This window comes from Apium graveolens, chromosome 8 (genome assembly GCF_009905375.1).
Source record: "Apium graveolens cultivar Ventura chromosome 8, ASM990537v1, whole genome shotgun sequence".
Lineage (NCBI taxonomy): Eukaryota > Viridiplantae > Streptophyta > Magnoliopsida > Apiales > Apiaceae > Apium > Apium graveolens.
Window position 1 is genome coordinate 263,457,889 of NC_133654.1, and position 110,442 is coordinate 263,568,330.

General features: G+C 35.6%; 12 protein-coding genes, 1 long non-coding RNA gene, 1 other non-coding gene and 2 pseudogenes across 21 annotated transcripts; 5 read left to right on the forward strand and 11 right to left on the reverse strand.

Moving 5' to 3' along the window:
- Positions 1–10,809: 10,809 nt before the first annotated feature.
- LOC141680868 (F-box/kelch-repeat protein At3g23880-like) lies at positions 10,810–11,970 on the reverse strand. Its single transcript, XM_074486969.1, has one exon. It carries the CDS (start codon positions 11,968–11,970, stop codon positions 10,810–10,812), a length of 1,161 nt encoding a protein of 386 aa, XP_074343070.1.
- Positions 11,971–13,393: 1,423 nt separating this feature from the next.
- On the reverse strand, positions 13,394–15,491 carry LOC141679279 (putative methylesterase 11, chloroplastic). The gene is made up of 5 exons (XM_074485782.1): positions 14,770–15,491; positions 14,438–14,674; positions 14,067–14,210; positions 13,863–13,991; positions 13,394–13,775 (listed from the first exon to the last, which is right to left on the reverse strand). The coding sequence occupies exons 1-5, from the start codon at positions 15,154–15,156 to the stop codon at positions 13,476–13,478; spliced, it is 1,197 nt and encodes a 398-aa protein (XP_074341883.1). The 5' UTR covers positions 15,157–15,491; the 3' UTR covers positions 13,394–13,475.
- A 571-nt stretch (positions 15,492–16,062) lies between these two features.
- On the reverse strand, positions 16,063–23,949 carry LOC141678790 (uncharacterized). Of its 4 annotated transcripts, XR_012557909.1 has the most exons (15): positions 23,836–23,949; positions 23,154–23,394; positions 20,961–21,154; positions 20,725–20,860; positions 20,186–20,446; positions 19,929–20,029; positions 19,579–19,672; positions 19,380–19,485; positions 19,041–19,134; positions 18,598–18,794; positions 18,188–18,287; positions 17,949–18,065; positions 17,219–17,336; positions 16,674–16,730; positions 16,435–16,513 (listed from the first exon to the last, which is right to left on the reverse strand). XR_012557909.1 is itself a non-coding variant. In XM_074485183.1 (14 exons), exons 1-14 carry the CDS (start codon positions 23,929–23,931, stop codon positions 16,403–16,405), a joined length of 1,905 nt encoding a protein of 634 aa, XP_074341284.1. In that variant the 5' UTR covers positions 23,932–23,949; the 3' UTR covers positions 16,063–16,402. The 4 variants fall into 4 exon arrangements, 1 of the variants encoding a protein (XP_074341284.1); XM_074485183.1 differs by lacking the exon at positions 17,219–17,336 and having other exon boundaries at positions 16,063–16,513; XR_012557910.1 differs by lacking the exons at positions 16,435–16,513; positions 17,219–17,336 and having other exon boundaries at positions 17,949–18,060.
- Positions 23,950–24,042: 93 nt separating this feature from the next.
- On the forward strand, positions 24,043–24,114 carry TRNAT-CGU (transfer RNA threonine (anticodon CGU)). Its single transcript has one exon. It is a non-coding gene; the product is annotated as a tRNA-Thr (tRNA).
- A 14,156-nt stretch (positions 24,115–38,270) lies between these two features.
- On the reverse strand, positions 38,271–39,035 carry LOC141680870 (uncharacterized). The gene has a single exon (XM_074486970.1). It carries the CDS (start codon positions 39,033–39,035, stop codon positions 38,271–38,273), a length of 765 nt encoding a protein of 254 aa, XP_074343071.1.
- A 638-nt stretch (positions 39,036–39,673) lies between these two features.
- LOC141680871 (uncharacterized) lies at positions 39,674–40,051 on the reverse strand. The gene has a single exon (XM_074486971.1). The coding sequence runs from the start codon at positions 40,049–40,051 to the stop codon at positions 39,674–39,676; it is 378 nt and encodes a 125-aa protein (XP_074343072.1).
- Positions 40,052–43,938: 3,887 nt separating this feature from the next.
- LOC141680872 (ninja-family protein AFP3-like) lies at positions 43,939–48,524 on the forward strand (annotated as a pseudogene).
- A 157-nt stretch (positions 48,525–48,681) lies between these two features.
- Positions 48,682–51,553, reverse strand: LOC141678826 (uncharacterized). Its single transcript, XM_074485232.1, has 4 exons — positions 51,468–51,553; positions 51,222–51,325; positions 49,672–50,893; positions 48,682–49,290 (listed from the first exon to the last, which is right to left on the reverse strand). Exons 3-4 carry the CDS (start codon positions 50,889–50,891, stop codon positions 48,960–48,962), a joined length of 1,551 nt encoding a protein of 516 aa, XP_074341333.1. The 5' UTR covers positions 50,892–50,893; positions 51,222–51,325; positions 51,468–51,553; the 3' UTR covers positions 48,682–48,959.
- A 775-nt stretch (positions 51,554–52,328) lies between these two features.
- LOC141679136 (magnesium transporter MRS2-5) lies at positions 52,329–56,401 on the forward strand. Of its 4 annotated transcripts, none has more exons than XM_074485629.1 (7): positions 52,329–52,462; positions 53,590–54,188; positions 54,347–54,417; positions 55,022–55,150; positions 55,242–55,580; positions 55,957–56,004; positions 56,099–56,401. In XM_074485629.1, the coding sequence occupies exons 2-7, from the start codon at positions 53,753–53,755 to the stop codon at positions 56,327–56,329; spliced, it is 1,254 nt and encodes a 417-aa protein (XP_074341730.1). In that variant the 5' UTR covers positions 52,329–52,462; positions 53,590–53,752; the 3' UTR covers positions 56,330–56,401. The 4 variants fall into 4 exon arrangements, with proteins under 4 accessions (XP_074341730.1, XP_074341733.1, XP_074341729.1 ...); XM_074485632.1 differs by having other exon boundaries at positions 52,368–52,462; positions 53,604–54,188; XM_074485628.1 differs by having other exon boundaries at positions 52,447–52,585.
- A 300-nt stretch (positions 56,402–56,701) lies between these two features.
- Positions 56,702–57,784, reverse strand: LOC141679137 (putative polyamine transporter At3g13620; annotated as a pseudogene).
- Positions 57,785–57,857: 73 nt separating this feature from the next.
- LOC141679135 (putative polyamine transporter At3g13620) lies at positions 57,858–61,625 on the reverse strand. 2 transcript variants are annotated; one of them, XM_074485626.1, is made up of 2 exons: positions 60,084–61,625; positions 57,858–57,981 (listed from the first exon to the last, which is right to left on the reverse strand). In XM_074485626.1, exon 1 carries the CDS (start codon positions 61,516–61,518, stop codon positions 60,112–60,114), a length of 1,407 nt encoding a protein of 468 aa, XP_074341727.1. In that variant the 5' UTR covers positions 61,519–61,625; the 3' UTR covers positions 57,858–57,981; positions 60,084–60,111. The 2 variants fall into 2 exon arrangements, with proteins under 2 accessions (XP_074341727.1, XP_074341728.1); XM_074485627.1 differs by having other exon boundaries at positions 57,864–57,975.
- Positions 61,626–70,833: 9,208 nt separating this feature from the next.
- On the reverse strand, positions 70,834–71,762 carry LOC141680873 (metalloendoproteinase 1-like). The gene is made up of 2 exons (XM_074486972.1): positions 71,393–71,762; positions 70,834–71,307 (listed from the first exon to the last, which is right to left on the reverse strand). The coding sequence occupies exons 1-2, from the start codon at positions 71,760–71,762 to the stop codon at positions 70,865–70,867; spliced, it is 813 nt and encodes a 270-aa protein (XP_074343073.1). The 3' UTR covers positions 70,834–70,864.
- Positions 71,763–75,024: 3,262 nt separating this feature from the next.
- LOC141678776 (octanoyltransferase LIP2p, chloroplastic-like) lies at positions 75,025–77,604 on the forward strand. Its single transcript, XM_074485159.1, has 4 exons — positions 75,025–75,375; positions 75,710–75,959; positions 76,248–76,398; positions 77,193–77,604. Exons 1-4 carry the CDS (start codon positions 75,233–75,235, stop codon positions 77,510–77,512), a joined length of 864 nt encoding a protein of 287 aa, XP_074341260.1. The 5' UTR covers positions 75,025–75,232; the 3' UTR covers positions 77,513–77,604.
- Positions 77,605–81,037: 3,433 nt separating this feature from the next.
- Positions 81,038–83,623, forward strand: LOC141678282 (uncharacterized). Its single transcript, XR_012557678.1, has 2 exons — positions 81,038–82,401; positions 83,197–83,623. It is a non-coding gene; the product is annotated as an uncharacterized LOC141678282 (long non-coding RNA).
- Positions 83,624–94,424: 10,801 nt separating this feature from the next.
- LOC141680874 (metalloendoproteinase 1-like) lies at positions 94,425–95,610 on the reverse strand. The gene is made up of 2 exons (XM_074486973.1): positions 95,244–95,610; positions 94,425–94,867 (listed from the first exon to the last, which is right to left on the reverse strand). The coding sequence occupies exons 1-2, from the start codon at positions 95,608–95,610 to the stop codon at positions 94,425–94,427; spliced, it is 810 nt and encodes a 269-aa protein (XP_074343074.1).
- Positions 95,611–103,807: 8,197 nt separating this feature from the next.
- Positions 103,808–104,703, reverse strand: LOC141680875 (metalloendoproteinase 1-like). Its single transcript, XM_074486974.1, has 2 exons — positions 104,334–104,703; positions 103,808–104,250 (listed from the first exon to the last, which is right to left on the reverse strand). Exons 1-2 carry the CDS (start codon positions 104,701–104,703, stop codon positions 103,808–103,810), a joined length of 813 nt encoding a protein of 270 aa, XP_074343075.1.
- Positions 104,704–110,442: the final 5,739 nt, after the last annotated feature.

The window sequence follows — 110,442 nt, forward strand, 5'->3', positions numbered from 1 at the left end:
CTACATGTCTATGTGTTAGATTCCAAGCTGATCCTAGGGAGTCTCACTTAATTGCTATCAAAAGGATTTTCAGATATCTCAAGGGTACACCAAATTTAGGTATTTGGTATCCTAGAGAATCTGGCTTTGATCTAATTGGTTATTCAGATGCAGACTATGCAGGTTGCAGAATAGATAGGAAAAGTACAACAGGCTCCTGCCAATTCCTGGGAAACAAGCTTGTATCATGGTTTAGCAAAAAGCAAAATTCAGTCTCTACTTCTACAGCTGAGGCTGAATACATTGCTGCTGGAAGTTGCTGTTCTCAAGTGTTATGGATGAGGAACCAACTCCTTGACTATGGACTTCATGTTGATAGAATTCCTATCTTTTGTGACAACACAAGTGCCATAGCCATAACAGAGAATCTTGTGCAGCACTCAAGGACCAAGCACATTGATATCAAGTACCACTTCATCAGGGAGCATGTCATGAATGGTACAGTGGAACTACATTTTGTTCCAAGTGAACAACAAATTGCTGACATATTTACCAAGCCACTTGATGAATCAACATTCACAAGATTGGTAAGTGAGCTAGGTATGCTTAATTATTCTTAAAATTCATGTCTTTATTGCAATTTGAGTTGAAGCCTGAAATATATTAGTTGCTAAGAACAAATTTGACTTTTAACATAGTTTATTCCATCAACGGATGTTCCCTATCCGTTGAAAGTCAAAATTGCTCTATCAACGGATAATCATTATCCGTTGAAAGACAAATACATTTCTGGAATTTTTCATCCGTCAACGGATAAAACTGAAGTACCTTTCAACGGATGACAATTTGCCTTATCCGTTGAAATGTCACATCAGTCGATTCAGGTATTTTAACAGCCGTTGATTCTATTCTCTTAACCGTTGATACTCATACATACATCTGTATGTATTGGTCTTAAAGGTAGTTTTTAGAATACTTACAGTTTATTCTTAAACGACTGAAATTCACCAACGCATATTTATTGATAAATCTTTCTTTTATTTTTTTTAATTTGAGAGAGCATATAAGTCCTTCTGATTGTTCATTTTTACTTTACGCTTTCTTAAAATTTCAAGCATTTACCATTTTCTCTCTGCAAAAACTTCAAGTTATTCTCTGCAATTTCTACTCACAAAAATGGCACCAGTCGTGAAGATTATGTCACAATCTGGGTTCATCTATGAAAAGAACAATTTCATAGCTTTGGTAGAGAAGAATGAAGCCCACTCAGACTATCACAAAATGATGGACTTCATCAAAAACTGCCAACTTAGCTATGCAATGCTGGAAGCCCCAACAATTTTCTGTGAAGTAGTTGAGGAGATTTGGACAACTGCTGAGTTCAACTCCATGGATATGACTATCTCCTTCACTCTCAAAGGTAAAACTCACTGTATTAACTGTGATGATCTACAAGCATGTTTTAAATTGCCTGAGAACAATGCCATGACACCACACACTGATAGTGATGTATCCAGCATGTTAGATTCCATAGGTTATTCTCTTAACTCTGCTAATTTAGGGAGTATTAGAAGAAAAGGCCTTAGGAAAGAATGGAGTTTCCTTGGGGATGCCTTTATAAAGGTTTTCTCTGGGAAAATTAGTAATTTTGATGCCATAACTTCATCTCTGGTTAATATGTTCTATATGCTTGTTTCTGATAGGTATTTTAACTTTAGCAACTATATGATGCTAGAATTAGGTACTAGATTAGGTAACAAAGCTAATAGACCTAATAACATCTATTATGCTAGATTCTTTATGTTATTGGCTAACCATGTTGCTGAAGGTTTAGTCATAATCAATGAGAATAATAAACTCAAGTGCTGGGCACAAGAGAAAAGAGTTCTTGCAGACTTGAAGAGAATGGATCTTAACAGCAGTGTGCCATTGGTATATTTACCAATCATGAATGCACCTCAGGTAGGTGAGGTAATTGCTTCTACAACTCCTACTTCTTCCAACCCCCCTATTTCTTTATCTTCTAGTGTGGCCATGAAATCTGTGATGCCCCAACAGATTTCTACCAAGGTCACCAAAACTAAACTTTCAAAATCCAAGACAAAGAAATCCACCTCTGTTGTTTCTCAAAAGACAACAGTTGTAACACCAACTATTAACCCTGAGGTGAGTGAACAGGGTGTGAGTGGTGAGGGGAGGGGTGAACATCAAAGAAACCCCCAGGATAAGGAAGGAAAGTTGAGTGCTTCCCAAGCTAGCCAAGCCACAGTTTCTCAAAAAGTTGTGGTGGTTGAAAAGGTATCTAGCACATCCCTAGTAGCATCCTCCCAAAAGGATGTTACTATTGAAAATAGTTCCCAACCAGGAACACAGAACAAACGAGGGAGGGACACTAAAGCCAAACACTCACCAACAAAAGCCTTTATTAGAAGAAAGAAGGCCAGAACCCAATCTTCTACACAGGGTGCACACACTGCACAGATACATCCATCTGTATCTATGCCTTCTCAAACTCAGTTTGATGTGACTCCAATAAATGTGGAGTCACAGCCCCATTCTCTCACAATAATCACACATCAATCACCAAACACTTCATCACCATCTCTGGATGTGGATATGTTATTCCCATCAATTCCTGATTCTCCCTCTTTACAACTCAGGGAGAAGCCCCACTCAAATATAGGTGATCATCATCTCTTGGATGATTTGTTGGATCACCCGCAAATTCTTTCAGATATAATTGAAGGATCTGTGTCACCACATCTCAAATCAATCTACACAGATTCAACAGTTATATCACTTTCAATTTCAACTTCTTTTCCTTCTTCAACGGATATCACTCATCCGTTGACAAGTGGTTGTTCTTCAACGGATAAGCTTAACAGCAGTTATCCGTTGATAACATCAGTTTCATCTTCAACGGATATTCCACATCCGTTGACAGTCTCTACACAAATAACTGACTTAATCCCAAGTGTAGAAGACATGAATACTGTGCAATCACTCTTAGGATTGAGGGAAGGGAGTGACAATTTGAGTGAGAGGCTGGGTTGCTCCCAGGCAAAAGGAGAGATTGAGAGCTCAAAAATGCATGCTATTTCTTCCAGCATGGCAAAAGTAAGTGAGTGGAGTACCACCTTAGTAGGTGAAGGTGAGGGAGTGAGATGTGTGAGCCAGGGGGAGCCCCTGATGCAAGAACATAGAGAAAAAGAGAGAAAAGCAGGTACAGTAGATACAAGGGTGGAACCAGCCATTGCTAATGAGTCAATGATTGTGGATGATGCTGAAAAGGAAAGACAATTTCAGCAACATTACAAAGCTGTAATTGATAACATTTCCTTGGATGCTGACACTTTTACTCATCCTGTGACAGCCTATCAACTGTTGGCTGCTCAGGGCAATGAGAAAGCAGAAAGGTCACTAAATCTAGTGCACACAACAGAATCTCTTCAAAGGGATAAAGCTGCCATTAACAAAATGCCTTCTACAGCTGGTGAGCCATCTGAGGAATTTGGAGCAAATTCTGATGATGATGACTCTATTTCTTTTGATGGAAGCATGAACTTAGGGGGAGATGAAGGCCCTAGTTCAATTCCAAATTTACCTGAATGGGCCTTGACTAAGGAGTACAGATCAGTGGAATTCAATGTCTCTTTAGTCAAACAAATCAACACTATTCAACAGGCCATTCAGAATACTTCACATGCAAGTATCAAGGCTATCCTTCAAGCTCACCTGGACTCACTGCATCTCATGAAGCTGCAGCAAGTGAAGCAGAATCTGAGTATGGATGATCTCAGGAAGGATATTGCTGACTTGAAAACCTATACTTCAAAAAAATTGGATTCAGTCATGCCCTATGGTACATTGCAGGACTTGGTTTTGAGATTGAAGAAAGAATCTGTTACTGAAAAAAGGTTGGCCAAGTTAGAAGACAGAGTTCAAGTTATTGAAAATTCTGTGGCCACCATTCTTCACAATCAACAATCTCAAACCAGTCTCCTAATGCAGCTGGCAAAAGCACAAGGCTTGACCCCTCTCCTTGATGATAACAAAAAGGGGGAGAGTATAAGGGAAGGGGAAGGAGAGCCATCTACAAAAGTCAACATATCTAAAGTGCTAGTTCCTGCCATCACTGCTTCTCCAATTATTCAAATCAAGGGCAAGCCTGATGGAATTGATTTGATTCAGCTTGCAGCAGCTGAAATCCAAGTGAAAGAGCAAAAGAGGAGAATTGATGAAAGGTTGCAACTGTTGTTTGGTTCTACACAAGACAAATCAACATCTGTGAAACACAGCACAAAAATTGAACCAATCAACATGGTGCTCATGCCAGTAGGGAGTCATAAGGATGGAGAAGCTTCTTCCAAAGAGCTACAAGCTATAATCCTCAAGCCCAATGAAAGATCCAATAAGGACTCAACAAAGAATCCTTTAAAAGAAGTGGACTTTCCTCCTCCAAAAGATGATGAGAACAAGATTTTAGGCAGGAGTATTGCCTATCTCAAAAAGTCCATGGATGAGGATGTAAGGAGAAATAGAGCTATTATCATTAGAGAGGGAAAGAGCATATGTGTGATGCAAGGACATCCCAAATTCTCAATAGCCAAGAAGGAAGAAGCCAAGCAATTAAAGGCTGACAAAAGAGCACAAGCAAAGCTTGAACAACAGCTAAAGTCAAGTCTAGTGGAAAAAGAAAAAGGGATTGAAGTCAGGGGTGAAGACAAGACTACAAACCTAGATGAGGTTTTAGGGAGTATATTTGGTGAGAGTGTGGAAGAAAGAGAGGAATGGCAGAAGGGAAACAGAAGAAAGGCCAAGGCACATAGAAGGAGTGGAGATAACACTGAAGTAACCAAATCTATATCTAAACCACTATCTTCCATACCTGAACCCCTTGTTGCTGATCCCACAATAAACATCCATGGTGAACCAATCATTCCAAAAGAGGAACCTATTGATTGGGACACTATCAAATTGCCTACCTTTCTAACCACTCTTCCACCACCAAAGAAACAGAAAAGAAAACCAAAATCTACACCTCCCATAACCTCTAAGAAATTCACTCAAAAACAAAAACCTAAGCCTAAGTCACCCATTTCTAAAGATGATTATGTTCACATCTGTGACATAAAAGAAATTTCAGACATTGAACTCTATCTGGATGAGCTGGAGGATGTAAGGGGAATAGCTGCCTACAGACAGCTACCAGAGAGATTAGTGTTCAGATATAAAGGAGCTGGGGAAAGAACATGGCCTCTCCACAGGATTCTGGATGAAGGCTACTCTACCTTGATTAGAGTCTTTTCAGCCATACAAAAGGATTCTGGCTTTACCAGAACTGCCAAGACTGAAATTCTCAACAAGATAGCCAATATAAGGAAAACTTGGAGGGAGCCCAATGCTTTACCCATGACTTTACTCATTCAAGAAAGGGGAATTACAATTCACAAATCACCTCATTGGTTGATGGAATTTAGAGATGATAAAGGAGTCAGAAGATTTTTCAGACTTGAAGACCAACTCAAGATTGCCAGCAATGAAACTCTCAAAGAAATACAATCTAAGTTGGATGTCAGTGTTGAAGATGAAGCTGAATTCTTCAGACAACTCCAACTCCAAATTAAGGAAAATGACAAAAGGCTAGGAAAGAAAACCAGGGAACAAAGAAGAAAAAGATGATCTGCTCAGACTAAAGGAGTGTCCTTGGAAACACTGTAAATCTTCAATTACCTCCTAGTACATACACTTTTGCAGCATTTTTAAATTTCTACTTAGTTTCAATTCATATATCTGTTAAGTGTTTTGTTATCATCAAGTTAACCCTGAATTTATGCCTACAATTCTTTTAGACATAAATAGGGGGAGATTGTTAGGAATGTATGTGCATTAGTTTGATGATATGTTTAACAAAATACTTAAGTAGAAATTTAGTGTCTGTAGCCTCAACGGATAAGACCACTTTGGCTATCCGTTGATGGTGTAGCTTTACTTAGAAATAAGTTTAGTGTTGTAGCATATTTCAGTCTCTGTATTTAAAATGTAATTCTTGGAAGTTGAGAGAAACTATGAGTCATGTTGACTACTAGATGATATGCAGATAGGAAGGCCAATTGTAAATACTTCATGCCTTGTAATTTTGTATAAGTGAAGTGGTATCAACGGATGACTTAAAGACCTTCAACGGATAAGAAGCTAAGCTTCAACGGATGTCTCTAAAGCTTCAACGGATAAAGTCATCAACGGATAACATCCTTCAACGGATGAGTGCATCAACGGATGAAAGTTTCAACGGATGTTCTGATGATTAGCCGTTGATAAGAGGTAGTTGTACCTACAGACAGAGGCACATGGGTTGATAGAGACAACTGAGATGTGGTAGCCGAATTTCAGGAACAACAGAAAAAGCAGCCGTTCTTCTCTGGTACAAAGATGCAATAGTCAACAAAGTACTGGAGTGAACAGGAAAAGAAGCAAGTGAAGATCTTATTTTATTACTGTATTTTATATTGTTCTTCACTTGTACACTTGGTAATATATAAACCAAGTAGAAGCTAGTAATCAGATGTGAGATTTTCCAGAGCTGTTTAGAAAAACATTGAGAGAAAATTCATCTAGTTTGTACTAGGATGCAGCTGTGATCAACATTGTTTAATCACAGATTTTCTAATATACCATCTCTGGTGGAACAACAAATCCACCAGAAAAGTTTTTAAGGTCTGTTGTGTTCTTTACATTTGTGCTTGAATATATATCTGTCTGCATTAGCTTAAAGCAATTCACACACTTGTTCTTCTTGAACACACAACCTTCATAAACTGCTCAAAACTTGAAAAAGTTTTGAGATTTACATTCAACCCCCCTTCTGTAAATCTCATTGTTAGTCCACTAGGAATAACAATATTGTTCCAGCTAGAAACCACTATACATATTTAATTTTATTTGTATTTATACAATTATATTGTGAGTATTAGTGTGTTAAGAATAGTATTTTATGTTAAATATAATTACAGATTTTCAGTTATCAAAACAAGGGTGACCAAGGATCAACAATCAAATTTTCAATATATAGTCTTTAATATAATAGTATAGATACCTTGACGAACAAATCATGAACATATTAACTCATTTATCACAATTATATGTAGGGTATAATTTCTTTTCTTAGTATTCTGGCATTGTTCTCCAAAAAATTTGTCGTGTTTAACATAATTGCTAAATATAGTAAATAATTGTTTCACACAGAAATCCAAAATCACACTTATGTCCTTAACTTAGTTTATGTACATGCGTGGAAAAAAGAAGAAGCAAATAGAGTAGTTCAAGACTACATTTAATGTTGCCGGTGATGTGGAGTTAGATTCAGGCTCAGACGTGAAAAATTAATTTTTATATCTATATTTTACATTTATATAGAGTTTACTTTTTATCTTTTTCATTATAATTCTTTTGATCATAATGACATTTTTGTATACTTACTATTGACAACTTTTGTATATATAAAATTATTTTCTTGTTTTATATAACTTTTCATTTTTTATTTTATATTTTTATTTTAAAAAATATGAAGCATAACTTTTATTAAATATTTTTGAAAAAAATTAGTAATTTTAATTTTAATTATTCGAATTCTTATTTATTGAAAATAAAATTAATTTATGAAAATATATACTCCATGCAGCTTAAATTAAAATATGAATAGAAAGTGCACAATTATTTAATAACAAAAGTAATAGTATAAAATTAAAAATATTTATAGAATGAGATGGTAACATAAAAAAAAAAATATATTACTATTCTCAAATTGCTACTTTTCTGAAATGATATAACTAATACTTAATGTGTCCCACAATACTAATTTTTTTTCAATTTTTTACGTGAAAATGCTAATTTCAATTATACATTTTCACTTATATCTATCAAAAATACCTTGAATTCTTATTCATCTATTATTAATTGTTATTATACAATTTTTAAGAAGAATACTTTTTGATCACAATTTCAATTCATTTATTTTGAAATTTAAAATTGAACACATATCATGAAAAAAATTACTATTATATGACGGATAAAGTAATTTTAAAATTTTATTATTACAAATTTAAAGTAATTTTAATATATATTTATAATTACATCATATATTTTTATTTATAAATTTATTTAGATAAAATAATTTACTGAACACGTCTAGAAAAAAATGATAAAATATATTATTAATATATAAAAAAAATTATTTATACACATATGCACACAGCCAAGAATATACATCAATGAGGGAAGAAAAATAGGATGACGGTAAAAGGGTGAAGTCAATAAATAACACTTTTTTAAACAATAATGACGAGAATATCAAATTTCGGGAGAATACCCGATCAATTACGCATGTAACACTAGGGTATCACATATTACGCATGCGCTAGTGGAGTAACTAGTTAATACACAAGTTAAATTAGGGTACTGTATTGCAAATTTATATCAAACCTGAATAAAATACTCCCTCCGTCTTTTTCATTCTTTACATTTTCCTTTTTTGAATATTCATCTATTTTTTTATATTTTAAAACTTATCAAACATAGTCAATGGCTCTCTCCATTTCCCCACTTTTCCTCTCTTTTCACACCACTTTTATCCCACGGTTTTCCTTTTATACATTAAAAATCAATGAGTCTCACCACTTAATCCACTTTTCTTTATTTTTTTCACTACTTTATATATATTTCTTAATCTTCTTTTGATAACAAATCAAAAAGACTGAGGGAGTAAAACATTGACCTCTGGTAAAAACATACACATACTTCGTCTGTGTCGAGTCTTGAAACCCAGATCATTGCTTTATTTTCTCTCTCATGATAAAAGGATGGGAAAGTTTAACACTCACAACACTAATAAAGAAATTAGCTTTGGGAATAGTGCAAATTATCTAATACGCGTGTGTTGTTTCGGTAATTAAAATGGTAAAATTCACCTACCTTACCGAGAATTGGTATTTTTGTGTTTTTAGGTTAAAAAGTGATTATCTGTAACAATTTTTCACATTAAAATAAATGAAAATTGATTAGGCAGTATCAAACTCAATTTGATACATTTAACAAGGTAGCATGTATTTAATACATTTAAGATTTAAGATGTAATTTTTTACACGTGTCTAAATATTGTACGCTTTGATGCAAGGAGGACCTTAATTGACTCCAAGCTTAATTGTATATTCAACTCTAGTCTAGCCATACTTCTTATATTAGATTTAGGGCTGTTCACGAACAGAGCTGTTTGCGAATAAGCTCGGGCTCGACTCGATAAGAGCTCGGTTTGTTAAGAACTCGAGCTCGAGCTCGAACACATAAATCTGTTCGTTAAGAAAACGAGCTCGAGTCGAACATAACTCGAGCTCGAACACATAAATCTGTTCGTTAAGAAAACGAGCTCGAGCCGATATTTGAGTATGTTCGGCTCGTGTTCGGCTCGAGCTCGTTCGGCTCGAGTTCGGCTCGGTAAAACTCGAAAAAAATGTAATATTTTCAGAATATTTTAATAATACATTGCCCTGTTTCTAATATTTTTTTGATCCCCTCATTTTGATCCCAGGACAAACAAGAGAAAACTCTGATTTCGCTCAACCTCAACACAAATACTCACCATCGACTCCTTAACTCTCCAGACACCAAACCAGAGAATAAAAAACACCCACCGGAGCCATAGGCCAACTTGCACTCAACCTTGCTTCCCTGTTGAAGATTGAAACCAACAGACTTATAAAAGCTCCCAATAAGGAATCATCCAATTAACCCACCCCCTAGCCTCCACCTACAGCCAACTCTCGCATTAAACCAAAACGAAACAACCCCTCCAGAAATAACCAACTCCAGCCAGAATTATAAAAAACAAAACCAAAACCACCAACATACACCTAGAATAACCAAACCAACCCACTTAACTTTAACCAAAAATTGAGAACGTGGAAGAGAAGTAGAGAACATTACCGGGGAATCTCTGATTTGGTAACCGTTCACTGGATTTGTTTGGGAATTTAGGGATGTAAGTCTATGTGAGGGGAATTGTCTTTTAAGAAATTTAGGGATTTGGTTTGGAGAATGAATGAGATTTAGGGTCTGAGTCGTCTGACAAGTATGTTTTAGGTTTTTAGTTGGGTTGGGCTTGATGATTTGGACTGGGCCGAGCTTTTAAGTTGTAATATTTGTATATTTAACGAGCTCTTAATAAGCTGTTCGATAACGCATATACTCGGCTCGTATTTGTTCGCGAACAAACTCGTGTTCGCCTCGATGGTTACCGAGCTCGAGCTCGAGTTCAAACACGTTTTCCAGTTAGGTAATAAAGCTCGGCTCGGCTCGATTCGTCAGAAAAAAAATTAAAACTCGGCTCGTTTACTTCAAAACTCGGCTCGACTCGGTTCGTGAACAGCCCTAATTTGATTATTATATCAATAAGAAAAGTGGACGAAGAGTAGCACTTTAAAATTGAGCAAAAGAGTTTAAGAGTCGCTGGAATCTTTTGGAGAAAAAATTACCATCCCCTCAAATTTCAAGTTTATTGGCACTATAAAATGCTGTATGAGATGCTCTAAAGAACTTGTTTTGTCTAAAAATTGATGCAACCAGCAGGAATATAACAACACTGCAATATCAATATCATATGAAGTATCTAAAATAGCTTCAATGTCCACTTCATTCAAAAGTTCACTTTGGATTGCTATTTAAGCAAATTCATCTAGCCGTTATGCGACATTGTTGTTCGTAAATATATAAATACAGAGCCCAAAATTGGGAGGGCAATCTTCTCGGGGGCTATGTGGCGCTCCTCTATAAACAAATTTATAAACTTTTTTCAATGATTAAAATATCAACTCCTGCTTTGTCAACATGAATGGCGTTCATTCCTTGAACAGAAACTAGACTCTCTGTGTAACCATAAATACCTACGAAAGGGAGGTACCAACGGCGGCAACTGTCAAAGAAATAGACGTGACTATCAAGATTGTTGACAGCATGAGTTTCAGAACTGAAACTAACTAATTTAAGTTGGTTTCTTGATCCAAATAATAAATCCCCACTCAAAAAGCAATTACATAAGTCGAAGTACATCCTTTCTGGCATGATGATTGGTCCAACCGTGTAGTTCTTCGTCCAAATACCACATCTTTCGTTGAAAACATAAAAGTCCACTGATCTGAAACTATGGTTAAAATTATTATAGTACATGAAAGCTAGGGTTTCCCTTAAATTCACCATAATCTTTTGTTTTTTGAGCTTGTTGATGAAACCAATGCCAGGCAACGACCTAAAAACCTCCTCTTGGACATCGAAGAACATAACATAATATTTTCCGGCGAAATCATTATACCAATAAGGACGTCCATGGACGATTGTAGGATTCGGAAAGGGTTCACCTCGCGAGAGGAACGTAGATTTGGCACTAGTTTTGGCCCAAGAACCGGCATTACACGAGTAGACATCAGCCACGAATGGGTGATCAGGCTTCATAGTAATGTACACAACTTTATAATCATTAGTTATAGGATCAAAACCAATGCCGAGCCTGAAATTATGTTTACTTTGAATACAAGTAGATCTTGCAGAAGGAGGAATAGGTATATTTTTATAGTGATTAATAGCAGGGTTCCATAATCCAATACATGATATTGAACTACTTGCATCACGATCGTAATTGTACACACAGACTAATCCGTGGACCGAACCACCAAGCTGAAATCTCGACGTTAAAGGATCATCGGACTGAGCATGAGGAATACACCGACAAATTAAGGCGCCGTTGTTGAGATTCATAGAGTAGAGAGTGAGATGTGATTTTATGAAATCAGGGTCGCCTGAGAGCAGAGAATTCCAGGATTTACAGACACATCGGAATCTGACCACTGATTTCACCGGTAATCTAGTAAGTATCTCGCTCCTGATTATTTCGTCAGGAAGATCCGGAACAACAGCAGAATTGTCACGGCTCAGAATACTACCCATTGATGCCTTTTGCAGCCTTTTTGTGTTACAACTTATGAGATTTTATTTACGTGGACAACCCTAAACTTAAAAGGAATATACGAGATGCAAAATTGGTTTCAAACTCTGATTTATTATAGGGGAATGGATTCCACTCCGCATTCTTTCGCACCAACTTAAATAATTTCGATTTGATTTATTGTTCCGCTCGTTAAAATTCGAAAAAATAATATTTTTTAAATATTTTTAATTATACTTACACCACAAAGTTTATATAAATTTACATATTATATTCTTAGTATATAATATACATAAGGGCATTTTAATTAAAAAATTTGGTAGTTATGGTACATGTTCTACCAATTTAATATAGGCGGTTAGATTTTTAAACAAATTAATAATAGTCGTTGGATCTAAAATAAAAAAATATTCTATAACCAACAATAGGTGTTCTAAATTGAATAGAATTTTCTATGCTTTCAATAATTTATACATGCTAAAAATTTTAAAAACTATTTCACTGTAAAAATTAATTAAAATCAAAATGAAATTCGATCAGTTGAAATAAACTATATATATTATTCATATGAGTTAAACAAATTATATATGTATCCGGCTTTACACAAAATAAAAATTAAACTAAATATAATTTATTGGATTTTGATACGTAGAATGAGTCTTGGGATAAAAAATTTAAATGTAAAATAAATGTGATTGAACCGGAATAAAACTTAGCATTTAAATTAAAAAGATAATTGCATTTCGTAGACACACGTGGAAACAACAATAATATTATACATTTGAATTGGTAATATTTTTTCAAATTTATATACCTTAAGTAAAAAAGTTCTAATTATATGCATCAGAGGTTTCTTATCCAAGATAGTTATAAGAACGAGATACAGGAGGGAAGGAGAAGGGGAAATAAGAACGAGAACACATAACAAGTAACACACATGGATCGGCAATATACATTTAGGCTTTTAGATAACTGAGTTGGGCTTAGATTAAATATTCGAATAATTGAGTTGTGCTTGACTTGGTTAGGTTGGGCCAACAATGTTTTTTTTTTTATTTATCGGCTAGTAGGGATGAGTAACGGTTCGTTTCGGGGCCGAGGAGCCCGCCCTTGATTTCTGAAACCTAATTCATTCCCTTAACATGTCCCGATTTCCGAATATGGCGCTATTTTACTCCCCGATCCCGGTCTTAAACGGGGATCTCCTGATAGTCGAGAATTCTACTCTCTCCGCCCCCACTGAGATATTTACGTTCAATATTTACACGTATTTCGAGAATTATATAAAGTATAATTTTTTAATATTTTTTTCAAAAAAATTTGAATAAAAGCTTAAAAATAAAAATTTTATTCAGAAAAAAAAATAAAAAAAAAATATAAAATTATACTTTAAACGAGTATTGAAAAGCGTGTTAAAAAGTGATGTAAAGAATTCACTACACCGAGAGAGTAATATTTTTAAGACATATTCATGGATAAATAAAAAAATGTGACTAGAGAATACAGATCAATGTTTTAAGGACACATTGTCCCTAGATGGAACCTTCGCTATCTCTACTAAGATCCTATGAAGAGCCTGAGGCTTGGAGAGAAAAGGCGAATGATCCGAGCCTTTGATCTGAAAAACCTTTTCGGGAGGGTTGGAGTTGATCATGAATTCCTGCAGAGCTAATGGAACTGCAAAATCTTCGTCTGTCTTTATGTAAAAACGCTGAATGGAACCATAGTTTGCTTCAGAAAGCGCGAGCTTGTGCATAATTGGTGCAAATGGCATTGGCCTCATGGACATTGATGCTAATATAGCATCCTGAAACAAAAGTACATTTGAATTTCAGGTTTTTTGCAACAGAAAACTGAGAACTGTGGTTCACTAGTACTCGTGAAAAGTGTTAACCTTAGCAGGGCTTTGATTGTATAACAAGTCTGTTAGTAATGTTTTGTCGAGGGAAATTGAAGTTGGAGGATGATCCTTCCCATTCGCGTATATGAACTTTTGAGCTTGTTGCATTACATCACTAGAGGGCTGCATGAAGATACTAAGTCAGTCAATCCAAAAGTTCTATTTTGTCTCGAATTTGATTGAATTCAAGAAATAAACCTGTTCTTGATAAGTAGCAAGGGTACTTTTTCCACTAGTTAGCATGGCTGCAGCAATATAAATGGCTTTCGAGACTTTGGAGGGAAACATTTCCATCACATACGAAACACAGGCACCACCAAAATCATGTCCAACCAATATTACCTGCACATAATGCAGTTGCTAGGTAAAACGTCTTAGAAGAGAAATCGACCAACAGTTCTGATTATTCCTACACATGTAGTGTCCGACAATTTGATATATTTTCAAACAATGAAATGGCATTTGAAAATGTGATTCTAATGTTTTTGCTGATATTTGCAGTGATCTGCAGAACCTGTTAGCCTGTTGGGTCATTTATCACGATTAACAACGATACTTTGAAGGATTACCTTATGGCCTTCACCGAGATTCTGAACAAAATCAACTAGAGGTTTCACATATTGAGCAAAACTGGTAATGCTGTTGGAGTCAGTGGAATCAATTCCGGAGCCAGTCAAATCGACAGCATCAACATCAAATCCAGCTTCTCTCAGAAGTGCCATACTTTTATACCAACACCAAGCTCCAAATCCACCTCCATGAACTAAAACAAAATGCTTAGTTTCAAGAACTTCAGTTGTTGAATCCTACAAAGTAAACATAAAGATTAAGGCTTAAGACACAAGGTACTTAAACATAATCATTTTTAGGTCAATTCCATGTTCAGCATAACTATAAAAACCTGAGTTTTAGTAAGCTGAGCATGAGTAAGATCCAAAGCTAAACTTGGCCTTGAACTTGAACTTCTTGGCAACTTATTCTGCTTCTTTGAAGATGATAATGGATACTGAACAGAGCTAGACCGATCAAATTGAGGTACAGAAGAACCATTCTGTTGCTGATGCTGCTTAAGAAGCAAAACTGCAGCAACAGCTTGTTGTCGAAGAAGATCATCATCAATGACCTCTTTCTTCACTGCAGCTGCAGCTGCAGCTGCTGCTGCTGATGGTCTTGGTGTAGTATCATTCTTTTCAATACTCGATCCTATAAACGATAAACGATTCTGAGACCATTTAGATTCCTTTTCTCTCCGTTCCTTGGGAGCAAAACATGTCAGTGAATTCCCCATAACACAACTTCAGCAAGAAAAGCACTTAAAAATTTAGCAGATTTCTGGTTTTAAAACAGAACCTAATGAAATTTTCCGTTTCCAAAAAATCAATCAGTGTTCTAAAAATCGCTAAACTCAACAAGCAAACGGCTTTACGCTTAATCCCGGTTTAAGATAAAATGGGAAATTATTGTTGTGCCAATATTAGCACATTCAAAAGTTGCTAAAGACTATAGGCAACTGCAAACACAGATGACATGGTTGAAAAAATGGAGGTTGGTTGAGAAAATATTAGCTGGCTTTGTATTAGTGGTCTCCATGAAGGTTAAGTCAACTTTCAAAAATAGATTATTCAAATTTGTAATATTAGATTGTGATATCAGAAGCATCCAATTATTACACAGAAACCAAACTGAACAAAAACTTGTGCTACATTATTTTCATTAATAATAAATGGACCACATCCACATGTTATAAAAGTTAACATAGATATTGTATATAGACAAGATATATTATGTAGCCGGCCTTAACAGACGTTTGTTGACTTAGAAACATTACTTGTACACATAGGTTATAAAATTTTTGAGTGCATATAATACATGTGTGATATGCCAAGGTAACACAATTCAATATAGATTACCTGAAGACTTTTTGAAAATGGTAAATTGTTCAGAGGGGATCCCCTAAACTTTCGAATGCATTTCATTGTTAAAAAATGAATACTCTGTTAATACTGTGTAATGATATCTCCCTCGCTCCTTTTACGGGATGTCTTGCAGGTACAAGATTTTCAAATATAATAGTCTAGTAGGTACCACTTTTCTCTTGGTAACAAAATTTCGTAGAATACTCATCACAGCCATTGTAGTCTAGTTCCCACAACTTTCAGATTTTAAAGGAGTCAACTTCTGATCAAAGCAGATATTATCAATAATTATAACATTGGATATATTGAACAAGAAAACATGTTAGAAGTTGTTTCTTCTTACAGGTAACAGTTGGTTTGTACAATTTGACTACTGATGCAATGAAATCAGTCCAGAGTCCAGACTAAACTTACACTGGTAAGACTAGGAATACATCAAAGAGGTGATTCATCTTCCAAGGTGAATTGAATAAAGTTATTTCTGTTGTAACAATCATTATATTGATATCATTATGGTTGATTTTGGTTGTTGGAAATTAGGGAGAAGTTTAAGCTGAGGAGTTTCCGCAAGCCGGTGAACACCCACTGCACTGCCTTGATGCGGCCCGATGATGTCACTTAAGCATTGAGGCTTGAAGTGATAAGTGCACTCCCTACTGATGCTTGGTTTGCTGCTCTATTACTTCCAAAGTTCTTTCTATTTGACTCCCTTGCTATTCTTGAGCCAAACTACAAAAGATACAAGGATACAAGCTTTAGATTATAAAGATCCTGCGTACAAAATTGATAACTAATTGCAAACTTCCATTAAAATGTGACAAGCTGACCAGTCAAATGGAACTTTTGTGGAAAAGTGCAGATTCCGAGTTACAAGAAATAATTAACACACCTGAATTGCTCTCTTAGGCAGAACAGCTGCTTCATGTAAACCAAGCAATTTTGCAACCTTAACAAATCACAAGTATGAAATGAGTTTTATGCTTAATCAGCATTTTCCATCAAGATGTTATAAAAATTTGAAATTCGAAAGCAAGGAGCAATGAAATTATTCAAAGGTTTAACATGCAACACTTAAGCAGATTAAATGACAAACTACATGTTTTTTGCACTCTTATTAAATGAATACCAGCTGATATAACGATATTAGTAGCATTTCATTAATGCATAATCGCTCTGAAGAAAGATTTAGCTATTGTTCTCGCTTTGTTACCAATATTTCTTTTAAAAACAAATGCTACTACCTACTAAGCAGTGTTTAGATTAAGATACGTAGAGATGCAGAAAAGGTCCTGCCACAGGTACTCAGTAACAGCATACTGCACATCTACTTTCTGCTCAATTATATACTAGTCAGTACTTACTATATCACCCAGCTAAAAATATTAGCAGCACGGCCTCTATTACTTAATGTATAGAAATAATTACTGACTATACCCAGTAACATAAACATTTGCATCTGCTGTCTTGTGATCTTTACGCTTTTTCTTGTTGCCAGCGACTAAAGGCCGTTCCCAAGTACAAATCTACAAGTTTGAAACTCATGGGAGAAATCCTTGCAACACAGAAGCAAAGTGCTCTTCAACATAGCATATTTCACATATTTTTATGAATTTATATGCATTACTAATAGGAATGTGGCACAAGTCACAAACATACACTGAAAGCATCATAATTTGCTATTTTACAAGGCATGTAAAAGAAAGCAATGCTAGAACCTAGAATCTTTGAAGTATATCACTTCCTCTACATTAAGGCAGGATACTGTTGATAAGTGGACTTGAGCTATGCCTCTATGAGAACTTTCAGAAGGGTTGTTATTCAGTTGTTTATTAAAGATTGGTATATCGAACTTGTTAATTTTTTTAATCAGACTAAAGAGAGAAGAAAGATGCAGAAATCATGATATGTAATGATAGATCAAAGCTTCTGTACTTGTAGGTGCAATAGAGCTAATTAAAGCTCCTCAATCTTCCTTAAGCTTACAAAACCACAAACTTTGGACATACAACATTCCCCAACTACAGCCACTATGTTAACCTAACAAATACGTAAGTTCAGATATGGATGAGTCCTCCTCTACTCCAGTATATTAAGCTAGCCTTATTTATTGAAGTTATCATAGATGTAGGATTACTGGACAGAAAGGTTTGAGACTGGCACACACCTCTCTAAGGATTTTTTTGTCACCAACTCCACTAGGTTGGTCAAGGTCAGCTATCTCCCATAGCGGAATATCAAGCAAAGTCCTTATCACATCCTCATCCAGAAAAGGAAACCTGGCCTAAAAAGAACGAGCAAGGCCATCATTAGCAAGAAAAGTACATCAAGAAATAGATTTTGGGATAATGGCAACTGGCAAGGCCAAAAGCACAATTATTTAATTTATTTATTTATCCAAAATACCTCCTTGCCATTATCAGCAATGCACCTATCATCTCTCCCCAAGTTTCTCTTCCAAATTCTTTGCATGTCCAATTTCAGTTCCTCGTGTAGCCTGGCCCAGCTGATAACAAGTGTTTGAAACCACCAAGAACGAGCAGAATTTGTTTTTAAAAAAACACAATTAATCACAAGTCTAAAAGATATAGATTATAAAAATCTTCACAATGAGCAAAAAATGGGGCGTATAACAAAAAAGGGTGTGAGCAACATGTTAACAAAGAATATGATGTGTTTCATGTTCTTCTTATTACAGTTACAAAAAGTTACAACCCTTCTTAAATCTCTACAAAAGGGAATTTATAACTACATACTACAAAAATACGGAAAGCATGAGATCAGATATAACTCTATCTTAGTCACAAATGGAATACCTGCCGCATCTGTACTTTGTTCTATGCCGACCATAGCCAGCACACTGTTCATCTGCACCAGAACCCACTAGAAGGATCCTAGCTTCTGATTTGTACTCAACACGATGATGCGCTACATCATTGTCAACTCCGATCATTTCATCTACCCAACCATTACCACCAGCTGCCAACCACAATGCTATACCAATATTAAGGTCCTGAAACAACAAGGTCAACCGAGCATCTCATGCACATGAGCCACAGAATCTACTAATAATAACCTTTTTAGGATGTTTTTCATTTACTGCCAACCACAATGCTATACCAATATTAAGGTCCTGAAACAACAAGGTCAACCGAGCATCTCATGCACATGAGCCACAGAATCTACTAATAATAACCTTTTTAGGATGTTTTTCATTTCAGATGAAACTTAATAATTGCTTGTAAATTTAAGACGGTACCATGTAGGTGTCGGCAGGATTTATAAGTGACATAACATGCTTTGTCTCTGAGGTTAAGCTCGACAAATTAGCATCAATCTCTACTAGCTTCCAGCTGAAACCTTGCACCATCAACCTTGTTAGAAACACACATGCATAATGAAAATGAAGCAAATTGTCAAAGTAGGTGCCCACGTCAGTGGTGGTGGAGGTGGAGCTCTTATAAAACTGTAACTAACAGATTTATCAGATGAATATAATTGTGCAGATTAAAATAAGACTCAAATGTTTCTCCTTATAAGTTGTAAAACAGAGGCTCATTTTATGTTGGACCAAATTTTTTCAGCAGAACAAAGCTACCTTCTCAATGGCGCAACCCTACGAAGTTCCTTCAACCCTGTCCTGGAAGAGATTCTATCAGGAGCAAACTGGCCATCAAAGCTTACATTAAGCAGATCAATTTCGTCTGCCAAAAGCAATATAATAAAAATAAAAACGGAAAAACACAAATCCTAAAAAGTAAAAAAAAAAAAAAAAAGTAACAAGAGAAACCAATTACATTTGGCATCTAAGCACTCATCAAGTAGAGCAGCAAGAATCATAGAATCTAATCCACCAGAGAAAAGCACTGCAACTGGAGCATTACTTACTGCCTGCAGATCCAAGACATGGAACTTTAAAAGAAAAATAATAATTCTGAGGTTGCTAAAGATCTACTATTTAGTTTATTAGACAGTACCATCAAACTTGAACACTGCTCACTACAGGTATAAAGTAAGACTACTAGATATATGTACATTGTTTGACCAAGTACAAAAAAGACAATGGAATACTAAAAAGGGGTCGTTTCTTTCTTTCATCAACTACCTACAATATGAACATTGCACCAATTATTGGTAAGTCTCAAACCTGACAGTAGTGATTCAAGATAGTGCGTCTCGTAACTGATTTTCTTAAAGCAGTCAGCACAGCTACAGCATATGATAAGGAAAGTGAGGCCTGTGTGTTTCCTGCAATATCATGCAATACTTCTGTAATGAACTTGCGAATTTGTCTCTCAGAATACAATATTAAACACTGCTAGATATCAGCATAGCAGAACGGTATACAATCAAAGCACATATAGTAAAAAATGCAGCTTTACTGCATTACTGTATGATAATCACCTATGTCCACAGTCATGTTCACCAAACAGGCTGACTGCATATCCTGACTGCTATAACCGTTTAATTTCTCAGTTACGGGTGCCACAGAAGATCTCTCCCACTTGACCAGTTCATGTAGCATGAGATCAGTCCAGTCATGATTTCTAACTTCACCAACCAGATGTTTATCCGTATCTAAATCCTGAATAGATACACTGTAAACTCCACATGGAAGCTCTTCCCAAAAACATGATTCAGTGATTTCACTATAATTTCCAGAATCTGTGAGCAGATAGAAGAACATCTGTCAGAAATTTAGTTCAAAATATAGACTTAAAGAACCATTACAGTCTCTTATGCATTGGAAAGATTTTGTCAGCTTCAACGGAAGAATATATAATCATATCATAATTAGAAAGCTAGAGTTGGCGACAGACGGATGAAAGAATCGGAAAAACAGGAAACAGATTATTATAAACATGGAAGTCAAAAGTTCAAGCAATAAAACAATGCAATTGTTCTTGTATACCGGTGCCAGAATAGCGTCCAGCGGGACATACCAGAATTCTTGCAAATGGAAGAAACTGGTGATACAGAAGATAATAGAAGCCTGGAGTCCCTTGAATTTGGCCAGTGAACGAGCAGGCTACGTCTTCCAAATGCATCTTTCCCGAACCAAATGGTCTTTGAACTTTCCTGCAGATGAAAGGGCAAGAAAACTTCAAGCTAGATATATAAAACTACACGGACTCCATTGCTAAGGATTTGCATCCAGAAACTTACCAATCAAAGTTACCTGCCAATAAATTAATGCCCATGGGCCCTTAATTGCTGAAAGAAGTTCTGGAACAGAATTTAACCCTTCTCCATTACAAGAACATTCTTTTGCATGATTGTGAGATTTACAGGAGCTGCATTTTCCTAGTGATTCCATAAGAACTTCTGCATCATTGCTATCCCTACTAACCTGAACTCCACCGAAAATTTCACCTGTGCAAGTAGATTATTTCAAGATGGTAAGAATTTTTTGACAAAAGAATGCAGCCACTCACATTTCCATTATCATCATAAATTCTGTGGAATTGAAAAGCAGATGACCGCGCTTCTACTTCCTTTTAGTTACACAATGTACAATTATGCCCACATACCTGAAAAAAATCACAATTTCAGCCACAGTTCATCAATAAATTAAACTAGGCAACAATAGGAATAATTAAAAGGCAAGGGCTAGATGAACATGACAAAACCATTACTTGATTCTTTGGATCTTTTGTAAATTCCCATTTTTCGCAAAATGAATTATAATTTCAAAAAAAAACTTAATTGAATTATTAAACTAGATTTTTTTAATTATTAATTAGCATGTAAAATATGATACTTTTCGATACTTTAAGAATTAGAATTACGTAACTCGGTGTGTTCACCTTTTCTACTGGGGAAACTCAACTTACACTTTAGCATGCAGAGGGACCTACACCAACGGAAGGCCAGTAACTATTTCTTACATAAGGACATGTTATGATAGTTTAACCCGAGTTGTGTTCTAATTAAGAGGATCATGCGGACAGACACATCTATAAGTTACGGAATAGTCTATGCAATTGTACAAGGATATGATTTATGCCTCTCATGTATTATTCTAAAAAAATCATATTTCTATATCAGCAATGCTAGGTGTCCCAATATAGAACCTAAATTAGTTCCTAATGCCATGTGGTGAATTATGATTTGTTTGCAAAAAGCAGGAGGGGCATTATGTTTATTAGTAATAAAATCAATCAAAACTTATCAATTGCCGAAGAGATATTTGGGATCCATTAATGCCTTCAAAATTATTCTTTCTATATACATAAAAATGTCTATGACCCCCTATTTAGCATAGTTACTTGTAGGGTTTCTAGCTCATTCATTTACTTTCATGCTCTTCAGAAAATTAGCAAATTGGTGTAAGAGTTGGCTAGTGCATGACGTAGGGAGATCAGAAGTTGCACTTACGTTATATCTTGACTGTTTGATGCAGGACAAGAAGGAACAACAAGGATAACTATATAAATACAAGGAAAATATAGACAATGGTGGATTAATCATAGAAAATTTGCACCTAAGGTTATCCCACCACAGAAGAACCACTACTCTTGGAATATTTCTCAACCAAAGGGAAGAATTTGTGTAGATCGCAACCCATAACAAGAGAAAAAAAAATTATTGTCTTTTAATATTAATATATTACATATCCTAAACGAGTAAATCTCTGAACTTTCCACCAGGTAAAATCTCAACAATAAAGAAAACATATCCATTTCTTTTAGAATATTATCTAACATGCATATATATATCTAGATATATTTATAACCTCTTTATAAATTACATTCTAAACCTATTCCTAACTTATAGCATAAAATACAAACTAATATTAAATTCTTTGTTCAGCTTTTACAGTTATATTATAGGACATTCGTATGTCCAACTCATAGACTATGTTAATATCTTTACAAATATTCTAGTTTGTATCTTACCTATGTAGCATCACGCATTTCGAAAATTGTTTAATAATGTCAAGTATAGAGGGCAGTAAACGTGCCACCCTAAACTTGCATAAGGTTTGATACAGTGACATAGAAAAAATTAAAAAGATCAAAACTTCAACAACACTATCTACATAACATAACACAAGTAAGGTTTAGTGACACTATAAAATTAAAAAAGATCGAAACGTTAACCGTGCAATATACAATTAACACAACTAAAACACAAAAAGATGGAAACTTTAACTAAACTAATGCTTGATAACACGACCCTATAAAATTAAAAAGATCGAAACTTTAACCATGCAATATACATTTAACACAATTAAAACACAAAAAGATCGGAACTTTAACTAAACCAGGGCTTAAAAGTGTGACCCTGTAAAATTAAAAAAGATCGAAACTTTAACCATGATATATAAAATTAACACAACTAAAACATCGAAATGTGCCAAAAAGCATACCATTATAAACAAGAACATTCCCACTCGAATCAACCAAAGGCTGCGTAATAGGTGTACTTCCTCTAAGTTGCAATGTAGCACCAATAAACTCCAATTTCCCGCAACCCCTTTTCTCAATTTCATCCGAAACAACACTTTGACTATCCAAATCACTAGGCCATAAAAACACATTCTTGGTTCCTAAACTATCAGGACCCCTTCTCCTAAGAGCTGCTTTTGTATCATCTACATCAACATTCACCTGTGCCCACATAAATATTTTCATAAATCCTCACATGATTAACATTGCAATTACAATTAAATCTCGATAAATAAATACCCTTGGGACCGAAATATTTTATTCATTAACCAAGATTATTCATTTATCGGGGTCAAAAAGACACGTCTCTCTATTATGTTGGACCGGAAAAAGATACTTAATTGCCGAGATTATTTGTCTATCGAATATTCATTTATCGAGGTTCTGCCGTGGTATCAAGAATGAAACACAAGTACATAACTATGCATACATAAACATGTAACTATGCTTTTGTATAATCTATACCAACATAAACTTGAGCCCACATAAATATTTTAGCATATAAACACATATATACATCACATTGCAAGAAATATCAAGAATTAACACATAAAGTTCATAACTTTGCATATATAAAACATGTAAGTATAGAAAGAATGGTACCTGGTTTGAAGGGTTTTCAAGAAAAGTGGTGAGATGGGGTTGTATGTGTGATAAATCTATGTGTATTCCAGAGATAAACAGAGCAATTCCACACATTTTTTTTTGTGATTCTTGATGAACCCTAATAATTGTTATGAATTTAAGGGGTTTTAATGTTAGTCCATTATTATATTTATATAAGTTAATGCTTTTTTATTTCATAAGCTTGCCTCCGTAGCATAGTGGTAGTGCGTTCCCTTCGTAAGGGAAAGGTCGTGAGTTCGATCCTCACCGTGGGCTGTGTTTTTGACCTGTTTGTTGGACAGGATCCTAGTACGTGAATAGGGGTGATCAACAGGTCATAACCGGGTCAAAATCCAAATCTGACCCAATCTGACCCGTTCATATGTAAGAACCGAATCGAAAGAACCAAGTTTATATTTTATTTCATATTTATTTATTTTGCATATTACTTTATATTCTAACTATTTAAATTTTGACTAGTTTTAATTATTTATTAAGGGTAACTTAGTAAAAGAATATTTTTATTAGTGATGGATCATTTTGAATTCGATTACTTTCTAATATTTAAGAAGAAAAATATTTATAAAATATTCAAAACTCCATATATATTTAAAGAAACGAGTAATACAATAAAAATCATATTTTTCTTAAAATTTATTATAATATTATAAATAAGAAAACATAATACAAAATATATATACATATATTTATATTTATTTTTGTATTTATTCATTTATATATGGTTCGGTTCAGTTCTTACGGTTCCAGTATGTTAAGAACCGAACCGAACCAAAAACCGAAGTTTCTAGAAAAACAAGAACCGAACCAGAACCAAATTCGTTACGAACCGAACCAAAACTGCAATTTTTGATCAGTTCAATTCGATTCTCGGTTCTAAATCGGAAAATGCTCACTCCTTCACATGACTAACGTAAACCCCATTTTAGCCCCCGTATTGCAACGAGGCTACTTTCTCCAACCCCCTAATTTCTTGCAACTTGAGTCCCCGTTAATTTTTTCCTTCAATATTTTCGAAAATATATTATAAGATTTGTGAGTAAGACTCAAATTCGAGCTCGAACTTATTTAACTGACCTCGGCTCAACTCAAACTCTTACGAGCATAGCTAGAACTTGAGCAGCTCGGCTCGAATTAACTGAACTACATTTGAGCTCGTATATGAGCTGAACCCGAACACAAGTTCAAGTTCTTGTTGTTCAACAAGTCGCGGCGTATGACAGAACTCGATTAGAACTCGTCTCGAAACTCGAAAATTCGACTAGGGTCAAACTCAAACTCGTTTATAGTTTACGTATATAATTAATTTTATGTTTTATAAATTGGATTTTAATTAAATTCTAATATTTTTTTATTTTTTTAAGTGTTGAGCTCGCGAGTCAACCCGGCTCGACTCGTTTAAACTCGACTCGTTAAGCTCGTGAATAAACCCGACTCATATGTTAAATAAGTCGAGTTCGGTCACAAATTTCAGTTTGTTTAACTTAAAAAATGGTTCAATTCGTTTAAAAAAGAAAATTCGAACTCGTTTATCAAATAGGTCGCCTTGAGTATGCCAAAATGAATTTATTTATTCAATCTATGTATGGTTATAAAAATCGGCCGATTTTTAAAAAACACCAATAAATCGCTCAAAAATTGGTCAAAAATATTTGTCCGATTTAATCGATTTTCGATAAATCATCGATAAATTATTCAATTTTTAAAATATCATCCGATAAATCACAAATCAATATCTCAACCAAATAATTCCGATTTCCGAAATATGTAACCATATATCTATCCTTAAAAAAGGAATTCATTATACTATTAAATGAACTCGATTATTTAATTTCACGTTAACAATGCCATGGTTACCACGTGTTAAGTGCTCGCTATGACATGTGAGAGAACAGTAAACAAATGAACATTTTGTTAATAAATGGGAACTCAAATTCGATCACCTATCTCGATTATTTTGTGTGTAATAATGAAAAAAGGTTGCATTGTATGCATTTTGATAAGTTTAACAAAATCAGGCTGAGTTTTATAGTTGAATAAGATAAGATCTCTATTTGTGTCATTAAGAGCGAAATCTCAATTTACTCAATTTTAATAACAAGTTTAATTCATCTAACTATGTATTCACTAAAATAGCTCAGACTAACTAATATATACACGGTTGTTTTATCTTGCACTTTTGCAAGTTATTATGTCCTGTCTCTGTGACGAGTATTACGTATAAATTATATTGATTTTATTCTATTTGCTTCTTTGAATCAAAATGGCGACATCAGTAAACTTAGAGGAAATGTATTCAAGGATGATGCTGGAGGAGGAGGAGGAGGAGACTGAAGGGGTGATTATTGGGGATGAGGAAATTGTAGCTACTAAGGAGACTTTTGTGTTGATTGGGAGATTCCTAACTGACAAGAATATAAACTTCCCGGCAATGCAGAATGTATTGGCATCCTTATGGCGACCCAAAGAAGGAGTAGAAATACGGGATATTGGAGGACAACGCTACTCCTTTGTGTTTTACCATAAGCTAGATCTTCAGAAAGTAATTGATGGCGGGCCTTGTACTTTTGAGCAGAGTTTGCTGCTGTTTGAACAACTGAAAAACTCAGAGGATCCACAGAGGTTACAGATTGATAAGGTAGAAATATGGGTTCAAATTTATGATCTACCTGCGGGAATGATATCGGAGAAGATTTTACAGAGTATTGGTAACTCGATAGGAACGTTTGTGAAGTCGGATCCAAGTAATGCGACTGGAGGATGGAAACTATACGTTCGACTGAGAGTTAAAATCGATGTGAACAAACCATTAAAAAAGAGAATGAAGATTAAGAGAGAAGGAGGAGCATGGGGATGGATAAATTTAAATACGAGAGACTAAGCACATTTTGTTTTGTTTGGGGTATATTAGGCCATTCTGACAGAGATTGTGAAGTTGTTTATGCAAATCCGGATATAGTCATTGATAGAGCTTATGGTGCTTGGTTACGTGCTCCGGGGAAAAATTTAAGAAATCAAAGCATTGGTGCGAAATGGTTGCGTAATGGTGGTGAAACCGGACAATCCTGGCAAGCAAATTCTAGTGCGTCGATGAACTCTGTAGCCGTGCACGGTGGTGAACAACATAAGGAAATATTCATGGAAATTGATGGCAAGATTAGCGAAATCGTAAGGGATGGGGATAGAATCTGTTTAATCCAGCGTGATCAGAAGTAACTAATACCAGCTAATAATTCGGAATTAATGAATGAAGATTTGATTAGAGGTAGTTTGAATTTTGAAAATACTACGATTGTCACGGAGACAAAACGTAAAAGGGTGGATAAGGAAACTGAAGTAGATAATGGGCTGGATGATGTTATAGATGGGGAAAATAAGTTTGGGCCAAAAAACAGAATAGAGGCGGGACCTGTTTCTCAGGCCCGCCTAAGACAATGTGTCTGCTAGCATGGAATTGTCGTGGGTTGGGTAAACCACGTACAATTCGTTTTCCTAAAGAAATTACCCAACAATTAAAGCCCAACATTATATTTCTTTCAGAGACGTTAGCTAAGCTAAATAAAGTAGTTGAGTTATGTAAACCTTAAATTATGCAGACTGTTATGTTGTTGAAGTTTAGGTCGTAGCAAAGGTCTAGCTCTTCTTTGGCGGAACGAAGGGGCATGTATCATAAAGGGAGGAAGTAATCACTTTATAGATTTTGAAGTTAATAATGAACAGGTTGGTAGATGGAGGTATACTGGCTTTTATGGTTGCCTGGAATGCTAGAGACGAAGAGAATCATGGGATATTTTACGTGACTTATCAGGAAAATCAACTCTTCCATGGTGTATTTTGGGAGATTTTAATGATCTGATGTTTTCCGAGGAGAAGAGGGGAGGAAAGAAGCATCCCATGAATTTGTTGCAAGGATTTACGGAAGCTATTATGGATTGTGGTTTGAAGGACCTGGGATTTGTGGGGGGAAAGTTCACTTGGGAGAAGTCACGGGGTGAATATAATTACATTCAAGAGCGTCTGGATCGGGGGTTGGCGAATGAGGATTGGTGTAACTTGTTTGCGGAAGCAGAGGTCCGAGTGATGAAGGTGGCTACTTCTGACCATCTTCCATTATTTTTACAGTTAAATAAGCGGGTTTATATACATAAGAAGAGGAGATTTCATTTTGAGAATACTTGTTTACGAGAAAAGGAGTGTTTGAACATAGTTAAAGCAGGGTGGGAGGAGGCAGATGACGTAGACATTACGAGGAAAATCAAGTTTTGCGGGCTCAGATTACAAGAGTAGGGAGGAGGAGTTAGTAACGAGTACAAGCAGAAATTAACGGAGTATCAAAAGAAATTGTGAAAGTTTAGATCAAGAAGAGACAGGCAGGGGATTCAGTTGTACAATGAAGTCAGGTGGCACTATCTAAATCTTCAGGAGAAACAAGAAGTCTACTGGAAGTAACGAGCAAAAAACTTCTGGTTACGAGAAGGTGATAGAAACACACAATTCTTTCATAAGTATGCTTTATCGAGGAGGAAACATAATGTAGTGCAGAGAATTAAAGATGTTAATGGTGAATGGAGAGAAACAACGGAGGACATTCATGGAGTTATTTAGGATTATTTTACGAGCATATTCCAGTCGATGTCCTTGGATGGAAGATTATCTGAAAGAGATATTGTTCAATGGGTATCTGAAGCCGATAATGTAGAGCTTCTCAGTAATGTTACGACTGAGGAGGTTCAAGAAGCGGTATTCTCGATGCATCCGGATAAATCACCCGGTCCGGATGGGTTAAACCCAGCGTTTTTTAGTCATTTTGGCCAATTGTTGGTAATGATGTAACTCGTTTCTATCAAGACAATATGGCTATAGGGGTACTTCCGAATGGAATTAACCATGTTTTAGTTTGTCTGATACCTAAGGTGAAGATACCTCAAACGATGGCGGATCTTAGGACGATTTCGTTGTGCAATGTCTAGGTGAGAATACTATCTAAAGTCATGACTAATAGGCTTAAATTGAGTTTAAAGTCTATAATCTCGGATAAACAAAGCGCATTCATTGAGGGGAGGACGCTTATTGACAATGCGCTCATTGCTTATGAGGTTAATCACTACATGAGGAGACGAACTCAAGGCAAAAATGGTTTGGCTGCTTTGAAAATTGATATATCCAAAGCCTATGATAGATTTGAGTGGATTTTCGTTGAAAATATGATGACAAGGTTTGGGTATCACGAAACTTGGATAAACATAGTAATGCATTTTATCCGATCAACGTCATACTCTTTTCTTCATAATGGTGAGACATTTGGACATGTTACTCCCCAAAGCTGATTGCGCCAAGGTGATCCAATATCACCGTATATATACATAATGTGTGTAGAAGGATTAAGTGCCATGATTCGTAGGAACGAAGAGGCGGGAATCTTACATGGTTGTAGTGTGGTGAGGGGTGCTCCTAATATATCTCATCTGCTGTTTGCGGATGATTGCTATCTTTTCTTTAGGGCAACACCAGAAGGGGCGCGAGTCATGAAGAATATTTTAAATCGATATGAAAACATTTCTGGACAAGTAGTAAATTACAACAAGTCTCTGGTCATATTCTCACTGAATACATCTGCGGGGAATAAAAGGGAAGTTTGTCAGATATTAGATGTGATGGAGAAAGATATTCCAGGGAGGTATTTGGGTATTCCAATGTGCATATGAAGGAATAACGTTGTTGAATTTGAATTCTTGCTGGAGAAAGTAGAGCAGAAGCTCCAAGGATGGCGAAATAGTTCAATATCAAAGGCAGGTAAAATTACTTTGATAAATACTGCAGTTCAAACTATTCCCAACTTTTGGATGAACTTATTGTTAATCCCAAACGACGTTTGTGAGAAAATTGAAAGACGTAAGAATGCTTTTTAGTGGGAGAATGGTCGTGCTAATAATGGTATAAAATGGATTTCATGGGAGAAGTTGTGCACGGTTAAAGAAGATGGTGGACCGGGCTTTAAGCGTTTGAGAGATTTTAATATCTCCATGTTGACAGAACAGGCATGGCGGTTGGTCAACAACTGTAATCCACTTATAACTAAGATTATGCATGCACGTTACTACCCTGATTTGAACCTTTTCAATGCCAAATTGGGAAATAACCCGAGCTATGTTTGGAGGAGTATATTTGAGACACAATAAATTATGAAATATGGTTGTCGTCGAAGAATTCGAAATGGGGAAGACACTGAAATCTAGAATATACCATGGCTGCTATGTATTCAAAATGGCTACCTTACTACAGAGAAGTATGAGGAGTTACAACATATAAAAGTTAAAGGCCTTATGAATACTGCTGGAACAGAATGGGATATGGAAATTCTGCAGGATATCTGCAATGAGCGTGATAGAAAACTTATCCAACAAAGACCAATTCCATGTCGAAATAAAGGTGATTCTTGGTACTGGATATTAGATGATACAGGAGATTTTTCAGTGAGGAGTGGTTACATAAACCTTCGAGGGTAAGCATAATGTCTTAATCGAAGTTTTTGGCGAAAAATTTGGAGTATGAAACTTCCACAGAAAGTTTTGAATTTGTTATGGCATGCTTCGCGTGACGTGTTACCTACATCTGCTGCACTACGAAACAAATGGGTTAACATTACAGCTGAATGCACTTGGTGACGTGATCAAGTGGAAACAGATATTCATGTGCTTTTTGAATGTTCTTTTGCGAGGGAGATTTGGTCAACACTGGGTTTGGAGGATATAGTAGTGACAGGTAGTACTGATACTATTATGACTACTCTAATGCAGGCTTTTGAGTTAAGTGATGAGTAGCAGTGCAGATTAATAGCATTATTATGTTGGTGCTTGTGAAATAGAAGGAACACGTGGGTGTGGTCGAAGACTAATACATCAGTGTTTGGTACTAAGGCAATGGCACTGAATATGTTAGCGGATTGGGATAAGGTGTCCAACAAAGAAAAACAGAATTGGGTGAGAAGCCAACAAAGTAGTAAACAATGGTGCAAACCTCCAACTGGGTGGATCAAGATCAACGTGGATGGTGCATGTCGAGAAGGCACAAGTCAGATTGGTGTATCTTGTGTAGCTCGAGATGAGTATGGGAACTTTCTTCGAGCAAGGGTGAATCTAATCCAGGGAAGGACATATGCAAGAGAAGCCGAAGCTTTGAGCTTGAAGGAAACGTTATTATGGGTTAAAGAATGGCGGGCAACCAAATGTATTTTTGAGTCAGATGCCAAACTCTTAGTTGATACAGTTAATGGACGTCAAGGAAGATCTTTTTTTGATACAATTGTGAAAGATTGTCGAGAGTTATTGAAACACTTTGTTGAAGTGTTAATTGTGTTTGTTCACCGATCTGCGAATAGCGTAGCTCATGCATTAGCTCAGGCTACTTATTCTTTGTCAGGTCTGAAGGAGTGGTACTCTATCGCTCCTGATTTCATTCTATGTAGTCTTGCCCTTGATGGGTTTTAAGTAATGCAAGTATGAGTTTTTTTAAAAAAAACTTTGTATTCACTTAATTTTACAAAGATTTTCCTAATTTAAATTATATACGGAAAAAATCTAATGCAAATGCATTTGGCACTTTTTTTGGTTATATAGTTTAACCGGATAATTATAAGTATATATTTGAAATATATTATGTACTCAAATAATTACATTCAAAAACATTCTTACTTTTCTAATAACATACAATTTTATTATTAGAAAAAATTAAAATGAACTAAAAGACCCTGAGTTATCCCGAATAGTTCAACTTTGACCCGTTGAATTATTAACAAACTCAAATTACGCTTAATTTATAATTTTCGAATATATTTTCTAAATCTGACATTTTTCAAACTTGTATGAATAAAAAAGATTAGAAAACCAATTAGGATAAAATAATAATTAAAAATTCGACTACCAACAACTGTTTATATTTATTGGCTAATCCCATAGATTAAAAACATTTGTAACAAAGTAACATGTCTTCACCTAACCCAATAAGAACTTGACACTTGGAGGGTCTGGGAGGTTAAATGTAGTAGTACTTGATATGTGTCCATTTTGTTGTTCATCGTTGTCTGTGCATTTGCCACGCGTCTTCATTACACACAACCTGTCTGTCTCGCAAACAACTCTGTATCTATCCTTTCATTTCACGACACACATGTATACACACATATACACAAACACAACTTACATACATCCTCCCTCTATTTTTTAATATACGACATATTTAGTAAGGTTGACTACATAACTAGAATTATTATTTTTAAGAATTTTTTTTAAATAAAAATATGAGATCAAAATTTTTATTCAAAAAATAAAATTAAAATTTATTTTAATTATATGGTCAAACCTTCTAAATATGTGTGCCAAAAAGTCAAACATCATATATTAAAAAAAAGGAGTACATAACATGATATTTTATGTCAGAAAACTAACTCAAACTCAACTCCACTCAACTCAAACATAACTAGTTTAGTTTAGTTTCAACTTGTGTCTTAATATTTTCTTGGCCTTTTCTTGATTTTCTTGAAATGTGGGTTAAAATTTTTTGCTTGTTTTTGTTTATGTAAAGATTTTTTAGTTGATTTTATGACATTGGTATGTTGGATTTGGATCAGGATGGTGTTAAATTTTGTTGAAGTGATGATTTAGAGAGAGATTTGGGAGAGATTTATGAGTTTGGAGTGTTTTTGTAATGGGAGATTATTTAGAGAGTAAGAAATGTGGTAAAATAGGAAAGGTTAATTCAGCTTTTGATAGTAGAAGCACAAGAGATTTGTTGCATAGATTTGGTAATTTAAAGCATTTATAAGAAGGGTGTGATGTTAATGAGAACGAGAATGAGAATGATGAGAGTGATGAGTGATAACTCGGTTTCTTCTCAGGTCTTCTCCTTTCTCTCACGTGCCGAGACCCGGCCTCCGCAGCGGTTTGGGTGCGGTTAACCTGCTAGGTAGGGGTCTCTGCAAAACAGAACCGGAGGGGGGGTTGTATCCCGCGACAATTCCGGTATGAGAATAAGAAATGGGCTTTCTTGAAGAAAAAGAAGAAGAAGAGGGAAGAAGGAGCTATTCAAAAATATGTGAGGGTGTGTGTATGTGTGTATAGAAGTCAAATGTTTTAACCCCTAAAACCCTCTTTTTGGGGCCTTTTATAGGTCTCAAGATTTAGGGTTTTTGGGGTTTGTACCTCTTCATCCTGGCCTTTGATCATTCTTGGTTGGTGACAGGTTGGACGGTCCAGATGAGTTGTGTGGTCAGGTGTCCTTTCTCCATCAGAGCTGTCTTGGGATGATTACCCATGAATGGCTAGGATGCAATTGTTCCATTTTGGGTAACATGAGACAGTTGACTCTTTTGCCCTGTGCCACGTGGCACCGGGAACCACTTCGGCTTGGGCCTGGGATGGCATCTCTTTTGGGCCCATGTTCTTCTATCTGGGCCTGATTATTTCTGGCTCATCATTTGCCTCCCACTCCCTTATGCGGGTTTTCCCGGATGGGGGAGTAGGAAAAAGTTCACTTCTTTGACTTGTCTCATGACCCCGGGGTGTTGCTGGGTACAAGTCCCCGGGGTTGTGTTTAGGTAGGCCTTTTAATTCTTGGTACTTGGAATTTTTTTTTTCAATTTTTCTTTTGACTTGTAGCCCCTAGCCCCGAGGTGTTGTTGGGTACAAGTCCCCGGGGTTGTACTTGGGTAGGCCTTTTAATTCTTGAAACTTGGAAAAAATTATCATTTTTCTTTTGACTTGTGGCCCCTAACCCCGGGGTGTTGTTGGGTACAAGTCCCCGGGGTTGTGTTTGGGTAGGCCATTTGGTTCTTGGCACTTGGAAAATTTTTGTCATTTTTCCTTTGATTTGTGGCCCCTAACCCCGGGGTGTTGTTGGGTACAAGTCCCCGGGGTTGTGTTTGGGTAGGCCTTTTGGTTCTTGGCACTTGGAAAAATTTTGTCATTTTTCCTTTGATTTGTGGCCCCTAACCCGGGGTGTTGTTGGGTACAAGTCCCCGGGGTTGTGTTTGGGTAGGCCTTTTGGTTCTTGGCACTTGGAAATTTTTTGTCATTTTTCCTTTGATTTGTGGCCCCTAACCCCGGGGTGTTGTTGGGTACAAGTCCCCGGGGTTGTGTTTGGGTAGGCCTTGGTGCAGATGTGACAGGTGGTTAATGTTTTAGCGCTTTTCCCGGAGTGTCAGGTGGCGGTTGAGCTTCTTGTACAAATATATGTGTAAGTATATGTGTATGCACGAAACGTTGCAGTTTTTCCCCCCTTTTTGCCTCAAAAGTCGCGCTAGTTAAATAATTACGGCTGTGTAATCATTAACTGCAGCGGTTATTTTCTGGATGCTCAAGATTGCGCCACGTGTTCTCGATCAACGGACCGGATTGCGGGGCAGTTGAGGGGGTTAAAACTCCTCCTGTGCCTATATATACCCTCTCTTTCTCATTTCTTTTTCCTTTACGCAACTACGAATACATCTTTCAGCCATTTTTTTTCTAAGTCGAATTTAGGAGTCTCTTCGCTTTTTGAAGCCGATTTATTCTCCTACTTTCTTGTAAGTTCTTGAACTTACCATCATACTTCTTCTTGTTTCTTCGTGATTGCTTAGTGAGTACCTGTAGTTAGGTTTTTTGGAATGCATGTATACTCGAGTATTTGGATTTGTTTATCTCTGTTGTGTCGAGTTTTGGCGAATCAAAATAGGTTGTTTGCTGTTTAGATTTATAGTTTTTATTTTGCGAAAAAAAAGTCAATATTTGTAGAGAATCTGGGTTTGTGTTTTGGTATGCATATGTGTGCAAATGACGGTTTTAATCTGTGTAAAACTGGGCTTGATTTTTACTTTCGTGACTGTTCATAACATGCGATATAGGCTTGTATATGTATGTATAGGTTTGTTTGATATGATTTGGTATATTGATTTTGAAGTTAACTGTTTCTGAGTAGCCTTTGTGTTTCTTTCTTTTCTTTTCCTTCCTGAAATGGCATAGACTCCGGGGTTATATGGTTAGGAGGGGTAGGAAGAAACAATTAGCTAACCTGAAGCATAGACCCGACCGTCCCCACTTTGGATTTCCCGAATATTCTTCTAGTGACTCTTCACCGGAACTAGAAAATATGCCTCCCCGTCGCCAAGCCATAGTTGAGGAGCTGCCTACCTTTCTATTAAACCCCGGGCAGACCTTGGGTAGGAGGGATGGGTCTTGGATAGACATTAACCATTACTTCGTTCGGACTCGTGAGAACAGCCCTCCCCATGATTATTACTTTAGGGACCTTACCACTGCTTATAGGCCTGGGGGCTTAGAACCTTATGATGGGGCCCGTATGGATCAACTTTTTTATAATGCCCCCGGAACGAGATATGTTCCTGCTCCCCGTCATCCCGACCTCTCCAAGTACACCTTTGAGCAGGTAGATGATGTGGTGAAGGCCGTATTTCACTTCGGGGATGATATGGAGTGGAGGTGGCCCGAGCCTCACGAGAGAGTTTATCACCGTCCTGTTGGTGGTTGGGTAGGGATTCCCTTAGAGCATCTTCGTAGCATGAGACCCAATCTCCATCAGTTTACCAAGTCCCTGTGCCGTGACGTCTACGGGATACCCTTCACCCAGCTAGCTCCGAACTCTATTAAGTGGGTTTCCTGGTTCCTGGCCTGTTGCCATGTGAAGAAGTATCTTCCGACGTTTAAGCTTTTTCACTATCTTTTTAAAATCAAAAAGTCCACCTTGCCTCCTCTTTTTGAGTGTACCTTCAATATAGATGGTTGTGGGCTCCCTTTTGATGCCAAAAAGGCTATGGTCTTTATGTTAAACTCGCTCCGGGGCTGGCACCAGGAGTTCATCTTCGTCCGGGGGTGGGACCTGGAGTTTATGCCTTTGTACAAAACTACTTTAAAAAATAGCAGGTTCCCATCCGAGAGGCTTGGTGGAGATGCCTTGACGAAGATGTACGACTTTGTGGTTGCTCTTGGTGCCTAGTGGACCCGGGACACCTTTTTAGATAATCAAACATTGTATAATGTTGGCTGTAAGTGTTTTGCCTTAGTAGCTTTTTCCTTGTGTTTTTCCTGTTGTATATCTTTGCCCTGTTCATTTTAATGATTGTTGTTCCTTGTGCAGGTCTTCCCCTCCTGAACCCCTTCCATTACGCTATGTCGCAGCAATTTAAGGATTTGGCTGGGAGGTTCAAGAAGATTGGTGGCGCCGTGCAGTTGGACTCGGGGAAGAGGGTAGCTGGTGCGGGTAGCGGTTCGCAGACCCGAGATGCTGGTTCTTCAGGTAACAGTGTGAGGCAGAGTGCTCCCGTGATTACCCCACCTGCTGTCCCGGAGCCTGAGGAGGTTGATGTGGTTGAGCTGGAGGAGGTGGAGGTCGGATCTCTGAATCAGCGGAAGAGGAAGGTTGTGATGGAGGCTGCTGGTGGGTCCAGAACCCCACAGCGTAGGAGGGTTTCGGGATCGTGTCCTTCAGAAGAAGAGAGCCAAAAGTTGGTGGAGGAGGATGCGCTGAAGAACCTCCTTGCTCGGATAACCCTGGATGATCGCTGGAGTGAAATGTTTGATAACTATGCTACCCCGGCTGACTTTGACTGCTACGCCACGGAGGATCTGGATACCTTCCTCGATCATCTCGTCCGGGATGTTTCGGAGGTAAGGTCGTTCCCTTAACATTTCTCTTTTCTATCCTTGTGTTAGTACTTAGCCGTTTTGTTTTCAGGCGAATGCTCGGATCAGCGGCTGCTCCACCATTCTCCACAACTTCCGCATAAGGGAGACCAAGACCAAGGCTACGCTGAAAAAGCTAAGTAAGGAGAATGAGAATTTCACCAAGTATCGGGAGGTGAAGGAGAAAGAATCTTGGGAGCATAAACAAGCTGTGGCTGAGGCGGTGAAGTCTCGGGAGGCTGCGGAGCAGTTGGTGGGATCCCTCCGGGCGGAGGTGGAGAACCTGAAGAAGGAGCTTGCTGCTAGGCCCCCGGTAGAGGAAGTGTTGGAGTCTTTCCGGGGTACTCTTGCTTACTACGAGGAGTTTAACAACAAGATCTTTGAGAAGGTCAATATCTGCTGGGACGTTGCTTCTGCCTATCTTGCTGAGAATCCGGGCGGCGACATGGATGAATTCATAGAGCTATATCTTGCTGAAGAGCTCCGCCGTGAGGAAGCCCGAGCAACTGAGGCAGGCACTTCCGGGACTCAGCCGCCTCCGCCTCCCGAAGATGGCCGCGAGAAGACCCCTCCTCCTCCCGAAGATTGAAGAATGAAGACCCAGGCTTAGTGCCTTGTAATTTTATTTTCGTAATTTGCTTCCGACTTGGCCCTTGTGGCTTTTAGATTTCTCTTAACTTGTTTTCGTAAGACTTTATTTGGATTTGCTCCGGGGCTTGGTTTGCCTCGGGAACGTATGTAAATATATTTCCCATTCGTATTTGGTTTTGTTTCCTTTTCTCGAAATCTTTCTAAGTACACGTGATTCGCGTTGTAGTCCCCGGGAGAGGGTTGAGTTTGAAATTTTAACTGAATAAAATTTTCTAAGCATACATGGGTTGTGTAATGGTCCCCGGGGAGGGGTTTAAAATTTTAATTGAATAAACTTTTCTAAGTACACATGGGTTGTGTAATGGTCCCCGGGGAGGGGTTTAAAATTTTAATTGAGTAAAATTTTCTAAGTACACATGGGTTGTGTAATGGTCCCCGGGAAGGAGTTTAAAATTTTAATTGAATAAAATTTTCTAAGTACACATGGGTTGTGTAATGGTCCCCGGGAAGGGGTTTTGTTTAAAATTTTAACTGAGTAAAATTTTCTAAGTACACATGGGTTGTGTAATGGTCCCCGGGATGGGGTTTTGTTTAAAATTTTAACTGAGTAAAATTTTCTAAGTACACATGGGTTGTGTAATGGTCCCCGAGATGGGGTTTTGTTTAAAATTTTAACTGAGTAAAATTTTCTAAGTACACATGGGTTGTGTAATGGTCCCCGGGAAGGGGTTTAAAATTTTAATTGAATAAAATTTTCTAAGTACACATGGGTTGTGTAATGGTCCCCGGGAAGGGGTTTTGTTTAAAATTTTAACTGAGTAAAATTTTCTAAGTACACATGGGTTGTGTAATGGTCCCCGAGATGGGGTTTTGTTTAAAATTTTAACTGAGTAAAATTTTTTAAGTACACATGGGTTGTGTAATGGTCCCCGGGATGGGGTTTTGTTTAAAATTTTAACTGAGTAAAATTTTCTAAGTACTATAGCGACAGTGATCGAATGATAGTAGAATGATTTTGGGCTATGGGGCGCTCCAAATCGGTTTTTTCATTTAAATCATTAGAACAAAAGTACATTCTGGGGAAATGTTGAAAATTACATCAGACTGCTATAGCCTAAAAGTGGAGGAGATGCCGGAATGTGTGACCTACCTTTACTGGTAGAATTTCCTTAGGCGAGCTCCGTGCCAAGTGCTTGGGACTTCGGTCCCCCCGAGGTAGCTTAGCTTGTAAGTTCCTGGCCGGAGTACTTCTTTAACCCTGTAGGGGCCTTCCCAGTTGGGCTGGAGCTTTCCCTGATTAGTTGGGTCCGAGGCCTCGGTGTGTCGGAGTACCGGGTCTCCTTCTTCATATTCTCTGATTCTGGCCTTCTCCCCAAAGTAGAGTCTTGTCTTTTCTTTGTAGCCTTCCATCTTTCTTACTGCTTCATCTCTTATCTCATCTAGGAGTTCCAGGTTGGTCCTAAGCCCTTCAATGTTTGAGATCTCGTCAAAATTGACGACCCTGTGGGAAGGGGACCCGGTTTCGATTGAAATGCGGGCTTCGGTACCGTATGCAAGTTTGAAGGGGGTCTCATTCATTCCCGCCCTGGGGGTGGTTCTGTAGGACCACAAGACTTTTGGGAGCTCGTCAGGCCAAGTTTTCTTGGTTTCTTCTAGTCTCTTTTCCAGACCCCGAAGTATGGTCCTGTTGGTTACTTCGACCTGTCCATTTCCCTGATAGTGTGCAACCGACGCTCTTTTGTGTTTGATTCCGAGCTCTTTTAGATATGCTTCAAATTCAGACCCGACGAACTGTGGGCCATTGTCAGAGATGAGGACTACAGGGATCCCGAACCTCATGACGATCGCGTCCATGAACTTGATACAATCCTGTTGGTTGATTGTCCTCATGGCTTTAGCTTCTGCCCACTTTGTCATTTAATCAATGGCTACCAGGACGTAGTGGAGGTCGCCTTTTGCTCGGGGGAAAGGGCCCATGATATCTATGCCCCATACAGCGAACGGGATAGGAGATAACACTGATGCTGGCAGGCTCGGGCTTTGTCTGGGAACATTACTGAATTTCTGGCACTGGGGGCACTTCTGGACGTAAGCGACGGAGTCGGAGTGTATTGTGGGCCAGTAGTACCCTTGCCTGATGATTTTGTAAGCTAGAGTTTTGGCTGCCAAGTGGTCTCCGCAGATGCCTTCATGAACCTCCCGGAGGCAATAATTGGCTCCTCAGGGTCTACACATTTTAAGGTAGGTGCGGAAAAGGTTCTTCAGTATAGCTGACCCTCTTCCAGGAAGAAACGAGCAGCTTTGTGCTTCAAATATCTGGCCTTGTTCTTGTCTTCCGGGAGTATCCCATCTCTTAAGTAAGCTATGTAAGGAGTCATCCAATTGTCTGGGCTCCCGACGCACAGGACCTCAGCTCACTCTGTGCTGGGTACTTTAAGTTCTTCGAAGTATACTGAACTAACAAGGTCGGAGGAATTCTGCACGAGCTTGGACAACTCATCCGCTGTGGAGTTCTCTTCTCTGTTGATCTGAAGTATGGTGATGTCGGGAGTGGCTTACAAGATGCTCCGTACCATTGCCTGGTACTGTGCCAGTGTTGGATCTTTCGCGATATATTCTCCGGTGGTTTGCTTGACCACGATCTGAGAATCACTGTGGATGGTCATTCTTGAGATGCCAAGAGATTTTACCAAATTGAGCCCGACAATGAGTGCTTCATATTCAGCCTGATTATTCGTTGCCTTGAAAGCGAAAGTTATTGGCTGTTGAATGGTAAAGCCCTCCGGGCTAATAAGGATGAGGCCCGCTCCGGACCTTTCAGCCGTGGATGATTCGTCGACATAGAGCTTCCAGGAATCCATCCCCGAGTTGGTGCTCTCCGGGGATATCTCTTGGGGTAAAGGTTGATTAAGTTCCGGGAAGGTGCATTCCATCACAAATTCGGCTAAGGCCTGAGCCTTTCTTGTCGTTCGTGGCACGAATTTGATGTTGAATTGACTTAGTTCAATGACCTAGTTAACTAACCTTCCAGAGGCATCTGGCTTGTGAATGACCTTCCTGAGCTGCTGGTCCATGACCACTCTGATCTCTCGGCCTTGGAAGTATTGCCTCAGCTTCCTGCTGGAGTGCACGAGGGCCAAGGCAAACTTTTCCAATTTTGGGTACCGAGTCTCGGCATCCTTGAGGACTTGGCTGACATAGTAGATGGGGCTCTGCGTTCCTCCTTCCTCCCAGACCAGTGCCGAGGAGACGACTTTGGGGCCAGCGGCGATGTAGAGAGACAGAGGTTCTCCGGGATTGGCTTTGGAGAGCACCGGGTGGTCCATCAGGTGCCTCTTGATTTCCTCGAAAGCTGTCTGACATTCTGGTGTCCAGTCCACTAACTTCTTGTTTCGGGCCCCTTTCAGCAACTCGAAGAATGAGAGACATCTCTCCGCTAGTTTCGCGATAAATCTTCGCAGGGCTGCTAGGCATCCTGCCAACTTCTGGATGTCCCTCTGTGTTTGGGGTATCTTCATTTCCATGATGGCGGTGATCTTTTCTGGGTTTGCTTCTATTCCTCTTTTGCTGACCAAGAATCCCAGGAATTTTCCTGAAGGTACCCCGAACGCACATTTCTCCGGGTTCAGTTTCATGTTGTACCTCCTTAGGTTGTCAAAGCACTCCTTGAGGTCTTTTATGTGATCCGGGGTGGTGAGTGACTTGGAGATCATATCGTCTACATAAGATTCCATGTTCCTCCCCAACTGGCTCTTGAAAATTGTGTTCATCATTTTCTGGTAGGTGGCTCCAGCGTTGATGAGTCCGAAAGGCATCATGATGAAGGCGTAAACCGCCCTATGAGTAATGAAGGCCGTTTTGGCGATATCTTCGGGATTCATGCGAACCTAGTTGTATCCCGAAAAGGCGTCCATGAATCTGAGCATGGTATGGCCCGAAGTCGCGTCGATTAGCTGGTCAATATTTGGGAGGGGATAGGAGTCTTTAGGGCACACAATATTGAGGCTCGTGTAGTCGACACACATTCTCCACTTTCCGTTTGGCTTATTGACTAGCACCACGTTGGCGAGCCAGTCAGGATACTTGATCTCGCAGATGATGTCGGCCCTGAGCAACTTTTCTATCTCCACGTCTATTGCTTGCTGTCGTTCGGGAGCAAAATTTCTCCTTTTCTGTTTGATTGGTTTTTTCTTGGGGTCTACATCCAGGCTGTGCATTGCCACTGACCGATCAATTCCGGGCATATCCTCTGGCGTCCATGCGAATACATCCGCATATTCTTTTAACAGTGAGATGAGCTCTTCCTGAAAGAATGTTTCCAGGCCTTTTCCAATTTTCAACTTTCGGGTGGGGTTCCCGGGGTCCAATTCTATCTCTAACGTCTGGGCGGCAGGCTCTACCTTGGTTTTCTCTCTTACTTCCACAAATCTCTGTATCCGGGCGTCAGCGTTGGTTATGCTGCATCCCGAGTCCTCTATCATGTTGACATCCAAATTTAGCCTTTTGTTGAAATGTTCGCGATGTTTCTTGCGGCTTTGGCCTTTGGGTAAGGCCATTGCCTTCTTTCTGTTTTCTGGGTCAGTTTCAGCCATGACCAGCGCCTGTCCATAGCATCTTCCCGAAGTGCCCTGGTCCCCCTTGAGTTCCCCAATGCCTCCCGGGGTGGGAAACTTCAGCTTCATGTGAATTGTAGACGGGATGGCCCGGAGCTTGGTGATGGTAGGTCTTCCCAGGATCATGTTGTAAGAGGATGCAGCACTTATCATATAGAATTTCATGACATGAGATACCTGCCGGGGAGCGGTACCAAAGACCATGGGGAGGTATATTACCCCACGGATCGGGATCATATTATTTCCGAATCCGTAGAGAGGGTCTTCGAGGCATGGATCCATGCAGAGGTGTCCCAACTTCATCCTGTTAAGGGTGTGTTCGAAAACAATGTTAGCTGAGGAACCATTATCAACCAAAATTCTTTGTACCTCATTGTTGGCGATATCGCGGGTCACGACAAGGGCTTGGTTGTGCTCGGGATCCAGGCCTTCATAATTTGCATTGGAGAAATATATGCACTCATCTTCAGCCGGCTGGATCATCAAGACATCGCTGCCCTCATCTGGACTTCGGGGCGGGGAGGAGGTCCCCCCAAAAATCATGTTGACCACATGTTTCCCTCTACCGGAGGGTTTATCTCTGTCATCAAGTCTTCTCTGTAGGTACTGGTTCATGTTGCCCTTTTTTATCTGATCTTCAATGAACATTTTGAAAGAGAAGCAGTTCTCCGTGGTGTGGCCGTGATCTTCGTGGTACCCACAATGCTTGTCTCGGGCCCTGTTCCCGGGGGGTGCCAATAGCGGCTTCGGGGGGTAATAAAAGGGCTTTCCCTTGACCTCTCTCAAGATGTCGGCCCAGGGTCGATTGAGCGGAGTCCACTCGGGCTCCGGTTTGGGTTCCTTCTTCGGCTTTGGCTTCTTTTCATTTTTCTGGTGTATGGAGTAGTCATCCCGGGGTGGGGTCCCCCTGGATTGCTGCACATAATTGGTCTGTCTATCTGTCCTGTGCCTCTTTTCTTTCCCGTAGGGGCGGCGGTGTTCTGGGGATTCATCGTCATCACGGATCCTCCTGTTCATCTTCATTGAGGTGAGGAAGTCATTTTCTTTGATAAACTTGGACGCCATTGCATAGGCTGAAGCAAGGCTTTGGGGTTCCCTATGTATTAGGTCCTTTACGTAGCCTTCACACGAAAGTGGGTGGAGATTTCGCCGGAAAATATTCACGGCTTCCTTCTCTTCAAGGTTGGAGAGCTGGTTGACTGATTCTTGAAATTTTTTGATGAACTCTGGGAGAGTTTCTCTGCTTCTCTGCTGTATGGTTTCCAAGTGGTACATCTGGAGCTCATTCATACGGTTCGCCCTGAACCTCTTGAGAAATATCTCCCGGAAGTCCTTCCAAGAGTCGATGCTCCGGGAGGAGATTCGACTGAACCATTTTTGTGCTCCACCCTTCAGTGTTGAGGCGAAGAAGCGACATTTGGTGAGGTCAATGTAGTCGTATATGTTCGAGATCTGTTCAAAGTAGTTGAGTTGTTCTTCAGGGTCGGCAAGCCCATCAAAAGAGTCGAAGTTGAAGTGCTTGAGCGCTGATTCCCTGGGGGTGGATTCCAGCTTTCTGGTGAAGGGCGTGGCCGCCGCCCCGACTTCCACATCCCCTTCCACTTTTCTTTTAAGGTCACGGAGAACTCGGGCCATTTGCTCCTGCTTGGATTCCTTTTCAGGTTCTGAATCTGAGGAGACATGGATCCGGCGTGCCTTTTTCTTCAGTTTGGCTTCTTCCTCTTGCACTCTTTTTTCAATGTTGGCTTTGGCCTTGGCCTCTTCCTCCTTTTGAATACGGTCCCGGAGCGTGGCCCTCTTGATCTCGTCTCGGGCGTCCTCTGACGGCCTCTTAGTTATGCCGATTCGGTCCAAGACTGAGCCTCGGGATTCTTCTGAATGCTCCTCCTGGTCTTCAGGACGGGTCTCAGGAGCCTTGTTCTTTTCTTTCCACAGGTCCATAGCCGCTTGAATCTGCTCCGGGGTCATATTTCCCCAGGGGTTTGTAGAGGTTTCCGCATACTTATGGGCTGCTTTCTTTATGGTTAATCTCTGGTCTCCGGGCTGAAGCTGAGACGAAGCACGAGCTATGGGGGGCTCTTCATCTATATCTTCCATCTCGCCATCCCTGGGCGGGGCGACCGTGGGCTGAATGGTTCCGGAGACCGAGGTCTTGCTCTTTCGCGTGGTCATTATTCTCAGGACACAGTAAGGGTGATGGTGCTAGGATGTGTGATCGTCCTGGAGAAAGAATAAGGAGAGTGAGCTGTAAAGAGAGAGAGGGTTTTCGTTCTTACCAGAGATGGTTTCTTTGGTTTTGTAGCTGTGCAACGTAGCTGGAGATGACACCACGTCACCGGAGGTTCCCCCTCCTTCTAGCGCCAATGATAACTCGATTTCTTCCCAGGTCTTCTCCTTTCTCTCATGTGCCGAGACCCGGCCTCCGCAGCGGTTTGGGTGCGGTTAACCTGCTAGGTAGGGGTCTCTGCAAAACAGAACCGGAGGGGGGGTTGTATCCCGCGGCAACTCCGGTGTGAGAATAAGAAATGGGCTTTCTTGAAGAAGAAGAAGAAGAGGGAAGAAGGAGCTATTCAAAAATATGTGAGGGTGTGTGTATGTGTGTATAGCAGTCAAATATTTTCAACCCCTAAAATCCTCTTTTTGGGGCCTTTTATAGGTCTCAAGATTTAGGGTTTTTGGGGTTTGTACCTCTTCATCCCGGCCTTTGATCATTCTTGGTTGGTGACAGGTTGGACGGTCCAGATGAGCTGTGTGGTCAGGTGTCCTTTCTCCATCAGAGCTGTCTTGAGATGATTACCCATGAATGGCTAGGATGCAATTGTTCCATTTTGGGTAACATGAGACAGTTGATTCTTTTGCCTTGTGCCACGTGGCACCGGGAACCACTTCGGCTTGGGCCGGGGGTGGCATCTCTTTTGGGCCCCTGTTCTTCTATCTGGGCCTGATTATTTCTGGCCCATCAATGAGTTAGATTTGAATCTTGGGTTATCTTTAGGTGGGAGATTTGGTGTTAATGAGAGTTCAAGTAGTTTGATAAGGTCTTCTTCAATTGCTGGAACTATTCCTCTTGTTAAAGATGAGATTGAGGTTGTAGTCTTGTAAGGACTTCTTCATTTCCAGTTGAGACTGAGGAGGAGTGGACGAAGAGGAAGAAGATAACGTATTTGAGGAGAATGAGTGCTAAGAGAAGGCGGTCCGAGAAGCAAAGAGCTGGAAAGAGTGGTGGGTGTGGGGAGGTTGAGGTAAATTCTAAGGGGGTAGGGGAAAGAGACGAGTATATTGCTGATATGGCTAAGGTTGGTTCATCTGCAAGTCCGTAATTTGGATTGCCTTCTTGGGCCACTGCGGCTAAACATGCGATTCTTGGAATTGGGATTGAGGCTTTGATTGGGAGAGGGAAGATGGATAATGATAGCCCATAATAATTCAGGCCCAAGTGAAGAGGCCCAGGGCCTAAATACAAGATTCCAGGACACGTGGCGGCATCACCACCATCCAGGTTCCCGAGATCCAGAACATTCTTACGGTCTGGATCTAATAGTACTCTGACGCATTCAGCGTTGACCTTGAGGAACCCAGGACACGTGGCAACATCGCCACCGTCCAGGTACCCGGGATCCAAGACGTTCCTACGGTCCGGATCTGATAGTACTCTGACGCATCCCAGGCGTCCAGATGCCCTACAGTCCAAAAGGTCAACCTACGGTCCAGATGAAAAGGGACAAACCCCTAAACCCTAGTAGGAGGCCTATAAAAGGTAGAACAGAAGGAAGGTTACAGGTTACAATCTTACATACTCTCTCTCTTACATATACTTACATGCACACTCGTACTCCCCATAAATATATTCGCATAATCCCAATTTTGCCCTTCTTCTCCTTAAAACCCCTTTCTCATTCTCACGCCGGAGGTGCCGCGGGGACGTCACCCCCCTCCGGTTCTGTTTTGTAGGTCCCCTCCCTACAGCTACACCGCACGCCGCCGCCGTCGCCGTCCAAAAGGAGTTTGAGTCCGGGCTCGACAAGGAGAAGGTCCCGGGGTGATTTAAGATTATCAGATAATGCTTCCGGTGATGGTGGTTCTGGTAGCATTACTAAGGAGGCAAGTGGTTTGGAGTTGGAGAAGAAAATAATTCAAGGTATGAGAATTGATCTTTTACTATTACTTGCTAGAAATGTGTATGCTTTACTTGTTAAGTTATCTAGAAAATGTTGTACGCAAATCACAAGGACAACCTTGTTAATTTATTCAGTCACAACACTAGGTCTTGGAAAGATAGGAAGGTCCAGATGTACTTAGTCTCATACTTAATTTTCTTGAAGTTATGTTATTTTCTGACTCAAAATATATTACAATTATCTTTTCCTTAACAAATAGAATCTTAAAGCATTTCTGGTGGTGTGCTTACTTCGGTGCTATATCTATATTATAGCACCGCTAACAAAATTCATCAATCCAATGACGTGCTAAACGTTGTGTTAAAATGCACAATGCTATAATTTATGCTATGTATAGAATAAAAAATAGTTGGAGTTTTGTTTATCACCTTATCAAAAAGTGAAAAAGGAGCGGAAGATAGATAAAAGAGGTACTTGGAAGTTGGTTAAATTGTTATTCAAAAGTGTGGGATACTTGGAAGTCAGTTAAATTTGAAACAAGATTTAGAAAAATGCATTGAAATCATGGTGCTATTTTAGTACAATAATTGGCTATGCTCTTGTAGACTGCATTTTGAGTTTATGGAGATAGCTATTTGAGAATTTCGCTTGCCTTCTAAGTTGATATATCTGTATAGAGAGTTGTTGATTCATGACCGACACGTGCTGTGAGTTGTCTATTAGTGTTTTAAGAGATTTTATTACTATTACTTCTGGCATATATTTGGTTTTTGGTACCTATAGAGTTAAATTTGTTTGGGAACTAGTTTGGTTTAGAATAGGTTATATAATTCCCTCTAAAGAAAATGACCGCCCAATGAATGTAACTATGTAAGTAGTGGAGAACAATACATATCATCTATTTGTTGCGTCAGTATTGACTAAGCTAATCCATTTTAATATATAGCTCTGTTGCAAACAAAGGTAATTTTCTATTAATCAAGAGAATTCTTGAGCTCTCTAAATTTAAAAATTTGAGTTTAAAAAGATGTCCTTTTATAAATTCCTGTAAGTAGCATTATATTAGTCAACAAAATCATTTTGGATGGAATTTTGTTGCTTATGTACCGGTTTGTACTTTTGGTTTGTACTAGGAAATTTGAAAAATATACTTTGTCTGATGCAATTCTTTTGTCATTCTAACGAGTAACATGGAAATGCACGTTACGAAAATTCTCACAACAGAGTGATTCTTTATGTTGCAAAGATGTCACTCATGGTTTAACCAATATGCTTATTGAAAATTCTCCAGTCTCCATTTGCAATAGTTAAAATTTATTCATATGTTGTTATAGACTTATAGAAGCTATCTATGTCCAACCTACTGGCATGTGAAGGAACTAACCATAATTAGTGTTACTCATTTTACATTTATTAAAGCATTTTCAGGTCATCAACAACCAAACTTATTGCGGTTTATTTTTTTATTTATTTCTGCTATTTTTTTTATTACGACTAAAAAACAAGGTACACTACTGGAGGCATACCTTACTAGAAAGACAATACAAACATATGCTAGAACAAGTAACCTCTAGCTAGCTGAATACAAGCAACCTCTGAATGTTTATAGATAATAAGCAATACTAGTGGCCTATACAAACTTGAAATTAAATTATAACAGTTCAAAGTAGATAATAATTTAGAACAGCTCATAGTATAGGTAGACGTCGAAGTCATAGTAAGTATGGATATGTTTCAGTTTTTTGGTGAACTTGATGAAATATATAGGTTGTATGTGAATTAATCCACACTGATCATCATCAGCTTTGTGCTTGCCCATATTAGGCTAAGTTCTCGTATCGTTTTGGTCTAAATTACATCTCAGGTAGCTTGTAATGAGAGGGTGTTGTTATGCACCTATTTCATTTGTAAATTGAGGTGGTTGTATTCAAGCTATTACTTTTGCTTTATTTCCCTAAGTTTTCCATGTAGGATTAGGAGCTAATATGAGTTATACTATATTGCAACATATACATTATTGCATGGCTGTCCACAACAGAACTATCAATGGATGTAATATGGAATTATTTGATCATCGGATAAAACTAAATGCCAATATTTATGCACAAGGTACCACAGATTTATAAAACCCAACAAATGAAACATGTAATGTTATTAAATTTCCGTCCTTCATAAAATAATTTGAATTGAGATGTCTGCCAAAGAGGTATACTAAATGTGTTCGAGGTCGAGATTGTTAATTATTTTTAAAAGCCTTGAAATTTAGCATTCATTCTTTTTTGTGACAGGAAGTACTTGCGGTGACATGGGCAGAGCTAGTGCCCCGTCGGTAACAGATCAGAATAACCAGCCAAACGTGGATTCTACTAGAACGCAGATTGCAATTACTCCAAGTAAACCTTCAGGATCAGAGAGGGACGATCCATCAAAGAGTTCGGATGTTGCTGCCAACAGAGGAAGAAGCAAACAGAATTCATTGGAGGATATGCCCGGTGTATTCACGAAAGGTGATGGTCCTAACGGGAGAAGGATTGAGGGAATACTTTACAAGTATGAGAAGGGAGAAGATGTGAGGATAATGTGTGTATGTCATGGTATTTTCAATTCTCCAGCGGGATTTGTGAAGCATGCAGGCGGAACCGATAAATCATCCACTTAAGCATATTGTGTCATAAACCTGAACTCCTCATTCTCCTAATTTGGAGAAAAACAAGGTAAGAAATTCGGAGATCTTAGTTTAGAAGAAAACAATTTCTCACCTTTTACTTTTCTTTTTCGAGGTTTTTTTTCAGCATTGGAAAACTTTCTGTGTTTGTATGTTGAGTCAGTTGATGTAAAACGTTGTTGTGAAGATTAATTATTCATAAAGCTACATTTTAATGTAAATTAGCAAAACTGAACAGAATATAATGTCACTGTAAAAAATATAGGAATAATGGCACATCTAATACTGCTAATCCTATCTACAAATATCAGGAAGTGAAAGCTACAGAAGAACTATGGTCAGAGTTCCTGGAAAAAAAACTCGTCTTTACCATACAAATCAGGCATGGAATAAATGAAAGTTGTGGTGCGACGAATGAGAAGAACTCGTGTTCTTATAGGCAACACTAACAACAACAACAACACCACTTCTTACACAACTTCCAGCTCCAACAATTGCAAGATGAAGGACATGAGCAGTGAGATGAGGAACAATAATCAAAACAACAGAAACAACAACACCATTTCTTAATCCAACTCCAACAATGCCGATATGAGGAACATGAGCACTCAGGTTGTGAACAACAATAACAGCAGCAACAGCATATCCTCCAGGCAATGGAAGATTTCTTCTTGGGTGTTTTCACTTGGGGACTTTCCGCATATACATCTAGCTTGATGTCCTGCTTCCTCGGGAATGGGCCTTTTACCGAGGTATATTTCTTAGCATCTACTAAACTGCGATGAATGAAAGATCTCATGTAACATTTGTTAAAGAAAAAGTAATGCTAAGCTACCTAAAGCATGAGCAATTTGGAGAGGAGCAAAGGGCCACATTTTAAACAGTGTCAAAATGGCCACAAAGTTATAAAACATGCTTGGACATCTCGTGTGAATGAAAAGACTACTTTTGTGTAGGATACACAGATCAACTAAACAACAGAAGACCAGGTGCATTTTACAGTATAAGACACATAAAAGATATAACATTATGCAAGTACAAAGATATGAAACATGAGAGGATGTAGATTGTAAATGTGAAGTACTTAATGTCTATGTATCATGCACACATATGAAACAAATATGGGATAGTTTACTGAGACTTTTATTGAAACTTGCATTGGAAAGGCAAAAGACTGAGAGCTGGTTGCACTTCCGTCAGAAAGGCGATTATTCATTGAGGAATTTTCATTTCCATCTAGTTCATGCTTTACTTCTTCAAAATCAGGAACATCTCCATCCTTCACTTTTGTTTGTTTGGTTTTCTTGTTCACATCCATGGGTTTCTTGTCTGTATCCATAGTTCTTATTTTACGCAGCTTCCCTATTGGAGATAGAGGAGGTAGCACAGACTTATTTGTCTCACCAGGCTTATTCAACTCTCCGGAATTGTACACTTCACCGGATTTGTTGATATCTTCACCAAACAATTCTCCACTCATCATAAGAAATTGCTCTCTGGAAAAACTGTTGTTCCCAATATTAAGACTAAAGAGTGAATCATTAGAAGTAACACTCCACTCCATTGCTGAAGAGGGTCTACTACCAAAAACAGAAGCTGGTATCCTATCAGGATCATAATCTCCGGATCTCTCCATCACTTGCTTAGGAGGTAATTGAATTGGTGACATGGTTTTTGAAGTTGGATTACTGATGTCATGAGAAATCTGTGGGTTGACATTAGTTGGGGATGTCTTGTCACGATCTTCAGATTTAGAAAACATGTCACCTGGTTTATCATTTTTCTCCGTTTGCTTGGGTGATTGAGATTTAGAAGATATGCCACCTGGTTTATCATTTTTCTCCGTTTGCTTGGGTGATTGAGGTTTAGAAGACGTGTCACCTGGTTTATCATTTTTCTTCGTTTGCTTGGGTGATTGAGATTTAAAAGACGTGTCACCTGGTTTATCATTTTTCTCCGCTTGTTTGGGTGATTGAGATTTAGAAGATATGTCACCTGATTTATCATTTTTCTCCGTTTGCTTGGGTGATTGAGATTTAGAAGACACGTGACCTGGTGATTGACTATCCTCCTTAGCGTTAGGAGATTCGGCAGAGAATGTGGGGGATTTCTCAAGCATCTTCGCATCTATTTGGAAAAAATCTGAAGAAGATCCAGATGAGGAGGAGGATGAAGAAGCATGATGAGAAGATCTTGACTTCTTGCCAGATGCTGGAGTCTTTTCATCGATATTTATATCTACATCAGCTTCACTTTGGCTATCATGGTCAGACTCTCCAACTGAAATTAAAGGGGAAAGTGCATCATCTTCATCTATAGAATTGTTATCATCCTGTCTTAGGTGCTTAGTGCTTTCATTTCCATGTTTGGACTCCATAACTGAAATTGAATTCACTTCTTGATCAATAAGGCATTATATTAAATGAAGACATCGTTAAATGAAGATAAGTCTTTTAGCAATATTACTACTTCCTGTTACAAATTTTAAATGATACAATCATAAAATCATGAATACTACAAAATTATGAATCACAACATAACGTGAAAAATCTCACCTGATGCAAAAACTATCCAGTGTCGTTAAAGAAAAATAAATCTTTTAGCTAGATTACTATATTTCATTCCAAATTTCAAACGATACAACTATAAAATCATAAACACTACAAAAACAAAATAACCAGTCACAACATAATGGAAAAAATCTCACCCGATATAAAACCCTTATTATTTTACAAAGATCAAAACACGAAAAGCTCAACCTGTCCTGGAGCGGCACTAGCAACCAATGGCCACCCTGTTACCGCCCCACTCCTGCACATTGCAGAAAAATCATTTCAAGAAACACAGGCATTCATATTCTACCCATCATATCAATGTAATAAAACTAAATTAAATATCTATCAACATAAACAAATTTACACATAATATAGACGTAAACAAACAAAGATTTCACCTTAGATGTGCTTTAATGACTAGGTGCAATACATGTATTTTTTTTGGCAGGGGTTTTATTCAATTTTCTTGATGTTTTGATTAATTTGTTGTGAAATGATCGAAATAAGGTATCTAATTTATTTTTTGCATGTGGGTAAAAAATTAGGGTTTTGAGGGAGGTAAGAAAATGAGGATGGTAGATGAATTTTCAGATGAGGGGGTGAAAGGCATACCAATATTTCAGGATGGATATACATTTCTTAGCTTACATATGTAAATACTTTGTGTTTCTCTTTTGGCGCCACTTTTTTTATAACTATTTTGTTGCTCACATTGGTGTGACTATGATTTTATATATTTATAAAATCATTATTAGATTAGATATAATTAATGTAATATATTTTCTTGGCAAAAAGAATGTAATATATTTTTAAACTTAAAAGCAATCTCAGAATGTAAAATTCATTTTATGATAAAAATCAAAAGGGGAGAAAGGATAAACACGTCATACGTTTTTTACGAAAACAACACGTAAATATGGCATGACAATCGTGACGTTTTTTACGAAAACAACACGTAAACATGGCATAATAATCCTGATAAAGTATAACACGTCTCTTTTACGATAACACTTTCACATATACTTTATAAAAATACGTTACTAAATTTTATGATAACACATCTTTTAATTATTAAATATGACAAAAAATATGTTATTATTTTCACATCCCGTCCGAATAACGAGAAATATTCGGAAATATTTAAAAACAAGATATGAGCATAATAAAAAAATATATAAAAATTTGAGAACAAATGCATCAAACACTTTGAATAATCTCTAACTTTAATATTATTTTTTTTTGCTTTTTTGTGTGATCATAAAATTAACATCACCATTTTACAATTACAAGAAAAATAATAATTGTAGAGAGGCACTAGGCACCAATTCACCATCCTCTCTATCCCCGGCAATCAAATCACAAGTGTAACTGTTACTACTTTTGTTGTTTTTCTGTAAGTATCCTCTATCTAGTACTCATCTCTAACGTGCCCCCCTCCATAATCTCTCTCTCTCTCTCTCATATAATTATCATCTTTTATTGCTCTACACAACCCAATCTTGAAATCTTGGTTAAGGTACTTTACAGTTTTGTTTTAATATATATGTATGTATATATTGAACCCATGTTCTTGTTTTCTTGATTTTGTGCTGTTTATGTAGTTTAGTTTGTGATATGTGTGTATTTTGTGTAGAATTTTCCAAGATTTGTGTTCTTGTTTATATATTTGATGATTTGATGGTTAAAGATGCAATCTTTGCTTTATTAATTGTAGGGTTTGGATTGAATCTGAATCTTTTTGTGAATATTTTTTGTTATGTTTTATAAGCTGCTAATTAAGTACTTGTAGTTTCTGTGATGTGGGGTTTTATGTTGCTGTCTGATGCAGTTTTCTTTGGTTATGTTTACAGGGTGACAATTTCGGGTTTCGGGGTTGTTTTCGTGTTCATAAACATGTCAATTATGTGTAATTTTAAAAAATTGCTTGAATTTCATGAATTTATTATGTATAAGCTTATAGGAATTAATTTTTGTTACACGAGTCATTGCGGGTGATATTTGGGGTGATATTTGGTTAAGCAAGTGGCGAGTAGGTGTCTTTGTCATTTTTGCATTTTGTCTTTATAAATTGTGTTAGGTTTGTGTGGTTTGAGACATCATACTCCTAGTATATATATACATATCAAAATTTGGTCGAATCTCATAAATTCAGTACGTGTAAGCTTATAAGAAATAATTTTTATTAGAGGAGTCATTACGGGTGATATTTGGTTAAGCAAGTGCCGAGTCGGTGTCTTTGTCATTTTTTGCATTTTGTCTTTGGAAATTGTGTTAGGTTGATGTTGTTTGAGACACCATACTCCTAGTATATATATGCATTTCATAGGACTTATCTTTGTTAGCTGGGAAAGATCTGTGACAAGAATATTTAAATCTCCAATTTTTTTATGATTTACACTGTTAATGTTTAGATTGGTGGTTTCGATGTTAAAAGTTGTGATTGTTGTTATGAAATTTATACATGTACTTTAAAATGAAAATGTGGCATTTTTTATACTCCCATCTTTCTTATTATTTTAGGTTTGGAAATGTAGAGAGATGATGAACATTTAATGTCCCAGCTGGTGCATGGGAGGTGTACAAGGTTCTCTGCGGACAGTTTAGATATAGTTTCATTTGTACTGATGCAGACATATGGTCACGGTATAATTCTGGTGCTCAACTCAAAATTAAGTAGAAGCCGATGGCCAAACCACAAGTTTCTCTTCTGTCCAAGGTTAATCAACCTGCGTCTTCAAGATTTATTTCAGAAGGGTTAGAGAGGACAAACAATCCCAGGCCTGGTTTTCCAGGCCTGAAAAAGAGAGGCCAGCCTCATGGGAATCGTTCTTGGATAAGAATTGATCAAAATGGGGACTCTTCAGTTTTGGAACTGGATAAGGCTACTGTAATGAGGCGATGCTCCCTGCCCGCAAGAGATTTGCGTCTTTTGGATCCTCTATTCATCTATCCTTCCACAATATTAGGCCGAGAAAAGGCTATTGTTGTTAGTCTTGAATCAATCAGATGTATAATTACTGCTGATGAGGTATTCCTTATGAATTCTCTGGAGGGATGTGTAGTTCAGTATAAGTCAGAAATCTGCAAGCGACTCCAGATAAGTAGAGAACAACAATCCGGTAAATTTTCTTTGGAACTAATCTATAAGTGTTATGACAACAATACTTTTCGTTGGTATCATAGCATGCAGTGCTTTAGTCATTTGTTGAGTAACTATATAAGAGCACCTGATACTAATTTTTTCATGAGCTACTGACTGAGTGTGCAATTTTTATAGATGACCTGCCTTTTGAGTTCAAGGCACTAGAGCTGGCACTGGAAATAACATGCATGTCCTTAGATGCTCAGGTAAAATATTTATTGTTCATACCTGGTGGAAGATGCAAAGAAAATGAAAATAAGATATATTATAATATGCTTTAAAGTATAAAAACATTCCTCCTAGACCAGATATTGATTCGGAAAGAGAATTTACCCATAACCCATAATATGTTCCAGCTTATAATGTATAAAAAAGAGTGCATGGATTCTCCTAAATTTATCTTCTGATTATCCTTTCAACCTTAAAAAGATGTACCTTGGCACAGCTGCAACTAACCTCGGGAAACTATCATGGACGAATAGAAAAGCTCTGGTTGGGGTGGTCACTACTTAAGATTGTAGTGACTGTGACACTGATCCTCATTCGACTGTAAAAAGGACAACGCAAACTTTTTGCCAGTTATAGGTTGTTTGTTCAAATATTGACATGGGATGTTGTGATTCTGTTGTGCATTCTGATAATGTAAATCTGTTGGGACAAACAATAATTTTATCTAGCAATCCCTCATGAAAAACCCGGCATCGGTCTTCATTTATGTGATATATGCTTTTCTTGACAAGTATTGTGTACATCTTTTTTTATTTATCGCAGGGTTTAACTTAAGAAGTTGTTAATATTTACTCCTATCAGGTAAAAGAATTGGATACGGAGATATATCCAGTGCTTGATGAACTGGCATCAACCATTAGTACTCTTAATCTAGAGCGTGTCCGTAGATTCAAAGGCTATCTGCTTGCCTTGACACAGAGAGTGCAAAAGGTAAAGTAGTAGCAGTTAAACCCATGTCTTCACGCTGTCAATAGTTAGGTTTTACTTGGCTCTTCCACTAAGAACTTGTATAAACTTTCAGGTCTGTGATGAAATAGAGCATCTAATGGATGATGATGATGATATGGCTGAAATGTACTTAACAGAGAAAAAGGAAAGAAGAGATTCTTATATTGGGGATATATATGATCAATCCAGTATACTTGGAAGCATCGCAACATTGTCAAAATCCGCACCTGTTTCTCCTGTAGCATCAATCAGTGGAACCCAGAAGTTGCAAAGAGAATTGAGTAGTATGAGTTCAAGCAAGCATGGAAGTTTGACAGACTCAGCAGGTGGTGGCGAAAATATTGATCAGCTTGAGATGTTGCTTGAAGCGTATTTCGTGTTTAGCGACAATACTCTAAACAAGTTGTTATCGGTAAATATTTAAGGATAGATACACCATTCTATTTTGTTCTAGGTACAAAAGTTGACACACCTATCATGTACAAGGCTGTTTTCTCACACCTATGTTCCTAGACTTTTCTAACACACTAGGATAATTGTTTCAGCCAACCAGGTGCGAGTCTGGACACCTGCTTTTACATTCTCTCACAAGTAAAATTTTAGGCGAAAGTAATTAAAAGCCTAGATACATTAGTTTACCGTTTATTTTAAAATTTTATTGAATATTCCTTGTAATTAAAGTAACATGTATTTACTTACCTCCACGTCATATATTAATAGGTTCCACTGTATTATAATAAACCTTGCATCATCTCACTTTTTAACCGGGTTAGTCTTTTATGATGCAGCTGAAAGAATATATAGAGGATACCGAAGATCTGATCAATATTAAACTTGTAAGAAACAAACAGCCCTGTCTATGTTCTCTTAGTTCTAGATGGGTTTGGATAGACTATTTTATATTGACTGTATTTTGCTCCTTGTAATCAGGGAAATATTCAGAACCAGCTCATAAAATTCGAGTTACTTCTGACAGCAGCCACCTTTGTGACTACCATTTTTGCTGTCATCACTGGGATCTTTGGAATGAACTTTGAGACGACAGTTTTTGACATACCGTCAAGATTCAACTGGGTTTTAATTGTAAGTGGAATATCTTGTGTGATGATGTACATCTGTTTCTTGCTGTATTTTAGGCACAAGAAAATTTTTCCTTTATAGATTTGGTGAATACTTGTTTTCATCGACATTGGTAATTAGTCGTTATATAATAATGTATTCTTATAGTCTTCATATCGTGCCTTTGTATTATATTAAACTTGTTTTGAAGTTTAATATATGATGGGAAAAGAGACCAAAGGTAGGATGTGATATACCTTGAACTAATAAAGTGACTGGAAAAAGATAAGACGTGATAACAAAATGTATCAACATTACATGTCTTAGTCCTTTACCAAATTTAAGCCACTCCCTTGCTAATGTTTTTTTCGTGCCAAGTAACTCACACACACACCTAGGAGTTTTGACCTCCTGGAGGCAAGAGCTCAACCACAGCACCAACACTTTGTTGACACTCCTTTACCAAGTTGCATTTCACAATACATCAATTCTGTCTTGGTTGCTATTATTGAATTTAAGCCATTTCTTTGACTTGCAATATTTGATCAAGAAATACCAACCAATTGCACCTATAGTCATCAATCCACAGATCAAATAAACAATTTTGGTAGCAATCACCATAATCACCACCAGAAATCCAGACGGCACCAAACACATAATCACCAGAGCTGGCAGGCTCATTGGAACCCTATACGGTCGCTCCATTTCCGGAAGCTTCCTCCTCAGCCAAATAAAAGCCGAAAACTCTAACAACATTCCCAGACTATACAAAAAATTAGCTGCACCAATTATATCAGTAAAATCCATATGAGAAACACTTAATGTAATGACAGTAGATAGAAGTATTCACACCCATGGAGTATTGAAATACTTCGATCTTAAACCGAAAAACTTTGGCAAAAATCCCAGTTCTGCCATGCCTAGAAGCAGATAAGCAGCACCACTTAACTGTGCTTCGAATGACCCAAAACCAGACAACACAGCTCCAATTTCAATCCAGTATTTTAACCATTGCCCGGAAATTGTTCTGGCTGCAATGGCCATGTAACCACTTTCCCATTCCGTTTGATCAAGATTTACAGCTCCGATAACAGCCATTAATGGAATTATGTAAGCTAAACATGTCAAAATCACCGTAGAAAGTAAAGCAACTGGAAATGTTTTTTCTGGCTTATCAACTTCACCAGCCATTGTACTAACACTATCCCAGAAATTCAAATTCCAGAACAGAGTATTGAAAAATAAATTCCAATCTTTTTTCACCCCTTTCTGTCCCATACTAATCCATCTCTTAGGATGAGTGCTCGGAATCGCTATAACAGACATGATGATAAAAGGTACCAAAGAGATCACACCTAGTACAACAGATACATATCCAACAATAGTAAGGCCAGTAAAATTCAAGAAACTAAGTAGTAAAGTAGACACCAATATCGCAATGTTTCTTGGCTTACTATCGGAGAAAATTGGAAATAGTTTCTCTAAATACTTAATGCAGAGAGCAGGAAAGGCAGCAATATTAATAACTCCGCTAAGGAACTTCAATGATCCCATCATGGATCCAAAGAAAGGTCCAAAATCATGATGAACCCAGATTACGAAACCACCATTTCCAGGAAATGCAGTGGAGAGTTCAGCAGTGACCAGAGCTTCAGGGATTGACCAAATGAATGGGAAAATGAGGAAACCAAGGATTGCTAGTAAAGGTCCCGCGGCTTGAACAGCAGGTTCTGCACCATATGGACCTCCTGCAACTTCGAAAAAAATAAGGAACATAAGCGGGATCAGTGTTACTTTCTTGGTTTTCCTAGCTGATCTTACTAAGGCTGTTGTGCTTTGTGGTGTCTCTGTTTCTGTAGGTGATGTTATAGCATCAGCTGTAGCCATAGCTTGGGAGTTAACAATAACAAGATTTGGTTTACTTAGGAATCTTTGAAGCATATTAATACCAATAGTGTTAAATGTTTGATGTGGTCTATAAAGATGTTCTAGGCAGTGAGGATGAAGAGTTATAGGAAGAACGTTTTAAGTCAATTTTTAGTCTTTATCGAGTCTGTTTTAGTCGTTATGCAGCCTTTGTTAAGGTTTTTGTTTTAATGTCTGTGTGTTCTTCTACATTTCCTTTCGGAGTAGTTCATTAGCAGTTGTTGGTTTCTAGAGCCTTGTTTGTCCCCTCCTACTTTATAGCCGACATCTAAATTTTTTACAAGAACCCTAAAAGTGAACACATCAAATATATGCATTTTTAATACATAGCCAATCAGTTTATATAATACAGTTGGAGTACATTAGGTTACAGGTAAGAGCAAACTTTAGATAATCACTACTTAACATAAGCAATATGCATCATACCATTGGAGATGTTTTATGTCGTTTTCTAGATTTACCTAAACCGTCTAGTATGGCAGGAATACTACCTTTTCGACCACTACATAGAAGCGATAGCGAAGCCCTATAAAGGCGAGCAGCCCCTATAGCCACAGCAAATAAACCATAATACCCATAAAATATACTTAGGTGATATAATTAAGACACTTTGTAGAAAATAACTCAGTGCAATCTAGTTGATACTTTCATTGCCTTTAGTATAGTATATGATATATACAAGTAAGTCTGTGATTCTGGTAACCAGGTTAGGTTTAGATTTCAATTCTATATGCATGATAAAGAGCTCTAAGGGCGAGATATCATCAGCCTGTAGCCGGGTCTTGACAGTATATCAGTGTTAGAACTTAAAAAGCATACAAGATTAGCAAGAAGTTTGTTATTTTGTAGGACAAATAAGAAAAACAAGTTATAAGCTAATGAAAACAAATGCACTACTTCATTCAGTTCATTTAGCTAATTTGCTGATTCATTGTTTTATTTATTATAATCAAATAGCTCCCAGTTCTTGATTGCTTGCAAGGACTAGTTATTTATATTGTCGCTTGGAGCATAGTGGGTCAGCTGAATGCTGAGGGGAACATAAAACCCGATTAACCTAACCCTACCCGACCCAATCCGACATATAAATTATAGGGTTGGGTTAGATTTGGTGAATACTTTTTCCATCGACATCATCATTCTGTGACCAATTCTGTGGACGTAGCATTACTCTTAGTCTTTATATAAAAAATGCGTTCTTTAGCATCTTCATGTCGTGGCTTTATATTTGGGTTAAATATCAAAGTGATCAATCAATTCAAGATCATATATCAGTTTAATCATCAAACTTAACGGGGTATTATTTGGATCACTAAAGTAATAATAAATATCAAACAGATACCTCAAAATATGTGCTCGAGAATTAAAATTTATTTTATGGAGTTCTAAACATTTTTTTTAAATCTTATTACAACCAAATAAAAAGTTATGAATTCATAGTATTTTAGATGATTTTTTGAGATTTTTAAAATTTATCTACTAATTATTTTTATTTAAATAAAGTAAATGACTACAAAATTAAAAATAAATAATAGATAAATTTTAAAAAATCTTATTATATTATAGAAAATACTAAAATTCATACATTTTCATTTGGTTGTAATGGGATTCAAGAAAAATATATAGAACTCCATAAAATAAATTTTAATTCTCGAACATATATTTTGAGGTATATGTATGATATTTATTATAACTTTGGTGATTCAAATGATACCCCGTTAACTTTGATTATTAAACTGATATATGACGTTCAAATGACCATTTGATATTTAACCCCTTTATATTTTAATACTGTTTTGCGCAGTCTAAGCCTGAAATGTTTCCAAGTTTATAACCTCTAGGCACATGACTAATAGTACTTGTCCTAGTCTTTTAGCAAGTTGAACTAATAAAATGACTGGAAAAAGATAACAAAATATTTCAAACATACTTGTCCTAGTCTTTTAGCAAGTTGCATTTCACAATACATCAATTCTGTGGTTGTCATTGTTGAACTCAAGCCATTTCTTTGACTTGCAATACTTGATCAAGAAATACCAACCAATTGCACCTATAGTCATCAACCCACTGATCAAATAGACAATTTTGGTAGCAATCACCATGATCACCACCAGAAATCCAGACGGCACCAAACACATGATCACCAGAGCCGGCAGCCTCAGTGGAACCCGATACGGCCGCTCCATAGCCGGGAACTTCCTCCTTAGCCAGATAAAAGCCGAAAACTCTAACAACATTCCCAGACTATACAGAAAATTAGCTGCACCAATTATATCAGTGAAGTCCATGTAAGAAACACCTAATGTTATGACAGTAGATAACAGTATTCCCACCCAAGGAGTATTGAAATGTCTCGATCTTAACCCGAAAAATTTAGGCAAAAATCCTAGTTCCGCCATGCCTAGAAGCTGATAAGCACAGCTACTTAACTGTGCCTCGAATAATCCAATACCAGACAATACAGCTCCGATTTCAATCCAGTATTTTAACCATTGCCCGGAGATTGTTCTAGCTGCATTGGCCATGTAACCACTTTCCCATTCTGTTTGATCAAGATTCACAGCTCCAGTAACAGCCATTAATGGAATTATGTAACCTAAACATGTCAGAATCACCGCGGAAAGTAAAGCAACCGGGAATGTTTTCTTAGGCTTCTCAACTTCACCAGCCATTGTACTAACACTATCCCAGAAATTCAAATTCCAAAAAAGAGTGTTGAAATATAAATTCCAATCTCTTTTCACTCCTTTCTGTCCCATACTAATCCATCTCTTAGGATGAATACTCGGAATCGCTATAATAGACATGATAATAAAAGGTACCAACGAGATCACACCTAGTGCAACAGCTACATATCCCACAATAGCAAGGCCAGTAAAATTCAAGAAACTGAGTAGTAAAGTAGATACCGATATCGCGATGTTTCTTGGCTTACCATCAGAGAAAACTGGGAATAGTTTCTCTAAATAATCAATGCAGAGAACAGGAAAAGCAGCAATATTAATAACTCCGCTAAGGAACTTCAGTGATCCCAACATGGATCCAAAGAAAGGTCCAAAAGCCTGATGAGCCCAGATTACGAAACCGCCATTTCCAGGAAATGCAGTGGAGAGTTCTGCAGTGATCAGAGCCTCAGGGATGGACCAAATGAATGGGAAAATGAGGAAACCAAGGATTGCTAGTAACGGTCCCGCGGCTTGGACAGCAGGTTCTTCACCGTATGGACCTCCTGCAACTTCGAAATAGATGAGGAAAATAAGCGGAATCAGTGTTAGTTTCTTGGGTTTTCCAGGTGATTTTACTATGGCTGTGCTTTGTGGTTTCTCTGTTTCTATAGCTAATGTTGTAGCATCAGCTGTAGCCATAGATTGGGAGTTAAAAGTAGAGCTAAAAGTAACAAGATTGGTTTACTTGGGTTGAAGAATAATAATGTACCAATAGAGTTATACTAGAACCCGTCTGTTGTAGCTAAACGGGCTGAAAATGATTTTTTACTTAATTTGTCTGTTTGCGTCATAAGTCAAAAATATGATTTCCTTTTTTTTTTGCTCTCGATTGTAACTTTAAGTTTTTTTTTTTTTATCACAACCCGCAATCGCTACCCTTCGGGTGCAGGTGCGCACCGGCTAACAGGCTCTGACTCAGAAGACGTAATCATAAAGACGGGCTCATAACTTAACTAATAGGACTGACGGAATTTACTTGCGTGACAAAATGAAGAAAAAGACACTTTGTAGAATATAATTCTATACAAGCTAGTTGAAACTTTCATTGACTTCAGTATATCATATTCAGAAGTAACTTTGTAATTATCTAACGAGGGGTTAATGTAGCGACAGAGACCTTGATTTCTCAAAAAAGAGCTTGAATTTAACTATAAAAAAGGTAAGTTTGCTAGAGAATCTTCAATGGTGTTGGCAAAGTGATTGCTAAAATGGTACTCCCTCCGTCCCTTTCAATTGTTTACATTTTTTAGAGAGTGTCTGACACGCATTTTAAAGTGCATATAAAGTATAGTTCTGTAATTTTTTTTACAATTTTGTTTCTCTGAATAAAAATTAAAACATTCAACATTTATTCAGAAAAAGAAAATTATAAAAATAAGTTACATAATTATACTTTTTATGCATCTTAAAATGCGTGTCGGATACTTCCTCAGAAATGTAAACAATTGGAAGGGAAGGAGGGAGTATAAAATAGTGATCATGTGAAATTTGTCAAATTGGAGTTGGTTATAATGGTTAACTATATTTTAAAAATAGTATATTTTTTAGTTTCAAAAAAAAGATAGTATATTTTTATTTTTTTAAGTTATTATAAATAAAATGCATAATTTCGATATGTTAAGTAGATTATATGTAATTTAACTACAGATTTGTACATATCAATAGAGTGGATTAATTTTTACACAATTTCTAAATATTTTTTTATGATATTTTTAACACATTTTTAGATGAGAGTTTTTACCCATTAGAGATGCTCTTATTACGTTATCGAGTTTAGGTTTAAATTTCAATTTTATTTGCATAATTCCGAGTATCCGCCCTTTAAGGTTTTCACACATCCCATGTGTGTAGTACGAATTTTAGTAGTACGAATTTTAGCAGAAAATAACAATAGAGCCCCATAATAAATATTCTGATTTATTTAGGCTCAATAGTCTGTACATCCATAGCTAGATCCCGAAACTCTAGACTCAACATCGAGAAATACACACAAAAATTTAGTTTTGGTTTATGAAAAATCTTATTTGAAACACGAAAATTCATCGACTTTTGAAGTTCACTTTGAATTATCTGACAGTCCGAACTCTAATATCATATTAAAAAATCAGTTACTTTAGAATTTCTAATACCATGTATATTTTCAGAATCTTATATTCTAACAACTCCATCCCAGGTACAAGACAAATACTATAAACGAGTCATATCTCATTATTCAACAGAATCTTTACAAGAGTACATTGAACATGAGGATGAGGAGAGACTTTGCAAAGATATTTTTAAGCATACACACTTGGATGCCATTTATGCGATGATTGAGACAAGTTTCACTGTATTACTGTTTATAACTCCGATTACCTTAAGATTATAATACGATTGGTACTTTTTAAGAGCCAATTCTAGTCAATCCTAAAAAGTATTCCTAGTTGTTGGAATACAAAGATTTATGATGATTTTCAGAATTCAACGCAACAGAATAATAGAGTTCAGATATTGCAGAATGCAGTTGATTCAGATTTTCCAGGAGACTATTTCTCAGGTTTAGGTTTGTTAGAGTTTTTTGTAAATCTTGTTTATCTGGATAAACCTTATCTCAAACAAACCCTATCTTATAAATCAAGTTTAAATCTCTCAAGGCTTATCTTTACTTGATTTATCTTTTTCAAACGTACTAACAGATTAGTTTCAAAGTTTCATTCAAATATTTTCAAACAAACTTATCTTCCAACCTTATCTTGTGTTTGAAAATAAATCTGTTAGAACTTTGCTTATAAATACAAATCTTCTATCAGATTTGTAACTAACACTTTCACGTCTTTTCTTCATCATCTGAAATCACTTTCTTGTTCCATACCCGAGATATATATATCCAGAAAAACAAGAAACCTATTTTGAGTTGTAAACTTTCACATTATATTATTGTATTTGAATCGTGTATTATATCACTTGTCCCGGGTTGTGGGAGGTTGATTACAACAGGAAGGCCAAGTAACTTTGTGCTAGGTAGCTGTATGCTAGGGAAAGAGTTCTTTCAAGTGGGCCAAGTTTGTAATCAAGGAAAGTTTGTAAGTACTTTGTTTTAAGTGGATATAATACATTCTCTATGCTAGTTGGCATGGGACTTGGATGTAGGCCATAGACTAGGTGTAGAGGCCGAACCAAGTGAAAACTCTTGGTGTTCTACATTGTTTAATTTCTTTATTACTGCATTTATATTTCAGTAATTTACTTTCTGCAGTTAAAAGAGACTGTCCCATACCCTGTCTCATTTGTAAAGGGACTGTCCCATTTGCATAAGAGACTGTCCCATTTGCCTTGACAGTTAGAATATTATTATATCTATCGAGCCATCGAATTTCATTTGGTATCAGAGCAGGTGCATTTAATTCTCTTTTTAGTGTTTATTTTGCTAGCGATCCATGGCTCAACCAGATAGATATTCAAACAATTATCCACCACTGCTTCATGGTGCTGAAAACTATAATGACTGGAAGTTTCGGATGAAAATCTTTCTCCAGCGTGATGTATTTGAATGGGATGCTGTAGAAAATGGTTTTACAATTCCCATGAAAGAAGGGAAGCCAAAATCTCTCAAGGATATTTCTCCTGAAGAAGTGAATGCAATGAACTCCAATGCTAAAACAATGAACTCCAATGCTAAAGTTATGAACTCACTTTTCAATGGCATGGTAGCTACAGAACTAAGAAAAGTATCAGCATGTACTACTGCCAAGCAGATCTGGGATACGATCAAAGTCAACCACGAAGGCACGTCTAAGGTACGTGAAGTAAAATTAAGTATGCTCATGAGTGACTATGAAGGTTTCAGGTTGGAAAGAGATGAAAGCGTACGAGATGCTCAAAGGAGATTCCTAACATTGATGAACTCTATCTCACTTCTGGAAAGGATCATTCCTCAATCTGAGATTAATAGGAAAATCCTCAGAGCAATGCCAAAGAAGTTTGCTTTCAGAAGGTATTGTGTTTTCCAATGTTCGAGGGACTCATGTCGTTTTCAAGGCTGATGCTCTCGCCAGAATTGGAGGTTTGTCAGACCAAAGGGTGTGTCCATTCACAACACATCAGGCGTTTGCTGATGTTCCGGGGCTTCTTTATGAGGAACAGCTCAAAGCTATTGTTGGCGAAAATTTTGTTGATGTTTCCGTCAAACCATCGGTATCAGATTTAACTCCACTTTCTCTTTTGATTTTTAGACTGCTTCATACGAATTTGTTGCCTCAAAAGTGGTCGAGATCGAATCACTTTTCAAGATTCGATTTTAGTTTCTATGTTTGTCAAAAAGGTTCCTTGTGATGTGTCCTCCCTGATTATCAAAAATATGCACCATTGCTCGACTCACGAGTCGATGCACTTGCCTAATCCTGCACTTTTGTCTAAGGTGTTTTGGTATTTTTGTGTCTCTATTTCTTCTGTTCAATCTGAGAAAATTAGTACGATGTTTGATTTGTCTGTTTTAACAGCAAATAATTTGTATGTTTCGGAGTCAAATAAATTGTTTTTTGATGAAACTCATAGGCATGTTGGTGGACTTCCAAAATCCCCAAACTATGCTTCAGATCCCTTTGATCAGCCCACAAATACTCTACTTAATTCTTTGTTGGTTAAATTAAATGAAAATTATGCCGCTTTGGCAAATCTTAATCAACACTTTGCTTCTGTTGAGACTTTGGGTTCGCTAACCTCACAGGTTAGTATGATGCATGCTTCGTTTGAGTTATTTTGTAAGTTTGTTTGTTCTTCTTTGGATTCAATCAATGCAAAGCTGTCTGTTTTGCATGCTTCTGATGTCAAGTTGGCCAAAACAATAGACTTTGAGTTTGGGACTCTACAGGAAGGGATGGTTTCCTCTGCTAAGGCATGGGAAAAGGAGTTTGTTAAGTTATTTTTTAAGCTTGGGTCAGAGACTAAATTTGTGTCACGGCAGCTGTCCGCTATGCAGGACAAGAGCAAGATGTATTGGCACAAGAAACGAGACTGGATTGGAGATTGTACTCTAGAAGAAATCACTGCTCCTCTGCCACTCCCTGCCATTCCTCCACCTTCAGTTTTTGGCATGACCAGAGAAGAATACAAGGCAAAGATTTTTGACTGGCTTCGTTAAAGGGACGGGAAGGCACCAGCTCAGGAAGCTTTTGACAAGCTATTTTCAGAGTACGGCTCAACTCCGGTATTTCCTTCATCCCAGAATAAGGCTTCTGGTTCAGGCAAGGGCAAAGCTCCAGTTAATGTTGATGACGATTCTGATTAGAGACCCCTTTTATGATGAAGGGGGAGAAATTTTTTATGATTTTATGTGTTTTAAGACGATGGTTCTTTTGGGTTTTTAAGACTTTGATTGTTGGTTGTGTTGGTTTTTGAACTTTGATTCTGGATGTGCTTTATGTGTTTAATCGTTATTCTGGATTCTGATTAGATAACAACTGGACATCCTGGTTTAGGGATGGGTTGTTATGTTTTAAGTATTTAATGATTGAGACTGTCTCTTTTATGCATATTGATCTAGTGTCTCATTCATTCTTTAGTTGTCTCATTCTCATAATAATTGCATATATTATAAACTACAATGTATTCTGTTGGTTCTAACTCTCTTTTACAGGCTTTAAGTGTTTTTGATAGGGGGAGCATTTTTTGTTCTCTTTGTTATCATCATAAAAGGGGGAGAATGTTGGAATACAAAGATTTATGATGATTTCCAGAATTCAACGCAACAGAATAATAGAGTTCAGATATTGCAGAATGCAGTTGATTCAGATTTTCCAGGAGACTATTTCTCAGGTTTAGGTTTGTTAGGGTTTTTTGTAAATCTTGTTTATCTGGATAAACCTTATCTCAAACAAACCCTATCTTATAAATCAAGTTTAAATCTCTCAAGCCTTATCTTTACTTGATTTATCTTTTTCAAACGTACTAACAGATTAGTTTCAAAGTTTCATTCAAATATTTTCAAACAAACTTATCTTCTAACCTTATCTTGTGTTTGAAAATAAATCTGTTAGAACTTTGCTTATAAATACAACTCTTCTATCAGATTTGTAACTAACACTTTCACGTCTTTTCTTCATCATCTGAAATCACTTTCTTGTTCCATACCCGAGATATATATATCCAGAAAAACAAGAAACCTATTTTGAGTTGTAAACTTTCACATTATATTATTGTATTTGAATCGTGTATTATATCACTTGTCCCGGGTTGTGGGAGGTTGATTACAACAGGAAGGCCAAGTAGCTTTGTGCTAGGTAGTTGTGTGCTAGGGAAAGGGTTCTTTCAAGTGGGCCAAGTTTGTAATCAAGGAAAGTTTGTAAGTACTTTGTTTTAAGTGGATATAATACATTCTCTATGCTAGTTGGCATGGGGACTTGGATGTAGGCCATAGACTAGGTGTAGGGGCCGAACCAAGTGAAAACTCTTGGTGTTCTACATTGTTTAATTTCTTTATTACTGCATTTATATTTCAGTAATTTACTTTCTGCAGTTAAAAGAGACTGTCCCATACCCTGTCTCATTTGTAAAGGGACTGTCCCATTTGCATAAGAGACTGTCCCATTTGCCTTGACAGTTAGAATATTATTATATCTATCGAGCCATCGAATTTCATTTGGTATCAGAGCAGGTGCATTTAATTCTCTTTTTAGTGTTTATTTTGCTAGCGATCCATGGCTCAACCAGATAGATATTCAAACAATTATCCACCAATGCTTCATGGTGCTGAAAACTATAATGACTGGAAGTTTCGGATGAAAATCTTTCTCCAGCGTGATGTATTTGAATGGGATGCTGTAGAAAATGGTTTTACAATTCCCATGAAAGAAGGGAAGCCAAAATCTCTCAAGGATATTTCTCCTGAAGAAGTGAATGCAATGAACTCCAATGCTAAAGCAATGAACTCCAATGCTAAAGTTATGAACTCACTTCTCAATGGCATGGTAGCTATAGAACTAAGAAAAGTATCAGCATGTACTACTGCCAAACAGATCTGGGATACGATCAAAGTCAACCACGAAGGCACGTCTAAGGTACGTGAAGTAAAATTAAGTATGCTCATGAGTGACTATAAAGGTTTCAGGTTGGAAAGAGATGAAAGCGTACGAGATGCTCAAAGGAGATTCCTAACATTGATGAACTCTATCTCACTTCTGGAAAGGATCATTCCTCAATCTGAGATTAATAGGAAAATCCTCAGAGCAATGCCAAAGAAGTTTGCTTTTAGAAGGTATTGTGTTTTCCAATGTTCGAGGGACTCCTGTCGTTTTCAAGGATGATGCTCTCGCCGGAATTGGAGGTTTGTCAGACCAAGGGGTGTGTCCATTCACAACACATCAGGCGTTTGCTGATGTTCCGGGGCTTCTTTATGAGGAACAGCTCAAAGCTATTGTTGGCGAAAATTTTGTTGATGTTTCCGTCAAACCATCGGTATCAGATTTAACTCCACTTTCTCTTTTGATTTTTAGATTGCTTCATACGAATTTGTTGCCTCAAAAGTGGTCAAGATCGAATCACTTTTCAAGATTCGATTTTAGTTTCTATGTTTGTCAAAAAGGTTCCTTGTGATGTGTCCTCCATGATTATCAAAAATATGCACCATTGCTCGACTCACGAGTCGATGCACTTGCCTAATCCTGCACTTTTGTCTAAGGTGTTTCGGTATTTTTGTGTCTCTATTTCTTCTGTTCAATCTGAGAAAATTAGTACGATGTTTGATTTGTCTGTTTTAACAGCAAATAATTTGTATGTTTCGGAGTCAAATAAATTGTTTTTTGATGAAACTCATAGGCATGTTGGTGGACTTCCAAAATCCCCAAACTATGCTTCAGATCCCTTTAATCAGCCCACAAATACTCTACTTAATTCTTTGTTGGTTAAATTAAATGAAAATTATGCCGCTTTGGCAAATCTTAATCAACACTTTGCTTCTGTTGAGACTTTGGGTTCGCTAACCTCACAGGTTAGTATGATGCATGCTTCGTTTGAGTTATTTTGTAAGTTTGTTTGTTCTTCTTTGGATTCAATCAATGTAAAGCTGTCTGTTTTGCATGCTTCTGATGTCAAGTTGGCCAAAACAATAGACTTTGAGTTTGGGACTCTACAGGAAGGGATGGTTTCCTCTACTAAGGCATGGGAAAAGGAGTTTGTTAAGTTATTTTTTAAGCTTGGGTCAGAGACTAAATTTGTGTCACAGCAGCTGTCCGCTATGCAGGACAAGAGCAAGATGTATTGGCACAAGAAACGAGACTGGATTGGAGATTGTACTCTAGAAGAAATCACTGCTCCTCTGCCACTCCCTGCCATTCCTCCACCTTCAGTTTTTGGCATGACCAGAGAAGAATACAAGGCAAAGATTTTTGACTGGCTTCGTCAAAGGGACGGGAAGGCACCAGCTCAGGAAGCTTTTGACAAGCTATTTTCAGAGTACGGCTCAACTCCGGTGTTTCCTTCATCCCAGAATAAGGCTTCTGGTTCAGGCAAGGGCAAAGCTCCAGTTAATGTTGATGACGATTATGATTAGAGACCCCTTTTATGATGAAGGGGGAGAAATTTTTTATGATTTTATGTGTTTTAAGACGATGGTTCTTTTGGGTTTTTAAGACTTTGATTGTTGGTTGTGTTGGTTTTTGAACTTTGATTCTGGATGTGCTTTATGTGTTTAATCGTTATTCTGGATTCTGATTAGATAACAACTGGACATCCTGGTTTAGGGATGGGTTGTTATGTTTTAAGTATTTAATGATTGAGACTGTCTCTTTTATGCATATTGATCTAGTGTCTCATTCATTCTTTAGTTGTCTCATTCTCATAATAATTGCATATATTATAAACTACAATGTATTCTGTTGGTTCTAACTCTCTTTTACATGCTTTAAGTGTTTTTGATAGGGGGAGCATTTTTTGTTTTCTTTGTTATCATCATAAAAGGGGGAGAATGTTGGAATACAAAGATTTATGATGATTTCCAGAATTCAACGCAACAGAATAATAGAGTTCAGATATTGCAGAATGCAGTTGATTCAGATTTTCCAGGAGACTATTTCTCAGGTTTAGGTTTGTTAGGGTTTTTTGTAAATCTTGTTTATCTGGATAAACCTTATCTCAAACAAACCCTATCTTATAAATCAAGTTTAAATCTCTCAAGCCTTATCTTTACTTGATTTATCTTTTTCAAACGTACTAACAGATTAGTTTCAAAGTTTCATTCAAATATTTTCAAACAAACTTATCTTCCAACCTTATCTTGTGTTTGAAAATAAATCTGTTAGAACTTTGCTTATAAATACAACTCTTCTATCAGGTTTGTAACTAACACTTTCACGTCTTTTCTTCATCATCTGAAATCACTTTCTTGTTCCATACCCGAGATATATATATCCAGAAAAACAAGAAACCTAGTTTGAGTTGTAAACTTTCACATTATATTATTGTATTTGAATCGTGTATTATATCACTTGTCCCGGGTTGTGGGAGGTTGATTACAACAGGAAGGCCAAGTAGCTTTGTGCTAGGTAGCTGTGTGCTAGGGAAATGGTTCTTTCAAGTGGGCCAAGTTTCTAAGTACTTTGTTTTAAGTGGATATAATACATTCTCTATGCTAGTTGGCATGGGGACTTGGATGTAGGCCATAGAATAGGTGTAGGGGCCGAACCAAGTGAAAATTCTTGGTGTTCTGCATTGTTTAATTTCTTTATTACTGCATTTATATTTCAGTAATTTACTTTCTGCAGTTAAAAGAGATTGTCCCATACCCTGTCTCATTTGTAAAGAGACTGTCTCATTTGCATAAGAGACTGTCTCATTTGCCTTGACAGTTAGAATATTATTATATCTATCGAGCCATCGAATTTCACTAGTAAGAGCAATTTGTCGCGAAAAAACTTACAAAATGACATGACAAATGAGATGAGATGTTTTAATATACGTTCAAATATACGTTCATGAACTATAATGACCAAGTTCTACATTTACAATTATAGCATCAAAAGTCATAAAGAGCTTTAAGGCCTAGAATATCATCAGCCTGCAACTGGGTCTTGACATTATTGGGTGCCAAATAAGCATACATGACAGCATTCGGGTCTTTGCTATGTCGAAGCCCCAGAAGGTGTCCAATTTCATGCAGTGCCACGCTTTGCATATCATATCCACCCGAAACTTTACCGTTAACCCATTTCTCAGCCTCGTCGAAAAGAAGCCTTCCATCTCGTGGCTTATACGCACTGGCCAAGATTTTACCAGGTCCGTCTTTCTGCACAAAACTAATTTTGAAGTTTGCAGCCATGTATTTGGCGATTAGCGTGAATCTAAATGGAGATACATAAGCCCAATTTTCCATAGCCCTCGCAACGGGGTCAAAAGCATCTCCTCGTGTATACGGAGCAAAAGAATATGACAAATTATAAGTCCACCATTTTGGGAAGCCTACAATCGAGAAACGTTACAGTTGTTAAAATTAGACGTAATAATTTTTAAAAAATCACATTCTATTCAAATTATAAATACTTACCCGGATACAAGGAAAAATCTGGGCTCACATCAGGAAAATCTGGCACGCCACACCGAGGTTGTGACATGAGTGACAATGTATCATCGTCTACAACTCCGGTGACATTCAAATTATAATATGATTGGTACTTTTTCAGAGCGGATTCTAGCAAATCATCAAAACCGTCACTGGTAATATTTGCATTACTGGAATCAGAACTAATATAACCGATATCATGAAGGTGCTTTTTTAGCTCACTAATGCCTTCTATGTTGGCACCTTTGCGAGAACCTCTGAAATTGTTCAAGAACTCAGATGCTGATGCAGTTTCTGCACTTGCATTGAATATGAAGATAAACAAGGTGATACAAAACCAAACTATGGCTGCCATTGTACTTTGATGTATAAAACTGTGTACATAGATGCATTATATATACAATCAAACAGAATCAAGGGAAATTAAGATTAATCTTCTAATTTGCATATTGGGCTTTAATTAGCATATTACAACACAATATGTTTCTGTTTTTAGTGTATAACTCCATTTGCGAATATTCACTGAGACCATACTTTCTTGAAATGAAAATTTATGATTTTTTCAACAGTTCATCAAAATTGTAAAGAACTTTAAGCCCTTGGATATCATCAGGCTGCAACTGGATTTTGACAGTATTGGGCCAAAAATAAGCATACATAACAGCTTTCGTGTCGCTGCTATGTTGGAGTCCAAGAAGGTGTCCAATTTCATGCAAGCTCACACTTTCTATTAAGTAACCAGACATTCCTCTAACATCTTAAGGTTTTAGTGCGACTGGTTACTTAACACTTTCGATGTCGATTCCACCAGGAACTTTACCATTTACCCAGTTCTCAGCTTCGTCAAAATGAAGCCTTCCATCCCTTGGCGTATAAGAATTTGCTAGATCTTTACCTGGCCCATCATGCGGGACGAAACTAATTTTGAAATTTGCATTGTTAAATATGTTGTTTACTGAAAATTTGAATGGAGATACTGAAGCCCAGGTCTCCAAAGCGTTTGCTACTGGGTAGAAAGCATCTTGTCGTGTTCCGGGAGCAAAAGCAAGTGTCAAATTATACGTCCACCATGTTGGTTTACCTGCATTTGAGCAACGCTAGAGCTCTCAAAAAAAATTCGGGTTTAATAATGATTATAAAAATTTATTTTAATTTTTTTATTAAAATATATAATAAATAAAATTGTATGATTATTGCAATTTTCATTTTTAAATTATATATAGTTTTCATTAATTCAAATTTTATTATAACAACAAACTCAACGTTATTATGTATCTATTGTTCAAAAAGACATAACTAATATTTAAATCAAAACTTTAGTCGCGACACGATTGATGGATAATTTAACAAAAAATTAAATCAACAGCACTAAGTAATTGCATATTAAATTTCTTATTGTTAGCTGAATTTGTGTTTTTATATAGTTTGTGATTGCATAATTTTTCTGATAAAATAATCATTATGTATGTATAAATTTGTAATTGGTGCTAAAATAGTATTCTGTAGGTATGAATCTAGAAATTACAATGTATATACGATTTTGTTTATATAAAAACAATATAAATATGTGGTATATAAGAATAAAAAAACGGGTAAAATATTACATATAAAATTATAAGTCATATATGAATAAAAAAGAATAAAAATGGTATATTTAGAGTTATAGCAAGATTTAAAAAAGGGTGAAATCAAAAGTTCGTAAAATCGAAAAGAGGTGAAACCAAAGTATCGCTTAAAAGATAATTTCCTTATTAATTAATAATAACACTGTTTAAATGATTCCTTTTATTATTTTAATAAAAATGAAAAAGACTTCATGAAAAATAGAAATATTGTAATTATAATATGATTCCAATCTATATTTTGTTAAAAAACAACATAGAACTCTACATGAAAATAACTATAGGGGTGAAACCAAAATTCGGTGTAACCGTACTAAGATGAAACCAAGTACCCTATCAAGAAATAATTTTGAGTTCTACGAAAATAGAATTGTAATTATATTACGGTTTGAACAATTTTATTATTTTCAAGTGGTGAAACCAAAATACAATTTTTATAATATTCATACCATTTTATTAAAATGAAATTCTACTAACAATTAAAAAATTCTAAACCAAAAAATTTCAATTTAAACACATGGCCTATTTACTTGGTCGTGTTTTATATTTCTCGGAACCTATTTATTTGAGCCAATTTATGAAATTATTTATTTTAAAATATCATTAAAAATAGGACTCAAACCTATAAAAATAATAAAAAATTATGGCTTATAAAAAATTCAAAAATTAGTAAAAATAATACATATACAATTATAAGACATATAATTATAAGTCATATAAGAATAAAAAGGGATAAAAATAATACACTTGGAGTTATAAAAGGTGAAACCAAAAGTTGGAGAAACTAAAAAATAAGTGAATATGTTTCGTTTATTAATAAAGAAAAACGGGTAAAAATAATACATATAGAATTATATGTCATATAGTAATCAAAAAAGATAAAACTATTACACCTAAAATTACACCATGAATCATAAAAACAAAAAAAATAAAAGGTGATAGAACCAAAAAATAAGTGAAAACAGAGTATCACTTAAAAAATTTATAGCCATCTTGAGGTTAAAAAGTTTACTTTGTATCATGACTAAAAAAGTAAATATACATAATACTATTATTAATGATGTTGTGATAGGATATATTTATTCATCAATTGTTTAATATTGATTCCTTATAAATATTTTTTTATTTATTATTTGATTTGATTTTGATTTCCGACACGCTATTTTAAGAGTATACTAATTTTATTTTAAGAATTAGTAAAATTTTAATTGTCTATTTTTATAAAATAATTAATTACAAAGTTTTTAAATTATATGTTGCTTATTGTTTAGTTCCCTAAACTAAAAAACTCAAATTTTCGATACCTAAACTTTTAAAAAATCTGATTCAAGTCCTTCATTTAAAATATGACTAACGGACGTTAGGTAACGCTGACGTGGAAAATGAAAAAATAAAAGAAAATAAAAATTAAAAACATGAAAAATTAAAAATTCATGGATTGAAGTGAAATTTAAATATGTTAATTTACGAGTGATTTCAAGAATACGGATGGTAAAATTTTTTGATTTCGAGTTCACTAATATATGAAGTTCTGCACTTTAATCTCAAGAACACGAATTTTTTTTGTTAAAGTAAAGATTTGTCGACGTTAGTTTTCACCTTCCGTGTTCTTGAAATCACTCGTACATTAATATATTTAAATTTCACTTCAATCCGTGAAATTTTAATTTTTAGTATTTTTGATTATATTTTTCTTTTATTTTTTCATTTTCACGTCAGCGTTTGACTAACATCTGTTAGTCAAATTTTGATGGAAGGATTTGAATTAAATTTTTTGAAAATTTATGTACCGACAAACTGGATTTTTTCATTAGAGATCTAAACAATAAACATCATATAATGCAGGGACTTTTTAATTAATTATCCTGTATTTTTATTTCAAAAAGTTTAAAATATTAAATTTAGCTTGGTAAGGATTTGCCTGTAAAAACTAAAAAGGCAAAACTTTAAAAAAAAAAAGAAAAAGTGGAAGTTCTAATTCATAAAGTGCTGCCAAACACGCCCTTAACCGAGTTTGCCAATTCTTTGCCCACCATCAAGAATCTAATTCTTTGCTCTGAGGTTCAAATCTTTATCGCTTTTACCAAAATTTTACCCCAAACTTTGGTGACTTCCCTTGATTTATTATGTAAAATCTGACTTTTCTTTCAATTTAAAGATTTATTCAGGGAGCTTTGTAATTGTAAAGATTATATAATACACTATGATCAGTGTGACAAATCCCAATTTTGGGTCAACCCCAATACACATAACTTCAATTTCTTCAAGAAGATCAAGCCCATCGAGTCATGTTTCAATTTTTAAGTCACCACAAGCAATCTTGATGACTCATCACCAGAAAAGAAGGTACATTTATGTTTATTGCTCAAAAGCTTTGTCGTTTCATATGCTTGTGTGTATCTGTATGTTTGTGAGAGAGAGAGAGACAGAGAGAGAATTAGTGAGAGAGACATAAAGAGAATGAGAGAGATATGTCATTTCAGATGCTTGTGTGTATGTGTGTGTTTGAGACAGAAGAGTGAGAGACACACACACACAACAGAGAGAGAGAGAGAGAGAAAGAGTGGGAGTGTGAGAGAGGGGGAGGGAGGGAGGGAATGAGTGAGAGACACAGAGAGAGAGGGAGGGAGGGGAGAGAGATAGATAGAGAGTGTTCTGTATCCTAATTGGGTTACTGCAGGTGTGATGTATTTGATATACACAATGAGCTGGTTCCATATGCTGATGCATGGTCTTGGCAAAAATCAATTGTGGAAGAAAGAAAAAAATTGATAGATAAGAATGAAGATTTTTGTGATAGTGTTATTATTCTACAACATCCCCCTGTTTATACATTGGGAACAGGTAGTTCTGAAGGCCATTTAAATGAGATCAAAGACTTTTATCGAACTGAACGCGGTGGTGAAGTTACTTATCACGGTCCTGGGCAGGTATCTTCTAAATTTACTACGTTGAACTGAAAGTACTGCCATTTCTATTTAGTGCTGTCTAAGTGTTCTCAATTTTATTTATTTTTGGATTGAAAAGCAAGCGTTTGACAAGAGTGGTTGTTGTGATACTATGGATTTATATTCTTTTTTGTCTCTGCTAGTACTAGCATTTAGCCATTTACGTGATTCTTAACAATACATTGTGTAACTGTTAAAGTTCCTTGGATAATTTATTTTCTGTTCTTTATTAGTTACTCAATTTTTATGATCTTAGTTTGTTTTCTGTAGCTAGTTATGTACCCAATTCTAAATCTCCGTTATCACACTATGGATCTTCATTGGTACCTTAGAGCTCTAGAAGAGGTGGTTATGCGAGTGTTGTCCTCAACCTTTTCCATAAAGGCTTCTAGGCACACTGGTTTTACTGGTGTTTGGGTTGGTATGTTGTGTAATCATCTAGTTGATATTTGTCAGAATATGCCTCGAGATACCTATATTTTATTTGTACTAGATCTTGATTGGTTTATGCATGAGTTTCACGTTGGTTGAACAAAGGTCTAATCGGCCTAAGAAAACTATGAATGTGGTGTTCTCTTTTAGTTTGGGATAAATCTTGTCTGAATTCGAGCAGTTGCATTATGCCTGCCAGTGTATCTTAAACCATTGAAAATAGATAGAATGCACTTTACGTCATTCTATAAAATTGAAATCACGTTCAATATAAATCAGTAAAGCTTAAGAATGGATTCGCTTAACATACCTCTAGTTTCATTTCTAATTATGATGCTTTATGCAATATGTCAATTTGTGATTGTCAATTAGGAATCTAATTTTCTGTTTCCCTAGTGACACATTCTTGAAATGACTCTTAACTGGTTGATTTCCCACCCAACCCCAGACGGAAGTTATCAATTTGGAACATAATTGATCACAAGGATGTGATGTATATAAGGAGTCTGGATCAACAATCATGTACATCTTAATTTAATGCTGGCAAATTTATAATCTTCAGTGAAATTGTTGAAGTTGAACCTTTTATTTCTTCATTAATTACATAATGTTAACTCAGAAGTATATTCCATCTATTGAAATTTGATTGGTCATCTAGTACTCTAGTAGCACATTGAGTATCAAATCTTTGATATTGTTTGATCTGTTACAATGTTCAGTACATGTTCTCAATATTGTATGAAATAGATATACTTATTCTGAAAAATATTTTGATTACTGCAGGAGATCAGAAAGTAGCAGCCATTGGCGTACGTGCGTCAAAATGGATAACTTTCCATGGAGTATCTGTAAATGTCACAACCGATCTTACACCCTTTAAACGAATTGTGCCATGTGGGATACAAGACGGTCAAGTTGGCAGCATAAAGGAGTTGCTACATGAAGATTGTGGAGAAGTACATTACACTGACTATGAACTGGTTAGTACCACTTATGAATCATTGATCGAGGAGTTCTCTAAAGTTTTCCAAGTTAAACTCTGCATTAAACCCATTTTTATGGCGGAGGTTTCAGAAAAGAAAACATCACCAATGACTGTGTAGAACCAAGTTTTGCTGTAAGAAATATTATCTGTCATGTTGGTATCAATTTCATACCTAAAACATAATTTCAAAGTATTTAGTTTTTTGGTACTCTTCTTGTCTTTCGTGTACAGTTTTCAGGACGAACCCTGTATGTAGATAAATGTTTTCCTACGGAGAGAACAAAACATATATGGGCTATACGGACATCAGGACATGTGTGAAATCATAAAAATACTCTGTCGATTTTTATAGATTTGGATAAAATTTAGGCAGACTTGAACATCGATTAATAACACTGAGCCTTGGACAGAGTAAATAAATTGAGTTCACCAATTCGAGCTTCACCAAGTAACTTAGAGCTGGACAGAGTCATTACTAGCTTTGGTTTTGTTTCTCTAAAAGACAACAGTGTTGGGTTATAGAATTTGCCTTTTACTTGGACCATTCAAACAGACTAATGGTTAGCAGGCAAAGTTGACCATACTTTCTTGAAATGAAAATTTATGATTTTTTCAACGGCTCATCAAAATTGTAAAGAACTTTAAGCCCTTGGATATCATCAGGCTGCAGATGGATTTTGACGGTATTGGGCCAAAAATAAGCATACATAACAGCTTTCGGGTCGCTGCTATGTTGGAGTCCAAGAAGGTGTCCAATTTCATGCAAGCTCACACTTTCTCTTAAGTAACCAGGCATTCCTCTAACATCCTAAGGTTTTAGTGCGACTGGTTACTTAACACTTTCGATGTCGATTCCACCAGGAACTTTACCATTTACCCAGTTCTCAGCTTCGTCAAAATGAAGCCTTCCATCCCTTGGCGTATAAGAATTTGCTAGATCTTTACCTGGCCCATCATGCGGGACGAAATTAATTTTGAAATTTGCATTATTGAAAATGTTGTTTATTGAAAATTTGAATGGAGATACTGAAGCCCAGGTCTCCAAAGCGTTTGCTACTGGGTAGAAAGCATCTTGTTGTGTCCCGGGAGCAAAAGCAAATGTCAAATTATACGTCCACCATGTTGATTTACCTGCATTTGAGCAACGCTAGAGCTCTCAAAAAAATTTCGGGTTTATTAGGTAATCAACTAGGTCAAAAGCTTTTAAGTATTAGAAATATTAGTAGATGACAGGTGTCAAGCACGGGCCGAGATCTAAATATCAATATTTAATAATGATTATAAAAAATTATTTTATTTTTTTATTAAAATATATAATAAATAAAATTGTACGATTATTGCAATTTTCATTTTTAAATTATATGTAACTTTCATTAATTCAAATTTTATTATAACAACAAACTCAACGTTATTATGTATCTATTGTTCAAAAAGACATAACTAATATTTTACATCAAAACTTTAGTTGCGACACGATTGATGAATAATTTAACAAAAAATTAAATCAACAGCACTAAGTAATTGCATATTAAATTTATTATTGTTAGCTGAATTTGTGTTTTTATATAGTTTGTGATTGCATAATTTTTTCTGATAAAATAATCATTATGTATGTATAATTTGCAATTGGTGCTAAAATAACATTCTGTAGGTATGAATTTAGAAATTACAATGTATATACGATTTTGTTTATATAAAAACAATATAAATATGTAGTACATAAGAATCAAAAAACGGGTAAAGTATTACATATAGAATTATAAGTCATATATATATGAATAAAAAAGAATAAAAATGGTATATTTAGAGTTATAGCAAGATTTAAAAATGGGTGAAACCAAAAGTTCGTAAAACCGAAAAGAGGCGAAACCAAAGTATACCTTAAAAGATAATTTCTTTATTAATTAATAATAACACTGTTTAAAGGATTCCTTTTTATTATTTTAATAAAAAAAGAATTCACGAAAAATAGAAATATCGTAATTATAATATGATTCCAATCTATATTTTGTTAAAAAACAACATTGAACTCTACATAAAAGAGAACTATAGGGGTGAAACCAAAATTCGGTGTAACCGTACTAAGATGAAACCAAGTACCCTATCAAGAAATAATTTGGAGTTCTACGGAAATAGAATTGTAATCATATTACAATTTGAACAATTTTATTATTTTCAAGTGGTGAAACCAAAATACAATTTTTTATAATATTCATACCATTTTATTAAAATGGAATTCTACCAACAAATTAAAAAATTCTAAATTAAAAAATTTCAATTTAAACACATGGCCTATTTACTTGATCGTGGTTTATATTTCTCGGAAACTATTTAGTTGAGCTAAATTATGAACTTATTTATTTTAAAATATAATTAAAAATAGGATTCAAACCTATAAAAAAATAAAAAATTATGGCTTATAAAAAATTCAAAAATTAGTAAAAATAATACATATAAAATTATAAGTAATATAGAAATAAAAAGGGATAAAAACAATACTTATAAGATTGACGTTGAGTTCTGGCATGCTATAAGATTGCATTTATAGGCTGCGATCTCTGAGTTTATGGTTTAAGGGGTTCACTTGTTTACACAATTACAAACCTACCCCTCTACTTTTTTTAATTACCCCATAAATTTGAGGTTAAAAAGTTTACTTGTATCAGGACTAAAAAAGTAAATATACATAATACTATTATTAATGATGTTGTGATAGGATATATTTATTTGTCAATTGTTTAATATTGATTCCTTATAAATATTTTTTTGATTTATTATTTGATTTGATTTTGATTTTCGATACGCTATTTTAAGAGTATACTAATTTTATTTTAAGAATTAGTAAAATTTTAATTGTATATTTTTATGAAATAATTAATTAAAATTTTTTTAAACTATATGTTGCTTATTGTTTAGTTACCTAAACTAAAAAACTCAATTTTTCGATACCTAAACTTTTAAAAAATCTGATTCAAGTCCATTTAAAATATGACTGGACGTTAGGTAACGCTGACGTGGAAAATGAAAAAATAAAAGAAAATGATAATTAAAAACATGAAAAATTAAAAATTCGTGGATTGAAGTGAAATTTAAATATGTTAATTTACGAGTGATTTCAAGAATATGGATAAATTTTTTTGATTTCGAGTTCACTGATAAATAAAGTTCTGCACTTCAATCTCAAGAACACGATTTTTTTTTATTAAAGTAAAGATTTGTCGACGTTAGTGAATTCGAAATCGAACATTTTCACCTTCCGTGTTCTTGAAATCACTCGTACATTAATATATTTAAATTTCACTTCAATCCGTGAAATTTTAATTTTTCTTATTTTTAATTATATTTTTTCTTTTATTTTTTCATTTTTCACATCAACGTTTGACTAAATTTTGATGGAAGGATTTGAATTAAATTTTTTGAAAGTTTAGGTACCGACAAATTGAATTTTTCATTAGAGATCTAAACAATAAACATCATATAATGCAGGACTTTTTAATTAATTATCCTGTATTTTTATTTCAAAAAGTTTAAAATATTAAATTTAGCTTGGTAAAGATTTGCTTGTAAAAACTAAAAAGGCAAAACTTTAAAAAAAAAAAGAAAAAGTGGAAGTTCTAATTCATAAAGTGCTGCCAAACACGTCCTTAACCGAGTTTGCCAAATTTTTTGCCCACCATCAAGAATCTAATTCTTTGCTGTGAAGTTCAAATCTTTACCGCTTTTATCAAAATTTTACCCCAAACTTTGGTGACTTCCCTTGATTTATTATGTAAAATCTGACTTTTCTTTCAATTTAAAGATTTATTCCGGGAGCTTTGTAATTGTAAAGATAATATAATACTGCGACAAATCCCAATTTTGGGTCAACCCCAATACACATAACTTCAATTTTTTCAAGAAGATCAAGCCCATCGAGTCAAGTTTTAATTTTTAAGTCACCACAAGCAATCTTGATGACTCATCACCAGAAAAGAAGGTACATTTATGTTTATTGCTCAAAAGCTTTGTCGTTTCATATGCTTGTGTGTATCTGTATGTTTGTGAGAGAGAGAGACAGAGAGAGAATGAGTGAGAGAGACAGAGAGAGAATGAGAGAGATATGTCATTTCAGATGCTCGTGTATACGTGTGTGTTTGAGACAGAAGAGAGACACACAAAGAGAGAGAGAAAGAGAGTGAGTGGGAGTGAGAGAGAGTGAGAGATACACACATAGAGAGAGATAGAGAGAGAGAGATAGAGAGAGAGAGATAGAGAGATAGAGAATGAGTGGGAGAGTGAGAGGGAGGGAGGGAGGGAGAGAGAGAATGAGTGAGAGACACAGAGAGAGAGGCAGGGAGGGGAGAGAGATAGAGAGAGAGTGTTCTGTATCCTAATTGGGTTATTGCAGGTGTGATGTATTTGATATACACAATGAACTGGTTCCATATGTTGATGCATGGTCTTGGCAAAAATCAATTGTGGAAGAAAGAAAAAAATTGATAGATAAGAATGAAGATTTTTGTGATAGTGTTATTATTCTACAACATCCCCCTGTTTATACATTGGGAACAGGTAGTTCTGAAGGCAGGTATCTTCTAAATTTACTATGTTGAACTGAAAGTACTGCCATTTCTATTTAATGCTGTCTAAGTGTTCTCAATTTTATTTATTTTTGGATTGAAAAGCAAGCGTTTGACAAGAGTGCTTGTTGTGATACTATGGATTTTATATTCTTTTTTGTCTCTGCTAGTACTAGCATTTAGCCATTCACGTGATTCTTAACAATACATTGTGTAACTGTTAAAGTTCCTTGGATAATTTATTTTCCGTTCTTTATTATTTACTCAATTTTTATGATCTTAGTTTGTTTTCTGTAGCTAGTTATGTACCCAATTCTAAATCTCCGTTATCACACTATGGATCTTCATTGGTAACTTAGAGCTCTAGAAGAGGTGGTTATGCGGGTGCTGTCCTCAACCTTTTCCATAAAGGCTTCTAGGCACACTGGTTTTACTGGTGTTTGGGTTGGTATGTTGTGTAATCATCTAGTTGATATTTGTCAGAATATGCCTCGCGATACCTATATTTTATTTGTACTAGATCTTGATTGGTTTATGCATGAGTTTCACGTTGGTTGAACAAAGGTCTAATCGGCCTAAGAAAACTATGAATGTGGTGTTCTCTATTAGTTTTGGATAGATCTTGTCTGAATTCGAGCAGTTGCATTATGCCTGCCAGTGTATCTTAAACCATATAAAATAGATAAAAATGCACTTTACGTCATTCTATAAAATTGAAATCACGTTCAATATAAATCAGTAAAGCTTAAGAATGGATTCGCCTAACATATCTCTAGTTTCATTTCTAATTATGATGCTTTATGCAATATGTCAATTTGTGATTGTCAATTAGGAATCTAATTTTCTGTTTCCCTAGTGACACATTCTTGAAATGACTCTTAACTGGTTGATTTCCCACCCAACCCCAGACGGAAGTTATCAATTAGGAACATAATTGGTCACAAGGATGTGATGTATATAAGGAGTCTGGATCAACAATTATGTACATATTAACTTAATGCTGGCAAATGTATAATCTTCGGTGAAATTGTTGAAATTGAACCTTTTATTTCTTCATTAATTACATAATGTTAACTCAGAAGTATATTTCATCTATTGAAATTTGATTGGTCACCTAGTACTCTAGTAGCACATTGAGTAACTAATCTTTGATATTGTTTGATCTGTTACAATGTTCAGTACATGTTCTCAATATTGTATGAAATAGATCTACTTATTCTGAAAAATATTTTGATTACTGCAGGAGATCAAAAAGTAGCAGCCATTGGCGTACGTGCGTCAAAATGGATAACTTTCCATGGAGTATCTGTAAATGTCACAACCGATCTTACACCCTTTAAACGAATTGTGCCATGTGGGATACAAGACGGTCAAGTTGGCAGCATAAAGGAGTTGCTACATGAACCTCTGTCATCTGAAGATTGTGGAGAAGTACATTACAGTGACTATGAACTGGTTAGTACCACTTATGAATCATTGATCGAGGAGTTCTCTAAAGTTTTCCAAGTTGAACTCTGCATTAAACCCATTTTTATGGCGGAATTTTCAGAAAAGAAAACATCACCAATGACTGTGTAGAACCAAGTTTTGCTGTAAGAAATATTATCTGTCATGTTGGTATCAATTTCATACCTAAAACATAATTTCAAAGTATTTAGTTTTTTGGTACTCTTCTTGTCTTTCGTGTACAGTTTTCAGGACGAACCCTGTATGTAGATAAATATTTTCCTACGGAGAGAACATAACATATATGGGCGTGACATCAGGACATGTGTGAAATCATAAAAATACTCTGTCGATTTTTATGGATTTGGATAACAATTAGGTAGACTTGAACATCGATTAACAACACTGAGCCTTAGACATAGTAAATAAATTGAGTTCACCAATTCGAGCTTCACCAAGTAACTTAGAGCTGGACAGAGTCATTACTAGCTTTGGTTTTGTTTCTCTAAAAGATAGCAGTGTTGGGTTATAGAATTTGCCTTTTACTTGGACCATTCAAACAGACTAATGGTTAGCAGGCAAAGTTGACCATAAATAACTTTAACGTTTATATAGAAACGAGTTTGTGAGTATTTAAATTTTTGTTGTTTATTTTTATTTAACGAAAACAAGATTATATATGTTAAACACGCATAATCTCAAAATTTATGCAAACTAAACAAGACAGGAAGATTATGCGTAACAGATCGAATATATGATGAAACAGAGAAAATAACTTTGACTATTAAATACTCCCTCCGTCCCAATTTATCTGTCTTGTTTGACTTTTTACGGTCAAATTGACCGAACTTTGAACAAAAATTTCACATAATATGTTATCGAAAATATTTATAAAAATTATATCATTAGAAAGTGTGTTTTATCTACTTTAATATGTATTTTTCAATATTTCAAAATAAAGAAAAAATAAATTTTTATTTACGGTCAAAGTTGAGTCAATTTGACCATCAAAAGTCAAACAAGACAGATAATTGGGATAGAGGGAGTATTAAATATGGCAGAATTTGTATATCTAATCACGCGCTTTGGGAAATATACGGATAATAATCATATTCAAGATCTCAAGGGTGCTAAAATAGGGCCCCTTTTTAACATTCTAAAACGTATTTTTATCTATGTTTTTAAGAAATGCAGTAACCCGAATACAGTTGGATAACTCAATTGATTAAGAGGTTCGATCCTCGCTCACTCCGAGAATTTATGATAACAGATACTATAAGCTATATTTGTCAAAAAAAGAAGAAATGCAGTAACCCTCTCCCTCTGCCCTTCTCGACGTTGCCATAGTTAGAAAGCCATATTTGTCAAAAAAAGAAGAAATGCAGTAACCCTCTCCCTCTGCCCTTCTCGACTTGCCATAGTTAGAAAGCCAATCAGCGTCAACATCGTTTGGATTCAAATAAATCAGATTCATTGCTCTTTTTCTCCAATAATTTCGGCGCCGGTTTGATAATTTTAGGGTTTCATTTCTTTAATTTATTTTATGTTATATATAAACATATATTAGGCTATTATATCTTTTCAAAGTGACTCAATCACACATATTGATACACTTTCCAGAAGGCTTGGTAGAGATTTTAAATCCCCTTGCTAGTATGTGTTCGGTGTTTAACAGATTTGTTTGAGTCATTATTTAATTTTTTTGCTAGATTTATAGTGTAATTATCGTTTACTATATGTGAATGTGTTGCATATGTAATCATATATGTTAATATTAGTGGATAGTTTTTATGTTATCTATCAATTTAGTCTCGTACTATTTTGGTGATTAGAGTGATGTTTCTTGGGTGTAGGTTTGGATGGTCGATTTTTTTACCGTTTTTTCAAAAATTTAGTTGTGGTTAGTTTAAAAACGTATTTTGTAATGTTATGTGATGTCATGTGAATTAAACATATTAATAGAGTGTATTTGGTTCAAATAGTTAAGTTTGGTGTTTACAAATATTATTCTTTGCAATCTTTATTCTAAAATTGTGTTTCGAATTTGACGGATTTTTACCGGTAGGAGGTCGGACGATGATGTTACCGGAAGTAGTCATGATTGTTGGTGGTGGAAGGATGGAGAAGACGATTGCTATTTGCTAATTTGGGGTGTATTAATGTGACAAATTTTGCTCTTTCAAATTAATTGCTAATGTCATAATTGTTAGAGTAATTTTGGTATTTACTTAAAGAGGAAGTTACAAATCTGGAAGCTATTTTATTAATTGTTAGATATTTTATTGAGTGCCTTGATTGAAGGCTTTTATGGCGGGCCTATTTGAGGACATAATTTTGATTTTTAGAGCAAATCTTGTGACAATTATTGGGCTTGTTTTGTGCCAATTTATTGGACTTATTTTATGCCAGTTATGGGGCTTATTTTGTGCCAATTTATTGGGTTTATTCTGTGCCAGTTATTGGGCTTGTTTTGTGCCAATTTGTGGGGTTGCTTGTGTCTAACTAATAGTTTGGTTAGATTTTATGTTATTATGTATTATATATTTATATTTGTTTTATAACTTTAATAATCATTTTTTAATATTTTTTTTGTCTCTTTGGTTATATTTTCAGGATGGCAATAAATTTAATGGGGGTTATCATATCAGATTTAAAGTTCAATTATCAACCAAGTTCTCAGATTACAAGATAATGTTGAATATATGCGAGATTGTCTGCGCCAATATCAAACTTAATTTATAATTAGTTTTGTATAATATATTTTTAGTGGGTACTCTTTTTCCCTCCTGAGTTTTTTCTCATTGGGTTTTACTCTTGAGAGGTTTTAATGAGGCCTAACTTGTGGGTTATCTGATCGGACAGTGAAACGATATTGTCTAAACTTCCGGGAGCACTTGCTTACTTTTCGGTTAGATGATATATTTTGATAAATGAAGGAAACTCGGTCCCTCCGGATTATATTCTTGATTTTTATCAATGAAAATATTTATATTTCTGAAAAAAAATAAAAAAAATTGACTATTAAATACGAGAGAGTGGAGAATAATAAATCTTCCGTCCATACACAACGTGAACAACGCAAGTTTGCATTAAATATGCCGAGTTTGTAGTTGTACCGGAAAAGGTCAAGCGATAAGTCCATTTGACTGGTTTTGCCTTCATACCTGATCTTCGACTGTGTTACTCCCCGTTTTAAATTACTGACTTCCGAATATGTTCTCAAAATTCTTTCTAGCATAATATTTTTCATATTTATACTATACTATTATAAGCAGAACAACCTCTATTTGGTAGTCGGTTGTTCGGCACAGTTGTTTGGTACGACAAATAACAACCGTCAGATCTAAAGTTAGATAGATGAGAACCGTTGGATGCAATAATAAAATATTATTATATTAATATTTAAACTGCTCTCATGGATATACTATTATAAGCAGAACAACATCTATTTGGTAGTCGGTTGTTCAGTACAATTGTTTGGTACGACAAATAACAACCGTCAGATCTAAAGTTAGATAGATGAGAACCGTTAGATGCAATAATAAAATATTATTATATTAATATTTAAACTGCTCTCATGAATTCAGGGTTCGAACCCCGTCAATAACTTATTATATTTAAACTTTTATATTCTTTATTTTAACAATTTCTACAGGTTTAGGGCTCGAGTGCCGTGAACAACATATGATATTATATTATTTATTTTCAGTCAACTCTCAAATTATCACAAAATATTTATTATTATAATTTATTATTATAATTTATTATGTTCTTCAATTTATTTTTCAACTATTGAAACTATATATCAATATATAATAATTTTAAGATATAATTATATTATTAAAAATCATTCAAGTGTTAAAGCAATCCGTGCATCGCACGGGTCATAGGCTAGTTTTAATTTTTTAGCGTATATATATATATATATATATATATATATATATATATATATAACATGAATCATGAAAAGTGAAACCAAAAAATGATGGTACCAAAAAATAAGTGAAACCAAGTACAGGTTTCGCTTATTTATACATATATATTTTTTGGTACCACCACCTTTTGCTTTCACTTTTCATGATTCATCTTATAACTCTAACTCTAATTGTATTATTATTATCCTTTTTGATTCATATATGACTTATAATTATCTCTCTATATATATATTATTTTTACCCGTTTTTCTTTATTAATAAATTTTGTAAGTGATACTTTGTTTTCACTTATTTTTTGGTTCTATCACCTTTTGTTTTTTTGTTTTTATGAATCATGGTGTAACTCTAAGTGTAATATTTTTATCCTTTTTGATTCTTATATGACATATAATTATATATGTATTATTTTTACCCGTTTTTCTTTATTAATAAACGAAACATATTCACTTATTTTTTAGTTCTACCACCTTTTGGTTTCACCTTTTATAACTCCAAGTGTATTATTTTTATCCCTTTTTTATTACTATATCACTTATAATTGTATATGTATTATTTTTACTCATTTTTAAATTTTTTATAAGCCATAATTTTTTATTATTTTTATAGGTTTGAATCCTATTTTTAATTATATTTTAAAATAAATAAGTTCATAAATTGGCTCAACTAAATAGGTTCCCAGAAATATAAATCACGACCAAGTAAATAGGCCGTGTGTTTAAATTGAAATTTTTTAATTTAGAATTTTTTAATTTGTTGAAAATAATAAAATTGTTCAAACCGTAATATGATTACAATTCTATTTTCGTAGAACTCCAAATTATTTGTTGATAGGGTACTTGGTTTCATCTTAGTACGGTTACGCCGAATTTTGGTTTTACCCCTATAGTTCTCTTTCATAGAGTTTTATGTTGTTTTTTAACAAAATATAGATTGGAATCATATTATAATTACGATATTTCTAACTTTCATGAATTCTTTTTTATTTTTATTAAATAATAAAATGGAATCCTTTAAACAGTATTATTATTAATTAGTAAGGAAATTATCTTTTAAGGGATACTTTGGTTTCACCTTTTTTCGGTTTTACGAACTTTTAGTTTCACCCTTTTTTAAATCTTGCTATAACTCTAAATATACCATTTTTATTATTTTTTATTCATATATATATGACTTATAATTGTATATGTAATACTTTACCCGTTTTTTGATTCTTATATACCACATATTTATATTGTTTTTATATAAATAAAATCGTATATACATTATAATTTCTAGATTCATATCTAGAGAATGTTATTTTAGCACCAATTGCAAATTTATACATACATAAGGATTATTTTATCAGAAAAAATTATGCAATCACAAACTATATAAAAATACAAATTCAGCTAATAATAAGAAATTTAATATGCAATTACTTAGTGTTGTTGATTTAATTTTTTGTTAAATTATCCATCAAGCGTGTCGCGACTAAAGTTTTGATGTAAAATATTAGTTATGTATTTTTGAACAATGGATACATAATAACGTTGAGTTTGTTGTTATAATAAAATTTGAATTAATGAAAGCTACATATAATTTAAAAATGAAAATTGCAATAATCGTACAATTTTATTTATTATATATTTTAATAAAAAATTAAAACAAATTTTTATAATCATTATTAAATATTGATATTTTGATCTCGGTCCGTTCTTTGCACGTGTTATCTCCTAGTATTAATAAAGGTTATTAACTAGTTGATAACCCGTGCGAAGCACGGGCCGAGTAAATTTATTTAAATAATTTTTAAAAATCATAATAGTATAAATGTCATGTCAAAATTTCTAACTTTTACTCAGAAAATTCAACCCAAACTATTTAGTACAATATTTGTGTTATGATTATAATAAAAAGATATTTATTATACGATTTCAAAAATTTTATTATTTTTTTAAAATATACTATTAAATGATATGGGAAATAGGAATACTAAGTTGAAATTAACATAAAAATTACAATTAAAAAACGGGTAAAATAATACATATAATATTATAAGTCATATAAAAGTAAAAGAAGAATAAAAATTATACATTTATAGGTATAATGAAATTCAAAAAGTGTGAAATCAAAAATTGATGAAACCAAACACGTATAATATATTGAATTAGCAATAAATAAGGGAACTAAGAACACAAATGTTAAAGTCAAAATGGGGAAACAAAATAAAATCAAACTTAATAGGTAAAAGGATAATGAAAAAAAAATAAAAATAAACTTAATAGAATCAATGTAGAAATATAAGATAACAGAAATAAAACCAAATTTAACAGAATTATAATACATGTAGAAGTATAACATGAATAGATGGTGTAATTAAAAGTTTAGTAGAATTAAAAAACATAAAAAATTAGAATTATAAAATATACATGAATGAATAAGTGAAACCAAAAGTTGTTAGTATCAAAAATTGGTGGTATCAAAAATGGGTGAAACCAAAATTAATAGTATCATTTAAAATGAGATTTCGCTTGTTAATAAAGGTTATTAATGTAGTAATCTTATATCTATATAAAGGAAAATCTCAGCCGGCTGACGTGGCAGCCCTCACTAATCTTCAAGCTGATTTTTCTATTTTTGACTTACTTTGTCATTTTATCGCCTAGGCCCTCACATCTCTGCTAATAGATCAACCGTTTCTTGCAAACCAACAGACCATCATTAAATTAAATTGAGTTATAGTCTCTACATCTTCTGAAACTGATCTCACATACACATATAAAATCCTGATATTGATGAGGTTATGATCAAAACCCAATAACCCATGAGAAATGCTTCTACTAAAAAAATGAAGGAGTATTCTATATGTTTGTGAAATTGTCTCAATAAATCAAGAATCAGGAAGAAATCAAGAAAATAGAAATGTGGAAACAAAATATCGCAAACATGGCATGTTGATGCTTGTGGAAACAAGAGGCTAATTCTGGGTTGTAGTCTGGAGAAGCAAAAAGAGGACAAAAAATTTGATCCAAGAAAAGGTCATATGTCTATGGAATTCTCGATGTGTATGTATCTCCTTCTTATTTTTGTGTTTACTGCTCTTTTCAATACAAATTAGTAAGAATGCTTACTTGTGCTTAAATTTGTTGTTCTTTAAAAGTCCTGTTTATCTTAGAACATCTCAGTGATTGTAACTTACTTCTAGGACATGCATTCCTTTATTTCTGTAAAGGCAAAATTAAGGTTTTGTAACTAATATGTGTACCTTTTAACCGCGTGAGTAATTTAATTTATTAAGTCTATTAGGCATTGGTGTGTTCTTGGTCGGTGGCTACAACAATTATCTTTATATGGATGCTCAAAAGATGCAATGTGGATTGCACAGTCATGAAAATAATAGTACTCTATTCTTCTTTCGTGGTAACAATAGTACTCAGGATGTAATAGAGTACTAAGTATACACAGGAGAGTTTCTACGCATATTTTTATACTCAAAACTTTTGCTATTGTGAAGTGTAAATTAAACCCAGTTAAAAGCTAAGAAATAGGTATAACTAGAACTACTAATCGTAATAAGTAGTTCTGTAAGTACAGAAGTATAACATGCCCATGGTTTGTCCATCAACAACATTTAAATTTCTTTAACTACAAAAAAAACAACTTAAGTTTACAAATACATTAGTAGAACATTAAAAACATAAAAAGGCAACATATTTTATTAATTAATTTAATGTACACGACTTATAATCGATTTATCTATTCCTCGCATAATATCTATATTTGGGAAAGCAAAAGCCTAGATACAAACCGAATGCTAGGTTTAGTAAACAAAATAAAAAACAAATCAAGGCTGCAAAACTTCAACATCCACTTCTTTGTTATGCTGCACTTCTTTGTTATGCTGCACCTCTTTCATTTTTGTTTAATATCTAAAAATCCACTTAATCTTTTGAGGTCAAAATTGCATTTACTGTTCAAATATACGGATCTATGGGTTATGACTTAAATATGATTATCACCACTTCCCAAACGGATCAGCTTATATCAATATATTCATACTGTCTTTTTTTATCAAACAGTTGTGACAAGATGGTTCAGCTCTGAACTAGAGTTTACCATGTTTTAATTTGAACTGCTGTATTTTTGGCCACTTTTTGACAATAATTTATGTGATATGAGTTTGCAGTTTTTATTGGTTTTGAACCATATATTGTAAGGGGATTGTTACACACTTTTCAAATAAATATCTGTCAATTTTATTTTTTAAGGAGAGGTCACGTACTTCTCAGATGAAGGTGTCAGCCAATGATTGTGGTGGTGAAGGTTGTCATGGAATCGTTAACAACGTGTTCAATTATTTTTGCAAAGATTGTTTAAGGACGGTGCTGTAATGCAGCTGCTGCTTCTGTCAGACCAACTTCTTTCTGAGCAAGTACCTACTATTAAATGCCAAATAACAAATATAAAATCTAATTTTGTTAATTGCAAATGTGGTGTTTTTTCAAATTATGTTTATTAGCTTTAGTCTTGTATCGTTGTATGTGCTAGCATTAACATCTATTCTTTGTGTACCCATAATATTATGGAAGAATGTTTAATTAGTTAACATTTACATGTGATTGATATGTTAATTTTAAAATATTTTTTGTTAATATACTGCCTGTTTGGAATGATTTGTGGCTTGGCTTAAGTTATGCAGAATAGTACATAGAAAAATTCGTTCTAGATTAAGGTGCCCTGTATTAACAAAATATGGAGATGCTTGCCTTTGCATGAAATAGAAAGAAAATTTACTTAGCCATAGGTTTTCATCAAATCTATAAGTTAAGGTACATATATGAATTTCTTGAGTTGCTGGCTACATGTGTTATTATTTTGCGAATGAAGCAGGAGAAGACAATGTGATTGAGGTCCACTGTCATATATAAACAAGATTTTACATTAATCTATTTGTCACAAATACTTGTGTTGTTCTCGAATTCTTTTTGATTGTTCACTTTCCAGTTCCATAAAGTGTCATGTCACAAGAATTCTAGAAAGACCGCTCTAACAATAAATAAACATGTTTGGCTATGTGAGGTTCAATTTTATTGAATTTGCCCATTGATTTATGACAAAAACGTGGCCATTTCTAACTATATCAAGATTAGTTTTTTCTTTTAGTTCATTGTGCTTCCCAGTGTGATTATGACCTTGGATGTGTATAGGTATACGAGTGTGAAGTGACTATAACTACTACTTCAAGTACTACTTCCGGTTCTGCTTATGCATTTGTTTTTCCCGACAGAATTGAACTCATGGAAAGTATATCAGTTTTCTTCCCTACAAGAGATTCAAGAAATTGTAATCACCAGATATTCTATACATTTGTTCAAAATATTTCACAAAACTTTAGTTTGGGATATTTGATGTATGGCAAAAGGCATGAGTATATATGTTTGTTTTTGTCCTACATATGCTTATTGTGAAGTGGGAGTTCTCATTGCTGCAAAATTTCAATAGGCTATATTGACAGAAAATATCGGCTGATCCTGAAGATTGCAGCAATACTACAATACACAGGATTAATGTTGCACAAGGTCCGCCTGGCAGCTTTCAATGAATTTCTACTCTTAAAAAACACCCAAACTCTACTTATTATTTTACCATGAGTTTTTGCCGGTCAGTATAAACTCATAATTTTTTTAGATACCCCTGTAGGTTAACGCATACGTTTATCTACATATTGCAACAATGACCCAAGATTTGGTGTATATACTTTATTTCATACCAATTGATTTAAAAATCATTTGTATACTAAATAAAGGAGAAAGTGTATTTAATTTACAGAAGCCAGATAAACTATTTGAGAAAAGAAGAAGCTTTTAAATAAATGGATTATAATTTTTTTGTATGAGGTCATAAAATTTGTATAAATATATTTTAAGAAATAGCACACATGATTTTTTAATCCAGATTTTTTATTCCAAAATATTTATCAGTGATCCTTATAATTGTAACGAATATAGATTTAGAAAAACCATTGTTCACAACTATTTGAATTAAAATTTATCGTTAAGGTAGATCAAACCGAATTTTATGAGTGATATCTAAATTATTTAAAATATTTTCTTGAACCGAAGCGCGGTTTTTCTACCTAATTAGATCATATAATTAGATCATATGTGATCTTCAATGCTCTCCCTCACTAGCGAGTATAGGAAGACACACCACAGAACATAACAAATAAACAAATTTGTATAAATACATTCCTTTACGATTACATCAAGTAACACATTATTTACATAATTTATGATTATTTGAGCAATTTAAATTTGGGTGCTAATCGCTGACAATCATGTGTTATATAAGCCATATCTAACACACTGCTCCGGAATCTTTAGATTATTATTTCAAGGGTTTAGCCTTCCGCGGTCCTTAGATCTGGGCCCGGAAAGGAAAAATGCCCTTCGGCGGAAAATATGAGCGTAAGGCTAAAAAAAATTCCTTAGATCTAGGTCATTGAAATAATGATCTAAGGGTTCTGAAGCAGTGTAAGAGATATGGGTTAACCAACACACTGTCAAGGAACATGACCCTTTAAATTTTATTTGTATATCAATTTGGTACACCTATTGTAAACAATTGGTACCTGGAAAGAAGGTACAGTCTGTATTCACAACTGAAAGGTCTGGAACACCACATCGAGGTTGTGACATAAACGACACCGTGTTATCGTCAAGAACACCGGTGACGTTCGGATTATAGTACGACTGATACTTTTTCAGAGCCGATTCCAGTAAATCGTCGATACTATTATCGGTAATATTTGTATTTGGTAATAAACGACACTGGTAGTATGAACCTTCTTTCGTTTACTTTAAAAAGATGAGGTGAAACTAAACTCTCAACGTGAGTAAACACATTCACGTCATCACGAAACAAATATAAGATCCTGAAAATGGTTTTTCTCCAGCACAAATAAAGCTGGAGAGTTGTAACGTATTATGAATTACCCAGATAACAACATTATATCACCATTTAGGGAGCTACAAAATGGTTTTATACGACAGTAACTTCGTAGCATAAACATATTTGATGACGACCAAGTTCCACATTTGCAATTTTGTCATCAGAAATTATAAAGAGCTTTAAGCCCTTGGATATCATCAGGCTGCAACTGGATCTTGACAGTATTTGGCCAAAAATAAGCATACATAATAGCCTTTGGGTCCTTGCTATGTGCAAGTCCGAGAAGGTGTCCAATTTCATGCAAGCCAACACTTTCGATGTCGATTCCACCAGGAACTTTACCAATTACCCAGTTCTCAGCTTCATCAAAATGAAGCCTTCCATCCCTTGGCGCGTACGAATTGGCTAGATCCTTAAGCGGCCCATCATGAGGGACGAAACTAATCTTGAAATTTGCATTGTTAAATATGTTGTTCAGTGAAAATTTAAATGGAGATACTGATGCCCAATCCTCTAAAGCGTTTGCTACTGGGTCAATAGCATCTCCTCGTGTTCCCGGAGCAAATGCAAATGTCAAATTATAAGTCCACCATGTTGGTTTACCTGCATTTGGATCAGCAACATCAGAGTTCTAAAAAAAATAGTCGCAGAGAAGTATAAAAAAGTCACGTTCCTTTACATTTATTAGAAATGAAAATGATGAGAATTGATCGCGTAAGTTTTTGGATACAATTTAACAACTCTTTCATTTTCATTACTAAAAGATTATTTAGGCCTTGCTCCCGAGTTTTTATTAGGTAAGGAAGTAAGTAATAGGTAGGTAAAAATACGTTCATCCTATACATTCATGACCACTTGCTTTCGTTCCTTTTAGAAACTCGGGAGCACGATCAGGAATGAAAGTGAAACTATTTTACTTGCCTTTCACTTACTTTCCATCCTTTTTAAAACTCGGGAGGAAGGGGTTAAGCCGTAGTACCTGGAAAGAAAGCATAGTCTGGTCTCATAGCTGGAGAATCTGGCACACCACACCGAGGTTGTGACATGAGTGACACTGTATCATCATCTACAACTCCGGTGACATTCAAATTATAAAATGATTGGTACTTTTTCAGAGCTGATTCTAGTAAATCATCAAAAATGTTACTCGTAATATTTGAATTACGAGGATCAGAATTAATGTAACCGATATCTTGGAGGTGCTTCTTTAGCTTACTAATGCCTTCTATGTTGTCACCTTTGTGATAACCCCTGAAATTGTTTAAAAACTCAAATGCATTTTCTGCACTTGCACTGAATATGAAGACAAGCAATGTAATTATACATAACCAAGCTTTGGTTGCCATTGTACGTACTTAGATGCATAAGACTGTTCATATATATATATATATATACAACTATACGGAGTAGATGGAGAGAGAGGTTAATCTTCTAATTTGGGTACTGTATTCAATCCAGATTTAAAAAAAATTATATTTAGATTCTTGAAATTCAAGAATATTCTAGATATTCAGTAAGTATGGTAAAAAATCCATTATAATCAAGTGTTTTCGATCTAAATTTCAAAAAATTCATTACAATATTATGACATTCAATTTAGAATTTTAAAAATTCATTAAAATATGATGATATTTAATTTAGGTTAATACTTAATCTAAATTAAGAGAACCTTAATTTAAGACAACCTACTCTTTATAATTTAAGAGAACCTGAGCTGATATCGTATAAAGAAGAGTCGTGGACAAAATTATTCAAATTAACTCCGTTAAGCTACGAAGTTACGTACTATCGTATAAATCGACTTTGTAGTTTCCTAAATGCTTGATATAATGTTGTGATCCAGGAAATTCACAGTACTTTACAGCTCTGAGAATAACACAATCAAAGAAGTGTTAGACTCCAGCTCTATTTGTCGCGATGGCGTAAATATTTATATACTTAAGTTGAGAGTTAGTTTCTCCTCATCTTTTAAGGTGAAGCTTGATTACAAAGTAAGAAAGTAAGAAGGTTCTGATAGTCCAGAAATAACCAAGCCCAAATAAAGGAACAGAAGCCTAAAGAGATAACATCCCAGGCCCAAACTGGAGTGGTCCCCGTTGCCACGTGGCATAGGACAAAAGAGTCAACTGTCTCATGTTACCCAAAATGGAACGATTGCATCCCAGCCTTTCATGTGCAAAGATCCCAAGGCAACTCTGATGGAGAAAGGACACATGACCACACAGTCCATCCGAACCGTCCTTTCAATCACCAACCAAGAATGATCAAAGGTCAGGATGAAGAGGTACAAATCCCAAAAACCCTAAATCTTGGGACCTATAAAAGGCCCCAAAAAGAGGATTTTAGGGGTTGAAAAACATTTGACTGCTACACACCTATACACACACCACTATACATATTTTGAATAGATCATTCTTCCTTCTTCTTCTTCTTCTTCAAGAAACCCCATTTCTTACTCTCACACCGGAGTTGCCGTGGGAAACAACCCCCCCTCCGGTTCTGTTTTGCAGAGACCCCTACCTAGCAGGTTAACCTCACCCCAACCGCTACGGAATCTGGGCTCTAGTCCACGTGAGAAAGGAGAAGACCCGGGAAGAAACATAGTTATCATTGGCGCTAGAAGGATGGGATAGGAATCTTTGGTGGTGTGGTGACATCTCCAGCTACATTACACAGCTCCAAAGGCCAAAGTAATCCTCTCTCTGGTAAGAACAAAAACCCTCACTCTCACAGCTCACTTTTCTTGTTTTTCCCTCCAGAACAGTCACACACCCTGGTGCACCCCTGCTACTATCTCCCATAATCTGTTATGAAACTAATGACCACGAGAAAAAGCAAAACTTCGATCTCTGGAACTATCCAACTCACCGTTGCCCCACCCAGGGACGGCGAGATGGAAGATATAGAAGAGGAGCCCCCCATAACTCGTGCTTCATCTCAGCTCCAGCCCGGAGACCAGAGGATAACCATAGAGAAAGCAGTCCACAAGTATGCTGAAACCTCTACAAATCTTTGGGGAAATATGACCCCGGAGCAGATTCAAGCGGCTATGGACCTGTGGAAAGAAAAGAACAAGGCTCCTGAAACCCGTCCCGAGGACCAAGAAGAGCACTCGGAAGAATCCTGAGGATCAGTCTTGGACCGAATTGGCAGAACTAAGAGGCCGTCAGAGGACGCCCGGGACGAGATCAAGATTATTCTATTGTCATTCGATCATTGTCGCTATGTCACTTAGAAAATTTTATTCAGTTAAAATTTTAAAACCCCTTCCCGGGGACCATTACACAAACCATGTGTACTTAGGACATTTTATTCAGTTAAAATTCTAAACCCCTTCCCGGGGACCATTACACAAACCATGTATAAGAAAATTTTATTCAGTTAAAATTCTAAACCCCTTCCCGGGGACCATTACACAAACCATGTGTACTTAGGAAGTTTTATTCAGTTAAAATTTTAAACCCCTTCCTGGGGACCATTACACAAACCATATGTAAGAAAATTTTATTCAATTAAAATTCTAAACCCCTTCCCGGGGACCATTACACAAACCATGTGTACTTAGAAAATTTTATTCAGTTAAAATTCTAAACCCCTTCCCGAGGACCATTACACAAACCATGTGTACTTAAAAAATTTTATTCAGTTAAAATTTTAAACCCCTTCCCGGGGACCATTACACAAACCATGTGTAAGAAAATTTTATTCAGTTAAAATTCTAAACCCCTTCCCGGGGACCATTACACAAACCATGTGTATTTAGAAAATTTTATTCAGTTAAAATTCTAAACCCCTTCCCGGGGACCATTACACAAACCATGTGTACTTAGAAAATTTTATTCAGTTAAAATTTTAAACCCCTTCCCGGGGACCATTACACAAACCATGTACTTAGAAAATTTTATTCAATTAAAATTTTAAACCCCTTCCCGGGGACCATTACACAAACCATGTGTACTTAGAAAATTTTATTCAGTTAAAATTTTAAACCCCATCCCGGGGACCATAACACGAACCACGTGTACTTAGAAAATTTTATTCGGTTAAAATTTTAAAACCCCATCCCGGGGACCATTACACAAACCATGTATACTTACGAAATTTTATCCCAGTTAAAATTTTAACCCCCATCCCGGGAACCATAATGCAAACCATGTGTACTTAGAAAAGTTTACTCAGTAAAATTTTCTTTAAAAAAAAAAAACCCATCCCAGGGACAATACCACGAACCACGTGTACTTAGAAAAATTTCGATGTAAGAAAGCAAAACCAAATACGGAAAAGGAAATATATTTACATGCATTCCCGAGGCAAACCAAGCCCCGGGACAAATCCAAATAACAAAGTCTAAAAGCCACAAGGGCTAAGTCTGAAATGACAGCAAACTACAAAAACCAAATTACAAGGCACAAAGCCTGGGTCTTCATTCTTCAGTGCTCGGGAGGAGGATGAGTCTTCTCACGGCCCTCTTCAGGAGAGGGAGATGGCTGTGTCCCGAAAGTACCCGCCTCGGCAGTTCTGGCTTCTTCACGACGAAGCTCCTCTGCGAAGTATAGCTCTATGAACCCGTCCATGTCACCACCCGGATTCTCAGCCAGATAAGCAGAAGCAATGTCCCAGCAGATGTTAACCTTCTCAAAAATCTTGTTGTTTAGCTCCTTGTAGTAAGCTGGGGTACCCCAGAGAGACTCAATCACCTCCTCTGCTCGGGGCCTGGCTGCTAGCTCTTTCTTCAAATTCTCCACCTCCACCCGGAGGGATCCAACCATCTGCTCAGCAGCCTCCCGGGCCTTCACCGCCTTAGCAACTGCCTGCTTATGCTCACGAGACTCTCTCTCCTTCACCTCCTGGTACTTGGTGAACGTTTTCTTCTCTGTAGACAACTCCTTCACCGCGGCCTTATTCTTGGCCTCCCTTATGCGGTAGTTATGAAGAATGGTGGAACAGCCGCTGATCCGAGTGTTGGCCTGAAAATAAACGACTCAGTACTAATGCAAAGATAGGAAGGAAAATAATAAGGGAACAGTCTTACCTCCGAAACATCCCGAACCAGATGATCGAGGAAGGTATCCAGATCCTCCTTGGCATAGCAATCAAAGTCAGCAGGGGTGGCATAGTTCTCAAACATCTCATTCCGGCGATCATCCAACATCATCCGAGCTAAGAGGTTCTTCAACGCATCCTCCTCCACCAACTTTTGGCTCTCCTCCTCGGTAGGGCCCGAAGCAGAAACCCTCCTACGTTGGGGGGTTCCGGAATCACCAGCAGCCTCCTCCACAACCTTCCTCTTGCGAGGATTCAAAGCCCCAACCTCCTCTTCATCCAGCTCCAGCACCTCAACCTCCTCGGGCTCCGGGACAATAGGCGTAAAAACCACCGGAGCACTCTGCCTCACGCTATTCCCCGAAGAACCAGCATCCCGCGCCTGAGAACCACTACCCACACCAGCTTTCTTCTTTCCCGAGTCCAACTGCACAGCACCACCGATCTTCTTGAACCTTCCGGCCAAATCCTTGAATTGTTGCGACATAGTGTGATGGAAATGATTAAGGAGCGGAAGACCTACACAGGGGGCAACAGGTTAAAAAGAGGACATCAGGGCAAAAAATATACATCAAGAAAAAGTACAAGGAAAAAACTACTAAAGTAAAGCACTTACAGCCAATATTGAACAACGTTCAGTTATCTAAAAAGGTGTCCCGGGTCCACTGGGCACCAAGAGCCACCACAAAATCATACATCTTTGCCAGGGCATCTCCACCGAGCCTCTCGGTAGGGAACCTGTTATTGTTCAAAGCATTTTTGTACACAGTCATAAACTCCAGGTCCCCACCCCGGACGAAGATGAACTCCTGGTGCCAGCCCCGGAGCGAGTTCAACATAAAGACGGGTGCACTTTTGGCATCGGCAGGAAACCCGCAGCCATCTATGTTGAACTTGAACTCAAAAAGGGGAGGTAGGGTGAACTTCTTAATCTTAAAGAGGTAGTGAAAAAGCTTGAAGGTAGGAAGGTACTTCTTCACATGACAACAGGCAAGGAACCAAGAAACCCACTTAACAGAGTTTGGGGCCAACTGAGTGAAAGGTATCCCGTAGACATCACGACATAATGACTTGGTGAATTGGTGAAGTTTGGGCCTCATGCTACGAAGGTGCTCTAAGGGAATAGCTACCCAACCTCCCACAGGACGGTGATAAACCCTCTCATGAGACTCAGGCCACCTCCACTCCATACCATCCCCGAAGTGGAAAACGACTTTCACTAAGTCATCTATTTGCTCGAAGGTGTATTCCGAAAGGTCGGGGTGTCGGGGAGCTGGAACATAGCCAGTTCTGGGCGCATTATAAAATAGCTGATCCATCCGAGCCCCATCATAAGGCTCTATGCCCATGCCCCCAGGCCTATAGACATTAGAAAGGTCCCTAAAATAGTAGTCATGGGGGGGACTATTCTCCCGGGTCTGAACAAAATAGTGATCTATATCTACCCAAGACCCGTCTCTTCTACCCAAAGTCTGTCAGGGGTTTAAAAGGAAAGTAGACAACTCCTCAACTACAGCTTGACGACGGGGAGGCATATTATCTGGTTCCGGAGAAAAGTCACTTGAAGAATGTTCGGGAAACCCGAAGTGGGGACGGTTGGGTCTACGTTTAAGGTTAGCCAATTGTTTCTTTCTACCCCTCCTAACCATAAAACCCCGAAGTCTATGCCATTTCGGGAGAAACGAAAAAGAAACATAAAAAACTACTCATAAACAGTTAACCTTAGAATCAAAACACCAAGATATGTCATACAATCTATACATACATATATACGCCTACAAACACATGTCACGAACAGTCACAAAAACAAAAAACAAACCCAGATTTTTGCATAAACTAAACCTCTCATTCGTACAAATACAGACACCAAAACACAAACCCAGATTTACTGCAAACATCAACTGTTTCTATACAAACAAAAGTTATAAATCCAAACAACAAACAACAACTTGTTAACCAAAACTCGATACAACAAAAGTAAACTGATTCAGATGCTTGGACATGCATGCATTCTAAAAACTCAGACTACAAGTATTCGTTAAACAATCACGAGAAAGAAGAGAACGAAGAAAAGTTCGAAAACTTACAAGAAAGCAGGAGAAATAAGACGGCTTCAAAGATAAAAGCTCCCAAATTCGCCTTGGAGAAAAGTTGCAGAGAGTTTTTGTGTTTGTAATCGCGTAAAGAAAAAAGAAATGACAAATGTGGAGTATTTATAGGCACAAATGAAGAGGTAACCCACTCAACTGCCACACAATCGTGTCCGTCGGATGAAGACACGTGGCACAATCCTGAGCGTCCAGAAAATAACTGCTGCAGTTAATGATTACATTGCTGTAATTATTTAACAGGCGCGGCTTTTGAGGAGAAAAAGGGGGGGGGAACTGCAACATTTCATATATTCGTACAAGAAGCTCAACCGCCGCCTGACACCCCGGGAAAAGCGCTAAAGTACTACCCACCTGTCGAATCTGCACAGTCCTACCCAAACACAACCCCGGGGACTTGTACCCAACAGCACCCCGGGGATAAGTGTCACAAATCAAAGAAAAACAAAATTCTTTTTGAATCACGCATCTCAAAACACACGCCCCGAAAAAGAAGACTACTCCCCCATCCGGGAAAACCCGCATAAGGGAGTGGGAGGCAAATGATAGGCCAGAAATAACCAAGCCCAAATAAAGGAACAGAAGCTCAAAGAGATAACACCCCATGCCAAAAATGGGGTGGTCCCCGATGCCACGTGGCATAGGACAAAAGAGTCAACTGTCTCATGTTACCCAAAATGGAACAATTGCATCTCAGTCGTTCATGTGCAAAGATCCCAAGGCAACTCTGATGGAGAAAGGACACCTGACCACACAGTCCATCCGAACCGTCCTTTCAATCATCAACCAAGAATGATCAAATGCCAGGATGAAGAGGTACAAATCCCAAAAATCCTAAATCTTGGAACCTATAAAAGGCCCCAAAAAGAGGGTTTAAGGGGTTGAAAAACATTTGACTGCTACACACCTTTACACACACCACTATACATATTTTGAATAGCTCCTTCTTCCCTCTTCTTCTTCTTCTTCTTCAAGAAACCTCATTTCTTACTCTCACACCGGAGTTGTCGTGGGAAACAACCCCCATCCGGTTCTGTTTTGCAGAGACCCCTACCTAGCAGGTTAACCTCACCCCAACCGCTACGGAATCTGGGCTCTAGTCCACGTGAGAAAGGAGAAGACCCGGGAAGAAACAAAGTTATCAGGTTCATTCTAGTTATTATAAAAAAGCATTAATTCTAATAATATTGTTAATCATGCGCATGATTAACAATATCAGTAGACACTGGGCACATTGTTCAAAAATTCGGAAATCAACATCATTCGGTGGACATATCTTTTAGTTATTAACCGGATGATCAGTGATTAACCGGAAGCAATTTAAATTTCATTAAGCTTTCACAAGAATTACAAAAATAATACTCCCTCCGTCCCTCCCAAATGTTTACATTTGGGTTGAACATGGAATTTAAGAAAAATGATAAAATAATGGAGAAATGTTAAAAAAATGAGTAAAGTAGTGAGATCGATTAATATTATATGTATAAAGTCGGTATAGTGGAGAGAAGTAGTGAATATAGTTATTTTAAAAATTATAAAAACTTTATTATTTTTGGAAAATTTTGAAATGTAAACAATTGGAATATCCCAAAAAAGAAAGTGTAAACAAATGGGAGGGATAGGGGGAGTACCACATATCATTAGTTCATAATTGAAATTTAGTGGTTTATACATTTATTTTTATAAAATATAGTTTCATAATATTTTTTTTAATTTTTTTTTTGAATAAAAGTTTAAACATAAAATTTTTATTCAGAAAAAAATAAAAATATATTATGAAATTATACTTTAAACGAATATTGAAAAGCAGGCCGAAAAATAATGTAAAGAATCTAGTGGGACCCAAGGAGTACATAATAATTAATATTCACTACTTTGGAAAATTTGTATCTACTATATAAGTTATAGATATAAATCCGTGATACCAAACCAAACCAAGTACATGTGACTGTAAAATAAATGAATCGATAGAGCAAATCTCGTGGAGCAATAAAAGTAATTTAACTGAAAAAACTTATTCAATTACTAGAGATTTTGATAATTGTACGAGGATTTAGAATATACGATAGTCAGTTTATGTCAATAAATTATTATTAAATATTAACTATTATTTTGAATTTCAATTTTTTTTTTTTTATTAAGTATTAATTTTCACCATTTAACCGAATCGGCTGATTTTTGACTCGAGTTGATCGATTTTTTACCGAATCGGTCGACTTTTGAACAAGTTTTTTTAAAAATGGACTTTGACCCGATTTTCGATTAATCGAGACGGGACTCGTCCGAATTCCGATTAACCGGCCGATTAATTAATCGATTAACCGGCCGATAACTGATTCTACAACACTATATACATGATTAATAACAATGGTAAATAATGTCAAAGTATCTATTAAAAATTATACAGAACTTTAAGGCCTTGAATATCATCAGGCTGCAATTTGATTTTGACAGTATCTGAGGAAATATAAGGATACATAACAGCATTTGGGTCCTTACTATGTTCAAGTCCAAGAAGGTGTCCAATTTCATGCAAACCCACACTCTCTATGTCATATCCACCGGCAACCTGACCATTCACCCACTTCTCGTCAGCATTGAAATGAAGCTTTCCATCCCTGGGCTCTGTCGAAAAAGCTAATGGTTTATGAGGCCAATTAATCGACTGGAAATTAATTTTGAAATTTGCATCATCGAAGACGTTGTTGACTGTAAATTTGAATGGGGATACTGAAGACCAATCCTCCAAGGCATTTGCTACAGCGTCGATAGCATCTCCTCTGGTTCCCGGAGCAAACGCAAATGTCAAATTGAACGTCCACCATTTCGGTTTACCTATATCGAGTACTCAGGTTTTAGAAGAGCTGATAACTTAACAATTAACGTTTAACGTTTAGTACTATAAATAAAATACGTACCAGGAAAGAAAGAATAGTCCGGCCTTTCTTCTGGAAAATCGCGCACACCACATCGAGGTTGTGACAATAGTGACACCGTGTTATCGTCTAGAACTCCAGTGACATTCAAATTATAATACGATTGATACGTTTTCAGAGCGGATTCTAGTAAATCATCGAAAATATTAGTAGTAATGTTTGTATTACTAGGATCAGAATCAATATAACCAATATTTTGAAGGTACATTTTAAGGATTTTAATGCCTTCAATAGTTTCACCTTTGTGACTACCCCTCAAATTGGCGAAAAAATCATCTGCAGATGCTTTTTCGACACTAGCATTGAATAGGATGATGGAGAAGGTAATGCAGAACCAAACTTTTGTTGCCATTGTAGTTAGATACACAATAAAACTGTGAAGGCATTGTGTTTAAATAGTAGCTAGAGGGATAAAGAGGTTGATCTCTCATAATTATTGATAATTAACTGTTTTGCATATTAGAGAGAGAGTTGAATCTGAATTTATGGTATAATCTTGCATAAGATTGTTATTGTTTCTGTTTTATGCATGAATGAGCACTAATCAGTGATCCTCTAACTAATTATTTGTCTCTTCCGCTAGTTTTAAATGAGTTTTGAAATTTGACAATACTAGCTAACTTTGTTAATTGGTAGTTTGTTATTACCATTTCTTCCATCATCACATCAATTGAATATTAGCTGGCAATTCGTTTGGTTCGTTTATTTTCGTGTCGTGAACTTTCGTGTTTTGCGTCACGAATGACTAATTCAAACTCGAACCGTTAAAAATTCGTTTTATTTTGTGTTCGTGTACCTTTATTTCGTGCGTTTCGTGTTTTGTGTAATTTAAAATTAATAATAAAAATATAGAGAAATAAAATATATATTTAAATTTTAAATTTTTATTAGTCCACTCTTAAGTCAATAAGTCATAAAGATTTAAGTGCAGTCAAGTCTTATGAAATATAAATTTGAATCTATTTTCTGTAAATATTATATGTAAAATATTATTGTATGATATATGTATTCATATAATTTTGATAAATTTATTTATTTTGTGCACTTTCGTTTCGTGTCGTGTACCTAACTGTAAACCCAAAACCGACACTAAATTTATTTGTGTACTTTCATTTCCGTGTACTTTTATGTTAGTGTACCAAAAATATCAAATCAAAACCGTTATTTTCGTGTCTGTACGAAATTAGGGGCTCTAATCTTCGGCGTAGACTCCAATCACTCAGCAGTTTTAGATTCGACTTAGTTCTATTTATGAGGGAAGACACCAGATATGCTTACTTTGATTTAAAAAAAATAGGGGCAAGTAACAGGTCCGAACGGAACTATATCAAACCGAATTGAACCGGAAACAAAAGAAATGTAAACCGAAATATGAATATTCTAAGAACCGAACCAGACCCGTTTCAATGAAAAAACCGAACTACAACCGAATTGTAAATTTCAATTCGAACCAAAATAATCGAAATTTCATTTATTTCATATTTATTCATTTTTGCATATTAATATTTATTCTAAATATTTAAATTTTAACTAATTTTGATTATTTATTAAGTATAACTTAGTTTATTTTTTTATTAGTGTTAAATCATTTTGCATTTGACGATTTTCAAAACTTTAATCAAACATATTTTCATAAAATAATCGAAAGCTCATATATATTCAGACAAATGAATAATATAGTATAACACAACATCTTTCTTGAAATATATATTATAATACTTATATAAGAAAAAATTATAATATTAAATATTAAATATATTCAGCTCAGTTTGATTTTTACGATTTTAGAATATTAAAAGCCGGACCGAATTGAAAAACGAAATTTTTAAAAAAAACGAACCAGAACTAGTTAACACTCGAACTGAAACCAAAATTTCGATTTGATTTGACTCGATTTTTGGTTTTGAATATGATTTCGAAATTATACTGGTTCCCATTTCACTTCAGCTAATTATACTCAGCGAAGTACACAATAACATGATTATCATGAGCTCATAACAAACTTTTATAGTTTTATGTAGGGCTGTCAAACGGATAATTCGGATACGCATATACCTATATCTGTATCCGCATCCGCAATCATCAGATTCGAATACGGATAATATTCACTTTATTTCGGATACGAATAATATCCGCTTATTTTCAGATACGAATGCGGATATTTCGGACGAATATCGGATTATTTGAAAAAAATTTTGTTGCCCCTACCATTTTACCAATGATTATAGAATATTTTCTACGATTAAATACAAATAATATATTTATATATGTATAAAGTATGTGTACAATTATATAAAATTTGTATAAATGTATTATTTAATACATTTACACACACTATAAACTAAAAAAATAGTTTTTAAATTAAATATAATTATATATTTATATAATTTAAATATCATATATGTATTTAGTTTCGGATTCGAATATACCGAATTCGGATACGGATAATATCCATTTTTTTTCAGATACGGATAATATCCGCTTTTTCTCGGATACGGATGCGGATTTTTCGGACGAATATCAGATTTTTCAATTTTTTTTGACAGCTCTAATTTTATGAATACGTGCCTGTATTGCTATATGTTACTGGCCGATAAAGTTTGCGAATCAGAACCCTAAATTATGCTCGTGTGAAGTACGGGTCCAAATTAAAGTAAAAATATCAAATACTATATTAAAAACTCTTTAAAGGAATATTTTTGAGATTAAAAAAAATCATCACGGAAACTTAGCACATTAAAGCGGTTTATATATAATTACTCATTAATACACGAGACATAGACTTTTTTAATCACTATATAAAGATTATTACTTTGAATAGTAATAATTTAAAGAATTCTACTGTATTAAATTTATTAAATACTATACAAAGTGAATTGTAATAAATATTATTCAATTAGACATGGTCATAAATTCAAGTTAAATCATAGAAGATATATTATAAATAAATATTGTATACTTACATAATGGTAGGTAATCAAATCGTGGTAAAATTAATTAATTTAAATTATATAAAATTCTTTTTGAATAATACGTAGTAGTGTGGAATCAAACTCTGGGTTAATGAGATTAATAAATATAAGTACTAAATTTGATATTTTAAGTATTTTGGTACTATTATATTTCATTCAAAAGATATCTTGTTTAGTAACAAAGAATAAGTATAGAAAACAAAGTATAATTATAGATATCAGTTCGTGTTAGTATTTGAATGGACACTAATTATTAGAACACAAAGTCAACAAAGTCTGCGGAGACTATAAGTGTTTATGATTATTTGTTGAGTACCAAATTTTGGTATTTTCAGTAATTTAGATACTTTGATACCATTATGGGCCTGTTTGGAAGCGCACTTATAAGTCACTTATGGCTTATAAGCCCGGAACAGCTTATCGACGAGTGTTTGTTGACCCAACTTATAAGTTGAATTTACAACTTATAAGCTGATAAGTTGAATGTTAGTAACGACGTACTTTTTCTCAACTTATTTTGATTTTTGGCTGATTTGTTAACCTCAGTTTTAAAATATATATTTTTAAATGTTAATCTAACTTAAAATTCAAGAATTTAGATAATTTTATTTAATAATTATTTATTTTAGCTCATTTAAGAATTTTTTTATTTTGACTTACAAGTAAAATTATCCAAACACTTATTTAACTTATAAGTATTTTTTTACTTATCACTTATAATTCACTTATTCATTTTAAGTCGTAAGTTACTTATTTTCAGATTTCTCAAACGGTCACTATGTATTATTTAAAGGGTGTTTTACTTATTATTAAAAAGTATAGAAAAGAAAGCGTAAATAAAATATAAGTAAATTCATGTTAGTATTTAGATGGATACTAGCTATTATTAGCACACAAATTCTACCGAGATTATATGTCAATTAGTGTTATTAGTTATGATTTAATAATATAAATTTTAAAAATAATTGTATAATTAGCTAATGAGTACCAAAATTTGGGATTTCGGTACTTTTGATAATTTTATGTTCCAATAAAATATGATTCACTTGTTAATAAAAAGTATACATATAGAACAAGATTTACGGAAAATAGATATCAATTTGAGTTAGTAATTGAATGGACGCTAACTATTTGAAAATAAAGTCTAAACATAATAGAAGTTAATTTTAAAAATAGTTTGATAATTATCCAAGTAAGTATCATAAAATATGATTTCGATTATTAATAACGAGTATAAATATACTATTGCTTAATGTTTATAATTATTTCTTTCAATATAATTTGTTTAATATTACTTAATTATTGATAATAAGTTGTTTTTGAAATTAAATAATTATATGGGAAGACGAGTAATAGGATGAATTGAAAACAAAATTTACAATGAATATAAGTCACTTCTTTTAATAGTTGAGATTTAATATTATAAAATTTGAAAAATAGTTATATAATTTTTGAATGAGTATCAAAATTTGATATTTTGATACTGTAACAAAATATTGTTTCGATTATTAATAAAAATTATCGATTGACGGTAATTGTTAAGTAACCGTAACTTTAAAATATTAATGTGTCATTAAAAATAAACCGATCTTTGTTTTCATGTTAGATTAACCCGTTTATTTAAAAATTTAATAGGTTATCCCAACAGGATCGTTAAGTAGTGTGCTAACATCAGAGATGTTCAAAAAACCCGAAACCCGAAACCCGATTCGATCTGATCCGGAAAAGAGCCCGAAAAACCCGATCCTGAAAAAAGCCCGACCCGGTTCGGTTCTGCCCGGCCCGCGGGCCTTAATCGAGCCTCTTTTTTTTCTCGAAAAGCCCTGATAAAAGCCTTGATCTAAAAAAACCCGAATCTAAAAAAGCCCGGATAAAATCCCGGTTTGACCAGGATAAAAATCTAGGCTTTTTGAAAAACCCGATTAAAAAACCAATTTTTTTATATAAAATTTTAAATATATAGTACTTTTTATGATTTTTAAAATATTATATTATAATATTATAAACAATTAAGGTTTATATGATTATTTACATATTATATTAAAAAATAATTATTTATTTCAGTGTCTAAACTACTATATCTGATATATCAAAATATTATTTTCTCCGGTATTTAAACTACCCATAATTCGAGTTATAAGATATTAAAATATTTTTTAATATATAAATAAAAAGTCCGGATAAAGTTCGGTTCGGCCCAATCCGGCGCGGCCCGCGGACCTTAAACGGGCCTTATATTTCTTAGGAAGCCCGACCCGACCAAATTTTTAGAAAAGCTTGACTCAATCCGTTTTCAAAAATAACCGGACTTTTTAAAGTCCGAATAAAACCTGACCCGATTAATTTTTTTGTGCATATCTGGTGACATAGACCAAGTTCCAAATTTGCAAAATTTTTTTAATCATATAGGGCGTTGAGTCCTTTTGAGAGTGTTGGGCCAAAAGTAAGTATAAATTAACAGCATCCTGGTCCGTTCTAGGAGCAAGTCCAAAGTCCAAACAGGTATCAAATATCATGCAGTCACACTCTTAATGTCAAATGCATCCATGGGCTCATACGAATAGGCCAGTACTTTAATGTGGCCCATCAACGGGCTGGAAACTGGCTATAAGAAACTTAAGCCTGAATGAAGATACCGAGGCCCAATCCTCTAAAGTTTCTTTTGCGGGCTTATAACTCATTATCATTACTAGTTGATAACCCGTACTTAAATTTATTTAAATAATTTTTAAAAATCATAATAGTATAAATGTAATGCCAAAATTTCTAATTTTTACTCAAAAAATTTAATCCAAACTATTGAGTACAATATTTGTGTTATGATTATAATAAAAAAATATTTATTATACGATTTCAAAAATTTTATTATTTCATTAAAATATACTATTAAATCATATGGGAAATAGGAATACTAAGTTGAAACTAATATAAAAATTACAATTAAAAAACGGGTAAAATAATACATATAATATTATAAGTTATAGAGAAGTAAAAAAAGAATAAAAATTATACATTTATAGTTATAATGAAATTTAAAAAGGGTGAAATCAAAAATTGATGAAACCAAACACGTATAATATATTGAATTAGCAATAAATAAGGGAACTAAGAACACAAAT

What these genes read in the sequence shown, in the direction of transcription:
- LOC141680868 (XM_074486969.1), bottom strand. Translation starts at nt 11,970, where the DNA reads ATGGGTAGTATTCTGAGCCGTGACAATTCTGCTGTTGTTCCGGATCTT.
- LOC141679279 (XM_074485782.1), bottom strand. Translation starts at nt 15,156, where the DNA reads ATGGGGAATTCACTGACATGTTTTGCTCCCAAGGAACGGAGAGAAAAG. An exon ending in ATCTCGGTGAAGGCCATAAG is followed by an intron (nt 14,211 to 14,437) that starts GTAATCCTTCAA and finishes CATTATGTGCAG; the next exon opens with GTAATATTGGTTGGACATGA. An exon ending in ACAATCAAAGCCCTGCTAAG is followed by an intron (nt 13,776 to 13,862) that starts GTTAACACTTTT and finishes CTTTTGTTTCAG; the next exon opens with GATGCTATATTAGCATCAAT.
- LOC141678790 (XM_074485183.1), bottom strand. Translation starts at nt 23,931, where the DNA reads ATGTGTGGAATTGCTCTGTTTATCTCTGGAATACACATAGATTTATCA. An exon ending in GGGCATTAATTTATTGGCAG is followed by an intron (nt 20,861 to 20,960) that starts GTAACTTTGATT and finishes TTTCATCTGCAG; the next exon opens with GAAAGTTCAAAGACCATTTG. An exon ending in ACAAAGTACAGATGCGGCAG is followed by an intron (nt 18,288 to 18,597) that starts GTATTCCATTTG and finishes ACTTGTTATCAG; the next exon opens with CTGGGCCAGGCTACACGAGG.
- LOC141680870 (XM_074486970.1), bottom strand. Translation starts at nt 39,035, where the DNA reads ATGACAAAGTGGGCAGAAGCTAAAGCCATGAGGACAATCAACCAACAG.
- LOC141680871 (XM_074486971.1), bottom strand. Translation starts at nt 40,051, where the DNA reads ATGGAATGCACCTTCCCGGAACTTAATCAACCTTTACCCCAAGAGATA.
- LOC141678826 (XM_074485232.1), bottom strand. Translation starts at nt 50,891, where the DNA reads ATGGAGTCCAAACATGGAAATGAAAGCACTAAGCACCTAAGACAGGAT. An exon ending in CAGTCTTTTGCCTTTCCAAT is followed by an intron (nt 49,291 to 49,671) that starts GCAAGTTTCAAT and finishes CATTCATCGCAG; the next exon opens with TTTAGTAGATGCTAAGAAAT.
- LOC141679136 (XM_074485629.1), top strand. Translation starts at nt 53,753, where the DNA reads ATGGCCAAACCACAAGTTTCTCTTCTGTCCAAGGTTAATCAACCTGCG. An exon ending in AAGTAGAGAACAACAATCCG is followed by an intron (nt 54,189 to 54,346) that starts GTAAATTTTCTT and finishes CAATTTTTATAG; the next exon opens with ATGACCTGCCTTTTGAGTTC. An exon ending in TGACACAGAGAGTGCAAAAG is followed by an intron (nt 55,151 to 55,241) that starts GTAAAGTAGTAG and finishes ATAAACTTTCAG; the next exon opens with GTCTGTGATGAAATAGAGCA.
- LOC141679135 (XM_074485626.1), bottom strand. Translation starts at nt 61,518, where the DNA reads ATGGCTACAGCTGATGCTACAACATTAGCTATAGAAACAGAGAAACCA.
- LOC141680873 (XM_074486972.1), bottom strand. Translation starts at nt 71,762, where the DNA reads ATGGCAGCCATAGTTTGGTTTTGTATCACCTTGTTTATCTTCATATTC. An exon ending in AGATTTTTCCTTGTATCCGG is followed by an intron (nt 71,308 to 71,392) that starts GTAAGTATTTAT and finishes TCTCGATTGTAG; the next exon opens with GCTTCCCAAAATGGTGGACT.
- LOC141678776 (XM_074485159.1), top strand. Translation starts at nt 75,233, where the DNA reads ATGATCAGTGTGACAAATCCCAATTTTGGGTCAACCCCAATACACATA. An exon ending in ACTCATCACCAGAAAAGAAG is followed by an intron (nt 75,376 to 75,709) that starts GTACATTTATGT and finishes GGGTTACTGCAG; the next exon opens with GTGTGATGTATTTGATATAC. An exon ending in CTTATCACGGTCCTGGGCAG is followed by an intron (nt 75,960 to 76,247) that starts GTATCTTCTAAA and finishes TGTTTTCTGTAG; the next exon opens with CTAGTTATGTACCCAATTCT.
- LOC141680874 (XM_074486973.1), bottom strand. Translation starts at nt 95,610, where the DNA reads ATGGCAACCAAAGCTTGGTTATGTATAATTACATTGCTTGTCTTCATA. An exon ending in AGACTATGCTTTCTTTCCAG is followed by an intron (nt 94,868 to 95,243) that starts GTACTACGGCTT and finishes ATCCAAATGCAG; the next exon opens with GTAAACCAACATGGTGGACT.
- LOC141680875 (XM_074486974.1), bottom strand. Translation starts at nt 104,703, where the DNA reads ATGGCAACAAAAGTTTGGTTCTGCATTACCTTCTCCATCATCCTATTC. An exon ending in GGACTATTCTTTCTTTCCTG is followed by an intron (nt 104,251 to 104,333) that starts GTACGTATTTTA and finishes TACTCGATATAG; the next exon opens with GTAAACCGAAATGGTGGACG.